This window comes from Ostrinia nubilalis, chromosome 1 (assembly GCF_963855985.1).
Source record: "Ostrinia nubilalis chromosome 1, ilOstNubi1.1, whole genome shotgun sequence".
Taxonomy (NCBI): domain Eukaryota; kingdom Metazoa; phylum Arthropoda; class Insecta; order Lepidoptera; family Crambidae; genus Ostrinia; species Ostrinia nubilalis.
In genome coordinates, this window is record NC_087088.1 from 10,846,015 (window position 1) to 10,959,317 (window position 113,303).

The 113,303-nt window shown below is 36.5% G+C and overlaps 1 protein-coding gene and 1 long non-coding RNA gene across 7 annotated transcripts; one reads left to right on the forward strand and one right to left on the reverse strand.

Moving 5' to 3' along the window:
• The first annotated feature begins 717 nt into the window (after positions 1-717).
• LOC135072141 (major facilitator superfamily domain-containing protein 12-like) lies at positions 718-101,873 on the forward strand. Of its 6 annotated transcripts, none has more exons than XM_063966115.1 (11): positions 718-823; positions 9,147-9,178; positions 96,622-96,788; positions 98,087-98,170; positions 98,767-98,989; positions 99,484-99,595; positions 99,916-100,133; positions 100,583-100,769; positions 101,080-101,191; positions 101,474-101,624; positions 101,706-101,873. In XM_063966115.1, the coding sequence occupies exons 2-11, from the start codon at positions 9,153-9,155 to the stop codon at positions 101,854-101,856; spliced, it is 1,431 nt and encodes a 476-aa protein (XP_063822185.1). In that variant the 5' UTR covers positions 718-823; positions 9,147-9,152; the 3' UTR covers positions 101,857-101,873. The 6 variants fall into 6 exon arrangements, with proteins under 6 accessions (XP_063822185.1, XP_063822177.1, XP_063822193.1 ...); XM_063966107.1 differs by lacking the exon at positions 718-823 and adding an exon at positions 5,164-5,227; XM_063966123.1 differs by lacking the exon at positions 718-823 and adding an exon at positions 9,020-9,046.
• A 95-nt stretch (positions 101,874-101,968) lies between these two features.
• LOC135072209 (uncharacterized) lies at positions 101,969-104,568 on the reverse strand. Its single transcript, XR_010257371.1, has 2 exons — positions 104,337-104,568; positions 101,969-103,896 (listed from the first exon to the last, which is right to left on the reverse strand). It is a non-coding gene; the product is annotated as an uncharacterized LOC135072209 (long non-coding RNA).
• Positions 104,569-113,303: the final 8,735 nt, after the last annotated feature.

Consider the following 113,303-nt stretch of genomic DNA (forward strand, 5'->3'; position numbering starts at 1 on the left):
GTCCAAGCCGTCATGGACGATTTTTTCCACATTTTTTAACATTGTAACTAAATAAGACGCAATATAAAAATTTCATCCGTTAAAAGCCCTCAAGTTATTTCTGAACTTTAGTTTAGTAAAAGATTTAGAATCTCAAATCGCTTATTTTAAAAATAAAACCATAAATAGAAAACGAATAGAGGTAACTTTGGGAATTTATTCTATCGAGTCAACTTCATCAAATCGTGTTTCCATCCGTTAATAGCCCTAGAAAATATCCTCAACTATGCCCAATAAAAATCTTAGCCTTTAATTTTACTGTTTAGTACCTCAAAAATGAAAAATGAAAACCTCATTTTCGCCATTTTCTCTGCTACCCGGCCTTAATACACTCGAAGCAACATAAAATACTACTTGAAATATGCAGTAAAGTTACTTACGCCTTCTATAATTGTGAGTGCAAATTTATGAATTTTTCCCGACTAAGAAACCAGTGTAATTAAAATGCAGATAGTTGTAGAATATTCTTGAAAAGTTAAAATAGTTTCGTTAACATAAAACGGTCCGGAATTCTGAGGAACAGATAAGTAGACCTATTTAGCCGGCTGAAATTGTTTGAAGTTCGATATTACAATATGCCCGTAACTGAGTTCGGGCTTTCATCATCGAATGTTCGTTGGTTTCGTATTGGTGTGATTATTAATTTCGGCCGGTCAGTGAGTGTTGTGAAGGAGTGAGTTGCGCAACGGTGACGTATCGCCTGCGCGGGCGCCGATTTCTGCAGTAACCTTGGACCGGTACAGTGAGCTGCTCAAAACAAGATCAGCGAGAAAACACCGAATAGGTAAGAAATAATTCATTATTCTAATAAGTAATAGTAGTAAACATAATTAGGTACTACTTATAAAGAGAGAGTTTGTTTCTTTGTATTGAATATGCTCTAGAACTACTGGACCAATTTGAAAACTTCTGTCACCATTAGAATCCTTTTTTTTCCCGATGAACATAGGTAACACTAAGTTCGTCGGATCAGCTAGTATTATAATCTTAAACAGCTTATCGAATTATGGGTGAAAACTGTAATAACTATTATTACAAAACAAATGATTATTTATTGTCTAAAGAATCTTGATGAATTGACCAATCGTAAGGTAAGAGAGGGGAATACGATTATGAAGAAATACACGAGCTCTCGTCAATTCCATCAATAACGATGTTAATGCCATGCTCTACATTCCGCGTTACAATGGAAACATTGATAGAACATGTTTTCACTTCATTGTTATTACACTCAAATGACTATGTACGGAATAAATACTTACTGATTGGTTAACATGATTGCCAATAAATGGAAATGGGTATAACTTTCTAGTGGGTTCGAACTCTTCTTAGTTGAAGCAGAAATAATTTCAGTTGATGTTTTCCAGGAAAAAATCAAGATTGTCTGAATTCTACAACATGGGTATTTTTATAGACTACCCATCTCAAATCGTTAAAAGCAAAACAAAACAAGCAACGCAAGTAGAATTTAATAAAGGTCACCTTTTATTTCCAGGAAAAAATATTACGAGTTCCCGAATGTACATTAATATTACTGATTTCATAATACCATTCCATAGAAATTGAAAAAAACCTTGAGTATGTTACTTGTGAGTTCTGGAATTTCTACATATGTATTTCAAACATAATTTCTATCAACAGATTTACAGCTTTATAGCGATAAGACCGCTCAATTTGTGCAGTTATCTTTCTTTTCTTATTTTGTGTGGGGCACAATAAAGTGTCCTATCTATCTCCCTCAATCAGCTATATAGTACCTAGTCATGTGAGTAGAGTTGTGTTGAAGGGAAGTCTAACCTTAACTTCAAACTCCTCTTATGTTCTTCTGATTAATTTCGTTGCGGGTCCAATGACAAAGTAACTTTCCCCCAGGATAAACTTGACCTTCACTGGTTGGCTTTTTATTTGCGGTCCAGCTGTAGATCCTGGCTACACAGGAGTTGTTGCGGTGGGAACGCGAGGTGGGAATAGTCCCGTAGGTATCGTAGTAGTGTGAACACTCCTTAATCGTTTACTAGGCAATAAAACCTCTGCGTGATTCCGCTATATTTAGATATTTCGATCGTCGAGATAACGGACAGCTGATTGTTTTCGTGGTTATTGTCGGAACAAAGGCACGGGAACACATCAATCAATGGCCGATCTATTAATATCTGTCATTATAATATTTACTTGTAATTGATATACTTACATAGGCTTCGTGATAAGATCATTTACTACTACTACTACTGGCTTTGTTGACATAGTGAAGGGGCAGTTATCAAACATGGAATTCAAATAATTTTCAATATGTACTTATACGAGTAGTATCACCTGTGAAGTGGGGTAGTAATCACTGGCTCTTAAATATCTAGCACATACTGTTTAAACAAACTTGAATTTTAATATCAACACACAAAATCCAAAGTCCTTTGTGAATTTCGTATCAGTAAGGAGGTATTCCTTCTTTAATTAAAATAGTGTATAGTAGTAACTTCTCAGTGCTACAGCTCGTGGTGCATTGGTGTGCTTCAATAATTCTGTCTTCATCTTTGGCGATGCAGTGAAGAGTCTTGAAGAATGTCTGTCATATTACAGAAAAACTGAATTAAAGAGGTCTCGTCTCGATCTCCAATTGCAACGAAAGAGGAAAAACTTTTAAGACAAAAATATGCAAGGTTACTGTAATTCTACAGTAAAATGACGACTCAACTTCAAGCAATAAGTACTTAACTAAATTTTAACCCTAACCCTCGATACAAAAATTTCAAATGCAAATGAGAAAGCCTTGCTATTTCTTCAATGACCACAAGTACATAATGGTGTTATGTCATAAAACGTAGTCTTCCATTACTCGGCGGATATTATCCATAAAGCATGTAGTTATTAATGATATAAAGTAGGTATTAATACCGTAGGTATTTGATTTCCATGCTTATCGAAAGTTTTTGCTATTAATAATATCTATTTACTTAACTACCCCGATATGCAAATTACAGTTAAGCTAGCTTGTTTGTACTCAAGATCAGATAATAGTTAGTAGACCCAAGCACTGAATATAAATTAGTTGTAGATTTAACACCGATGTCTATAAAATTGTACGGACACAATTTATTAGTGACTTCGTTAATAAACTTTTTACTGGCAAATTACTGTCGTGTTTAATAATAAAAAAGAAATTCCAAACTTTCGATTTTTAATAAAGTTTTATGAAAATGGAAACGCTACAGGAAAAATTAATTCAAAGCACTATAGAGAGGGGCCACACGCATCTTCATCCCGCGGGACAAAATTATGTCGATAAGAAAAGATCACATCTATAATAAGCTTAAGATTGAAGTGTAAAACATGGCCGACGTCCAGAATGTATTGAAGATTAGGGAGAATGGCTGAATAATAAATATTAAGCGACTCGGCCGCCAGGGGCAGGAAATCACAGTTGACAGATAATGACCGCGATTAAGTGGCCGGCTAGGGATGCCCGGCAGTTAATTATCGACTCGATAATAATGAACTAACTCGATTCCTATCGCTGAAGTTAAATTGAACGCATTGATTTATCGGTAACATATTTCACGGACTAGTTTAATTTGAGTTGTAATATAACTTCTTCTAAGCCTCTGGGGTCTTTCAAGTATTACGTAAGCAGATTTCTTACCATTTTTTACCCCCCCGCCCCCCTTGTCATCAAAAGTAAGCAAAGTACTTACCCCCCTCCCCCTATGCTTACGTAAACATTTTTAGTTATGCGGACTACTACTCTCAAATTTCAATGGGCAGTGTCGGCACGAGAGTTAAATTAGACAAGTAAATAGCGCACGGTAATTTCCCTAATGTGCGGTAATTCTCCTAATCAGTTCTCAAAGCGAATGCCTACGCCTATGTATTATTTGCGGGAATCCCCGAAAAAACGTAAATAACTAACGATGACGTAATCATCATCTAGACCCCCCTACCCCCCATGTCATCCAAAATAAGCAAAACAGAGACCCCCCCACCCCCCCTTGGTGCTTACGTAATACTTGAACGGCCCCTCTAGCATTTCCTAAAACATTAATGAAAAATATAATTTTACGTCGATATTGTTAATGTCTATAAATGTTTAACGCAATAGGAAAAGTACACTTGCTTACAAAATCATTTCTCACCTGACGACTTACAAAATCATTGTCCATATTACGAGTACATTATGGATTTCGCATTGATCGCATGATGATCCATATTATTGTTGAAAATTAACATAAAATTAAAAATCCTATATCGATTAAATTCAAATATGAACCAACATCCTTAGCCTATGCTATTCAGACTCTGGTGTGACGAGTCGCCGGTTCTTATATTATCAGTTTCTTTAATAAGGCACCTTAAGTTTTTAAAGCCAGATACGGGAAAGATACTTTTTATTTTATTATGTTTCACAGCTCGATTTTATTGCTATTGGTTTAGTTACGGTTCTTTACTTTTCTCAGTTCATAAATCAAGGTTTACGAAACCTGACAGCTATAGGTACCGTTTAGTGCCGCTAATTTAAAACCTTCTTATATGTTTTTTTAAACACTCCTAACTTTAAAAAACATTGCCTACATTAGTACGTAAATATTTAATTCTTTGTAACTCTGAAATTAACTAATTAATTTTGCATTTAATGAAAAGATGCAGTTATTTTCGTGTAAATTGTCTAGCATCCGTTGTGATTAATATCAAAGGGATATATTATTATGCAATTAAAAAGGATTTGCGATAGTCTTTCTAATTAGGTAAGTACGGTTTGTCGGTACGGTTGTTGTAATCAATAATAAAAAACTGATTACTTATTTCTGAGTTACATTCAATCGTGAATTAGTGCATGTACTAATAAATAAAATTAAAAATTAATACGAGTAGTAGTAATAAATATTAATTAAGTAAATTACTTCTACAACATTAAATCATACCTAGGTTCTGTATTACTGAAACCACATTTCGAAAGGTAAACTGGTAAAGCGTCGATTAAGGCATGCAGTTGTTTTTGTTAAACGATGTAATAATGCGAAAGATAATGATTCATACAAATGAAACTAGGCACTTAAAATGGGACACCATGTACTTACCTATCTTCTGATAAACAAATGAATGAACGCGTGATATCAGGACATACATTACAATAACTCTAGATTACTAGAGTTTACTGGTGAAGTCAGTGCTATTAGGGAGGTTCACAATTTCATAGGTAAGTGACCCGTGGTTTCCAAAACCAACACGCTTTCGTGACGATAATTCAACGCGAAATTTATTCGGTCGTTGACCGCACGAATTTGTTTTCAACATTTCTGTGCTATACTAAAGAATAATGGTCTTAAAACACCATGGAAAATCGAGCGAGCATCAAACCAGTGCGTTGTTCCACCCACACTGGGTTTGCCGATTAACATCATTATTTTAATCATTTCCGGCAAAATAGAAACGTTTAAACCAGTGTCATCAAACCATTTATTGGTTAACTGTTAACAGAAAATTTATAACAAATCTTTATTTTGAAAAGCTATATCCGTAAAACTAAATTAAGATACTTATCGTATTTTATCTTTCCGAACATATTAATGTCAATACCACGTGGCATATCGTGACATATTAATGGTCAATGTTATATTTATTTTATGAGGGCTATTTGTAAATATTACTTTAAATGTTCAGTCGTGTTTTAATAATAAGAGTTATAGTATCACGATATCACGTAGACATGATTATCGGAGATAAATTTTGAGTTTGATCTATCTAAAGATCAAATACAATCTGGCTGATGGAGACTGATCAAAGATTAGATTGGCCAAATCAAGTTAAACTATATTGACTTTAATAACTGCAAATTCTATAGGTAAACTCTGTCTGTGTTTGCCTCAAAACAATAATAAATAGTATGGAGATTCGATATTCAAATCCACTATTTGTTTTTTTTTATTCCAAATGTGAATTTATTTTATTATGTTTGCCGAGAGATAGAATTAGCATAATAATCCGAAAATTAAATTCTAGTTTTTGCTAACAAACAATTCTATACATATTACGTGTGCTAGAGCAATAAAGCTCCGCTCAGAGGGAAAATGATACCTATTTAATTTTATGTCATAATTCTTACATGAAGTTTAATAATATTCTGGATTTCGTAAAACCACACAGCAAAGCAGAACAATATCGAATCGTATTTTAAGATTGTGTTGTGAACATTCATACATGTTGCATTTTACTAATTTTTTTCTATTTCTGCATACCTATATGATCTTAAAATCACCTTTTACCCAGCAAAATAAGAGCGTCTTTTACAATGTAACTGTTACGCTTAATGTTTGCGTACAGACGACAGCAGGTCAAGCTAAAAATAGTATTTTATGTATCGGTAATAAGTGTTATTTTACTTCACGACCTGCAATGGTCAACGGTCACGCTCACGCGCACGGGCGACGTCCGTTGCAGTTCTAACCGTAACTAAACCGATTCCCGTGATATAACCGTTGATACCATTGACCCGTTCCCTTTGTATGTCAACTAGCTGCAGCCCGCGACTCTACTCACGTAGGTTCAGGAAAAACTTTAACACTCATCTTTCTCATTCAATCAAAACCAGTTAGTGGCATATTTAAGTCTCATAGCCATTTTCAATCAGACACTTGAGACAAGGCTTCTCTCTAAAGCATACACATTGATTCGAGTATAATTAAGATTAAACCGATTGTGGAAAGGGTCGGAGAGGCCTTTACTCTAATGGAACACTCTAGGCTACAAATAATAAAACCATTTTAAAATAAACTCTTGAGGGAATTTATTTCTGTTTGCGTCTGCGAACGTATTTAATTTTCACTTTACGCGATCCTTAACTCAGCCAGGAATACCAGCCTAATCTAAATTCAACATTCAAAACATTTGACAAATTATATCCGAGCAAATTTCGCATGAATAAAACGCGTTATACGTGATCTGTACCCGTAAAAACTAAATTTCTTTCAGGGTGACGCAGACCCGACCCGCAAGGCGTTGGGTTTTTAAACTCGATAAAAACAAAGAAAACAATATCGCCCAGTTCTAAGACTACTATTCCAAAATGAACAAATGAATATAAGCGAAAAACCGAGCTTGTTATCTTCCATTAGTATCCGAGGAGCGGCTCCGGGCCGAATTCATAAAGGGAGCGCAATATAGTTGGAAGAGGAGAATGAGAATCCGGTTTGAAAAACACGGCTTGCGGTCCAGCGGCCGCGGCTGCCGAGAAAAGGAAAAAGGGTTGAGTTTCTTACCTACGTTGGCGTGGTGCAACCCTACACCGAGTATACGCTATCCTACAGATACTACAGTTACCTACCTCGCGCCATCCGGCGAAGGAAAGTATACAAGAATAGATTCAGCCGTGACCCTCTTAACATAAGGGTTGAATTACAGTGAAAGTGTTTACGAAACGTGGGGCTGACCGTACCTAAATAAAGGTCAAACCCTAACCGAGGAACTGAATATTTTAACGTGCGCGAGGATCCCTCGAAATGCAAACCGCCGTCGATATGAGCTTGAATTAAAAAAAAGCTTTCGCTGATATAGCAACACACGGTGTTGTATTTTTATAACGGAAAGTTCATTAGAACCTACCTGCTAAGTGCATGTCAAATGCTCGTTTTGTTAGGATTCCGTAGAACCATACAAAAACAGAAGACTTACAGCGATTTTATTTAAAGAGCCACCCAACAGCCAACAGCGACAAACTAGATAAAACAGAGTGTATAAGTAGATGTAATGCAACTTGCAACATTAGGTACTGAAAATAATGATATTTATGAATCTTCTACATAGATAATGATTGTGTAGCTAAGTATGTACTATAGTTTAACTGCCAAAAAATCTAACCATTAAATATCCCTGAATTAGTCCCAGTGGGAAGTTAAACTTTGTACGCGCAACGAAAGCAATCAGAACAAAATGGGACGAGTTCGAAGCTCGAGGAAATGATTCAAAAAGATTCACCACGAATAACTATGAGTTTTTAATTTTCTAGACCACTGGATGCAGTTAAAACCGTCTGTAAGAAACTGTAGAGCCCAGTCTAGTACCTACAGTCTTATATGACAGTTTTTCTTATTTAGGTAGGTTTTTCTTGTATACGCTTTTGCGTTCTTTTTTGCCGAACTCATTTGCTTGAAAAACAACTCCAAATTTGCACGAACCCAAATTGCAATCTTAAAGAGAATTGACCTCCAGCAAGAGAAACAAAGCAAAATAAGTACATAGTTACTTCTACCGGGTAACTAACTGTACGATGCGCTTCATATAATCTGGTATCTGGTACGGGACCCTGCGGCTGGTGTACCTTATATCGCGGTCGCAGCAATTACAACTTTTTGCAGCCGTGGCCAGTCATGTGCTCAGTTCCTTCGCTGCGACTGCTTTTTTCTCCGATATTTTATTACACGGCCGTTGTGCGGGTAACTTACCATGGCTACCGAGTGACAAATTGAAACGACTTATCGTTGGTCAATGACTTTCATTAAAACAAACTACAGAATTATGAGTACAAAATTTTACCAACTTCGCAAAAGAGCGTTTTTTAGTTTGTTTGCTGATTCTAATCATATAACTACGTGTTATGGACTAAAAACAGATATTTTTCGTATCATAACGAAAAATAGACCTATAATTTGCGGTATCAAAATTTTAAGATCACTTAACGCGAAGCGGACTAGACAGGCAGGAGTATACGCCCACGAAAACCCAACCCCGGCAAACAAAGCCGCAATTAGGGAATACGACCAAGATCAATATCTAGTGGGACAAAAATAATGAATTAATTACTGAAATGGCCGCGCAGATCATCTGGGACAGCTTTGGTGAATAATAAAAACGGAACCATTTCGAAAGTCCATCGGGCCGCGGGGCCGGAGGCTGACTCAGTGGCGCGACTTTCGTGTCGCCTCCTCGTTCGTTCTGGGAAACTGGCGCGGTAAACACAACCTTTACTTTATTGTGATTCACTATGTGACTAATAAATAGAACGAAAAAAAATTGTTAACAGGTAAAATAGCTTATAGATTTTGTGGGTTTCGCTTGGGCTATGTTTAAAAGTTAGTCACGCGCGTTACTTATGCTAATCAATAAACTTGTGTCTGTTTCAGTTGACAATGATGCTACTAAGGCGATTTAAATGGTAAGACGCTTTTTCTACCTACTTGTTAAAATCAATCTTACACTCTATTAAGTTGTGAGACCAAACTGGACATTGTAATGTTTGTAAATGTCACGATAGGAGAAAGTGTTTGCTAAAGTGCATATCGTTAATTGTACTGAGCGATCACCTATTATGCTCAGCGAAAGTCAAATATTATAAAAAGCATTCAATGAGAGCGCATAGCTCTTATTTTTACCACGATAGAGTTTATTTTAAGCCATTAAAGTTAAGAATGTCATTAACTGAAGTCTATAAAGGTGGTTGCTTTTAGATCAAAGCGTTTTTATTTTCATTTGCCGTCTTCTAAACATAATGAACTCATTGTGGTGGTAAAAGTTGAAGTCAATGTCATTTGTTCGTGCCAGTAGTTTGTCAGCAAAAACGATGATTACAAATAGATTTTCCATTGCATTTTCTCTTTGACTGTAAAACTGATTCACACGTGCTTTATGACAAAAGTCATTCACATATAAAAACCGATATATTTTTTCTTCTAAAATCTGAGTTTTTAAGGACTATACAACAGGCATTGTAGGATCAGAAGGTATATAATATTGTTAGTTGTTACTACCAAAAAGTTGTAACTATAAAAATCTGTTATTGTGACCAAATTCTAAAGAACGATTTGTTTAATACATAGATAGGAGTTAATCTAAAAAACTAACAAAGCGTTTCAAAATTCTCGGGCCCTCTGTTAGCCGATTATATTTATTTGTTGTTCAAATGTTTGTTCGTTTCAATCAGTTATTAGGGTTCAGTGCAAATGTTAAAATACGTCTAAACTTTGTTAATAGACTAAGAGCTAGTGAACGCCAGACCTACGTTATTTTATAAAGGCTGAAAGTTTGTCAGCGCATGCTCCCAACATAGCTAAGAACCATGGCCAAACATGAAGCTTGGGTCATGGTGGCTTTGGCAGACAGACGGTACTAAAGGTGTGTAAAATACCAACTTAATTACGTCAAAGTATAAAGGCTGATTTTTTTATATTTCCTTCAAAATGTTATTATAAATGACGTCATTCATTGACAGACACCTACCATGGTGGCAGACCTTTGCCAGACACCTTAAAGTTCATGAAAATGTAGTCCTACTTACGTCATACTATAAAAGCTGATATTTACATAAAATATTTGAACTATCATTTGATGAAGTTTCCTCATCAGCCAGACACTTCTGATAGTTCCTTCGCCTTGCCAGACAGCTTTTAGGGTGGCTGAAAGTGCGAACGCGAGGCACTATAAATATTGTTTTTTGTACTTTTTCTTAAGTTACTCAAGTATTTGAGTCTGTAAATCATCATCTCATGTTGATGAGCTGATGATGGAAGGTAAGTACAACTCCTTAAGGCTTAGGTAATCCCTAATTTTAAAGTGATTACCTCTGAAAGTTGCCTAGAGTAAAGTTCTTAGCAACATTAGCATTACCTATGTTAATGCTAATGTTGCTAAGAACTTTACTCTAGGCGTTTAGCAACTATACTCAACATCAAATAAATCGCACCTTCCGCGACGCGAACTTTAAAGATTTTCTTCTGACATAATCATGGTGCCCCAACAATATTGGTGTTATTTGAAAGCCCTATCCTTAAAGAAAAACACATTAAATTTCTTAATCAATGATTAACATTTACCATAAATGTGACTTGAAAAAAGACCTCACTTTGGGCTCACCTCTGGGATCAATTAGACCAATTTTTATGGTTATAAAACCAAATAATGATCTCACGTGTCCTCTTTAACAGACGAATAGTGATTAATCCCAACTTAACAGTTTTATAGCCATAAAAGTTGGCTCAAGCGTAACTACCTATTTTTTGAAGAAGTGACTCTGGATCCTTCTAAAGACACATTTTTGGGGTAAAAACCTTTCCTTTAATGAAATGAAGGTTAGAACTAGGCTTTCAAATGGTACCAATATTGGTGGGAAGTGGGGATGCATACTTTTAAAAGTGCTTGTTGCGGGAGGTGCGATTTATTTGACGACGAGTGTATTTTGAAGAGAAAATTTGTGGCACCACATTTTCCGTGTATATAAATTCTAGTAAGGATTTGGGGGTCCTAATTCAATATATAATTGTTATAGAATTATTTGATACTATAAATTTGATTATACTATGCATAGTAATAGATATATCGTGATGGTTTCGCTGGAAGGATACTCTGCAGCGCAACCACTTTCAATAACAAAATACGGCGAAACCTGAGACATAGTTTTTTTTTAAATAGGACTGGAATTTTATAGACATTTCAAAGATTTATTTTAGAAACTTACACAAGTTAAAACAAAAGTAGTTCCGCCGGGGAGCATGACGTGAATTATCCTACAACTCCTAAGCGTTAAGGAGTTGTACCTTCCATCAACACGGGATGATGACTAGCTGATGCAAACACCCAAATAACTTTAGAAACTATACTTATATATACTGGTTAAAGAATTGTCCTCCAACTCCTAAGCCTTAAGGAGTTGTACTTACCTTCCATCATCAGCTCATCAACATGAGATGATGATTTACAGACTCAAATACTTGAGTAACTTAAGAAAAAGTACAAAAAACAATATTTATAGTGCCTCGCGTTCGCACTTTCAGCCACCCTAAAAGCTGTCTGGCAAGGCGAAGGAACCATCAGAAGTGTCTGGCTGATGAGGGAACTTCATCAAATGATAGTTCAAATATTTTATGTAAATATCAGCTTTTATAGTATGACGTAAGTAGGACTACATTTTCATGAACTTTAAGGTGTCTGGCTAAGGTCTGCCACCATGGTAGGTGTCTGTCAATGACTGACGTCATTTCTAATAACATTTTGAAGGAAATATCAAAAAATCAGCCTTTATACTTTGACGTAATTAAGTTGGTATTTTACACGCCTTCAGTACCGTCTGTCTGCCAAAGCCACCATGACCCAAACTTCATGTTTGGCCATGGTTCATAGCTATGTTGAGAACATGCGCTGACAAACTTTCAGCCTTTATAAAATAACGTAGGTCTGGCGTTCACTAGCTCTTAGTCTATAAGTTTCACTGTGTTCATTTATTTTGTCGAACTAATTGAAATTATGTTTATCAAAATTCATCTAGTTTAGGTTGCAATAAAATATACAGAATTCTGTGCACATGAATGAATGATTCTCATTATGTAATAAACAATACCATTCATAAAAATACTTGATATTTCTATTGAATGAATACCTACGAGATCAACATTTCCATTATGGCTACGTTGGTTTTTTTGGTAAGATTACGTTGCCACCCGGCAATTTTTTAATTATTTCAGATTTGAAAAACTTTATCACGTTTGTTTATTTAAGCGAATCGCAAATAAAAATAATACTTCTGGTCATGTTTCAATTATCTTGAACTGTCAACAGTTAAAACCTAACTGTGCTCATCATACCCGTGTAATTGCGGCCAGAGCGATTAGCCGTGGTCCTAACCGACATCGTTGCCATTTGGCGGGGAATTCCCCGAATTGCGGGAAATCTAAACATGAATGGGGATCTTGTGGTATTTTAACATAATTATAATAATATTATGTAACGGGCTAATGGGAATAAGGATGGGTGGGTATCCTTTTAATCTAATCCACGTCTAAAATAAGTTAAATGTATGTAGCATGCAATAGGCTAACATTTTTTAAATTTTAAACTTTCGTTAAGAGACCTATACTTGTAGGTAGATAGACAAATAGTGCTCTCCATTACATAATACAAAATAAAATAAAAAATAAATACAAAATCGAAACGGCACAATTTAGGCAGTCTTATCGCTAGGAAGAGTTGTGGCCGTTTTAACTTATAAGATCAGTTTCTCACTGCACCTTCCTTAAAATTTATATGGGCTCAAATTGGGAAATTCAGAAGATTTACACTGGCAACACTTCAAACCGGGCCGAGGCGAATCAAACGCGGGAACCGCCGAGGTAGCCGTTTCCGCGATTTGACCGTGACTGCAGTTTACTTTAACTTCGCTTTATTGTCTTTGGGCCGGCTTTTGACCGCTATTAGAATAAAACTCTTTGACTTTATTTGACCTTACTGATAGTCTGTAACGACTTGATAATACGCAAGTATTGCCCTAAAAACAAGTATAAAGTTTGATTACTAAAAACAACACTATGAAGTTTTATTACCCACTCGTCCTATTATTTCAACAGCTTGTAACCTTTGCTCTACACTTCACAAAGGCTTCAGATAAGTGTTTGAACGTTCCCCTAATTTCCTTGACCAAGAAAGGGTGGACGTTCCCCTAATTTTCTTCCTGAAAGTTACCTAGATTGAACACAACCGAATTTCTTTTAAGCCCATATCAAAATAATATCTGTCTGCTGTGCCGTTAACTCAATCAAAATGGGATAGTTCCAGTACCATCATCTCATCGAAATAATAATATGAAATTAACGTACCTATCTGTAAGCCTAGGTGCAGACCACCGATTTTTAGTTGGCCGATAGTTGGGCCCGATTTTAATTTGTATGAAGAATCGGCCAAATCAAATCGGTGTAATGTGATACTGATCAACTGCCCGACTAAACTATCGGCCGACGAAAAATCGATGGTCTGCGCCTAGCTAGGCTAAAGCAAGATGTTGTCAAATAAAACATTTTATTATTATGTTTGTACGCTTTGGAGCTCACGGGTCAAAAGTGGCCCGGTCCTTTATAAGGCTTGCGTGGGGATACAGATCCAACACGTAGAGGCCGTTTTAAGCGCAAAATAATCGACAAAAGTGAAAGTGGTGCACATGCTGGATCTAGTCTCTGACTATATCATGGGATGTAGCCAGAGACCATCCCCAGCCTGTGCACAGGAGCTATTGCAGTTATTGGAGAATGGACTAGGGTTATGGATGAAGGATGGATGGACTGGTTACTGGGCTATGGATGGAGACTACGGGACACCTGCCTGGTTCATAGTCTCGGACTGAAAAAATGGCAGGCGGTGACTAGCCAGCGACTAAATGGGCCCCCCCTGGCGTCATGGGTCGTATAGACCGGACTGAGGGGCAACATTGGCGTCTGCCAGCTCAGGGGTGTAGAGAGGTGTGCTGCGCTTTCTCCGAAGTTACTCGCGGCGTTATGCCCTTTAACACTTCAACCCCTGGAGCATATAGCTCTAGCGACTCCACTCTGGCCGGCCGGTTAAGGCAAGCCAGAGGTGAAAGTCCTGCAGACCCTCTCGGATTCCACTTCGGCAAGCCGAAGACGAGGGTCTTGACCGACTCTCGGGAGCACTCGGATTAACAACTGGCCCCGTGGTGTCGCTACTCACCAACAGCTCGCCACAAAACTGCCCTGCGGGGCTTATTATTATTATTATTATTATTATTACATATTCTAATAAACTGGACCTACAGCCACTACAGCTTTTAATACCCATAGCGCCACCTAGTTTAGTATCAGCGCAACGTCAGAGCTTTCATTTCTGAGGTAAATAGGGCAAGAGATAATATTATGTTCTAAATTCATGTTAATCGCTTTAATATGGACAAACTTGGAAAGTTCCATGTCTTATTGAAATATCACCTCTATGTCTTGACATAAAACCAATAGACCTTCATTTACATTTTCTTGGAATATTATCCAACTAAAAACGAGTCGGTTTTGTTTCCACTGCGGTTGTGAGTGAGCCATTGCACTTCTTTGTATAGATGTGAACTAGGTTGTATAGCAGTAGGGATTATATTAATTTACAAGCCTTTTACTCCGAGGCGCCTACGCAACGCCCACGTATGCTTTCGTTAACCCTTTACATGCTGACGAATGAGAGCGGAAGCGGTAGCGAGTGCGTTCATTTTATTTAATAAGTTCAATTGAAATTTTGACAATCTGACACAAATTTTAATGGGCTTTTTGATTGTATATCTGAAAGCTTTATAAGTATTACAAATTAATTGCATTTACAGTTTTATAGAACATAATTTGTAAAAAAAAAATGCAAACAGGAGCTAATATAGTACATAGTCAATAGCTGATGCAAATATAGAAATTATAGGTACCCCTTAAATTTTCAGGGCAAAAACTCTTGTCTATACTAATTTCCATGCCCCTTTACGCTAGTCACCATGCCCCTAATCTTGGCGATCTTTCATCCCCTCTCGCCTCAAGAAATGCTGGGCACAAAAGATGGGAATGATAGGTAATTACTATTTTTTTAAGTACCAAAAAAATTGGTCTGTAATTTCCATGCCCGCTTCCGTCTATCACTATGCCCCCACTCTTGGCGATCTCTTTACTTTCGTCCCCTCGCCTCGGCAAATACTGGGCACAAAAGATGGGAATCTGTTCGCTGTTTGCTTCCACACGGTTGTGATTTCGTTTAGTGTTTTCTAATTTTGGACCTTTGATGGTGGAATTCAATTTCCTTCATAATTGCCGTGTATTGAACTAGGGTTTATCCTTTGTTAACACACAGCTTGTCTATGAAAACTTTCATAATGAAGTTATTTTAGGTGCTTACTATGGCGTACAAAACAGAAACTCTTATACTAATCCACATAAGTAGGTTCCAGTACTGAAGGATGATGAATCCAAAGATTTACCTACTCCCTTATGTAAACCATTATATTATGTAGGTAATGCGTTTTACATTAGGTACTCGTAATATAAGTGCAATTGTTTCCATGCCGTATCCATGTAACAAATGATATATGATTATGTACGTAAGTAAACAATATAGTAGCATTATAGCATGATCAGCCGTTCATTACTGATTGGACACAATTTAAAATTAGATATGCATATAAATTCCTCAATAAGTGTCTCTTAGTACTACTTAGTATGCTATTTGTATCGCAACTAGCCCGTTCATGCTAAAATATTGCAATACTTAACAATTTAATGTCCCCGATGCATTGTTACCGGCAATCTGATTAACTTTAACCTTTACTCTCTCACTTTGTACCCTGCGGTAATATCTTGAGACCGGCATTAGTTATGGCGATTCAATTAATTTTAATTTGATAAATAAATAGTTATTTGATTTGTGGGCCCGAAAGAAGTGGGTTTAATGAGAATACATAATTAGGGACAAGTTTATTATTGTTAGAAAATTAAAAAGATCAAATAATGATTTAAATGTTCACATTTTGCAAAAATCTTCTTCATCAATCTCTAGACGTCTACAATGAGCATCAGTACCGTTGTAGAAAATTCAATAAAACTAGTATCTACGGTAATCTTTAAGACATAAGAAAGATATATCTTTTTGAAATATCCAAATCGGACCATTACTTACGAAGATATTAAGGCTTGGTATTTCTGCTAAAGTAGGTATTTCGCGCTGTCAAAATCTGCGCGCGCAATACTTCGCCGAAGACAGCGCGCCAAAGAGCTCTCGCGGCTACACAGTATAGAAATACGCAGTTTAGAAATACGCAGTTGGTTAGGTTTGGTTGACTTCCTTCCGTTCAAGCGTCACACTCACAGCACTTTCTAATACAAATCATATCCAAGTGATACAAATTAAAACAACTTTAAAAATTTTTGGGAATATATTTTAGAATCGAATAAATATAGAATATAACTGCCAAAGTAAACACGGTTCAAAGAGGCGTGGCGTCACCCGACCTATCGGTATATCCTCGGGAGCTTGAGCGATTGGAAAAACATTTTATGATCAGTTACTCGTAGTAGCGATTATTTAGAGCTTGGATAATAAATTATAATTGTTGCAATTCACAAAGCTTTGCATGTGGTTAATTACAATAATCAGTACACGCATCAATTTTGTTCAGTCTTTTTGTTTATTAATAAATAAAAATATCATACTAAAATTTCATACATATTTGTTTGTATTGGTCTGGGTGTTTTCTTTCCATAATTTATGTATAACGTATGTACGGGGCTCTGTATCGAAAATCACTATGAGCAATGAGCATCACACACTGTTACCTGGAGTGCATTACCGCAGCAAAATTTTTATAAATGTTGTGCTTTAGAGGGTCGAGAGTATAGCAGATAATTAGTCCATCGTGAGCAGAAATTTGTCCACTAATAGCAAAATTCGTTCAAATTATAGTTTTAAAGTTATTGGCTAGAAGATTCTTTTATCTTGCAGCTTAGACCTTTAGCTACAGACCTTAGACAGTATTTTTGAAACATTCTTACGCATGGTGGAGGAAGGGACGCTCTAGAGCAGTGGTTCTTAACCGGTGGTCCGCGGACCACTGGTGGTCCCTGGAGGCATTCCAAGTGGTCCACGATGTGCATTTGCACACCTTGGTCAAAACCACTTTTAACTGATTTTTGCAGTCAAACTGGTTTTGACCGATTATATGAGGTGGTCCCTGACAAGACAGAAATTTGGTAAAATGGTCCCTCATGACTTAAAGGTTAAGAACCACTGCTCTAGAGACTCAAAACTACAAGGATACACATGAACTCCAGTTTTAAATCCGTTGATATCTGCTGCATCTGCCATGTTTTTGGCTATAAGATTCTTCTATCTTACGGCTTAGACCTTTAGCTACAGACCTTAGACAGTATTTTTGTAAAAATTCTTATGCATGGTGAAGGAAGGGACGCTCTAGACACTCAAGTCTACAAGGAGTCACATCAACTCCAGTTTTAAATCCGTTGACATCTGCTGCATCTGCGATCTTTTTGGCTAGAAGATTCTTCTATCTTGCAGCTTAGACCTTTAGCTACAGACCTTAGACAGTATTTTTGAAACATTCTTACGCATGGTGGAGGAAGGGACGCTCTAGAGACTCAAGTCTACAAGGAGTCATATGAACTCCAGTTTTAAATCCGTTGACATCCGCTGCATCTGCCATCTTTTTGGCTAGAAGATTCTTCTATCTTACAGCTTGAGACCTTTAGCTACAGACCTTAGACAGTATTTTTTATTATTTATTTGTGTCAGTGTGCTCTTCTAAAGAGTGTAAGACGATTGTATGTAGGTGCTATTAAAATGTAATTTTAACTCATTGGTTTTGTCTCATATTTGAGGAATGTACTATGTATCATGAGTAGAGTCTTCGTTTAAAAGGATGCGAACGATTTAAATTTCAATAGGTAGACAAAATTGATAATTCTTAATTATCAAAAATTTAAGCTTTCTCCAGTAACACTGATATTATTATACTGTGACTCATCAAAGTCATCATTGTCAAAAATATTGACAAATCGCGAACTGTCACGGCCAAAAAACTGACACGCGTCCGTCCTCCGTAAGCGCCACCGCGCGACTGATTGAGATTGTCCAAGCCGTCATGGACGATTTTTTCCACATTTTTTAACATAGTAACTAAATAAGACGCAATATAAAAATTTCATCCGTTAAAAGCCCTCAAGTTATTTCTGAACTTTAGTTTAGTAAAAGATTAAGAATCTCAAATCGCTTATTTTAAAAATAAAACCATAAATAGAAAACGAATAGAGGTAACTTTGGGAATATATTCTATCGAGTCAACTTCATCAAATCGTGTTTCCATCCGTTAATAGCCCTAGAAAATATCCTCAACTATACCCAATAAAAATCTAAGCCTTTAATTTTACTGTTTAGTACCTCAAAAATGAAAAATGAAAACCTCATTTTCGCCATTTTCTCTGCTACCCGGCCTTAAGTAATAAACATAGGCCGTTTTTGCCGCTAAAAGTCAACGTACGCAGGGCCGCGTGACGTCACTATATCCGAATAGAGCGCAGCCGGCGTACTATTGGGATGGAAAATATTTTTTTCCAGCTAAACTATCAGTTTTAGAAAAAAACTTATAATAACATTTATTCATCAAAATAAAGTAACCTATCGACCAGTAATTTTTAAAAATAAAAATTGTGAAAAATAAGTATCGCTATGTCCAAAAACCACATTTTCATAGGATTCGATGCAATGCGGAGACGCGGTTGGGGTGAGTGTAACTTAATGATTGTTTGTATTGAACATAATAATACATAATATGATGCTAATACCCAGTTTCTGGCCTGGGGGGGGGGGGATAAGTCATACCCAGCTTATAGCCTGGGGGGAGGGGCAAGCCATACCCAGCTTCTGGCCTTGGTGGGAGGGGGGGGGGGGGGGGAGGCAAGTCATACCCAGTTTCTGGCCGGGGGGGGGGGTGTAAATCGTACCCAGCTTCTGGCCGGGGAGAGTCATACCTAGCTTATGCTTATGGACTGGGGGAAGGGGCTAGCCTTACCCAGCGTCTGGCCTGGGGGAGGGGGTCGGTCAAGTCATAACCAGTTTCTATGGGCTGGGGGGAGGGGCTAGCCTTACCCAGCTTTTGGCCTGGGGGGAGGGGGGGGGGGGTCAAGTCATACCCAGTTTCTGGCATTTCTGGCCGGGGGGGGGGGGGGGGGGTGTAAATCATACCCAACTTCTGGCCGAGGGGAAAGTCATGCCCAGCTTATGACCTGGGCAGAGGAGGGGGAGTCATACCCAGCTTCTAGGCTAAGATTAAATAGATTTCCAGGAGGGAGCAGCTGTCCTTTCCTGCAGCAGCTGGCCCGCCCATGGGAACGGCGAATAGATAGGTAGGTGTACGTAAGTTTAACTCAGAAAAACTAAATAACAGGTAGGTATTGCGTGTACATCGAAATGATCTTCATAGCAATGTCATGTAGCCTAGGCAGAGTGTATCTGCCTTAGCTATACCTTATTGTTAGAAGTAAATAAATTAATACTTATACATATTTATATTTTACTTGGAAGAAGATATGACTATAACAACACTTATGAACACTTTATTTGAATAAATCGCTAAATATACCACCGCGGAGACCCCAATCGCGTCTCTGCGTTCCATTAAATCGTATGAGCGTATGGATTTTTTGCGTTATTTTTCACAATTTCTATTTTTAAAAATTACCTATCGATAGCTTACTTTATTCTGATGAATAAATGTCATTACAAGTTTTTCTCTAAAACTGATAGTTTGGCTAGAAAAAAATATTTTCTATCCACGCAGTACGCCGGCAGCGTTCGGATCGGATATAGTGACGTCATCGTCCCCGCGCCGGGCGGTCAGTGAACTTTTTTAGTCATTTGGCCATAACTTCGTCAATTTTTGTCGTAGAACAAAAATTTTTGGACTGTGTATTAAGGATTTCTTAGCCCTATAAATCTGCATTCACAGCTAAAAATCGAAATGATCCTCATTGGACATAGCACTGCTTTACATAACACTTAGATTAATAAAACCTAGATAGATAGTCAGTGCACGAAAGGTGAGGCAGATTTTAGTAAGCCAGAATGGCTTACTCGTAAACGTCACATGAACTGTCAAAGTGAAAAATTGGTAAACACGTCCGACGACTTTTAATTAATTAAGACGGTTTGTGCTGTGAAAGGGTGTCTAAATACATCAGAAAAACTAAAGAAAGTGACCAGTGTTACATTTCATAAGTAAGTACTACGATTCGACGCGTATTTTGCTTGAATTTGGCTTTCAAAAATTAAATACGGGAATGATACCAGTAACAAGAAAATTTATTTCCCAATTGTTCGCCGTACAAATACACTTCCTTTTTTATGAAATCGAGACTTTTCAGTCGATTTATCTTATTGTAATTAGGTAGGTACTTTGAATTTAATAAATAAGTAAGTACATGATGCGTTTTGTTTTTGTTAGTTATAAAATAATTAAAAACGTATTAAAAATTTCCCTACTTTCGGGAAAATCGCCTTCACTGTCTACACTCCCCAACAAAATTGACACTAATGACATAAGATTTTTGCCTCACTCTTGACGAAGCGTTTGTATGAAGACTATCCATCTAGGTTTTATTAATCTAAGACATAACACCTCCACAAGTCTTTCTGGATCGTAAGAAATACTTTTATACAGGTACTTTTTATGGCATAATAGATGCCTTATCCTTAATAAAACAGTACCTGTATCACATAAATTTAATGGTTGTCGAATCGAAAGAAAACAACATTATCTACAGGCGTTAGATCTGGGTCACTTGGCTTTGTAGAGTATTTTATTTTTTCAGCTATTTATAATTTCAAAAACTGTGGTATTATATCTGTAGGTACTATATTTATTTGTGTATGTAAGATTTGTTGTCGACTGTACGATCGACGATAAGTAGGTACTCGTACCTACAATATACTCTATCTTAAATAGCATTCAATTACAAATGTAGTTCCAATACAAACTGACAGTTATTACATCACAAACATAAATAAATAGTTCTTGTTCCGAGTTAGACGTAGGCACTAGTTACGATTGTTACCTATATCGGATAGAACAAATAACAAATGTCAACCCTCGTCGAAACTACATAATGTATTGAAAGTGTCACAAAAACAACGCACAATATTGGCAGGTATCTATTTATTAGTAAACCTGTATCCTGAATATTATATGAAAAAGTTACCACGGATGAAAATCGATTTTCATCATGGAAAAATGTGTTTTGTGACGTACTAGTCTGGCGGTGTTTCCCACAAGTTCTTACTCGATCAAAATTATCTTGTATCAAATCTCCAAAGCAGAATCTGTATCAAAAATGTACTAGCACCTAAGATAACCGTATACGTTCATAAACAAGCATGATGAACATTTACTTACGACCGTATTCACAAACGATGCTTGCTTAAGTGAAGCAGCAACTCGAACGCACAGCGTTGAATAGAGCTCTGTGATTGGTTCGTGTGTCACCCTCTGTGTCCACGCGCACTGTGAGACCTCATAGTAATGACAACACTTGACAATAATTAGCATGACATTTTAACAATATTTTTCCATTTTTAATAATTCATTAATTCTAACTTTATTTTATAATTATCGAAACGTTTAATAATGACATTTCCACCAAACTCAATTTGTACATTAATTTCTTTTGACTAGTAAGATCGTCGTTCTGTCTCCTTCCTAAAGTTGCTGTGCCCTAACTGGGTCCACATTGTATAACTGCCTAAATTGTAAGACCTATAAATGTGAATGCTAATGTGGTTATGCAATAAAAGTATTGAGTATTGAAAATGTTTGTGAATACGGGCGTTAGAATCTGAAAATACTTTAAATTACAAGGCAAACAATCTTGTAAGTTTTTAATATATCAACGTCACCAGTCTAAAGTGTAGTGCACAAGGGTGTGAAAATTCAAAACGGCTAGTGTGAGGAAGTCCTTTGCGAGCAAAAGAGGCGTTCATCTGAGAACGCGACTTTATAACATTCTGTTACGTGTTCACGAGGAGGATAGTATTTTTAAAACATATAAATTATAGTAATCTTATATTTACATAGCTTATTTCACATAACTTATCTTCGCAATGAAGTACCGATCATAATCTATAGTTTACACTGCAACACATTGCATCGTTTTAAAAATGAAATAAAAATTCTTATTTCTACTACCGACCTACTTACTAATATTACAAAGCTGAAGAGCTACAAAAACGGGAAATATTGTTCAAACTATTTTCATGCGTACGAAGTCGCGGGCATAGCTAGTTCAAGATAAATACGAGTTTACATTTGATGACCAAGAAGACACGGGCTTAAATGCCTGAAAACGCGCGTTTTTACTTTTAATTAAAAATAATTCAAGTAACTACGGTTGAGTTAAAATATCCCAGCCATAAACGCTTGATTACTGACAAGGGTGAATTATTGCCTACTTTTTATGAAACTATGCAGTTTTAATATTTTCGTTTAATTTTATTCTAGTCGAAGTTAACCTTTTCACGTCTGGTGCGCTCTATGTTGAACAATCGAGTCTATTATTTTATTCAAAATACATTTTGATTTTGACGCATGATTGATAAATGTTTTTGTAGCGCTATGGTAAATTATATGCAAATAGAAGCACGTATAACATGCGGGTATCTAATTAAACAAATCCTACAAGTTTATCCAGCGCTCTATCCTCGAAGGAAAGGTTGGTTTGACCCAGAGGTCGAACTTTAAAAGTCGGCCCAGGAATCTCTCGGGGCACGCCTTTGAACTTGCAAATGCTCTCCTAAGGGATACACGGTAATTAAACTTGATTAATACTTAGCTAGATTACGTAATTTACGCGAAAAGTGACGTTAATAATGTACCGTGCAATTGAACTAAGTTCCACAGACAAACTTATAGTATAACTAGCTATTGCCTGCGGCTTCACCCGCGTGAAATTTGTCACAGAACGTCATAAATTATAGCCTATATATTATGTTATTCTAGGTTATAAACTAATATTACTGTGTAGTTTCATCAAAATCCGTTCAGTAGTTTTTGTGTGAAAGAGTAACAAACATCCAGACATCCAAACTTTGGCATTTATAATATGTATTAGTACGATGCGGTCTACGCACCAAACCGCTGGCATGGTCTTCGACTTTTGACATGTCAATAATTAACTTTTTAAAAAAATAAAACCGACTTCAAATGCGTGAACACAAAAAAAAAACTAAAAATTAAAAATATTGCGTATAAAAAAGTTCACCCCCAATTTTCCACCCTTGGGGGTGAAATATTTTATTCAAATTCGCATGAAACCACCCTTTTGATAATACCTATTCAACAAATAATCGTTCAAATTGATTTATAATTGGCGGAGATATTGCGTATAAAAAAGTTCATCCCCAATTTTCCACCCTTGGGGGTTGTTTTTTCTATTATTAAATTTAAATGGGACCACCCTTGAGGTATTACCTATACGCCGAAAAAAGATTTGTTCAAATCGGTTCATAATTGGCGGAGTTATCGCGTAACAAACATAGAAAAAAAAAAAAAAAAACATACGGGTCGAATTGAGAACCTCCTCCTTTTTTGAAGTCGGTTGAAAATCATAGAAAGTACCAACCTGGGCTGTCGGCGGTCTTGGTTTGTAGAGTCCTTAAGGTTAACCTTGATGTATAAAGGTACATAAAAATGAATATTACACAAGATAAAGGACGACCTACTTGTCTTCACCACTTAGACTGGATTTGCTGAAAAGGTTCTTTGAAGGATAATAACTTTGAAGAAGAGTAATCATAAAAAATGAAAGTACCGATTGCAGACGAAATTACTGCGGAGTGCGGCCTTTGATGAGTCTTAGTCGGCATCATTTTACATCTATTTTATGTTCTATAGCTGAGAGGTTATTTATTATACAGTGACTTACATTCTGTTACCGAAAGAAAGATAATATCAGAATTCTATTGCGATGTTTTTAAGTAATATAATGGCTCTCGTTTTAGCTAGAAAAATTACAGCTCTATAATCGACAGCACAACAGCCTATTGGTTACAATACAGAATCTATTACAACTAAGATACCACAGTGCTTGATGTGGCGTTGTCCGTGGGTATCTAAAACTTTGCTCCGTTATTAATTAACCGAGCTATGTGTCACTAGTGCAGTCGGAAAGAGTAGGTATACCACAATTTAAGCGCAGCTTAATCTTGTAATTTTGCTATTCTCGTGTTACGCTATTATCACATGTGCACAGGAATTTTACTCATTCGACGTTCCTCAATCAAAGGCTATAATTACATTTTCCGACTCCTGTTACAACAGGTCACGCGATAATGTCATCACCTGCAACTGCTATCAATTAATCTTTGCTAATTAATGACGTCCATCCGCAACCGACAAATAATTCGAATATAATGCAACCAGCAACTTTTACAGATTACAAAAACAATACAGCAAAGGAAGTATTATTTATAAATTATTTCGATATTAATCGAAACGCAATTAATGCTTCTGTTCGATGTTCCAATGGTTGGTTCTGAAAGTAATTTAAAATTAAATCTTTAATTACTTAAAGGCTAAAAAGATTATTAAAAACAATAGACAAGCGATTAATAGAAGTTTATGAAGGTTCGATTTCATTGCATGTACTGTGATTAATACCAATTTATAGGCAACGGTTACCACGAACCTCGAACTTGCAAGATAATGGCGTTGCTCCCGAACTTGCGATGCTACAACTTATCCAGTGGGATCACGTATGCTCATGCATACATGTCGGTATTATTTACAATGACACAATGCAAATGTAACTTGTACAACCAACAAACATTGAAGTGTTTAAAGTTTGAAGTTTGAAATGAAGATTTGAATTAATGGATAATATATTTGCGTTAAAAGGAAGCACCTATTAGTACTTAGATTAAAGGTCAAAAAGCTCAAAAATGTCCTACAGATGTGATGCTACAACTTCAAATTACTCCAAATTATAAAGCTCAACAAAATCAATAGATACCTACTTCTAATCCTAAAGACTTAATGTCCTAATTGGTATAATTCCGTAAACCTTATCGGAAATTGATAGGCATTTACATATCTGAGAGGGTATAGTTATTGAATACGAAAGTTATTCAAGGCAGGTTACCCTCCCGTTTCGCCACCCCTGGCTGGCTTCCATTGTAATTGTACAGTCGACCGCACAACAGCCTACATCTTTTTGCTGTATAATAGTACCTATTGCGACTATATTAAGGTACCACAGTGCTTGTTGAAGACCGTACCTGAAACTTCACTCCGTTATAAAATTAACTAGAATAATTTATCATGAATAATGGATTCGAACCGAACTTTCTAAAACAATTCAAGTTACGTGTGAAACTATCATGCTTATGTAGGAACTAACATGGATTGTAACAGATCAAACTCATAAATATTTAAAAATCAAAGCGTCGGTAAACAAAAACGTGTTGGAAACCAAACAAAAGCTTTGTGTTGATTTTAACACGACTAGCAGACGAGGAAAATTTTATTACAAAATTTATACAATGATTATACACTCGACGTCAAATAAATCGCACCTCCCGCAACAAGCATTTTCAAACGTATGCATCCCCACTTCCCACCAATATTGGTACCATTTAAAAGCCTAGTTCTAACCTTCATTTCATTAAAGGAAAGGTTTTTACCCCAAAAATGTGTCTTTAGAAGGATCCAGAGTCACTTCTTCAAAAAATAGGTAGTTACGCTAGAGCCAACTTTTATGGCTATAAAACTGTTAAGTTGGGTTTAATTGCTATCCATCTGTTAAAGAGGACACGTAAAATCATTATTTGGTTTTATAACCATAAAAATTGGTCTAATTGATCCCATAGGTGGGCCCAAAGTGAGGTATTTTTTCAAGTCACATTTATGGTATATGTTAATCATTTATTAAGAAATTAAATGTGTTTTTCTTTAAGGATATTTATTGGGCTTTCAAATAACACCAATATTGTTGGGGTACCATGTTTGTGTCAGAAGAAAATCGTTAAAGTTCGCGTCGCGGAAGGTGCGGTTTATTTGATGTTGAGTATATTTACTGTATTTACACACGTATCGTATATTAACAGGGGTAAATACGAATATGAAAATAAGTATAAAATAAACACCAAACACTAATAAAACTTAAATAATTGAGTAACTAACAAGTATGTTGTCCTGAAAAGTAAAATAATAAAATAAGGTTAAGTAGGTAGGTACCTCAGGTATTTGCTTGGAATTTCACCTTCTTCGCATCTTTTAAATTGCTAAATATTTATTTTCTCTTAAATACTAAGAACAACAAGGATTCCTTTCGGTATTTACATAACTATATCTTCAATCGCGAAATGTAGCCAAGTATTTTACTTTAAAGCTGTTTATGCCTTATCATTAGTGCATTAAAAGTTCTTAGGAAACAACGGAGTCTAACAATTAGCATAGAAGACCAGACGGCGACTGGCCGGCCCAACTTGTTTATACTTCATCGGTCGCATAATTAATTTGGGAGCGTCGCTTCTATGTTCTGCCCCAATAGAAACTGGCAATTTCATTCATATAATGCATGTGATAAAATTCGTTAATATAACGAAATCAAATCAGAAATGAGGAAATCCGTAAACGAACTAAAGTCGCTGACATAGCCCGACGGATTAGCAAGCTGAAGTGGCAATGAGCAGGGCACATAGTTCGCAGAACTGACGGTTGATGGGGCAGCAAAGTTCTGGAATGGCGGCCGCGTACTGGAAAACGCAGCGTCCACCCACAAGGTAAACCGACGACATCATAAAGGTAACTGGGAAGCGCTAGACGCAGGCCGCTACCAATCGATCAACATGAAAAGCATTGGGGGAGGCCTATGTTCAGCAGTGGACGTCCTATGGCTGAAATGATGAATGATGAATGTGATAAACAGAGATTGAACCGACTCCTCAATAATTTCACTTCACTATCAAAAATAGGTTTACTCAAATGAAGTTCCTCGGGTCTTGATTCGGCCAGTCCGACACCGACACCATTGGGCTATTGTCGCTTAAATATTGCCAGTTTCCATTGTCGCGGACATAATCAAGCGGCGTGTCGGCAATAATACTGGCTAGACGTTTCCCCACTCAGCGTTCTCGATTCGACCTCACCTAGACAGGAAAAGTACTTGACCTATGCAGCTGAACTTGCCAGGGTGTAGGCAGTTATTGCACCAGCCTAGTTTATAGGCAAAATATGGCAATACGGCCGAAATCGCGTGAGAAGGAAGTTCTAAAGTCTGTATGAAGAATTTTTAACAGCTCTTTATTAATTTCTGAGTAGACTGAAAATTACATCGTCTGTTTAAACTTATTATCAAGTAAATCATAATGATTTTGGAAACTAAAGTGATGAGCGATTTAGAAACTCATCTCAAATGATAAATAAAAAAATAAAATTATAAAATTAATAATTTTGTAAAATACTGTGAAATATGTGTGAACAATATTTCTTGTAAATCTTGACGCTTAACAATGGTATTGTTATTTAAAACAACAGGTTTTACAAAGTAGTTAACTCTTTTGACGTCAATATTTTCCATGTTTAATTTTCAAGGAAACACGCTGACCTTGCAATGTGTTGACATAAAAATCGGGCACATTGTTATTATGAACAATATTTCCTATGGAGATTTAGAAACATGTTTTATGGCTATAATAGGTTATTTATCACCTATAATCACGGATGATCTCCCTGTGTGGGATTATGTGTAAAAGATGAATAGTTTTGTTTAAATTATCTTGTTTATACTTACCTACTTACATCTTTTCTGCTCCGCTTAAATAGTCGGTTCTCATTCCGTTTAGTACTTAATTACTAACAAACTGTCTGGCTGATCACATTTCTTTTTTAATATTATGCTACTGTTCATATTTTATCGCTGATCCTTTTTAAACATTTTCAATATCCTATCACTTGCACGATAATCTGATGATATATTCTCATGTACCAAAATCTGTGAACCTTCAGCCTTTAGAGTTTTGGCACCATAGACATGATTAGACTACAGAGTAGGTACCATAGAAACGCACTCATATACGCTCAAAAACATAAACTATCTTCCCACATTCAGGTAAAAACCTAGATCCAGATCATTCACGTTTCATCTTCACTGCAATTACGGAGGTGGAGACATCCATACGCATTCCAGGCGAGTCTGCAGCAAATTGCGAGCTAGGTCAAATAAATCTAGGAAACTGCTCAATTTGAACAAATCAAGGCAAGTGGGACACATTATTGTATGACCGCCGTATTCATAATCCGCGTCACACTTTCAGGTGAGTTTACGTTAATTCAGCTGAAGGTTTTCCGTTTGTACCGGTTTTGATGTAGTTTTAAGTTTAATTAATAGCACCATACATTTATGAAATGTAATCATTAGGAGAGTGGTGAAAAACATCTCCTATTTGTCACAGTCATCTTTAACAAGTAGTAACTACCTAATATACTACATGTATTTTAGACCCAACAAAATGTATGTTAAGAAAAGTTGTAGCCCCTTGAGATCGGTTTATCAATATCGGTCTAAAGCGCGACTCGAACGTTCTACTTTTTATGTGTAGTTAGATTAATGCGAAAATTATGGGTTAGCCGCGTCAAAGATATTATTCCGACCTTTTCTGTGGTTTGAAAAGACTAACTACGAAATATTTCGGACCGTATTCAAAGTCAAGTGGGCCTGCCGTACTCGACGTTAAAATTCCATACAATATTCAGTGGTCTACGTCAAAATGGGTGTATTAGCATTTCTTAATAAACTGTGAATAATGTAAACACCATTAATGCAAGATCAGGTTTCGTTAATACAGTAAATAAATAAATTGTCGATGGTGCCGGAATTCTAATTTGGGTAATTGACAACATCGGCCATTATTTGAAGACATAACTTTGCTGAAGCAACTCGTCATTTTAAAGCTGCCTACAAACTATATTTGAACTTGGGCTGATTTAAAATCAATAAATAAGTCAATTATTTAAAGCTACAATCCCTGCATTACTTACCCAGTTTCAGCAAAAGTGTTACGTTTTATGTGCCACCTATTAGGTACCTACATCATGAACTGAAATATGTTTACAAGATGTGGAGTGTGGACATTTCAAATTGAGTTGAATACAAATAAAGTTCAGGATAAGCGGGCATCTCAAAGTCCTTTGGGGTTGCAGGGCCCGATTGCAAACACTTTTTATGATCTGTAATTTTGGCATTTTATTACGGTCCTTTACTATCGAATATAAACACGCTTGCAGTATTATTCCCCCAAACGCTTCTGTAATCATATTTTTCATTACACTATTTTTCCTCCCGTTCAAGGGAAAATAAGATTGATAGACCTTTTCTAATCTTGGTATTTTTCGTTCGTCAGCGTCGTCGAGCGTCGCTAGAGAGTAAGTTTCAATAGTTGATTTATTTGTATCGTATTTGTGAAACATTTCATCAACATCACGAATAAAAGAAGCCTAGATACCTAAAAAGCTTTCCTGTGATGGTTTTATCCTTATGTATTATCAATTTAAAACTCAAATGTATGACGATACTTTACGTGAAGAAAACTTTACTTAAAAGTGGGTACCTACTACAGAAGGCCATGACGCAGGGTCGTGTTCACAACACTAACATTCGCCCCCAGCGGGAATCGAACACGCAACGGCAGCTGCCGTGGACACGCGAAATACCAGGGCACACGGCCGTCATATGTTTTGTTTTGTGATATTGCGTTATCTTGGACAGTGAAATCATTACACGCGAACATCGTTGTCCGCCAATAGACTGAAAACAGAGAAAACAGAGTTATTATGAAATGTCGTCAAATGTAAATGTAGTTATAATAGTTAGGCTCTTTCACGGAAATGTTTATACAACGACGAGATATTGTCTGCATCTACATTTCCATTAAAATATGTAGGTAGGTATGTTCTTATTCTAAACACAAGCACAAATTATGATTTGTCTCGGACTCATTGACTACGCGAGCCTATCTATTTCTGAACTTCCGCTCAATACAATACAAAGCCTCCGTCGCAAGCCTTAACAATAAACAGTTTTCCTGCTACATACCCTCTATAAAATGCATGAGCTACCACAAATCCATACAGAATTCATATGCAATTCGTCGAACGCAGATTGTTCGTGTTAGTTTTATGAATATTAATATGTTCATGGATACGTGCTCATCGCAAAGTCAATGTGTCTTTTGTTCGTCGTCCCTCATTGCCTTAATGATGATAGGAAATGCGCACCGTGGTGCTAAAATGGCGCGACGTGTTTGCAAGTACATTTTTGGCGCAATGTTTTGTCGCAATGTCGTTCGTTTATGGACCTAGGTATGCTACATCACTACACCAAAACGATAAAGGAATAAACAAAGACATAAGTTCGTTAACATTTTGTTTACAATCAAGGTTTCCTCATTGTAACCTTGCAAAGTTGCAAAAGCGTGTCGTTAGGAAATGGTCCTAATAGATTACCTGAAAATTGCTCCAAATCCAACTCCCCTCGGTCTACTAAATAAAGTGTTTTATTTAGATATTTCCAGACATTTAACTCCTGAAGAAAAATCAAAGCAAAAAGCTGATTTATAACCTCCAAACTTTTTTCAAAAGCTTCGTCGGATAACTTCCTACCTTACTGAAGAAAACTGTTCGCAGTTCTTGATAGTTATTGATCAGACTGAGCAATTGTACGACAAAGAAAAGCAAGATGGATGAACCTAACTAGAAACTTAAGTCCAGTACTTAGACTTTGTTCACTGTATCTTAAGAAGTCCTGTGATATAAGGAAGAGTCTTTAAAAGAGCTTTAAATAATTATCTTGCTGGAAACTGACGACATAAGGAATTAATTTGAATCAAATAATTTTAAACATTATTTAATTTTGTCTGTATTATCACAAAATTAAATAGTTTCTGGATGCAGGCAGCTACCAACCAGTCACTATGGAAATCATTAGGGGAGGCCTATGTTCAGCAGTGGACGCCCAATAACTGAACTGATGATGCTGATGCGGTGCGATTTTGGGATTTTAATTTGATTTTAACCAATTTATTTTTACACACACAATACATTAAACAATATTAAACTTAACAATGTAATGTTTACGAGCACGTCTCAGCCTATATCATGTCTGTGTTTGATGGACTCTTTCCCGCAAGCAATACGTATTAAGTCGATCCATTTATATCAATGGTTTATTGACGATCTGTCTTTTGCACTAAGACTTGTATGGGAATAGCAGAGCGACCCCACGGAGTATACAAATGGATGAGACCACGTAGACAATGCAATGATATATCTCTCAAACTTGAAGCAAGTCTCGCATAGTTTTGCATAATCACAGTAAGTAGGTACTATGCTATCGTAATGTCGTATTTCAAGTAAGATTATTGTGCAAATAGATTCAGTTCAAAGAACAAATCGATGAGAATTGTATGTTTACAAAACAAATATTTTAACTACGGCTTTAATGTGATCAAATAAGTCAATATGGTGTAAAAAAGACAAGATGGCAAAAACTTTTAGCGTAAATTAAAAACATTTTCTCAGGCAATATGAATAGTATATTGTTGCCCGGAAACAAAAGCCAATATTTTTATTTCTTTCTTTCTTTGCATACTCAATATACGATTTCCGCTGTGTCAGAGTGATTTAGTGTTTGGTTATTCATGCAACATTTTATATGGGTGTTTTGCATTCAGGAAAAATTTAAATTGGTTTTCAATTCTGAAGCGTAGTTTAAAATCTTATTTTTGACATCGCCTAAGTTAGTCATCAGGTTTACCCTAATGGCGACTTTAATAAGCCTTCATTTAAAATTCATCAAGGTGCGCGAAATCTAGTTCGCCATAATAATTCTGCGGTTTGGGGATGACCTACTGGGGTTTGATGTTTATTCTGACATCAGGTCTAAGATTGATGGTTAGGATCGCTGCGCCGGCACTGGATCGAGTAGAGAAAGCATCGGTCGCTTGAGGTCACTGCTATTAATCTTATCAGACACGCGAAATTACATTAAACATGGCTCATCTTTGGCTTCGAGCCGCTCGATCACATATGAGCCTCCTAAGTACAAACGACGGCACATCAAGCTATACACAGCAGTATCTTATGTTGTTGCAATACGGGCGATTTTGCAACAAAAATCTGTAGCCTGAAGTGCTGACGTCTGTGTACACAGACTCCCTACTGCGAGTAGGCAGGTGTAGTTTTAACGATGCTGTCAGTTACCGACTTTGAAACCGTAATGAATTAGTGGGGCTTAGCATTGGAAGATACAACGCCGGCCCACATGTTAGGATTGAGGGCGAACCGTTCCTCTATTGAAAAGCTGAACAGGAGTGACAAAATGATGTCAAAAGACAAAATGGCTCAAGAGTCTGCTGGAAAGATTACATCCCATGAAAAACAATACTTGTCAAAAAAACCAAGTCTCGCAACTCAGTTGTTCTACGGTAAAAAGTTGTGAGATCCATGTAATACCAAGTCCAGGCCAGGAAATCTTTAACGTTTTACATAAATTATTGACTTGGCCATCGCACTAAATAATTTAATTTACACGTGTTTTCATGCGATGGCCAAGTCAATATATTTATGTAAAACGTTAAAGATTCAAATGTTATGTTAAACGTTAAAGGTTAAAGGTCTGCTAGAAGTGCCTTAGAATTTTGATGATCGGTGAGTCAGTCAGTGAGTGACAAAATTAAGTAACTTTGACCCGTTATAATTCTTAAACTACTGGTTCAAATTGAATGAAATTTTAAATATACCGTGTCTTTACAATGCCTGCATAGCTAATGAAAATTCAGCCTTCTAGTTTTATCCACAACGAAGTTACAGGCAGTCGAAAATGGCCTGAATGAAGAATGTTCACTAATTTTGTTTTTTAGCTTTCTGTATTCTCTGTTAAAAATAAAAAATACACGTGAAAGAATTATTTCGATACGTTAATTAGTTTCCAAGATATTGAATTTTAAAAGTGCGGGCGGCGGCCGGCCCGCCATTTTATGCGCGTGACGTCATATTACAACGACTGGCTCATATTTGTATGGGTGGAATCTTGCAAACTGAATTAAGACCCACTTCCAGGCAACCGATTAAGCTGAAATTTCGCAAACACATGTGATTTGGATGACCATGCAATATTATGATGACATGGAGCTGATCTGATGATGGAGCTGGAAGGTGGCCATAGGAACTCTATAATAAAACGACTTAAATGCATCGAGTTTGGGCTCGTTCGTTTTGTATTGATGATTATTTTAATTCTATATAGTAATCGGGGTCTAATGATGGAGCTGGAAGGTAATTCGCAATAAAACGACACAATCGCATCAAGTTTGGGTTTGGTTCAATTTTAATTTCTGTGATGGGTCTGGGTGTTAATATGTATAATAAGTTTGTATTTACAAAAAAAAAATATTTAAGTATGTTTATATCCGTTTTCTAGTGAGCGGACGCTGTGAATGTACGTCACACGGGGTCACGTGACCGTCGGCGGGACTCAATATTTAAGCGAACTTTGAATGCCTATAAAATCATAACTACTGGGTATTTTTGAATGAAATAAAAACTAATGTATTTGTAAATGTAAAAGCTTAACTGTAACATAGGTTTCAAGTGATTTTGCATACCTAGTAACATTCTCAATTGCTTCGAGAAAAGGATGGTACGGCCGTGCCGCTTTTTTGCTCGACTTGGTGGGGGTACTGCCGTGCCCCCAGATAATTCTAAGCCGTAAGTACAGATTTTCAACCGACTTCAAAAAAGGAGGAGGTTCTCAATTCGACCCGTATGTTTTTTTTTTTTTTTTTTTTTTTTTTTTTTTTCTATGTTTGTTACGCGATAACTCCGCCAATTATGAACCGATTTGAACAAATCTTTTTTCGGCGTATAGGTAATACCTCAAGGGTGGTCCCATTTAAATTTAATAATAAAAAAAACAACCCCCAAGGGTGGAAAATTGGGGATGAACTTTTTTATACGCAATATCTCCGCCGATTATAAACCAATTTGAACGATTATTTTTTTGTTGAATAGGTATTATCAAAAGGGTGGTTTCATGCGAATTTGAAGAAAATATTTCACCCCCAAGGGTGGAAAATTGGGGATGAACTTTTTTATACGCAATATCTCCGCCGATTATGAACCAATTTTTTTTGGTCTCACTGTACTGCCTACCTTCAGTGGTAACATCAAGGTAATAATTAGTTAACTAAAAAGCAAGAAATAAGTAAAATTTTATAAAAAAAAATAAAACCGACTCCAAAAAACCTACACTAAAACGTAGAAAAATAATTACTAATTACCTACTTATTTATTAGGACGAATTATTAATATTTATGTAGGTATACCATGATTGATACTTCTGGAGTCGGTGCCAAGATTATGAAACATGTAAAGTTTGCCTGCACCGACTCCAAAACTAATAAATAAGTAGGTAATTAGTAATTATTTTTCTACGTTTTAGTGTAGGTTTTTTGGAGTCGGTTTTATTTTTTTTTTATAAAATTTTATTAAAATATGATACTTAATGGTTGAAATTGAACTTGTCTCCATAAATTCAAACTCATCAGTATAATGGTCATGTTCTTTAAGATTATGTCCAAAAGGAACACGAAAACGACGACCAAAGTTCAATAATAGGTACGAGTGTACGGTCGCAGCGATGATTTGTACGTAATTTATGAATACGAGCACCAGCACTGGCATGACTGGCATCTTGTCCATTTCTTCAATATCAAAGCAAAATGCAGCTGAAACAAGACGACAAAGCATAAACGTTGGACAAGTTTATGGACGTAAGCTTATGTTGAGACGTGGACGAAATCCAAAGCTGGTATCTTAACTGAATTGAAGTGGCCCAAAGGTCAGTAAACCGGCGAGTCATGCGGCATAATAAGTAGACATGTATGCCACTGAGATATTGGGTTATTGGTTTATTCTTTATGACATGTCATCTAGTTGAGAATTACTTTGTCAATAGCACCTATAATTTGTTTTGAATGCCATGCAAGCTTTGATGGTCTAGTTCCCAGACACCCGTTTACCAGTTGTTAGACATCACCTGAAAATGATTTCGTAAATGACATGGTTAGGAAAATTACTGTTTTGAAATATCATGGTTGATAGAGACGTTGTGTTACCCGTAATATCTGTTTATAAATGTTTGGAAGTTGTCTGATGATGATCCATCCGACCGATTTCGGCCATGGCGACCACTCCGACTCCTAGTTGTCTTGGCGGCGCTGGTGTGCCCGAAGATGGCTTACGTAGCCTATTTTCGCGGTAAAATCCCTCGCGCATTGAGGGCATCTGAGCACGCCGCCAACATAGTTATAGTGAATGGCGGCAGATGGACGGGCCTTCAGGTCATCGCGCTTCGCGTCGAGTTCAGTCGTACGCTGCACCTCGAACTCGTGGACTTGCCTTTTCACAATCTCCCGCCATTCTGGACGCTGTGCTGCCAAACCTTCCCAATGAGAGGGCTCAATGTTGCATCTTTCCATGTGCCGCTTCTGTACATCTTTGTACCTGAGGATTCTTTATGACATGTCATCTAGTTGAGAATTACTTTGTCAATAGCACCTATAATTTGTTTTGAATGCCATGCAAGCTTTGATGGTCTAGTTCCCAGACACCCGTTTACCAGTTGTTAGACATCACCTGAAAATGATTTCGTAAATGACATGGTTAGGAAAATTACTGTTTTGAAATATCATGGTTGATAGAGACGTTGTGTTACCCGTAATATCGGTTTATAAATGTTTGGAAGTTGTCTAAAACTATAAAGAACAACATGATTACCTAGGTTTTAAAAATTATTAATTTGCTTGTGTCCTTACAATGCTGTTACATTTTAGGCTGCTTTCACATGTTGCGTTGTTGCATACTGTTATAACGTAGCACTTATGTCTTTGCACAATTATTTGCATAAGCTGTAATTTTGTGGGACTGTTTTATGTAATGTAACTCACGTTTTGAGGAACCGCAATGTTTTAAAACTATGGTAATCTTCATACTTTTGGAACATTTTGCCTAGAAAGCTTTATGTTCACCGAGTTTTGAAAAGCAAGTATACTTGTAGTAAGATATATCAAGTTGCTAATAATTCGCCTTTGACACAAGCCTTATAATTGACACGCCACTCTGGCGCCATCCATATTTGCAACCATCATCTATCGGAATTACGGATCTTTACATTAGATAGTGTAACCATCTTATTATTGTAACCTTCTAGTCACAAACTATGAGAGTAATTCGACATCAAGTAAAATCTGCCGCTTTGATATACGATTACCTCCATGATATATCACGTATTAACACTAAAGTGCGTCATATTGTGCTTGCTCAACACTAGAAACGCTATTAAAAAGCAGTTATCGTGCGTCTACTTGCATAAATAAACTATAATCGTCAAATATACGACGACCATTGATTGCTCTCACGCGGTTCACGTTGCATTCGTGTCACAAAACTCGGTCGTCCATTGCAGCGTGTGTTAATATAGGTTCCGTTAACAATAAGCGAGTTTTCTTAGTGACACCGTCATGGGGTCATAAGAAAATATTTTTGATGAGTGTATTTATTCCTACTCCCACTTGATAGATCGACGATCTGGACAAAGGTCTTGGAAAGCGCCTGGATGCGGACAACGCAGGATTGGACGCTATGGAAATCTTTGGGCCCTTTTTCCAACAGTGAACATAGCTTTTGGTTGAGATGAAAATAAGACTCATTCATTTTTAACTTTCGCGTTTCATTAGAATTACAATAGAGTCACAGAATTGCGTGGTCATAAGCAGACAAGACAAGTCTGCTTTCGTCCATTTCAATACGAGACATAATAGAAAAAGAAAGAAAAGTTTAAATATTTTAGTACCCAAGTACAGGCCGAATCATGCACCCGTGAAAGGTAAAATGATCAAACTGTTAGGCACTTCTTATCAAGTGAAATAGTCACAGTTCCGTTCGTCGAGAACCTCGCAAATGAGTGCGCGAGCCGAAGGTTCCGGCGCCCCCGGCCATCGGACCCTTCCGCCCCAAACGAGCCATATCAGCGATATCGAAAAAACGTCACGGAACTCCCAAAAAACTCCTGTTCAGTGCTCCGAGTCAATAAACAGCTCGTCAATAACGACCCCATTTTCTCTAGATGATTTTTTATATCGCAAAAAATGCCCCCGAAGAAAATGGACAGTAACGATTTAACAATCCACTTCAACGGCTTGCGACAAAAGCTTGGACTAAACTCTTTCGCTCGGCTAATAGGTGAACACGCTTTTGTGTATTCAAATGATTTACCTTGAAAAGTTCACCCCACACATGCCGCCTTTCCCCGCTAAAGAGGGCAGAGAAAAATGGCTACCCTAATCTTTCTCGGTTAGAATTAGTTTGCGCTCATACTTTTACCTCTTTTTGTCGCACATCTTAGGTGCTACTTTCACAAACAGAGGACAAAACGTTTGACAAATTTAAAACAGTCTCATCTTTGTTGTGGCATGCTAGGCTGGCATTGTGCCGGTGTAAACAAAGAGCGGGAATGCCCGCAGACAAAGCTATCGCTGGTCAAGTTCACCAATTTGCAGCCGACGGGTCGCGGTGGCAATATCTCCCGCCGCATTGCGCCCGACCATTGTTGCGCTCACCCAAACACCATTATGCAAAATAAATCGCTTTTGACCTAAGTAATGAATGTGGTAATTATAACATTACCTAGCGGAATAACCGTAGCGTTAATGCTGCGGTTAAAGCATAAGCTATATTCTAAACGGAAGAAGAGTGTATTTCATGTGGAGTGAGAGCGACTGCAGCTCGTTAATCCAGCAAGGGGATAACGAATTCGCAACATGCGACTGGTGCGATGTCTGCGGGACACGCCGGCCAAGGAAATGCGAAAAGTTGCGAACTTAGCCGTTATCCAAAAACGGTTCCGGACATCTGCCTTGAGAACGTGCCAAATGTGTAAAGAGTGGACTTTAATAGTGGCGCTCCGCAATCTGTATTTCACTTAAAAGTTAAACTGCGATCGCGAGCGCTGAATGCAGCCGGGATTTATTCTTTTCGTGAAGGATTTAGAGCTGTGAAAAGGTTGCCTGACAATGGATTGCTCACATTGTAGACGCATGCTTAGTCTAATGGTATAGGAAATAGAGTTTTTTACATTATAAATGTAATCTAGCAGTAAATTCCCAAACGCTACTTTAATTTAACAATGTGTGAACTGAAGCACATTAAGTAGGTACTAACTTTTCTAATTTTAAGTCCTACCTACCTACCCAAGAGTTGGGTCCGGAAAAAATAAAAATAACGATCGTGTAGACCAGTCGTACCTAGTTGGTTTCGAAATAAAGGTGCGTAGGTACTACGAGTAACCTATTTGTCTTATTGGAAATCTCAAACTCAAACCTTACAAAATGAAAAGAGAAATTTTGGATAACTGAAATCACATCATTATCCAAATCCTGAGCAATTTCCCTCATTAAATAAATTGATGGAAGTGAAAATGTTAACCCTGAGAAAGGTTAGTAATGCAAACGCATTCTACATATACCTATGTAGTACCTACCCATAATATTTTACGCTTATCTCATTTGTAAACACTTCGCGCCTCACAATCTCGACTGCGTAGGTAACAAAGTACATCACTTGCACTAACGACTTGACGGGTAAAGTGGGGCTGTTTTTTATTTGCTATAAACGGTACAGTCAGCCGCAGGATAATGCTAACATATTGTTTATTTTCGCGACCGAAACTTCCTACGCAGAATTATTCCTTATTCCTGCTGAGATTCAATGCTTCCATCTAATTTTAACGTTGACTGTAACAGCGTGGGTTGATGTCCTTATTTCTATACCAATAAAGTTCAAAAACTTTAACCACTCCGATCAAACCGATCTTCTACAAAAAATAAACGCCAGATGTCAGATTGCTGCTTACGTGTTCTCGTTTTTTTGGATCCGATTCTTATTATAGCATAGGTACCTGCTCCCAATATGAGTATCGTAATAATATCGATGTAGGTAGATATTATTAATATTACGTCAAACTTTTTAAAAGTTAATTAATTTATTGTTTTTTTAATGCTTTGTGAAAGTTATAAATGCCTGATACTTTTATGAAAGGTTTAAGTTTCATGTACCACACAGTCAAATCAAACTTTACACTAAACGATATTTTTATAGAGCCGTTTTTTCGTCATTACCCATACAAATGGGTGAGCTTAAAGCTTGTTTTGTGTTAAAAAATTACGGCCTCGTACCAGGAAGACGAGAAATATTTGGGGGCTTAAAGCAGCTCTTACATCGGAGCTATCCCAAAGTATCTTATTAAAAGTAATGTCCTATAGAAAATGAGCTTCGGAATAAGGTTTTCCCGTTTGGATTATATGGGGAATATTTATTTATAGCCGTAGAAGTATTACAAGAGATTATAGACGCGTCAACCGTAACTCAGCTGTGAAATGATTTACACAGATGAAAATAAAAACGATTAAAAATTATGGATATTCTTAAAAAAAAGGTAGCTTTTTGGGAATTAAGGTTCTTTTAAGACTAAACCTACTTTTACGACTAAACCTAACTTGATTCATTGATCTTTCAGCCTCAGCCAAAATCCAAATGCTATATTAACGATTGAAGAATTTGACTGTAAACTTATTTAGACTCCTGTATTTTTAACTGATTTATCATGTTGTACACATTAAATGACGCCAACTCGATGCTATTTTCAACAAAAGATTTCTTCAATAATTGCTTAATGATATTTTGGTTAAGGATGCAAAAATAATGTAATTTTATTTTCGTATGTACTTATTATTATAAATAATTATTATTACTTATATATTACGTAGGTCCTCCATAGTGGGTCACAGCTATTCATTTATAGATAACTATCATACACGCAATGCAAATTTTGGAACGAACCAAACAACATACAATTAGTTTTCACGACCCTATTAATTAACTTAACAATCCAATTGGCCCAGCATTTAGCAGCTATTTAAATTTTAAATTAAAGCTCATCATTATCGATAGCATAGAAGTGCAAATGGATACAAAATATTCTTAGTAAATACTTATCAAAGAAGAGTAAAATGTATTTCCAATTCTATAAAAATATTATTTCGTCTACACACAAGTCTAAATTATTTATTCATCATAATTATCAAATAAAATATGTTTTCGGGCTTTGCACCTCGTAATTTGCCTTTTGGAAATACATAATTCATTTTTGCATACAAGAACTACGAATAATTACGATTTAGGTATAGTTCTTGCAACTTACGATGGCGAGTGAGCTTTACTTGTGTGTGTACGTACATGCACATAACGATATAGTGCAATGCTATTGCTATCAAAACTTTTGAAAAACGAACAGATAGCGAGCCACCACACATGTTCCTAAAGCTCATTCACCTTCCTGAATTGCAACAACTATACATGATGTTATTCTATCAATAACTGAACTTTTAAAACCGTATTCATAACTGAAATTATGTAACCAAATCTTTATGTAACAAGTATTTTTTCCCATATCATACTATTAAGTGCAGTGTAAAAAATTGTATCTCAAACATGACAAAGTGAAAATTGTTACGTGAATGACAGAACGTGTAATGCTTCGTAATAATATGTTCAAACGCCGCTTTTGTATCTTGATAATAAGATACCTCTTGTTGGCCACAAGTCGTGTATCAATAAACCAGTCCTGCAATTGTGCTTGTTGCTATTTTGTCGTTATTTTTACGCTCAACAAAAACTCAAGACAGCGTATCGCAAAATCGCTGATTGTAGCTTTCATATTTCTTTATGATTCCTGAAAACGATTTTTTATATAAAACCTAAGATGATTCAATTACTTACCAACAGCAAACACGAGCGTCCTATAAAAATATAGCCGAAGAAACCTATTTTCAAAGACCATCATGAAATATCCTACTCCTGTCCCAGTTTAATTTACTTATTACATCCAAGAAAAGTGACGATAAGATATTAATTTAAGAGAACCGATACCCAATCGAAACTGGAGAGAATAAGAAACGGCCGAAAGTTGAGATTGATTTATTAATAAGGTGAAAGTCCAATTCTGACACGCACTAATGAGATTTTGTTACAGTGTTTATTCAGCCCTCCTTTAATGAACTTCGGTAGGTAACAAAGAAGTTGATTTTAATTTTTTTGTGCAACGGGTGAATGACGCCGTGTTATGTGAAAGGAAAGGTGAAACGATACACAATCACTCACTGCATACATTTCGATGAATTATTTTTTAAATTCAATGCGAAACTAGCCGTAGTATAACGTATTATTAACATCTTGCATAAGACAGATTTTTGGATACAGGTTCCTTTATCAAGATGACTTTAACATAAGATTTATAGCAGCGTATATTATTTTTCATTCCTTATCACAATAAACTTCAGAACATAACGGCTCATTAGCATGTTAATGACCAGAGACTTAGGTTAATATCATATTCCCAAGAATAAATGGACCTGTTCTAGTCAAAGATAGCATTAACTTATGTTTTACGAGTGTTTAAGTTATAAGCTATTTATAAAAGCTCCTACAGAAACTGAATGGGAACGTTTCGTCTTTTTGTAACAATAGGCTTGAAGGGATCAATGTTTCGAAACTCCCACGGCCGTAAAAGTCGACCTTTGCAACTCACAATTTCATTGTCATTCAAGACGATTAAGTCCAAAATTGGTATGTTTATAGAAATTTGGCAGTGGCTTCGTGATACAACAGTTAACTGAATTTCCATAGTCGTGGGGGTCGATTCCGCGCGCCGTCACGACTCGCCAAGTTTCGCCTCCATTAATTAAGTTACAAATTCATTACGCCCGTAAAATGACCCTGGACAACCCAATTGTGACACTAAAACGAGTGTGACGCAACTGAACCAATTTTAAAGATCACAACTTTGAACTTTTAAACTCAAAACCTTTTAAAATTAATGTCACCATATTTTGCAGCAATTTAGTATTTCCTTAATGTCACAACCTCACAGCAATTTTAATTAGCAACTTTGAGCGATAAACAAAGTAATTGAGTTCCATAAATATTCCTACATTAAATTGTTGATATAATATAGTCAGTACAGTCACTAAACGAAAACGAATGCGGTGATAAGTGTCGATAATCGAAAAAGAAAAAGGTTCCCTCTCGATGTTGGCACAATATTTCGGGCGGCCAACTAGCGTCATCGGCAGCCGATCTCGAGCCTGGTGGTAATTCAGTACGCCCTCCACGGCAATGTACTAGCTCTCGATGGACCAGAATCTGCGGCGGAGAGCTCCGTAAATTTCCCACTTTATCGCTGACTCAAACTCCTTAGACGATTCGAAATGTCGACTCGGCTGGCTGATTTATACCAATGGAGTTAGAATAGAAATGAAATAACCATGATTGCTCTCTTATAAAAGTACCTAATAAAAACAAAAGCGGTTTCGATTTAACAAAATCCGCGCTGAAATGTATTCGCAACATCGCTGGTTACGAGTACAAATCGTTTTATTTTTCATCTCCTGGGATTATCATATTTATGTAGGACGAAATAAATAGAGTTATTTTCGCCACCCGCGGTTTCCCACTTCATCTGATTCGCGTTTATAGCTGGGATAGTGCGAAAACACTCGTAAAAGTCTCGATAAAAGCGGCTTATCGAATCCACACTTGGGCGATTACTTTCTGTTTCAGTCAGAGTAATTGGCTACGACTGCTCCAGTTTTAAAAAAAACCTATTGAAGTTTCAATGAGTTTTGAAAATGGAATACAATATTTCAAGCAATAAAATCCATTAAAGATAATTTATAGCGGCCATTTTGGAAGATAATTCGCCCATGAATGCTCCCGAACGCACCCCGAGTCACGACGCCGCGGCCGGGAGAGCTCTCTAACCTCGTTACTTACGAGTACGAGTCGACTAGATTTTGCAAGCAAGCAATGGCTCGGTAATTCATTATCCGCAACCGACGGCGGCCGATCATTTGTGCGGCTCTCGGTCGTGATTACGGGAACACTCAATGGGCAACGATTTCCTCTCGTGCTCTCCCTTTGAACGCCACTTTCCGAACGCGTTATCACGCCAATGTATCACTTCTATAAATAGTTAAATACTACTTCCCAGCAACCGCAGCGCAGCCGTGTACAGCAATTTACGACATCCGTGTTCTTTTTACCATTTGCGCGTTTCAGGCAAACGCCGGCTAGTGATGCCCAACATTATTATATCCTCTTCATGTTCATATGGGACTAAGATCGAACAACATTTACAGCAACAGGAAAAGCCTACTGTATTAATCTATGCGACTTTTGAGAAAAATCTACTAACAAAAACAAGTAATTACAAGAATTACAGTATTCAGGGTGCTCAATTTCAGTGTTTTCAGATACCCAAATGTTAGTCTGCTCATTATTTGCACCGATTCATCCCATCAATCGTATATAAAAAAAGCCTACCTTCATTAAGATGAATCAGAAATCAAACATCTTTCTCACTCCTGAAACGTTCGATTTAAAATTAAAAACTCAAAAAGGTTGAGAACTGCAGTTGAAGTTTAATAACTAATGCTCTTCGACTTCACACGGCGTTTATAGTACAGTCGACGTCACAGCACACCCAAGCCTTGTTGCAAAATCGCACCTATTGCAACGGCATAAGATGACACAATATTTAGATTGAGTGCTGTACGTTTGCAAGTGATAATGAGGCGGGCAGGCAATTTGTTGTCTACCCAACAGGCTGGGATGAACGGCTCTTCCAGCTCGATCATATCGGGCCTCGAGCGAACGATAAGCTGTGAATCGAGTTTACGTTTTTTAAACGTTAAACACTTGCAAACACGGAGCGAATTAAAAAAACTTGAACGATGAAATACCTAGCAAACAACTCTCACTATAGTGGCAACATTAAAATTATGAAGTATATTTTAACTTTGGTGCAAATAGATGGTTAACATTGATGCGATGGTATTAAAAGAAAATTTTATTTTAATAGTTAAAGTAAGAAAAAAAAGAAATTTAACTGGAAAATTCGGTAAGAACCAAGAGTATCTTGTGTCATACACTACCATGAATGAAAAATTTCAGTGCCCAACGAACTGTGCGTTTACAGACCTAGCTGTAGCAGGCAATAAAACTATTGACTATCGGCATGCTTTTTTGTATATTTCCCTCATCAGTCAGCTTTACATCTAGTTATAGTACACGGATACATCCCGACAGAGTTATTGAGCCCATCCATCGGGCTGCACTGGTATAGATTTGGCAGACTAACAGAGCGGGTGTCGGGAATGAAAAATGCAGTCTCGACTAGAGATGGGTTATACTAGGTAAATTTGATACTAGGTGCACCTATTCCAAGTATTTATTAATACGTGATCCAAATACCTGTTCCACTTAGTACGTAGTAATTTACCATACTTGACGCGACTAGTGCGGACTAATCCACGTATTATGACTTTAAAATACAATTTTCTTTGAAAAGATCCACTCGTAGTCGTAGTATTAATAATGCAATTTGAAATTGAATAATAATGTTTTTGCTGGTTGTTGATTGATTGATATCCTCCCTTCATACTTCAACAGGCTTAGGACTGTCAACTTAAAAGTTGGCGTATTTAAAAGATATCAATTTCATAAAAATATTTACATAATTTTTTCTATTTTTTATTTATGCAATTATCACGGACGCGTGACAACAAACCAAAACAAACCTGTCGGAAGAATAAAAACTGGTTTTTTACCGGCTAGTCAACAAGGAGTGAGCTGGATGAGAGAGAACAAAAATTAAAATATTCAAAACCTTACCTGTGTACAAATAGAGTTTAAATTACGTAATACATCAAACACCTATTCCTATCTCACACCTGCCTGCGCTCAAATTTGTTTGTCAGACAGAGACGGAGTGAATCTCTACGTTCGCACATAAGCTTAGCGAGAAATACGCGGTGCGCGTAATACACGACTACGGATTATGCAATAATAACCTCTATTACTTTGAGGGTAGGGTCGGAAATCGTGTAATTTAAAAAATACTTAGTGAGAAATACGCGGTGTGCGTAATACACGACTACGGATTATGCAATAATAACCTCTATTACTTTGAGGGTAGGGTCGGAAATCGTGTAATTTAAAAAATACTTAGTGAGAAATACGCGGTGTGCGTAATACACGACTACGGATTATGCAATAATAACCTCTATTACTTTGATGGTAGGGTCGGAAATCGTGTAATTTAAAAAATACTACGTGGATCAAGTACACAGTAGATATATGAGCTAAAGCAGTACGGAAACTTAGCCCTTTCGGCGAGTTAAATACCTACACTTCAACTGAGTGTTAGGGTTGGCACTCTTAATCTTTATAAAATTAATAAGGTTCTGACTTACTTATTTATTAAAACGTTTATTTAGGTTTTTTAATTATCAAATACCTAATGGAATAAATTAATTGACTAAGTAGTTAACAAAAAAATAAAACGTTAATTAGGTTCTATAATGATCGAATACATAATGGAATAAATTGATTAAGTAGGTACTATTAGAGGCCGGTAGAAGATATTCTATTGTCATAAATAAAATACCGGATACTTACTTTCACATAGCTATTGCCTCATTTTAAATACAGTTCATCACTTAGTACAAAAGCGCGCGGAGCAAATTACTTTATCAAATAGAACACATAAATTGTTAAAAAGCGTAATTACGTAATTTAAAAAGAACTATTACAAAATCAGATGTAAGCAGTTTATTTAAAAAGTAATATTTAATCATTTTTACAATTCAGAATTATTACGAAGTTTAAAAAATGAAAGTTCTGGTTACACTCGTGGCATGTTTTTTAAAAATACAGCGGATCGTGCATGCAATAAAATTATTACTAAAAACACAACGCGCGCGGCACTCGCGACGGATGGACTGCGAGGTTCGCTTAGAGCTCGTGTAAAGCGTGCGTCTGTGTGCGTGAGTCTGATTTCGAGCGTTTGTATGAAGCTTCCGTACTGTTTGATTTATCTACTGTGTCAAGTATTTTAAAAATTGGAATAGGTGCCACTTAGTACTGTAAAATACCTAGTGTGTGGATCTGTTCTAGTAAATACGTCTCATCTCTAGTCTCGACGCAGTGTGGTGTCAATGCGACTGATTGCAATCACAATGCTACGAACGTACACAATTTTAATATCGACCGCGTTTTGGATGTATTGAAAAGGTGTTGGATGCAGAAAGAATAGACACAGACCTACTTACTTCTGTGCCTAGTACTACTGTTCCTATACTCTTACTACACGAAAGCAACAAGATTGCCAAAGCTCTGACTAATCTTTTCAATCAACTCTAGACTGAAAGGAAAGACCATTTAATGGTTTTTCCTTTTCGTCTAGAGTTGTAATTACAATCTCATTGTAATCATCTTTAAATCTACTTGATCGATTCATGTGACTAAGTATTTATGCCTGACCTGATCTGTCTGACTAATTCATCAAAGTAAGTTAGCGTGAAAATCCCTAAAAAATACTGTCTGCAACGACTAATAGAATTCTGTAAGAAGATTCCCTTACTTTAAAATACTTGTTTATTTAAAGTACTTAGATATTGAGTGTGCGAAATAATGCAATCTATTTATCTTGTATACCTACACTACTTATCTAGATATTCATCATTCCACGCTGGACCTCAACAGCAAAATATGCCAAATAAGTCGTGCGGACTCGTGCGTCATTTCGCCTCACATAACCGATGGAAATAATTGGCTACGTAAACTTCATTCATTGAAAAAACAGTAAAATTCAATGGGTTCCATCGCGTTCCCTTTGAGCAGACATCCCTTGTTTAATTGAAACAAACACCCTCGCACTTAGCCCCCTCATGTTGATTGCTTTGGTACGTCGATACCTACCCATTGTCGCTGCTAGTGCAGGAAGCATCTGCTTTTCTTGCAAATTAACTCTTAACGTAATATGAATTTGAATCCCTGGAAACACTCATAATTATTTTCACTAAAAGATGTGAATACTTTGAGTTACAGAGAAAAAAAACAAAAACATTTTCATGCAAAATGTTATCAACACAAGACCATAATAACTCGCATTATAATAAAGTTATCAGATCTCATGTAGAGCCAAGTTCCCTAAGCCCTAACACTACAGACCCTAACTAAACAAACTCTAAATTCTAAACCTTAGCCAAAATATGTGGCACGAGCCACGACCGTTTCGTTACTACAAGAACTATACAGGAAAGCACTGAGCTTAGCCAAATCATTTTGATTCAATTCAATGTGTTGGGCATTGCTTAATAAAGGGGAAAAGTGCATGCTTCAATTAAATTCATGGTTAGTGTCCAAACTGGAGCAAAATGAATACTGATTTGTACCATGTGTCTTTTCATATCTTATTTCTTACAGCATAGGTACCCAGTTATGCAATAAAATTATAAGATCGTAAGGTAATGGACCCGGAGTCATTGCCCCCGCGTAGTACCTACTTATCTTTTCTGAAATCGTAACCACGCTGTTTTTCAATTACATCGCTATCGGTGCATCACTAGCGCGGCAACACGCACGATCCCGATATTGGATGCTAATATAATAATAGCACAATCGAATCCCTTCAGGCACGACGCAGCTCCAATGAGGGATTATTTCTACCATTATGACTCATAGATGTACGTGACTTGCTCCAAATGACTGGTCTAGTCGTTAAATTTGGTGCAAACGTAATGTTCGATGGTTTATTGGTAATGTTAGCAAACATAGAATCTAAACAATGTACTCTTGACATTGTTCAATGTTTACAGGAAAATAAAACCGACTCCAAAAAACATACACTAAAAAGTAGAAAAATAATTACTAATTACTTATTTATTAGGACGAATTAATATTTATGTTTACCATGATTGATACTTGTGGAGTCGGTGCCAAGATTATGAAACGTGTGAAGTTTGCCTGCACCGACTCCAAAAGTATCAATCATGGTATACATAAATATTAATTCATCCTAATAAATAAGTAATTAGTAATTATTTTTCTACTTTTTAGTGTATGTTTTTTGGAGTCGGTTTTATTTTTTATTATAAAAATTAACTTATTTCTTGCTTTTTAGTTAACTAATTATTACCTTGGTGTTACCAATAAAGGTAGGCAGTATATTCTTCATGTCAAGTGTAAAATAATATTCTCTACAAAATACAGGTTACCATATCGGCAACCTAAAAAGACCTTAAACCGTCAGCCCACCTTAAAAACTTGAAAGAATACAACTGTTGGGCTATTTGTACCTGTTCAATACGGAACATAAAAAATTAAAAAAGTAAAAAATATTGTCTATGATTAGATTGGTCTTTGCTCTATGCTCTCTCTTCTATTTTGGAGCGCAGCGCAGCCATATTGTGTGCATTTATAAATTGGTTTCAATAAATCAAAATTTGCTATAAAATACTCCGCCTGTTTTATTTAACAGGCGGAAAGTGGTCCTTCGAGCTATAAAATAACCTGTGAGTGTTTTCGTTCGTCTTTACTGCGGATCGGCGATAATTTCGGTCTATAAGCCGGAACCGGTCACGTGCCAGCGAGCGTCCCTACATCGAGAATTCTATAAATTCTCGCGTCTACGACAATATCATCGTGCTACAAGACCCCAGGGTCATTTTTGGAGCAACCCCCGTGCGACACCCCGGCCTGGGAGGCAGGGTCACCGGCGACAAAATCACTTGGCGGAAATTCGCGGCGTGGGTGCTGCCGGGTGCCGGCCATATTCGTCAAAAGTGCAAGTGTTTGTGTGTTTTTATCAAGTGGTTCTACTAAGTGCGGTGTTTACGTTTCGTTATTATGGCTACCACGGAAAAGGAGCTGAAAAGACTTTGCAAACAGCGAGGACAATGTAAGTCTGCAATCACTCGCTTAGAAAAATTTATTGATGAACCTAATAACCTGGAATTATCCAAGGTTGAGATGCTGGAAGCGCGCAGGGACAAACTCATCACCACCTACAAGGAGTATGAGGGTGTATGCATAGATATATCATGTTTAGACGAAAGTGATGAAGAAGACCAGGAATTGGTCGAAGACAAATACTTTAATATTCTTAGTAAAATCAATGCTGCCATAGTTAAACTTAAATCAGAGTCAGTTTCAGAAAGTCAGTCAAATAGTAAATTGCCTAATATTGAGTTGTCAACATTTGATGGTAGAGATTTTACTCAATTTAAACCCTTTATGGATTTATTCAAAGCAGTTATTGACAATAATCAATCATTATCCAATGTTCAAAAAATGTTTTATCTAAGGAAATACTTGCAAGGTGATGCGTTGGCAGTTGTTATAAACTTGCCTCTCGTTAACGAATCATATCCCGAAGCGGTTAAATTGTTACAACAAAGATATGATAATAAAGTTAGAATTATTGCAAACCATGTCAATCTTCTTTTGGATATGCCCCAAATGCAAAAGGGGACAGCGGCAAGTATTAGGTCTTTTATATCAGATGTGCGTCAACAACTTCATGCTTTAAAAAATTGTGGCCAACCTGTTGAGGAATGGGATATGTTATTAATATCTTTGCTTTCACGTAAGCTTGATAGCTATACCAACCGAGCTTACCACCTTGACAGGCCATGTCCTGATAACTTACCTACTATGGATGAATTTTTATCATTTTTAGAAAAAAGAGCAATAGGTCTTGAAGACAGTTTACCTGTAAAAAATACTTCATATGAAGGAAAAACTAAATCTAACTTTAATCAATATAAAGTTTCCAATGTTGCCACAAATTCAAATAACAAAACTGTGAAAAATTGTTTCTTTTGTAGTAATGATCATCCCATTTATGCATGTCCTAAATTTAAAATGGCACCAGTAGCTGACCGTAAAAAATTTGTATCTGATAACAACTTGTGCACAATATGCCTTGGAGTTCATTCAGAAAAATGCAAATACAACTTTAAATGTAGGGTTTGTAAAAATAGCCACAATACTCTTTTGCATGAAGGGAAACCAAAGGGAGATGTAATTACTTTGCATTCCAACTTATCTTTGAATGAAAAACACATACTCTTGCCTACATTAAAAGTGAAAGTTGTTGACAATCTCGGGCAGGAAACCTTTGCAAAGGCACTTCTAGATTGTGGCAGTCAAGTATCTATTATAAAGCGCTCACTAGCAAAGCAATTGAACTTGACCCCTATGGCTCAAGATTTTAATATCACTGGTTTGGGCAATACACCAAACAAAGTTCATGAGTATACTAACCTACTTATCAAATCTTCAATACAAGATGTAAAATTATCAATTAAATGTCATATTGTGGATGCAATAACTGCTAATTTGCCACAAAATTATTTCAAAAAATGTCAAATTCCTCCTCATATACAATTAGCAGATGATGAGTTCAATAAACCATCTGAGATATGTCTGTTATTAGGAGTAGATGTTTATTCTAAAATTATCCTCGATGGCATAATTAAATTAGAAAATGGCCTTGTTCTGCAAAACACTATATTTGGTCATGTGGTCTCTGGTACAGTTGAGAGCACCAAATTACATACAGCCAATGTCAACCTAGTGTCAAACTTTATTATTCAGGATGACAACTGCAATGATAGGTTAGAAAATATAATGAAAAACTTTTGGCTTTCAGAAAAGGTACCAGAGGAAAATAATAGTCAAAATTGTGAATTTATGCAGGCGGAGGCATGCTTTAAAAACTCTGTAAAATTAGAAAATAACCATTTCTATGTTGACATTCCATTAAAATTTCCTTTGGAAGAATTAGATATAGGAGATTCCTTTTCACTTGCCTTGCAAAGATTTCATGCCCTAGAGAAAAAATTTGCTACAAATCATGAATATTTTGTAAAATATAAACAGTTCATTGACGAATTTGTGAAGCTAGGTCATGCCAAGGAAGTTGACATTAGTCAATACAATGTCTATGATGATCCCGTTTACTTTCTTGCTCATCATGCAGTTCACAACGAAGATAGCAAAACAACAAAGTTGAGAGTTGTGTTTGGAGGTAATGTTAAAACTAAAAATGGTGTCTCAGTGAATGACTTGATGTTGAATGGCCCAATAGTTCAAAATGATTTATTTAACATACTTACACTTTTGCGAACCTACAAGTACACTCTCATGTGTGATATTGAGAAAATGTTTAGAATGTGTTTTGTTAGTGAAAGGTTTAGACCATTGCAGAATATCTTGTGGAGAGATGACCCTGAAAAACCTATTTCATGTTTACAGTTGCAAACAGTAACTTATGGTCTTAAATCCTCCATGTTTTTAAGTACCAGATGCTTAATTGAACTTGCTCAATTATATCAGGATCAGTTTCCAGCTGCTGCAAAGGCTATCAAACAAAGTACTTACGTTGATGACATAATCTGTGGTGCAAATAGCAAAGAGGAAATTTTTGAGCTAAAACAACAGTTAATAGAATTAATGAAAATAGGCAGTTTTAACTTACATAAGTGGTGTTCAAATTTCCCAGAAACTCTGCATGATTTGCCTGATAGTATTAAATATTTTGATCAGATTGCCCTCAATAAGGACAATATTATTAAAACACTAGGTTTAAAGTACGATGTACTTACTGATACTTTTTTATTTTCATGCTCCATAGCTGATGATAACAATAATCTTCAAACCAAGAGAGACATATTGAGCTTTATTGGAAAAATGTATGACCCTCTTGGCTTAATAGGCCCTATAGTAGTCAAAACTAAATTGTTCATGCAGGAAGTGTGGAAATCTAAGATAAATTGGGACTCTCCCCTACCTACTGCTCTGTTGCCCACATGGCAAAAAATCCTTAGAGAACTAAAAGACATGGGTACAATCCAAATACCCAGAGCAGCTGTAGGCTTTGATAATATAGAGACAGTGGAACTGGTTGGATTTTCTGATGCATCTCTACATGCCATAGGTTGCTGTATATTTCTTCGATCTTTATCAAATGATGGTCAGGTCCAGGTCAGTTTATTGTGCTCAAAATCTAGAGTTGCCCCTCTTAGTAGAAAACTTACCATCCCAAACCTAGAGCTTAATGGCGCTCTCCTACTTTCGGAACTCTCTTCAAAGGTCTATAAATCCTTGATTGACAGGTACCCCAACTTAAAAGTGGTTTTATATACAGACTCGCAGATAGTCTTAGCATGGCTCTCCTCTGATAAAGTCAAAGGAACCTATGTTTCCAATAGAGTCAGAGACATTCAAGCTTTAACTAAAAATTTCACCTGGTCTCATGTCAAAGGAGTTGATAATCCTGCAGACCTCCTATCAAGAGGTATTGCTCCATACAAATTACAAGATAACCAACTATGGTGGCACGGCCCATCTTTTCTATCAGATTATCAATTTCAGCATAATATTACTTTTTCAACTCCTCAAGTTTCAGAACTTTATAAAGAAGAAAATCAAAATGTCTGTCAATTACAACATAATGACTCTGAAATTCAATACAATATTTTTGATAAATATTCTGACTTCAATAAGCTTCAAAGAGTTATAGCTCTACTCTTACGATTCAAAAATAATTGTTTAAATAAAAATAATAAGTTATTTGGTTCCATCTCTCCCCAAGAGTTAGAGTCGGCTGAGCTGGTCATCATAAAACATATTCAACATGAAACATTTTCAAAAGAAATTGAGTTATTGCAAAAGGGTAATCAAATTAATTCTCACATGAGCAGTTTGCATCCATTCTTGGATAGTAATTCAGTATTAAGAGTAGGAGGTAGGCTCCAAAATGCAACTAATTTGTCCTATGACAAAAAATATCCTATTATTTTACCAAAATCTAACAATGTTGTGTATATGATGATAAGAAAAGAACACTTGAGACTCCTTCATGCTGGAGCCAAGCTAGTTCTGAGCTCTCTTTCACAAAAATTTTGGCTATTAAATGGAATTAGAGAAGTAAAAAAGGTAGTTCACAAATGCTTAACTTGCTTTCGAAATAAAGCAATAGCTGCTAAGCAACTTATGGGTTCCTTACCTTCACCTAGAATTTCAGCATCTCGACCATTTCAAGTCACTGGAGTCGATTTCTGTGGACCATTCGACATCAAGGTTGCTCGTGTACGAAAACCTATTGTAAACAAGGGTTATGTTGCTGTCTTTGTATGTTTTTCTACTAAGGCTATTCATGTAGAGCTAGTCAGCGACTTGACAACTGCAGCTTTCTTGGCATGTCTACAGCGTTTTATAGCTAGGAGAGGTCTACCATCCTCCATATATTGTGATAATGCTAAAACCTTTAAAGGAGCATCTAACAAATTAAAAGAATTGTATGATTTGTTTTCAAACAAATCTCATGTAAATGATGTAGAAAATTATTGTTCAAATAATTTAATAAAATTTAAATTTATCCCAAGTTACAGTCCTGAATTTGGTGGACTCTGGGAAGCAGGGGTCAAGAGTGTAAAATACCACATTAAGAGAGTAATTGGTAGCTTATCTTTAACTTCAGAAGAATTTAATACAATTCTTACACAAATAGAAGCCATTTTGAACTCCAGGCCACTGCTTCCCATGAGTAGAGATATTTCTGACTTAAGTTACTTAACACCTGGGCATTTTTTAATTGGTTGTCCATTAACTAGTTACCCAGAGGTGGATCTTACTAATAAAAATAATAATAGACTCAAGATTTGGGATCTTTGTTGTAAAATAAAGCAGGACTTTTGGAAACTCTGGTCTCAAGATTATTTAACATCTCTTCAAAATAGACCAAAATGGAAACATGATCATGTAAACCTTAAAGAAGGTGATCTAGTTATTGTAAAGCAAAAAGATGTTTCACCTTTATGTTGGCCTATGGGTCGAATTGTTAAAACTTTTCCAGGACCTGACGGTAGAGTCAGAGTCGCAGATGTTAAAATGGGTCATAATAATAAAATTTATGTAAGGTCTTATACCAAATTGTGTCCTTTACCCTTGCAAGACATCTAATATGTTTATTGTCATTTGTATTAAATAAATTAAAAGTAAATAAGCATAACAAATATAAAAATAAAATGTAACAAGTAGTATAATAAATAATTTAAAAGTAAATATAACAAATGTAAAAAAAATAAAGATGTAACAATTAACAAAATAAAATAAAAAGGCACTAACTTAGAATACTTTATTAACATATAATTAGCATTTCATTATTGTAGATGTTAAGAATAAGTTTAAGACATAATGATGTGTTATGGTTTACAGTATTAGACAGTATGTCTGTCACTTAAATTAAAAATGGGCTTTACTTTCTAATTAGGTATATCAATAATTGTTTTTGTAACTCAGTGCCCGCCCCAACTTATGTTCAATACGGAACATAAAAAATTAAAAAAGTAAAAAATATTGTCTATGATTAGATTGGTCTTTGCTCTATGCTCTCTCTTCTATTTTGGAGCGCAGCGCAGCCATATTGTGTGCATTTATAAATTGGTTTCAATAAATCAAAATTTGCTATAAAATACTCCGCCTGTTTTATTTAACAGTACCTATAATATTTAAAGAATTATCTTCCAACTCCTAAGCGTTAAGGAGTTGTACCTACCATGACCAGTTCATCGTGATGAGATGATGGCTATCTGATGCAAACACTTAAATAACTTAAGAAACTATATTTATCTATAAAATTAAAAGAATTATCCTCCAACTCCTAAACATTAAGGAGTTTTACTTTCTATCATCAGCTCATCAATTTGAGATGATGATTTCCAGAAGCAAATACTTGAATAACTTAAGTAAATGTTTGAAAAACGATATACGTGCCTATAAAATCTGAGGGTTGCAGTCGATTTCCCTAGGATCCCATCATCAGATCCTGACTTGGTGACAATGGGACCACCTCAGAAGTGTACCCTATCGAACAAAAAAAGAATTTTGAAAATCGGTCCACAATTGACGGAGTAATCGGTGAACATACATAGAAAAAAAAAAAAAACATACATACAGTCGAACATTATAACCTCCTCCTTTTTTGAAGTCGGTTAAAAATCTAAATTTATTCGTAATTTTGGAAACAAAGAACTTATTAGAATTGTAAGAATTAGGTAATACATTTTTAAACATCAGGAATTCCGAGAATTATCCAAAGCTATACCTACAAGTCTTTCTATTAGATTACTTTAGCAGTTTATGCACATTAAAAATGCTTAAAAACACAACTGCAAATGATTCACATATTGATTTAATACAGGTATTTCGTAATTGTGTGTGGCATTCCGGCCTAACTGCATAATAGCTAGCTTGTATCAGTTAACGAACTAGATCCCAACTTCTGACACACTTCAATTCCTTCGTCTTGAACACTTGTTAGAGCTGTTTGCGCCGCACAAACCTGCCCAACAAATACATATGAAGGGGCTACACTACACTACAGAATTAATTGTCGGCGAGTGGCCGACTGAGGTCCCTTTATTTGCCACCGGCACTACGCGCCGGTACTTCTCCAACGCTTATTCACTGAGCGGCGTCGGTATCTCACGATGTAACAATATACCAGTCTGTAATTTAACTTAAAACAAAATGTGATAGGATGCTGTTTATCAGATTTGGAGAACATCGTCTGACCTGTAGATAAGAAAAGGATAGGATTGGAGAAGTAATCACAGGATCATCATCCGACGGCAATCCACAGCTGAACATAAGTCGCCCAAGGAAGAAACCACAAAACAATTCTGGTATTCAAAATGATAATGACTAAGTACCTACTTATTTTTTCTCTGGTAAGTATCTCGTAAAAAGAGGCAAACAGACCAAGATGCACAAGATGTGGTAAATTCAGAAAACAAAAAGTTATTAGATTCTTACTGCAGATATTCCCGAGTTCGCTGACGCGACTGAGATCGGTTCGTATACGTAACCCCATCTGGGCATGCGTTTTATTGGAACTTCAATTGCCCACACCCGATTGTTTGATCAATTATTTACTGTGAAGCCTTATATTCGGATAATTGGAAAAGTCCCGAATAAAAATTGGGTTATTTATCACAATCGAATGGTAAAATTGAGATGACGAGCCACGGGCAGATCGTAGAATAAATTGATTTAATGACTTTAATTTTGATGACGCCATTTTTTTACGAATAATGTCTTAATTCAGGTGAAAACAAAATTAAGCCACTAAAGATAATTTTAGAGACTAGCTCTCTAATCTTTCTGATTATTGGAGATCAAATTATGAATGGTGTGTTAGGTTGGCTTTCATTTACGTGTTTTCCAACTAAAATTAACCAAGTCAAGTCATAATATTGTCTGTCTACGTATATTTTCTTTGTGGAAGGTTTCTAGCAAAGCCTTTCTATGAAATATCGTAAGGCAACAAAACCAATCTCAGTTCGGAAATTAGTTTCACCTTGTGTACTTTTACAGGTCGCCTTTTTGATTGGGAAAAATCTACAGCAATGATCACAATCGACACCATTTTTTTCTCGGAAATAATCGTCCCGCGATCTAAATCGACGGCTAGTATCTGTTACATTTAATCAAGCAAATGCCTATCCGCGCGGACGGCCGGCTTCCTGCCCGCCGCCAATCATAGATAATTCAATCCATTATTTACGGCACTTACATAAATTGTAATCTGGCTGTTATACAACTGAAATAATCCCACTGAAACAAAGAGATCCGTGGTTAAATTAAGAACAAGCCTTTATTGAAATGTTCTGTCGATCTTAGTTACTTCTGCTACTTCTCAGCACCAGTCGATCCTAAAAGTTGTCCCGAAGCGTTTGTAGGGCGGTCAGCTATGTTTTATTACGTGTACTTAAAAACATATTATTATCAAGTCATATAGGTACATGGTTTTCTCTAAATATAATCTAGGTAGATAGGTACATACTAATAAAAAATTGAATTAAGTTTGCAGTAAATTGTTTAACCTCAAACACTTATTTCCAGCATTGAGCCTTTACAAGAGGCTCTTGAAAGATATATGATACGTCAATCCTTGTCATATGTACCGAGGCATATGAGACATTGACCCATACAACTTTCACTGAGGAAGCAACATTGATCTTGTAAACATCTAGTTCAGTTCAAATCGAATTAACTTGTAACTATGAATGGATAAAATGACAGGGGTAATTAGAATGTAACAGATTACATAATATATTACTTGTACATAATGAAAAATTATGTTCTTTCTTTGCCACGACAAAAGCTGAGACAAAAGCTTTTTGCATGACCATTATGGCATAATATTTTTTGTTACGTAGTTTTTTTTTTAAGTAATGCGTTTAATTTTGTTATAAATTAGTTATAGGTATATTTAAAAGATGCTATCAAACAATTTTTATTTTACGTAAGTAAATAAACTGTCGAATGGTATCTAGCTGAACTATTTCATAATGTGACTTACTTTTCAAATCTCCTATCTAACCAATGACTTGTGGTAATACAACTTATATGTAATCTACATTTGTAGGTGACTTTAAACTAAGTTTCAGAAAGATTACGCAAATGTGAAAGGTCGGTAATGTCCGAGGTTGCAGTTAACTACGACCAAAACAAACAACATAATTGATTTGATTAACTTTTTAGGTGTCACGGGTCATTGCTACATCAAATTTAAATATAGCGAAAGTTGTACTAGATACTTTTGAATGTCTTTTATTTAGGTTAACAGGGAAAGTTTCAATATTCATCTCAGTTGGAACGTTTACCTTTGTTGTTTCATAAAACAAGTATTTTCGTTATTCTAGTAAATGTCAAACTTATTCGACGGGCCGATATTTAAGTAATTCTTATAGGCTTGTAGAATTTTAGAACAAAGTTATTTATTGTTTTGTACTTTCAAACTAGGTTAATGAGAGAAGTACTTTAAACAAAACGTATTCAGTCCTCAGAATAAAATAATAAATAGGTAATAGCAATTTGTTCTAAAATAGGGCTAAATCCAACACTAATGTGGGGGGTAAGTGACAGGCATCAAGGGAATAGACAAACTGAAGCTAGTCACTTTTGACAAAGACAATATCACAATATTATTTTGAGCGAAAACAACTTTATTCCAAGAATATCTCTTTCTAAGAATATACAATCGTCACTTTGCATAGTTAGGTAAATCTAGTAGGTATCCTAATGTTATCCCATGAAAAAATATTTTAAATCTACACAAAAAATCGCTTTTTGCCTGGTACAAAAGCTTATTTAAGCACTATGCACCGCACACCCCTGACCATTGCCACCACATCTAAACAGGCTTCTTACCCTTACACCACAATGCGGTTGATGAAATGGGGCGCAAAATGCAAAACGACTAAGTGCGTTTACTCATACTCAAAAGCTTCAGCGGCAGTCGAACGGAATTACTTTTGTCCAGCCGTTATTTCAGCGCCTAAATGCTCATTTGTGCGTTGCCCAGGCCCTAAACAACACACGCGAGTAAATAACACCCTTTTAAAAAGAGAAATTGGTCTCTAGAGGCATTTTGTTCAGTTCAAAGAACGTGAACAACGCTTGCATGACCGACAAAGTATTCTCCAACGTTTATTCTTCATTTAACGTTTTCATGTGAAGCTGTTGTAACGAGGCAAACGATTATCGGCCCGTCCAAAATCACAAAAATCAATAGTTTAAAGTTAAGTTGCGCATACGATTATATGGAACCCTCATTTTTTATTTGAATAAAGCCATTCTTATGGTTAACCAACTGTTACTAAGTACTCGTAAGAAGCAGATCAACAAAATAATTTTGTCAAAATACCATACGATTATGTTAACAATGAAAGCTACACAGTAGCCGAATTTCATTTAATTTGTTACTTACGTTTGTCTCCGGACTTTATATTGATATCCTTGAGAGATAAGAGACATAGAAAGCCGAAAAGACGGAAACTTAATTACGGAATAGGCCCGTGTCCTCGAAGGACTTCTAGTTCTTACAAAAAAGCTTTCCAGTAGGGCTAGGATGCGCGCCGCGATAAGCGTTTATCGCGCCATTTTATCGATTTAAAACGATAAGCTCATATAAGTATTTGTCGTCTAAAATCATCGATAAGATTTATCACGGCGCGCATCCTAGGCCGGCTGAACTTTGAACGATTCATAAACAAAATGATGTTTTAAAACAATTTCAAACGCCAATTACTTTACGACGATTAAGTTTCAATTAGTCACGCGTAACGTGTTCACACATTGTGATTTCCATTAATAACAAAACAACATACAAACAACCGTTAGCTCAAGCACGTGAAAACTTGCCCATAACAACTGCCTTATCACAGCAAATGAACGGAAAGTCCGCCGCGGAGTACTAATAACAGTACGTGACTGAAACACTAAATTGCGTGAAATTGTACAGAGCCCGTGTTAATTATCACTAAAGCCTGTGTAATGAAGTAGATTAAGCCCGCGTTACCCTTGGCCAGTAACGCGGTGGGGCCCAGTACAAATTAGCAAAATAATTTCACTAATGAATGTACGATGGCTCTGGCCGAATGCAAATTGCGCCTATGAGCCGACTGGGCAAGTGTAGCGCTAATCTTAACGGGTAATTATGAGTTTATTATTGTTATAGCTCTTTCCACGTGTGTGGTATTACAACAAATTAGGGCTAAGTACTACCTACAGACGTCCGACATGCCCCAATTAGGTCTAAGTAAGTAGATCATTATCTCGAAAATATAAGTTATTTTCAGAAAATCAGGGCAATCTTGGAATGTCGTCAGTTATATTTCTAATCTGAGAAAAAACAAGAACCTTCAGATTAGTGTAACTCATCGGCTAATTAACTAGATTTCAACAGATTAAATTAATAAGTAGTACGAGTATAGGTTGAAACAAACAAATAATAATCTATAAATATCTGCTCACCGATCAACTGAACAAGCCTGTGGGGATGAATGCTTCTGTCAGTATCAGCTTACATCTACGTTGATTTGTCGAAATTAGACTACGTCAGCTTGCGTTACTGACGGTACAAACGTCAATTATTGTAATGTATCTACTTAGGTACCCCAATCTAATAATGAAGATAATTAAAACAGCTCAATTTAGGTATAGATGACTATTTATAAATGTTCAAAACAATTTCGTAACTGTAAACCCAATGGTATTGTGTGTGTTTTAAACTTTCATCGTCGGAAACAAGCAATCAATTTCAAAGTGACCGCCCGAAATATTCATTAAAACTAAATTTTCATGAAAAAATATCGAGAAAAAGCCGAAAGCTTAAAGAAGAAATAGGTATTGATACATTTTTTTAATCAGAGTGGTTAAAGGTCACTGACTTAGGATGGGTTGCACCATCTTATTTTAACTTTGACAAACGTCAAAAAGCTGTCAAACTCCATACAAAAAGCACCGATTATCGTCATAGTTACCGTTAAAGTTAACTGGTGCAACTCAGCCTTAATTGTATTCAATTATAGCAATGAACTTATTCAACTAACGAATAAGTTCACGTTCACAGTTACTATTTATAACTCGTACAATGATACTTTGTGGCGTGTTTATTTAAAGTAATAAAATACATTAATAATTTGCTTTCAAACAGCTGGCTGCTCTATTCATAACTTGATTAAGGGTCCAATGACCCTGCCGCTCGAAATACCTGTTCATTATAAACCTATTTACCCGAGCATAATAGAATTTGTCAATGATCCCCTGAAATGAACCTATTCTGTCAAGTTTATAAGGCTAATGAACTTTATCTACCTTACTTACTCTCTAGTTGCTAACGCTTCTTTTCTTCTCTTTTCGAGCATGTCACGATAAATGCTGAGCGGGGGCCTGTTGGCACAGTTTTTAACTATACCTTTTTTGACATATACCTTGCTAGATGTTTTGTGTCAATAAACTATTGCTATCTATCTATCTCTCATCACTTCCATGCTCCGTCTAGTAAGTATTTAATGGAATATTTTTCCAAGCAATATTCTTCATTATAATTCTGATGTCCCATCCTATTACTTACTATGAAGTGGTATTTAAGTTTCTCATCGCAAAACCACGGTTCGTTACTTCATTCATGCCGCATAATAATCAGCTATAAAACCACTTGTACGAACCTCATTTACTTCAAATGGACATGCTCCTTAATACCTATCATTAAGTCTAAATGTGTTTTCTTGTGCAGACTAACAATATCTCAATTATTCTCTATAATCTAGGTGTTGTTGAAACTTAATCTTACGGGATTGGATAGAGTTGGTATTATTAAACGCCCTTCTATCCTCTAAGTGCTCATACGATCCATCTTTCGTTTATAACATTATTAGCCTTAAGCCCACGGCTTTGCTCGAGTGCCTTTCTCCTTCTTAAATATCACTCTATAACTTCAACAAAAATAAATAATTTATTTACCAAGAAGATAGACAGAGCTACAATCACATTTCCCTTGATTTGAATATTTTTGTTAAACAGCAACAACGTAGTTTTCCACCACTGAAATCTTTTTTGTAAGATTACTAAAACATAAAACCAATCTTAACTACCTATTCATAATACATATTATACATATTAATAATGACGTGTGACACATGAAACGAGTCTCAAGAGAAGACACGTCTCACGCCCGTATTCACAAACATTACTACATATGAGGTTTGCCAGTGCGCGTGGACGCACAGGGTGACACACGAACCAATCACAGAGCTCTATTCAACGTTGTGCGTTCGATTTGCAGCTTCACTTAAGCAAGCATCGTTTGTGAATACGGGCGTCAGCTTCGTATGCGTTTCTCAATTTAGAATTTAATTTGTAGTGATGGACTGGTGTTATTCAACTTGAACTCTGACGTATGACCTCCAACGCCCTAGACTTGGTATGACATGTATCGATATTAGTACAGAAAAGAAAATACACTGAAAGATAATTGAATGTAGTTTTCAAAGATTATTCCAGAAAGTTTGCATTCCTCGTAAAATATTTATAAATGGCTTTATATTGCTTGCTACATGCTACCTACACGAAGTTCAAACTTAGATGTTGATACACAAAAAGCTTACTACGCAGATAACAGTTCGTTAATGAATTTATGGCGATTTTAGATTAAAAATTTACTTGTCTGTTAGGACAAATTGTACCATGAAAGAAATTACTGAAATCTGCTTCTGATTATTTACTTTGAAGGACTTCATTACTTATACATTCTATATTTTGTTTATTGCTAAATCTTTCAACTCACAATCACTATTTATATTTCTGCCATCCTTGATCTACCACCTCTATAAGGGTTACTCAAATTAAAGTTAAGTTAGTGCTTAGCGACTTAATTATACGACTTAGACATAGACGACACACATAAAGAGATACTTAAAAGCTACTTTCACTTTCAACAGGTGTTTGTGCTTACATGTTACAGTCAAAAGCACATCAGATCGTTGCAAAATCGGTCTTTTTACAACCGCATAAGAACGATTTAATTTCATAGCTTGATATGCTGTCGCCTGTACCTTCGTGATTCGAGTATTACCTGTTGTGAAAGCGATATTGCAATTATCAATTATAATCATACAGGTAAACGGATGACTATGTCTTATGGCAGTTACGACATGTGGCAAGATAATCTAATCGTCTGAGTGTTAATTAGGCTTCACTTGTTTTACCGCTAATTATAATCACGAAATAGATTGACAAATTGTTACAATGGCAAATCAGATTGTTAGTCTTATTAAGATACTAAATAAAACTTGAACATAATTTATTATGATAAGTACTAATAGCCAATTTTTGACGCCTTAGTGATAACATTTTGCGTGGGTGTATGGGGCGTAAAGGGCAGACGAGACAAAGAGCAATGTCGTCCATTTCTACGTATGAATACTTTCAAATAAAAAACGCTGCGTAACGAAAATGTGGGATTAAAAGTGGATACAATAGTTTGAAAAACAACACCTACACTCTATACAGGTGTCCCAAAAACAATGGATAACCTTGTAAATATCGATAAGATTAAATAGTTTGGGACTAGTTTGTTGAATTTCATGGGAAAAACTAATCATCCCATCAAAAACAATACTTGTCAAAAAAACCAAGTCTCGCAACTCAGTTGTTCTACGGTAAAAAGTTGTGAGATCCATGTAATACCAAGTCCAGGCCAGGAAATCTTTAACGTTTTACATAAATTATTGACTTGGCCATCGCACTAAATAATTTAATTTACACGTGTTTTCATGCGATGGCCAAGTCAATATATTTATGTAAAACGTTAAAGATTTCCTGGCCTGGACTTGGTATTACATGGATCTCACAACTTTTTACCGTAGAACAACTGAGTTGCGAGACTTGGTTTTTTTGACAAGTATTGTTTTTGATGGGATCTCATTTCTTTTTGTATTTTGTAGACAGCAGTTATGTATCTAGAAAACTGGACCGAAATTGAAAAATTTTACTCGACTTGGCGGTTGCACTACCGTGCCCCCAAATCTCATTTCTTTTTGTATTTTGTAGACAGCAGTTATGTATCTAGAAAACTGGACCGAAATTGAAAAATTTTACTCGACTTGGCGGTTGCACTACCGTGCCCCCAAATATTTTAGTTTTTCCTTGATTCATACACCAAACACTACTTATATTCCAAATTTGAAGCTTCTAGGTCTGCTAGAAGTGCCTTAGAGTTTTGATGATCGGTGAGTCAGTGAGTCAGTGAGTCAGTGAGTCAGTCAGTGAGTGACAAAATTAAGTAACTTTGACCCGTTATAATTCTTAAACTACTGGTTCAAATTGAATGAAATTTTAAATATACCGTGTCTTTACAATGCCTGCATAGCTAATGAAAATTCAGCCTTCTAGTTTTATCCACAACGAAGTTACAGGCAGTCGAAAATGGCCTGAATTGCTTCGAGAAAAGGATGGTACGGCGCCGCTTTTTTGCTCGACTTGGTGGGGGCACTGCCGTGCCCCCAGACAGGTAGCAATTTTCTAAAAATACAAAAACAAAAACTTGAAAACTATTATATTTTTACTAAGGTCAACATTTAATAATGAGAGATCATGAGGAGGCCTATCGATAGTTGCAGGATTATCCATTGTTTTTTGGGTCAACCTGTATGTAGTATTTAATACCACACCACAGTACATTAATACAATTTCAATAAGTTTTCAGGACACGTCACACGACCTCACAACTTTGCCCGTAAAATACTGTTGTTCACTCTCAAATTAATTCAAATTTATCTCGCGGTCTTCTAAAATTTCTGCTTGAAATGACAGACAATGGAATGCAATTTTCTATGCAAATGACTATGTCCAAAAGAGCTGCGAGCACGCGAAGGTTATTGTTATTAGATGTAAATTCGATAGAATGTTAATAAGCGTTCAGTAAATGACCAGATCCCATGAGTTGTGCTAATCACGGCGGACCTGACGCCATGCTCGCTGCATTAGCATAATGAGATTACAATTTGGCATGGCAAAATGGAGGACTACCATATACACCGTGTGTGAGAACCTGTTAGTTACCCCATCGCGAGTTACAAGCAAATTCCCGTTGGCATAAACGGATACCTATTCCACACGGAGAAGATTCGAGAACTTATCTTAAGATAAAACATCTTTATTTAAATTTTATCAAGGTAATTATCGTGGTATCTTTGCAGGAGTACCCAGCTTTAATGGCTTGGATAATCCCTTTTTGGTGCAAATGACGCGAGTAATATCGTCTGAATAAAATATTAAAATAATTAATATCGTACCAAAGCGAAAGGCTCATAGAAGTATCTAGACTGTACCTAACAAGCTTATGACTCTGTAGAACAACATAGTTCGTATGCCTTTGTAATAATAACTTAGTTTCAAAGTCAACAAAATTGTTTCGATTTTGTAAGGACGGATGGTTAATTTTCAGGCGGTTCAGCTATTACTTATAGACTGGCAACTAAATGCAAGTTTTAGAAAAAAATAGTCTTATGTGCTATCGACTGTACCTAATTCTCTGTTTATCACCACTACTGGTCCTAAACATCTTTGTATTAAAGTGTTACACTACAGGAAAACCATTATGTGAAATTAATGTAGGTAGGTAACTTTAATTTCATATAATGACTTTCAGTGTAACACTTCCTAACACCGACCCTACACGCAGTGTAAGTAATTTTAGTTAAACTTTAATCGGTGTTATAACACAGACAGGTAACAGCCACGTCAATTAACTTACAGTTTACATCAGGCCTGCCTCACACATTAGTTTGACCTTTAAAAAACCTAACTGAGGGGTCAAAGTTTAAGCATTTTGTTCGATTAGTTTTGTTGCGTCTTATGTGTGTCGTAATATTTAAGTCGGCTTGAATTCTCGATCTCTTTTATTTATTGCACTTATATTAAACGATTTTATTCTTCATGATGATAGCTTTAAACAGATACCGTATAAACGCAAACATTTCTTCATACTAATCTTAATGGGCTTGAAACAACTCTAAAGCACTCACATAAGATAAAATCATAATTTTATACAAAGAACTTCCATGTTCCACATCATATAAAACTACTTGATAAACTTTATTTTTATGCGACAAGAATAAAACAACTGCTTTATCCCACCGAGCAAGTATACGTTTTATTTTGATTAGTAGAGTTATCAATTAGAATTTACATCAGTGGACGGCAGGTGCGTTCAACTGCATTCCCGGGTGCTAGAAAAACTGGATTCGAACCCGCGCTCCGGCGCGACTTATACCGAGATTAGATATTTTGAATTGATAGGAAATTTATTTTACAATCGGCGTTAAAGACCCGAGAACTCTGTGAAACGTGTTTGAAACAAAATACTGTGGATATGGCTGCTTAGTTACGATCGCCGATAAATATAATCGAGAATACGGAGATATTGGAAAGATTTAAATGCGTAATGTAATTTACATTATTGACAATATACGATGCTTTAACGCCTCGTAAGTCCCGGAAATAATCTATAATTTGTGATCTGTATAGAACTGATGCAAGATTTTGTCCGCGTCTCGGAATATTGAATATCCTCTGTTATTTTAAACGGCGCGGCGCCGTGTTGACCCAAACGAAGCTACTAGTAGTTATAATAGAAAGAAGGTAATTATTGCGCTAACTGCATTCCGTGATTCGAAAGTAACTTATACGACTGCAGTATCATAAATAACGTAGGACTTTATTAATACCTGGTCAATCTCGTCATAGCTTAGGTTAAACTTAAAATCAAATGCGGGGGTAAACTAGTTGCCGCATAATTAGATAATTACATCACGAACACCGAACTGAGCCTTTGTGTTGAACGATCTTGACTCAGATCAGCGACTCGTTATGCTAATACCAGCCTAAGCGCAGCTTGTGCAGCTGTACTTTAAATTTTGGCTTGCATTTAATAGAGTATCGATAAATTAGCGAGAATTGTAGGCAGATAATTGAATATGACTTTCGTTTACATTCTATTTCATCTGTGGTTAGGTAGCGCAATGTTTAACATTCATCTACTTCAGTTGAATTGATCTAAATCCTACCCAACGTAATCTGCCTGACCAAACGCATCATAAGAATTTGTTTGAAAGTTTTTGAAAAACAATTATTTATTTTATTAACCCTTTAAGATGAAATAATTGTATCTTCATAGTTAAGTAGGTATCAGTTTTGGAAACTGCTAAGTTCAAACTCAGGTAGGTAAGTAAATACGATTTGCGCCGTTAAATATTTCAAAATGTTGGTCATGCTTCTGAAAGAGTTTCAAAGAAATACATAATTGAAGTCAATGTTGCCATTCGCAACCCTCTCACGGCGATACATTATAACTTTAAACTTGTGTTGTGTTCGACTACTTTTCACGTCGCGAAGTGAAACTCAAAACCGTCCCCTGAGAAAAAACCGTTGAAGTTGCGAACGACTTTGCCAATTTATTTTTTGTTGGCAACACTGTGAAACTAGTTTAGTTGTAAACTCGTTAACTATTAGAGTCGCGTGTAGCGTCAATACATCATAAATAAAACGCCCGCGAACTTATACAGGGCATTACCATGATATTGTCTCACGCGCCCTGAATAGAGATGGCGTGATGATAGCTGAACTCGTTTTAGGTTTTAATAGCAAAAAGTTTGTAGCCAATCTAGGTTGTTGTTCTCAACTTTTTGTAGAACTTTTGTGGGTAAAGGTTACGGGTCTATGGCGCAAAGACAAAGGTAGGCAAGTACCCACAGAATCAATAAAAGGATGGGCGTCTCATATTACTATCGTCGTCAGATATTTCTGAGTAACCTAACTTAAGAAAACTTTGACTTTCACAGAAAAATTTTTGAGTTGGAGGTGGGACATCTTGTCGACAACCTTCCTCCATATATCATCATATAATAAGTCGCATCTTTCAGTTGAAAGTGATAAAGCACAAGCCTTTAAAAACAGTGCTAAGAAAAACGATGTCACCTCAATTTTATAGGGTTCTGTTTTTGCTTCATAGTTTGGTTCTGCCTACGTCATACGCATAGCTTTTCCCAATGCTGATATTGTTGCAGCACTAAACAAACTTATCGACTTGAAACTACTATACTGTTTGACCTCGCAAAATTAATTGCAAATCGGCTTTAGACTAACTAAATAAACAGTATTCGAATGAAGATAAAACAGAGATTAACTAATCTAATAAATGTACTCGTACATTCTGGCAAACGGCTGTCAAAGGCGTTATCACGACATGGCAGCCAAAGAGCCGCCTTATGTAACCGGCCTCCATTAGACATTAGGCCAGATAAGGCTGCATTAGACGAAGTGGGCCAGGCCGTGCCACTTTATGTTCACCAGATGATACACCGTCGAAGGTATTTTGTTTTTTAAAGTAAAGAGGTTTAAAAAAGAAACAATTGATTCCTACGTGCCAGTTTAAAAAAAAAAAAGGTAAAGTCATGTAAAATGCTGGCTGAACAATAAACATAAATGTTCATTTGTTTTGAAATCAATAATCTTTTAGTCTGTGGAACGCAAACTAAAAGTGTAGGAACACGCCGAAATAACACAATAAATAACCTTTAAAACGTTTATTCCAAAACACCATCCAATTAACTGAGGTAATACTAAAAGCTAGATCTATACCTAACTCACTATTTTCTAGGTAGTTACACACTATTTCCAGTTACCACTGTTCACTTCAAATGCCCGAGGAAGAATGCCCCCACTCCGCTTCGTGTAGTCCTTTTATTAAGCGCTATGGAATGTCGAATCGTACCATCCATCGGCCGATCGATACAACTGGTTTTCATCTACCCGCATGTTTTACTCAAATAATTGAAATATTTATCGCAAATTAATAATGATATTCTAACTTAATTTATTAAAACCTTACACTCGGCTATTCTGACATCGTGTAATGTCCTCATACACGCATTTGGTGAAACCTTACACTCGGCGGTATGGAGCATTCTTCGTACAATGTTTTGGCAAATTAATTAATTACAATAACCCAGAACAAAAGGATATTTAACTGAGGTTGGGTTACACCATTTTACCATGACTTTAACAAACGTCAAAAAAAAAATCTATCAAACTCCATACAAAAAAGCACCAGTCATCGCCATAGTTACGGACAAAGTTTGCTGGTGCAACTCAGCCTAAATATGCTATTTATCCATTAACCCAATAACCATTTTTATCTAAGTAACCATAACCAAGTAATCAAAATCAAATAACCATCCATTAATTAAGTAACCATTAATCCAAATAACTGATTAACCAATTATGTAACCATATCTGCATGTCATTATTTGTAACTAAATATGTAACCATTTTTTTAACCAAGTAATCAATATCAAATAACCATTCATCCATCAAGTAACCATTAATCCAAATAACTAATTAACCAATTTTGTAACCATATCTGCATATTGTTATTTTTAACCAAATAACATTTTTAAACCCAGTAACCAAAATCAAATAACCATGATCAAGTAATCATTATTCTAAATAACCACTTAACCAATTAAGTAACCATATCTATGTATACAACTATTTTAACCAAGTATTTATTTAACCATTAATTGACTACTACACTTTAGTAATCATTTATCAACCAACACACATCTTATCCAAAATCTAGAAACCAATCTCCTTTTAAGAATATTAGTTTAAAGATTAACCATTAACAGCGCCGGTTTCAGGTCAAGTCATGGGCCCCTTAGCTTTTCTCCTATGCTTGACCTGAAACAACCAAATAATACGTGTAAACAAGTAATACATATATACATTATTATTCATTACTAACGTACAAGTACAGTACACAGTGGAACATACATATTTTATTTTATTAATAATCTAATACCTATCATTCTGACATATTTCCATCGCTTGCATCATCCCTGGCGTCTCTATTGCCTTCGGCGTCAATTTCTAAAGAGGCTATATGGATCCATGGTCGCATCCGGTCAGCGGCCACGGTCGTCTTACGTTTATGTCTCATTCCCTCAAACCCAGAAATTGGTGCCAATTTGTATCGATCATTACCTAAAACCTTTACTACCTTATAAGGGCCTTCATATGAGGGCATTAGTTTAGTACTTTTGCCATTGTTTTGAAAAGCCACCTTTGTTATTTTTACTAAATCACCGTTATTATAGGTACGTGCTGGATGCCTATTCTTGTCATAATATCGTTTTTGAGCGTCTTGGGCTTTATCAATGTTAGATTTAACCTCACTACGAATAGTCGGCAGAGAGGAGACCTCGCGTGTTTCCTCGACTGCTTCGTTCAATACAGGATTAAATTCACTTCCCATTTCTGTCCCAAACATAACTTCTGCAGGTGATCTACCTATCGTCTTCTGAATTGTATTATTTAGCCCCCATTGAATTCTACCTAGTGATATATCCCAGTCTTTCTCATCATTTCGGAGATTCTGCGCGGTAAGCGAGTCTAGAATCGTCCGGTTGTAACGTTCGGCTTGGCCGTTGGACCTAGGGCTCGCAACGGCATTCAAAATATGTTTTATTCCTCGATCAAGGCAGAATTTTCTAAATGCGTGAGAAGTAAAACAAGAACCTCGATCACTTATCAATCTGTCCGGAGTTCTAAAAGTATCAAAAATGTCCTGTAAAGCTTTTATGACGTTTTGCGTATTCGTATTTCTTACTGGTTTGATGAACAGGAATTTTGTGAATGAATCAACGACCGTCAAAACGTGAGTGTGTCCGCGCTTAGACTTTACAAAAGGTCCAAGGTGGTCAATATGCACAGTGTGAAAAGGTTTTGCTATCTTTTCGATTGGATGCAACAATCCTTCGCGTGATCTAGTGCCACTTTTGGCATATGCACAATCGATGCAGGCCTCAACATATTTTCTTACAAATCGATTCATCTTTGAAAAATAATAACTTTTTTTTATACGCTCTAAAGTTTTCTCGAAACCGACGTGTCCGATATCGTCGTGGTTCCTCTTGCATACTTGCCACCTTGCACCCTTTGGTACCACCCACCTAACTACTTCTTTATTATCACCCTCACACCTATATAATTTATTATCCTTCAGCACATAATTGTTTTTAATGTATTCTAACCCCTTCGGATCTAGGTTGCTACTGACAATTTCGCGAATTCTACACAGCTCTGGATCTCCCAGTTGTAACGTAAGTAGCCAATCATCATCATTTATAACCATCACCGATGGATAACGTTCTGGATTAAGAGTATCCGCGTCCTCTACTGGGTTTCTGGACAAAGCATCAGCGTGACTCATCTTTGTCCCCGACCGATATTCCACAGTACAATTGAATTCCTGTAATGCCAGCCACCAGCGTGCGATCCTGGGTATAAGGTCACGTTTTACAAAAGTAGATCGGAGCGCATTACAGTCTGTCACTATTTTAAATGGCTTTCCTAGTAAGTAAACTCTCAACTTTTTTAGTGCGCAAACTACGGCTAATGTTTCTAATTCGTAGGAGTGAAAGTTCCTCTCCTCCGGTGTAGTCTGGCGACTGTAGTATGCAACCGGATGAAAGGGGCCTTCACTCCCTTTAGGGCGTTGCAGCAAGATACCCCCTACGCCCATTTTGCTGGCGTCCGTGTGAAGCTCGGTCTCTGCTGTAGGGTCGTATATGGCTAACACCGGCCTATCAATTAGTTTTGCCTTAAGAGTCCTAAATGACTCTTCTTGATCATGAGACCACTCCCAAGGTGCATTCTTTTTAAGTAATTTAGTAATGGGCAGTGCTAATTGTGCGAAACCCTGTATAAACTTTCTGAAGTAACTAACCAAGCCTAAAAATTGTCTCGCACCGTGCACATTTTCTGGACGGGGAAAATCTACTACGCTTTGTATTTTTACTTTTCCTGGTCGCATACCATCCGAGCTAATTTCTAATCCGAGATAATTAATTGTATTTTGTAGAAAACTACATTTGGACAGATTTAATTTAAGGTTCGCCTTTCGTAATAAATTGAGGACTTCTTCCAATCGGTTCATGCATTCAGATGTACTTCTGCCATAAATAAGCAAATCGTCTATATATACGGTGGCCTTATCGAAACGAGCTGGACCCAGGACATGATTCATCATGCGCTGAAAAACCGCGGGCGCATTCGCCAAGCCAAACGGCATACGATTGTACTCGTATTGTCCGTCCGGCGTGACGAACGCTGTGAGGTGTTTACTTTCTTCGGCGATTGGTACTTGGTAATACCCAGACATTAAATCCAGCGTGATGAACCATGCCTGCCCAGATAATCTAGCTATCTCATCGTCTATTACAGGAATAGGATACCGTTCTTTTACTGTGACCGAATTGAGCAACCTATAATCGACGCACAGTCTAATTCCCCCGTCCTTCTTCCGCACTAAGATAATCGGACTAGCGTAGTCGGATACGGATTCCCGGATAATTCCTGCCTGCAACATCTCATCGACCATAGCCCTCACTTTCTCCCGTTCGTGATGTGATAAGCGGTATGGCCTATATACAACAGGACGCTGACTATTTAATTCGATTTTCATTTTAGTTGTATTCGTGCATCCTAGTCCTGCCAGATCATGTGCAAAACAATCTTCGTGACGGCGAAGCAAGTCTATGAGCTTGCTTTTGTCGCTATCACAGACAGATTCTCCTACGCGAACTTCGTCCTCATCAAACCTTTGCGAACCCTTATCGCTAACTAAATTGACTTGACTAGATTCCGAAATTAGGGAAACTCCTACATTTCCGAGCCGGTACACGTTCTGTACCTTTTCAGCACGGGAAAAGATGAAATTTTCTTGAATCTGACACGAGACTGAGCAAGGCGTAACTGTTACAAAGAATAAACCCTGCTTTACTTTGTATACACCACCGCAAACGAGAAACTGTGCACTTGGTTTCCCTACCACCTTGGTTTCTAAGATCACACTACCATTAAATGCCGATCGCGTTGCAACCCTAACACTCGCGGCACCATCTATTTGGCAATGAGACACTATCCTAACAGTTTCTAACTGTTCGTCATCCACATGAATATCCGGTAACTCAGTGCCTACATGTACGAACTTTAGCTGGTTGGCGTCCTTATAGACAACAATATGCGGTTGTTCCGAATAGGTCTGACCAATAAGGATAGGTTTATCTAATAGACAGTCATCCACTACCCTACATGAAACAGTGGCTGCTACACAGTCAATGGATATATCCAATTTTACGGAGCCCGCAGATTGTACTAGACTATCGCCAAAACCCTTCATTGTTGTTGGAGTCTGATCATGACAGAGTCCAAGCTCAGCCAAACAAGACTGCTTGACAAGGGTGACCTCGCTGCCGAGGTCAACGAATGCTTCCAGGGGGACACCGTTAACTAAAACTTGTTTTATGAATTTACTACTCGGATTATCACTCGTAATACACATAGTCTTAGCCCCACTGTCAGTCCTCGTTGACCCCATCTCATGTTTTAGCCTACAAGCCTCCGTTTTATGACCTATTTTGTCACAATGACTGCACTTGATGAGGGGTTTTGGACATCTTAGATACGGATGCCCCTTTTCTTTGCAATTGTAGCAAAAAATATTAGTATTTATCTTTGAATTCGTTTTACTCGTCTTGTTATCTACAGCGTTAACGTTCCTATCTCTAAACGGTGGTAGTTGTGAGAGTTCCTTATTATTACTCAACAAGAATTTTAAAAGTTGGTCAGGTCCCTCACATCGTAGTGCTAGAGCGCTCGACCTCATAGTCCTATCAGAGATACCGTGAATGATGCAATCGACGGCTCGTCTACCCGTAATGTCACACTGATTTAATAATGCTATCTTTTCGTAAAAATAAATTTCCATTGATTCATTCAGCCTACTTTTGCGCCTTAGCATGTCTTCTAAGACTTGCCCATAATTTTGCTCTGAAGGGAACGCACTACTTAACTTTGCTTGCCACTCCTCCCAAGTAAATATAATCGTATTAAGGCTCTCGTACCAGCTCTTAGCTAATCCGGCAAGCTTTTGCATAGCGAAATGTACTGTAGTCTTCTCATCCCAGCCGTAAACCTGTGCACATTCGTTCACCTTTCGGAGCCAGACATCTATGCGTTGGTTTTTCTCCGAAGGGTTGAACTCGGGAATTATATTTTTGGAGTCTAAGCTCCTACTGGATGACAAGGTGTTTTGGTTAGACGGCTGCGATGGCAAGACTTCTTTGATAGATTTAATTATTTGAACTATATCATTAGAGGTAAAAGTGGGAGTACATGACCTTTTTGCGTGAAGACCGGCGCTCGTGGTGTCACGTCGCCTGCTGCTTGTCCCTGCACCCGGCTGCTCCCTGCTTGCTCTCGTTGCTGACTGCGCACCCGGCCGCCTGCTGCGGCTGTGATGCTTGTGGCTCGACCGCGTGTCCAGTCGCTTGCTGCGGCTGCGATCCTCGCGGCTCGACCGCGCGCCCAGCCGTCGGCAGCGGCTGCGTCCCTCGCGGCTCGACCGCGCGTCCAGCCGCTTGCTGCGGCTGCGATCCTCGCGGCTCGACCGCGCGCCCAGCCGTCGGCAGCGGCTGCGTCCCTCGCGGCTCGACCGCGCGTCCAGCCGCTTGCTGCGGCTGCGATCCTTGCGGCTCGACCGCGCGCCCAGCCGTCGGCAGCGGCTGCGTCCCTCGCGGCTCGACCGCGCGTCCAGCCGCTTGCTGCGGCTGCGATCCTCGCGGCTCGACCGCGCGCCCAGCCGTCGGCAGCGGCTGCGTCCCTCGCGGCTCGACCGCGCGTCCAGCCGCTTGCTGCGGCTGCGATCCTCGCGGCTCGACCGCGAGCCCAGCCGTCGGCAGCGGCTGCGTCCCTCGCGGGTCGACCGCGCGTCCAGCCGCTTGCTGCGGCTGCGATCCTCGCGGCTCGACCGCGAGCCCAGCCGTCGGCAGCGGCTGCGACCCTCGCGGCTTGACCGCGCGTCCAGCCGCTTGCTGCGGCTGCGATCCTCGCGGCTCGACCGCGAGCCCAGCCGTCGGCAGCGGCTGCGACCCTCGCGGCTTGACCGCGCGTCCAGCCGCTTGCTGCGGCTGCGATCCTCGCGGCTCGACCGCGAGCCCAGCCGTCGGCAGCGGCTGCGACCCTCGCGGCTTGACCGCGCGTCCAGCCGCTTGCTGCGGCTGCGATCCTCGCGGCTCGACACCGCGCCCAGCTGTCGGCAGCGGCTGCGACCCTCGCGGCTCGGCTGCGTGTCAGGCTGCTCACTGCGGCTGTGACCCTCGCGGCTCAGCTGCGTGTCCAGCCGGCGGCAACGGCTGCAACCGTCACAGCTCGCCCGTGGACTCAATCGACCGCCGTGGCTGTGGCTTCTTTGATGCATGTTGGCGTTGCTTCGTGTGGTCATGGAGCACGAACGACTCCTTTGGGGGGTTTTCAGACTTCGGCTGGTACCATCCTCCTCATCCATTTTCTCGGAGTCGTCAAAAAAAATAAATAACCATTACCTATATATTCTAATAAATTATATTTCGAAAAATAAAAAGTAAAAGATAAAGGGTATGGGAAAACTTAATTTTCGCTAAAGGCGTTAAAGCCAGAATCCTATAATTATTCTGATATAATAGCTCTTTATTCATTTAATTATGCAGTAGAATATAGTTATAGCTCACTAAAATTTACACAATATAAATCTATGCAATTTGTAAGAACAAGTAAAACGACCCGATTTTATGAAGAAAAAAAAAATAATAAAAAGTAACGGCAATTACACTCCGTACAATAAGAATATCATGAACTATAACACCACTAAAATAACGCAAAGCATTAGGTAGTAAAAATTAAATAGAAATTAAATGTACTCACATTTTTTTGTGGATCCCACTTCTGAGATGTAGGAACACGCCGAAATAACACAATAAATAACCTTTAAAACGTTTATTCCAAAACACCATCCAATTAACTGAGGTAATACTAAAAGCTAGATCTATACCTAACTCACTATTTTCTAGGTAGTTACACACTATTTCCAGTTACCACTGTTCACTTCAAATGCCCGAGGAAGAATGCCCCCACTCCGCTTCGTGTAGTCCTTTTATTAAGCGCTATGGAATGTCGAATCGTACCATCCATCGGCCGATCGATACAACTGGTTTTCATCTACCCGCATGTTTTACTCAAATAATTGAAATATTTATCGCAAATTAATAATGATATTCTAACTTAATTTATTAAAACCTTACAAAAGTAAATAATCTACAAACTTTACTTAAAAGGCTTAAAAGCTTTTTGACGTCTTATAAAATTACTTCAATTTTATTGATTGGTGGTTTCTAGTACCCTATTGACGGATTTAACGCATATTATTATCTATAATAATAATAAATTGAGATCGTAGTCCACCAGATTTATTGAGTTGAATAGTCTGAAAAACTTTGTGTTAGGTACAGATTTTTTTTATTTCCCTTTTTTCTTGCTGTTTATTGTCTAGTGATGAACTTCGGCCTTAAAGTTTCCTTATACAAAATAAGAAAATAGCCTACATAATTTCAATAATAAACTTCGAACTAACACACAACCGATTTCCATTTCAAGTGAAATCCGCTCAAGTAGCGTTCCAGAATCCTATTAATCTAAGCACAGAACAGAAGCGAAGCGATCTCGATTAATTACCTACTATGCAAATACAGTCTAAAAGCAAATAGCTTATTGCCTAACAGCAGGGTCGCAGACTAAGTCGCCTTAACGATGCGACAGGCGACAAAGTAAATAGACCAGACAATTTAACCTTTTCCAGTTAGATTTGAAACCTAGCTTTGCTGCATTTCACGAGGTTTTTAACTTACAAAAACCTACTTAGAGATAACGCACAGTGCGTTGACGTTGCTGTACGTTGCGGTGCGTTGTGGTGACGCAACGTCTTCGACGCCCGTACCTGTGTAATTTCTCTTAAGGTTTATTATAATAAAACTCATTATTCAAAACCAAATCTAAACAAGCAGTTAAAAACAGGATTGTGAATATTTTATCAAACATTTTCAGGAAAATAATTATGCAGATGGAATGGCCATGCTAAAATCAAAGTGAAATGAAAGCTTTTTATGCATATTTGTTTAGTTTCCACTTTGCCGGACGATGGAGTTTATTATCAGGTATAAATTGATTCACTAAATCTCATTCCGTAGATTGGATTGGATCATTGAACGCAAAGCTAAACAAGGTATTTATTTTAGCAGTAATTTGGGACATAGACAATCAAAATACCTAATCAGCAGTGATACAATTGAGTTCAACAAACGTATGTATTTATTTGTGTAAAACCAGTGATTTTGCTAAAAAGTCTCTACCTCTTCTTAAATTAATTTAGCTGTCAGTGAAAGTCCCATCAAAATCAATCCAGTCGTGTGAGATCTGGAAGAATGACAAATGACTGTCATAGATAAGTTTTGTATAAAATTGAAAAAAAAGTCTTTTGTGATTTTAAATATCCTTTTTATTTATTTTTATGTTTATTGAGATGTAGAAATCGTTGTGGCGTTGTGGCCACTAAGTAGGTACACCAACACGCACGCACTAAATTAATAAGCACACACAACTTCGACTGTGTGTGTCTTCCGAGTGTGCCGTATTATTCTTCGCCAACTGTACGTTGCTAAGGTGAACGGGAACCATTGTTCCGAGTTCGCAAACTAATAAATGTTTCTAATTAGATTTTCATGTTAATCGAATTGAACTAATATCAGTGGTATTGTTAGGGACCTGTTTCAGATAACGGGCAAATGTTGTTCGATAAGTTTAGATTTTAGTAGGGAATTTGAAGATAAATTACTTAATGACATTTCTTAAGAGATAGCAGAAATTGAGGATTTCGAAAAAATCTCAAATAATTACTGTCTTCCTGCAACTTAAAGTAATAATCTGAACATTATATAAGTACAAGTACATACATATGTATACCTAGTCCTATACCTATTAAAGCAGAGGCACATAACTACACGATCAACCATGTATCTAGCTAGACGAGCCATATTTACATGTATAACCTCCTGATATAAAAATTACCAAAGATATTCCCAACTACTACTGCACAGTATAAGGAAAACTAACCTGCAAAATTGTTGGACCATCCGCGTTCTACAGGTCAGAGGAACTCCAGGCACAGAATAAATAATAGTAGTACCTACTCCAGGATAAAATACAACATTACTCTTAAATATGGTGTGCGATTCCAATTTTCAGAGTAACAAACAAAGCCCTCCAGAGCTTATGCAGCTTTGTAATCGGCGTACTTATAGAATTGGAGCGCTTCCAATTGCGGCGGCATAATGAGAATGGACCACCACTGCACTACATTCAGACAAACAAATATGTTCACACCATAATACAATTTACTTATCCCACATCTCCTCTTGACAAATAGGAAACTTGGCCAAGTATTCATGTTTAGGTGGAAAGATAACTTGTAGATTATGTTGCGTTGAGACTTTTGAGACTTCATACGGTCTATGGCTGCACACTGGCCATGGTTGTGTAGATTAAAGAAAAAAACTTATAGAAGAATGGATCTTCATTTCTTTTCCTTGCGGGACTGGTGGGTAACTTATTTACTTGCTGCGGCACTGCTGCAGTAAGCCCTAGAAATATCACAAAGCTCGATATCCCGAATTCTTTATCCAGACACTTTCAGCTATCTTCTTGTAGTCATCGTAGGTCCAACGAGCAGGTGCGCACACATCTCATCAACAGTCGTGGTTTCATTCGAGAACCCCTTCGCTCTACCTTTTGTCGGTTCTGTGACAATCAAAAGTCGGTGATAAGGTACTTAAACTCCACAAAATACTTGAAGCTACTAACAATAGTGTTCAATTGTTTCAGACTTTTTTTTTTCAAGAAAATCATTATAACCAAAGCACTAATACTAAAAATACTAATTATTATTTTCATGAATGTGTGTAACGTTACACGTGCGTACCAATATTTTCCAAGCGTCCTCTGGAGGCACCACATCCATATTACCCACAAAAACTTGCGGTACAATGAAATATGTACTAAGTTTCGGTTTGTTCGCAATCTGGCATTTGGTCGGTATTATTGTATATTTTGTACATAAGTATTATACAGTAGTGATGGGCCGTTATTTGTTTGTTTTTATCGACTTACCAAAGGAATTAAAACCACACTTAGGTTTCGAAGTTATCAATGTTAAGACCTGCGTTACTTTTAGACTCAAAAGCTATCTAGCGGATTTACTTATTTACATTGATCAGAGATATTCAGGGACTTGTTTCAATTAATAGTATAGATCTTTACATATAGCTTGAACCCTTAGCTTCACGTAGTCCCATATAAGCAGAGATTGTATAGTTGTCTGGAAAGTATGTTCTCGTATATGCATAGTGCATACTACTTTGAGGTTCAATATGGCTCTACTCGGAAAACGATTTCTCTCGTCTTAATTAGCTGGTATAGCTAATTTGCAAAATGATATTACCATAAACTACGAGTAGATACACGTGGTTCGAAGTCTGTTCGAATCGAAGTCCAGTGGAACATGACCTCGTAGGTCGAGCACTAGTCGATTTGTAGTACAGTTGCGGAATGAAAAGGTTCGTCACCTTAGTGTCGGTTTTCGCTTGCACTAGGTAATGTAAGAGTCAAAGCTTGTTTATTTTTCTATCTCATCAGTGCAATGCAATGAAGACATTGACCAATTGACAATAGTTTTATTTTATTTAATAGAAATAATAATGGCAAGCTGAACCAATAAGAAGGTTTTAGTTTATCAATCATAATAATCTTCTTGACAAGATAAATCGTCAAACAACTTTGATCTGAATAATTTTGAACTTTACTGACGAACAGTTAAAGATTATTTTCTCTAACTCGAGATTATTCTGTAACATAGTTTCAAAAGGTAATTTGTGCTCGCGATTCTTTGAAGGAATCAATTTGAAAACTGACGAACCTTTTCATTCCGTGACTGTACATCGCTAGAGGCGGGCGCATGTTGATAAAATAATAATCTAATTTCGTCCGATAGGACGTGCCTGCTCGATAGCGTTTCGAAACGCAGGAAGTGCCAAATGCAGCGGTTGTTGCTGTCCATCATCTGTTATTTTAACGCGAATATTGTTTGTGTTGCACGCGTCGAATGTGAGAACTCATGCATTGACATGGCGGCTGTTGCTTTACCGAAAATTAGATAAAGTGCACGATAAAACCAATTTTGTTAATTGAAGTAAATAGACCTAAACTCTGATTTTTAATTCGACGGAATTTTGACATTTCAGAAGTGTTGTCAACATTGAAACATTCCCACTAATAAAGAATGGAGAGCATTTTCACAAATTAAAAAATAATCCTTTCTTGAATTTAAGGTTTCACTTGAAAAACTAAGGCTTAAAAATGTACTGATCATTTCAAAATGGTTATTTGAATTTTTATTATCATATTATGGAAGTTACAAAAAAATTGGGAAATTATTTTTCTATTACTGGAATCCCTGGCCAATAATCCATGGGTTACAAACCTTTTTTTATGAAAATCCTTTTGTTAATAAAATCTTAGCTTCATAAAATAATCAATTTAACAAGATGCCAATTTTATAATCCAAGTTGATTATGATGACGACAATGATGATTGATGATCAATACATATTTTCGTTTATGTTAATATGTTGTTTTACTGTGTTAAAAACACGTTTTTTTCTATTTAATCTCTAAAATGTACATTATAATTAGTGTACATTGAATTCACAATACAAACAATAGTTCATTCTTGTAAGTTGTACTTGATGAAATTTAATTTAATATTATTTATTATTAATTCTAAGCAAAAAAGGCTTATTACATCTGAATTGTCAAAAAATGACAGCTGTCAGAATTCCGTCGAATTAAAAATCGGACTATAGTAGTAATTTTACTACTTTAGTAAGTATATTTATACATTCAGTTTTCACATTAGATAGTCCTATATATAGACTTCGATAGAGCATTCATAGAGGTTAAACCAACGGCGCCTAATTAGATCTGTGTATGGCTCTCATACTCAACCCATACGCTGATCCCGCTGAAGTGCCTCTATTTAAGTTTATTCATAATTTTCATTAGATCGAAGTCCTTTTACACGAATAAATTATTTAAATTATAGCAGCTCAAGTCTTTCTTCCCTAATATAAATTATTTATGTCTACTCGGTTGAATAAAACCTAAAATTACAATAGTTCGTGGGTAAGGACATTGCCATTTTAAAGATCTCTTCAGGACAGAACTTTCCAGAACTTCATGTCTCAAAAGTATTTCTGGCTTTTCTAATAAGTTAAGAAAACCTAGAAAATAATATGTTAACAGTTTTTAGTCTTATAAAACACTTATCTTGTGAAAAAACATAACCCTCCTTCTGGCGCAGTCGGATAAAAATATGAGCTTGAATTTGGTATTTATTAAGTGATTTATTAACGATGTAAAGAAAGGATTATGCAGTTGATTAAAAGAGTAACATCAGTCACAAGAACATCTGCGCAAAATGAAATGTCGTTGAGATATCATAGGAAAACAAAATAAACAAAAAATAAGGACCATCGCAAACTGGGGCGCCGTTAAAAATAGTGTAAAAACACTTTTAATCCGGCACCTAGATCGTTTTTGCGATCACTGGCAGGCGTTAACGTCGTTGGCTTACCTCCCTTGGATTATGACCTACATCTGATGCTGTACAGTCGGAATCATTTTTGTTCCACACTTTGTATTGTATAACTTGTTTATATTTAAAGTATTAAAATTACATACTCACTCAGTTTTAGTAAATCGAAAAACAAAAGTGTTAAGCTGCTCACTGAACTTTAGTGGTTTATTATTTAATCAAAAACTTTATTTTTTAAACATTAACTTAAAAGGAGAAAGATAGAAAATGAAATGTATTATTACGTAATACTAAATATTATAAAATAGGTACAGTAAACCTATAAATTACATTTTCCCTCGTGTATTTTTTCAGCAGAAGTTTTATTTTTTGGAAACTTGATCGTACCAAGACAAGCAAAAAACAAGAACATAATATTTTCGATCCCGACTGTACGTCTCACACATTGCCTCAACGCAAATGTTTGAATTACTGCCGCAAATAAACTTTTGCTAGGAGCTGTTTACTTTCATAATTATTTACTTTTTGCATTATTTTGTATGAGTTATTGTCAACTGTCCGTTACCTCCGTACTTTAGTGGCAAAGAACTGTTGGAGGGACTTTAACTGTCTTTATATTGTATGTATTATTTCTAATACTAGTTTTACCTAAGCACAGTTATAAATTAAATAAATGATTTCGAATATTACCTGCTCGACCTGCTACATCAATCCAAACGCTTCATCTTTATAATTAATAGTGTAGATTATCATCAAAGAGATGTATGTTTCATATTAAATACATAATGATCACGACCCTCACAAGAAGAATTAACTTTACTTTACTACGTAATCTCTGTTCTGATAAATAATTCAGGGTTATACATACTCAGACCCCTATTTTAAACTAACTGAAAGCACCAGATAAGCAAAATAAGACAATATTTAAGACGCTATCGAAAATAATACTTAGTACGACAATCTTAGAACTAATTCCCCAGTAAATTGTTGGGTATACGACATTATTTTAGCGAAGGGTAAGGCCAGAATCATTAGGTAATATTACCTTAACCGTAAAGGTCACAGTTCAAAGAGAACGGTTAAATCAATCATGAGACGAGGAATTTTCCTTTAATCTATTAAGCTATGATAATAATCGTTTTTCACGTAGGCATTTTATCATCGATAAGCAATTTGTAGTTTGTAGGAGGGCTAGAATGCCTTTCATTCCATGACATAATCGATTCATAGTGGAGATGGCATTAAGGCTCCTAATATGATTTTAAGAGTGCCTTTTATTATTTTACCATCCGCAAATATGTATTATTTATTAGCTATAAATAAACCTATGTAATTGCTATCTATAGTCTTATGCAATCAATTTCGTACCTTCTCCAGGACTCAAATTTAGCTTAACCAAAGTATAACACATTTTAAATAAATATAACACTTTACTATTTTGTACAGAATGGGTTTGTGGTTTTTCTTATACTGTAGCGGGGCGCATAATAATCAAATTGTTATCAACCAACCCCACGTCTCAGCAAGTCGCTTGTAATAACACCCTGTATATGCTAAGACACGCTTCTGTAAAGCCATATCATTACATATTTATACCAATCTCTTTATCTCAGCTAGCTTAAACATGATAAGAAATTAAATTAAATTTATTCAAGAGTAAAAATATCAAAAGAGTAGATAATAGTACCTACTTGTAGAGCAAAGCTTTGTAATGTGTATGAAGGATGACTGAAATACAGTAGATGCTTTAAAATGAGAGATTAGGCACTCTAAGCAGGCCTACGCTGAATTATCGCAACTGGCATGTGTTCTAATGCGATTTACAGAGCATCTGAATCATAGACCACCTAACTCTATAGACGCATGCTAAGTATGTTGAATTTTCATACTGCTGGGTATGTTTATTAGCTTTACATCTTCTGATTAATCTGATGTAGAATGTTACTGTACAAGGTGGACCGACGACATCATAAAGGTAGCAGGGAAGCGCTGAAAGCATTGGGATAGGCCTATGTTCAGCAGTGGACTATGGCTGAAATAATGATGATGATGAGAATTTTACTATGTCAGCCGCTCTACCAAATATGGAAATTAACCTATCAATCGACCATTCATCATACTACTCGTATACTATGATGCACTTATGCAATTTGTATGCCAGTAGATTAAAACAACTAATTCAAAACAGGATCACGTAAAGTTGCCAACTCTACTGAGAAGAACATTACCTAAGGTAAAAATGAGGACATGACATATGAATATTCCAAATGGAGTTCGATTGCACGTGTATAAATGTAATGGAATTCAATTATTAAATGGACTTGGCCGTAGCTAGTATTTCATAACATATTAATTGCTAAGTTTACGTACGTATACTTGCTTTGTGTCAGCTACCTTTATAGCTATTGTATTATCGTAGTTCATTAATTACCTAATAAGACCAATTTTTGTTTAATGAAGCGGCTATGAGAACATTAGCCTGTGATCCGGGCACAGCCGCGCCACATCCTGCAACGGCTCACCCGACACCCACTCGCATTGTCACACGTAGGTACGTTGTTGACAATGCAATTTGCGCCTTGTGCATAAACTCCGCTTTGCTGCTCTTTTTATACAAGATTATTCATAAGTTCGGATTAAACTGGAGGGTGAAATAAACGGGAAATATTTTTGTACAAGACAACTAATCTAAATTAGTTCAGTTCAGTATGAGTATATTGCGATTTTTCTGTATGCTTTCAGGGACATATCAGCTGAAATCAGTCACTTGAAGATATGTACATTTACTCCATGTATAATATAGCACTTAAAAGTGAGTTGGTTTCTGTGGTTGTGAAGCGTTCAATGCATGCCATGCTCAGATCATCTATGATCTGAGATGCCATATCTAACGTAACAGAGCTGCCACGGTATACGTCTAAAGCAGATAGATCTAAAGATTGGCTGAAGCTATCAAAACATACTCAGTTGAGCGCTCTACCTGTAATAATCATTTTTTTCTGGATTTCATCGTCCAAACTTAAAAACACCCATTTTGTAAGTACTTGATGAATTATCCTTTTGGACGATTTTCGACCATTTTCGTTTAATGAAGTGACTATGAAACTATTTGTATGTGATCCAGGCACAGCCGCGCCACATCCTGCAACGGCTCACCCGACACCCACTCGCATTGTCACACGTACGTTGTTGACAGTGCAATTTGCGCCTTGTGCATACACTCCGCTTTGCTGCTCTTTTTATACAACATTCTTCATAAGTTCGGATTAAATTGGAGGGTGAAATAAACGGGAAATATTTTTATACAGGACAACTAACCTAAGTTCAGTATCTGTATTGCGATTTTTAGGGACATTTCAGCTGAAATCCGACACTTGAAGATAATTATAAAACTCCGTAAGTATAGCGCTTAAAATGAGTAGACTCCTGTGGACTACCACACGTCCGCCGCACTACTGCTTCTCTATGAAACGGTCAATGCATGCCATGTAACGTAACAGAGCTACCACGGTGTACGACTACAGCAAATATGCAGAATGGCTGAAGCTATAAAACATACTCAGTTGAGCGCTCTACCTGTAATATTCATTTTTTTCGTTCGTCCAAAAGGATAATGCCAAGATCTTTAAAATCTCTTTCAGTCGCCATTTTGAGCACGCGTCCACCCTCGAGGTTCTCCTCTTTCCAAATGCGACGAGTGTTTGCTCTGTGCCCAGACGGGTATACTCAAGTAGTAGTGTTCACTTAATTACATGTGCTCAATAATTAATCTGTATTGGATGTAGTATGCAGTACAGTTGAGCTGACCTCAGTACGCTGAGACCGACCATTTACGAGTATGTAGAGTCGTAAAGAGTACCTTTTAGTTTACTTTTCTTTTGTGGTAAGTACACAAACTTATACTCCCGTTACCCTTTCAAGGTTCCGGAATACTATTCATCACAAAAGTTCAGCTAACGATGACGATCGATCGGCAAACCTCTCGAATCGTTAGTCCGGTACATAGTGACTGTGAATCCATATTAGATTACCCCACCTTTACAAAACCATTTAACCCAAATAAATGTACTAAAATTGCAAAATGTGACAATATAAGCACATAAAACGTAAACCACTTCGTAATACTTGAATGAATGAAAGGCGTACGATCATACCCTTACATAACCAGCCTCCATGGGCTCTTTATATTTCGAAACGTAATAAATAATTCATACAATAGACCTAAATACATAACAGTGTCAAACGCGGGTAATTTAGTGCGGCCTCCTACGCGTTATCTAAAGGAATCGTACGCCATCGCGCCAGGTGCAAAGTAATCGAACTTTGCTATAGGAGGGATGATAATATGTATCTAAATATATTAACTCAAAGGTGACTGACTGACTGACTGACTGACTGACTGACTGAAATAGTGATCTATCAACGCACAGCCCAAACCACTGGACGGATCGGGATGAAATTTGCCATGCAGGTAGATTTTATGACGTAGGCATCCGCTAAGAAAGGATTTTACGAAACTCCACACGTAAGGGGGTAAAACGGGATCCACGCGTACGAAGTCGCGGGCGGCCGCTAGTTTAATATACAATGTAAATTCTAGATTTCAGTATTTTAATACCTCGTTTACTTTCGCGCTAATCTTGGGCGAGAAGGATCTTATTTTAATACCCGGATTTTATTTGGTCACTGTCTTTAGTGATGAAATTCAGTAGATTGTTTGTAAGAACTGCTACTGTCTACATTCGTACCTTTAATTAAACTAAAGCCCGCCTTAAACTAAAGCCACCTAAAACTGTTCTTGGAATCTTGGCTCTCTGTCTTATCAACTCATCTTCTTTACCCAAGCTAAATTTTCATTTCTACTAAATTCTATTTTCATTACCTATACAATTATAGAGATGCAAATATCCTTTTCTGTCAATTGAAATAGTGTGTTATTAAGATTTTTCCTAAAATAGACTCTTCACTTGAAATTAGCTGTTGTTTCGTTTACCTACCTTACCGTTTTTTTAATAACTATAGCGGTATCAAATTACTGTAATTGTAATTTGAAACGGCCATTACGTTAATTACACAATTACCTTCACATTTGTTGATGATTAGCTTACTATAAATGATTATTACCTAGACTTATGTATTCATATTAATATCAAAGAATTATTTTCTCACAATCGAAGTCCAAGAATAAAATATTGGTGGCTCATAATAAAATAGGAAATAAAACAACTTGATCCTTATTTGCTTGAAACGAGACTGACTTATAAGTCTTCTTTTCTCAAATAAAATCAACTCTACTTTTCTCACAATCGAAGTCAAAGAGTGAAATATTGGTGGTTCATAATAAAATAGGAAATAAACCAACTTGATCCTTATTTGCTTGAAGCGAGACCGTCTTATAAATATTCCATCACGACATACCGCGTCTGCACCTGAACTGCAACTCGTTAATATTTACTTCAGTTGTCATTGAAAGTTTCTCGGAACCAGTTTAATCTTTATTCGGAGGCAATAGGGTTGACAAACGCCCGATTGATCCAAATAATTAGGCTTCGTATGGCCTAATTAGAAAGTTTTATTCGTTGCGAGCACAGAAAAATCTAAGGATTATACGACATTGTTCTAAATAGGGACAAATGTTTATTTTTACTTATATGCAGATACTCGAATCTCGAAGTATGTTATAAAGAACAAAACAAACGAATATGTTTACCAAAACTTCCTCAAAATAATGAATAGGGCCGCTTACCGCGTAGTTTTGAATATAGCTAGATCTTATGGGAATAAAACCGGATTTTCTTCCCTAAAATCTGAGGCGCATACACATTAAGTATCTTATGCTCTCACCGGGAACAAAATAGAGGGATCATGTGGGAACAAGCTGACTTAGGAACTAACTAATCACCAAGTAAGTAAACAGCGTTACTTTCCGCAGTGGAACGCCAAACGTCGTCGAACGGTAGAGCAACTCTACTCAATCTATGTCAATGAAACTGTTGAACTAGAGTTACACTACCGCAGTGTGGACCATTGATGTATAGGATTAAACTCGAATTACCTAGGAAATAATGCTTAGTACATGGACAGAACTCGATCAGGCACATGTATACTTTTAACGAAAGATAAAAAAACCTTTAAAAATGAGACCTTTCCCAACTTGATTTCACTGTTGTTTCTCATGTGTATGCAGCATTATAACCGCCATTAAAGACTCAACTATTGAGGCTTTGTTTGCCCAGGAAAATGTCAATGGACAATCAAAGAAATTAATCATAAGAAAAAAGTTGAGTTTTCGAATGAATATCGCTTCCCCCAGTGCAAAGCTATGAATAGGAAACTATAGCTATAAGTAGAATGACTATAAAAATAATAACCTTTAAAAAAACTACTAATAAATAACATAATGTAATAAGCTAGATTGAAAGTAATGCATAATTTATACATGTCGTGCCTTAACTTACTTTTAAATTCAAAAGTTCTTAACCTTGACAACCCTAGCCATTCACAGTTTGACTTTTTATGCACGCCTCGGCAACCCGTGTCACCGCTTTGGGTTTCTCTTTTTTTACACTCACTCGAGTTTTCCTTAAGCAAACAAAAACTTTTATTGATTACCCCCAATATAACTTTGATTATGAATGCAAATTGCAGTAATTATTAAAAGCGGTGACCCCAACACGGCGAGGTCAATTGATTCTATGAACGAGTTTTTAGAATTAGGTTTGCTTTTTTGTTTATGCGAATTTAAATGTCTTACAGCATTAATATTTATTTTTAAAACCTTATGAGAGAAGTAGTTTGGTAGTATTAATATTTATGTCTTTCGTCACATCATCAATATCTGCGTGGGTGTCATTCACAAGCTCTACATGTGTGTTTAGTTGTAATAAAACAAGCAATTATTCAATCGTAATGTCTGAATAAGACATTGTGAATACACATTGAACCTGTCAGATTTGAGATAATATTTATTTTAAAGTGAACCAACATAATATAGTGAGTACAGCCCACCAAGGGTACACAATGTGGGTGGCAAATAGCCCCGTAGCTGTGGTACAAAAAGGCCCAGTACGCCGGACAATCGGGGCAAATGCAATAAATTATAAGTACCATTAGTGCCGCTATATCAATTAATGTTGGATTTAATTATCGTGACTGCAAAGGGCGGCAGACCACGACTAGCGTTGCGCAGACGCTCGAGATTCTCCGGACTCGAGTAATGTAATTATGTCCGTACTCGCTCCATACGGCTTAATCGAACTATAAATGTTTACTTATATGGGTTGTTATTTTCAGCAAACAAACGCAATAAGTATCATTTTGATATTGGATTTTAACTGTTTACTCGAAAAATGTTCTCGTATTACACGTAACATGCATTTTGCTGTCGGGTAAGCTTGGAAAATCAAGTAATAAAACACGAGATTAACGTGTAATTGAAATTCACGCGACGCCTCGTTCGCGATATACATTTTATCAAAGTTATAAAATGTAATCGTGCTGAAACCTAAGTGCTTTAATATAGCCCTCTTTAAAACTGTCCTCTGAAAAATCGAATATTCAAGCTTCCACAATTTCAGACTTTTTGCATCAGTTCGTAGATACTTTAAATACTAGCGACTACACTACACACATCACTAGCCACGACTGTCTACCGCCGGTCGCATAAATCAAGCGAGCGCAGTCGCTGCACCTCATACTGCATTCGATTGGGCAATCGGTTGTGACCGATCGTGATCAGCCTATTTTTAATAGGCTGCCATTTTTGAATGGCAGTAACGCGGGTCTATCTGATTGCGTCACTCCGATTTCGATAGCTGCTGAAACAGAATAAAAATGAGCAGTTTTCTATCGATCTACAAAAAATAAGTTTTTAAGGTTATTTTTGCATGCTCTACATATTATTATCTATGTACTAAGTTCATGTCATAGGTCACGTTGATCTTTCCTCATCGAATATATCTTAACCTACGAAGATAAGTATCCGTGTAAAGATATTTACACGGTTTTCTTTATCCAATACGTATATCTTTTTTAAGTTCTTACCAGTATAATGTAGGTACCTACTCACACTCTGAAATACCTCTTCAGAGTCTTAATAGGACTCCTCAGAGCCTCAAGAGTCACGCACGACCAAGAATAACGTTACTAATAATGGGCTTCGCGCTTCAATCAAAGCGCTTCTGGAATCTTTATTTTAATTGCAAACACGACTCAATCAACATAAATTATGTAGAGATACTTTACTTTGCTCTTTTCAAAACTTTTTTGTGTTCCGCAAGCTGTAAAATTATTTATCGGAGCTTTTAATTTTTATTAGACTTAAATTTTTCTTTTCGGTTCGTTCGCATGTTCAAATTGCGGTTTTCTGGGGGCACGGCAGTGCCCCCACCAAGTCGAGCAAAAAAGCGGCACGGCCGTACCATCCTTTTCTCGAAGCAATTCAGGCCATTTTCGACCCCCTGTAACTTCGTTGTGGATAAAACTAGAAGACTGAATTTTTAGTAACCATGCAGGCATTGTAAAGACACGGTATATTTCAAATTCCATTCAATTTGAACCAGTAGTTTAAGAATTATAACGGGTCAAAGTTTCTTAATTTTGTCACTCACTGACTCACCGATCATCAAAACTCTAAGGCACTTCTAGCAGACCTAGAAGCTTCAAATTTGGAATATAAGTAGTGTTTGGTGTATGAATCAAGGAAAAACTAAAATATTTGAGGGCACGGTAGTGCAACCGCCAAGTCGAGTAAAATTTTTCAATTTCGGTCCAGTTTTCTAGATACATAACTGCTATCTACAAAATACAAAAAGAAATGAGATCCCATCAAAAACAATACTTGTCAAAAAAACCAAGTCTCGCAACTCAGTTGTTCTACGGTAAAAAGTTGTGAGATCCATGTAATACCAAGTCCAGGCCAGGAAATCTTTAACGTTTTACATAAATTATTGACTTGGCCATCGCATGAAAACACGTGTAAATTAAATTATAAGTATCCGTGTAAAGATATTTACACGGTTTTCTTTATCCAATACGTATATCTTTTTTAAGTTCTTACCAGTATAATGTAGGTACCTACTCACACTCTGAAATACCTCTTCAGAGTCTTAATAGGACTCCTCAGAGCCTCAAGAGTCACGCACGACCAAGAATAACGTTACTAATAATGGGCTTCGCGCTTCAATCAAAGCGCTTCTGGAATCTTTATTTTAATTGCAAACACGACTCAATCAACATAAATTATGTAGAGATACTTTACTTTGCTCTTTTCAAAACTTTTTTGTGTTCCGCAAGCTGTAAAATTATTTATCGGAGCTTTTAATTTTTATTAGACTTAAATTTTTCTTTTCGGTTCGTTCGCATGTTCAAATTGCGGTTTTTTATTTTACCTTGTACCGTAAAGTAAGCTATCGCAGTGGCACCCGTATCCCAACTAATATTATAAATGCGAAAGTAACTCTGTCTGTCTGTCTGTCTGTTACGCTTTCCCGCTTAAACCTCGCAACCGATTTTGATGAAATTTGGCATAGAGATAGTTTGAGTCCCGGGAAAGAACATAGGATAGTTTTTATCCCGGTTTTTGAAACAGGGACGCGCGCGATAAAGTTTTTCTGTGACAGACAAAATTCCACGCGGGCGAAGCCGCGGGCGGAAAGCTAGTAAAGTATATGGTTATTGACTTTACTAAACATTATTAGGCAAGACACCATAAATTTGTTCGCCCAGTGTTTTTCACACGCATCTATTTTGAAATATTTATAAACATGTTAATTTTAAGTTATCTCTCTAAGCCCACATAAAACTTGATGGAGGTGAATCTTTCATTAATGAATTCCTCTAAATAAGGACACAATAATGCTAAGCTAACTCTACATTTTTGAAGAAATGATCTCTGTATATACAAGTAGGTATGAGTAAACAGCATAAAATAAGTTTATTGAGTTTATGTTTGTCTTTCATAAAGACCTTAATCAAACAATGTTAAAGTTTTAAACCAATGAAGTATAGTTATTTTATTGATAAGCTTCGATTTCCGACGTAACTGTTGCATATTGGTTTTCTTACACAGAAAATACCTACTCGTAGTAAGTAACAATTGTAGCTTTATTCGTGCACTAAATTATCTTTTTTCCCCAAAACCAACATCCAAGCATCATTTCGTTGTAAGATGGCGGTTCTCCATGACCGGCTGACCGCTACGCACCGCGGGGTTCCAAGTTTTTAAAAATATACGTCTTTACTTATTACAGTTATTCGACTATAAAAAGAGATTTCAATATTTTGATCGCGAATACGTGCCCATAAAAACTGAAATGTGAAACGTGCTTCACTCACAAGAGTAACTTTATGCAAAACCATCAGAATTAATCTATATTTTACCAGGCACTCTTATAAGCTATAAATTAACACTAAAAATTTATAAATTAGCATTTAAAATTATTTAAATATTTAACGTAATTATTTTTCTGAACTCAATCGTTGAAAAAATAATCAGCGCATTGAAATTAAAATCATATTATTATTCTATTTTTACTACGAACGTCAGTACTCACTTAATTTTCTAAATGAAAACAATCTTACAAGGCCCACATTAATTTAAAGCCCTTTCTGTCAACGCTTATTACAATTACAATTAAGTAATTAAGAATAATTCAACGTCAAAACCGGTAGCTGCTTTGTAAAACCCGCCGTAAATATTTACTTAAGGATAAGAAATGGACTTGTGCTATATTAAGATGTAATAAAGCTTTGTGTGAAGGTAACTTTTGTAATTATAAGCATTATCTGCACGTCGAGGCTATGAAATAACAGTCAAATTATTGCAATTGTGATTCATAATACATATCTTAATTATCCACATGCAACAAAATAAATTCTTGAAGACTCTACCTATTGTAATATTTAAATTATCGGGACTCTACATAGTATATTTGTGATGAATAAGTACCTAATTAATACTGAAAACATTTCACTTACGTTTATAATATTATTATAATAAAATGATTTATGATACTTCGTACTCAAAAATAATTACATTTACTTTCAATATTCAACGATTTTAGATTAATTTTATGTAGTTAAATATGCTTTTTCGCAATTAGCTAATTTAAACACGTCCGAATAATATAATTTTCTGGAAGGACTATGCTTAATTAAGCACCATTATGTAACAATAGGCTGCCTAATAAATTATTTCTTAATAATTAACAGCCGACTCTACATCAAAACTTGCCAGTAACATACTTGTAGCGCCATCTAGCGAGAAAGTAAGATATCAACACATTCTTGCTGGTCTCTACCGCCAACTAAGAATTCCTTCGCCCAAACTTTACTTACTCAAGAACATGTTTGGCTCATTCGTTACAAGATGGAGTTTTTACTGCATTTTCCGAGTTTCACAAAATAGCTTGAAATATTGATTTTCAATATTAGAAAAGCTAAATACATAGGTTTTCCGGTCATCATTTTACTTGTATTTGAAGGCTATGTTTATTTCAAAAGTAAAATTAAATATCAATATAAGTAATATATTTACTTTACTTATTTGTATAACCTTGACTGGCTCTACCTACATAATTATGTTAATCTGATAAAGTATCCCAAACAGAACGTCTCTCTCTTAACTATGTAACAATGTGATTAATATTTCGTAACTGTAGTAGGTATTTGTGACGATTTCAGGAAAGGTGACATTGAAATTGATAGTTAGGTAGGTTTTGTTTGTAAAACAATATATTGCATAACACTGAACAAGATTATATCTGAATCGGATCGAAATCGAATCCTTTGACTCTACATTTTTTGTACCTATCAAGGCAGGATTAACCCATTCACTGTCTACAAACGAGTCACAAAATAAAACAAATAATTTCGTGGACGATCTGTTTCAAAAACAATAGGTTCATTTGGTATAGTTAAATAGATGCTAATTCTGTAATCTGTTAAGTTTTCAGTTAGACAGTTCCCCGTCGTCCGGGTCAGCAAACCAGCGCCGTGGGCAGCCAGGCATGAAGTGCGGTACGGGGCGGAAACCCGACACCCGCGGAAGCCACTGTCAAGTTAAGCAGCCTACTCGTATGACACCCCGGCCGTCGACCGGCACTTAGCTACTGAGAAAAGAATAGAGGCAGAAATCCTCCTTGAATCTTACGCTCTAGAATATTCAAAAAAGGACCTTAGAAGGAGTAAAGATGTGTTGTCCTCTCAAGGTTTTTTTTAATCCACAACGAGGAAGCTCTTGACCTATATCTCACCTGATGGTAAGTGACGATCAGGCCGAAGGTGGAAGCGAGCTTCACCCGGAATCCACAACCATCCACCTCTGCATCTGAAGCAGGTGGTCTTACCACTAGACTACAGAGGCGGTTAAAAAAAAGTTGAAGTACTCAAACTTGCTAACTTGAAAAACGAAAAACATTAGTAGATGTATCCTGCCGATGCCGCCGCAGAACGAGGAGAGCTGACTCCAAATAATGGGAAATAGCTAGGTCAAAAAGGAGGTGCCAGACGGTAGCGGAAAAACAAACCGAACCTTAGCAGAAGAGTGGCCGCTTTAAGATGATTAGTGAAATCAAATACCGTTTTATGCTTCTATGCTTATTTCATTCACCATCGATAATGAACCTTAATTTATTCGTCTTTTGTCTTAGAGTTATTTCGATTGTTCAGCGTAGGCGCTGGACCGCTGGGATAAGTACCTGTTCTCGTCATGAAATTGGTTCAGCAATAACTCTTGAGGCAATTGCAACCATAACATAGGATTTGAGCAGATTACCATAAAGTCTCTATCATAATTAAACACTTCTATGAATAAAATAAATAAGTGCCTTATAGATCAAAAGCCATAGCTAGGACTCCTCTCAGAAAGTCTAGAAAATGCGAATTTAACTGACAATAATTCCATCCTTTGCAGAAAAAGGGTTCAAATGGCCAAAGTTCAAGTCAGCGAACGCCAATACGAATCCTCGTTAATAGACAATGAGTGCAATATAAAGTGGTCACAGGGCCGTAGCAAGACTGAAATTACCGGTAGCAGCGGTAATCGGTAGGGCAATATCAAAAGTTTATTTATCACTAATCAGATCATCAGAAAATAAATAAGTCCGGCCCTGTCACAAATTATGTTTAAATGTAAAAATAACTTTCTAAAAATAGAAAACTATTATACACATAAATTACATTGTTATAACTATATTACTGTAATATTAATAAAAATAGAAAACAATTATACATATAAATTACATTATTATTATATAATTTACACTTTAATGGATCAAGGTTACGGTTTAATCAGGGAATCATAAAGGTTAAGGGTCAATTTAACCGAACTTGTTAGTTTGGTCCATGGTTAGAACAGCGTTATTTTTAAAATCAAAATTTGAATTGCGAAATGAGTATGTTTGACAAATGATTAGTTTTTATAATGTTTTTTTCCGAAATGATCGTTTATCATTTGTTTTTTGTTACATGTTAACGAACCGGTTACATGCCGGTTCTAATATGAGTATCTACCTTTTTTCCAATGACTGACGACGGAGTAGGGCTTATCCGATGTCATAAGTCTTGATGCCTGCCGGCATACGACACGCGTTTCCGTATAGTTCCTAAATTATGCGTTATGTAGTAAGTCTTAGTCATGGATAAGTAATTTTTTTTTAATCACACGAGGAGTAACTATCCATTGAAATTGGTTTTGTGATTCAAATATTTTGGGGCCAAAATGAGTGCGTCTTACGGTGCCACAGAAAACCTGGTGGAGAAGGATGTTCAAACGGACGTGAGAACTCTTCAAAGGTAATCAGCGTATTAACGTTTCTCATCATCGTTCATCTAAGTACTTCAGTACTCGTCTCCGACAATTGCACCATTTGACATGCTAACTAAATTAGGACACAAAGAGGAAATTTGAGGTGCAGATGTAGAGATCCTGGTCGCAGTGGCCACTTAGTTCATTTGTAGTTTAGTGTTCGTTTGAAAATGTCTGAAAATAGAATAAGTGAACCGGAGACCAAAGAACTTTCAGATAAGTGTGTATTAATTAGTCACTTTTGCCCACAGCTTCGCCCGCGTGAAGTTAAACTTGTCACAGATCATTATAAATAATAGCCTAATGTTATTGTGATGTATAAACAATAATACTGTAAAGTTTCATCAAAATTATTCAGTAGTTTTTGCGTGAAAGAGTAACAATCATACATCCATACAAACTTTCGCGTTTATTTTAGTAGGATGAACCAACTTTGTAAATCGATATTAGTAGGAAAATGCGATCACAACATTAACTCGTAATCGCGATTTACTTCATGCCTCATTTAACATTTTAGCTCAATGTATGTTACCAAGATTTATTGGAGAGTACGTGAGAGTTCAGTGTTAACCGTTACTAAGATGCAGTTTCATTTGGAATCAGTAATGCGATATTACAGTGGTTTATAGTTACTAAAATGTGGCTCCGATCGAGTTACAAAAGGTGAAATAACTAATTCTGTAATTAAAAACAAGTATAGCTGACGTGTTTTCTTGTTCTCAAACTTAGTAAATTCCGTGAGTATTTATAAAGTAATTAATCAAAGCCCGAGAGCGAAAAAATTTTGGTCAGTTCTTTACAGGATTTTTTTTAATCATGTTTATTAGATATTATTCGTGTTAGCACACTTTGTTTTCAAATACATTAATTCAGCATGAAATTGTGACTTTATCCTGTAATTGAATCTATAGTAGTTTATTTTTAGTAACGACCTATGTAGGTAATGTGGGTAGGTAAGATTTTATAGGTGTTAGATTTCTTAATTGTCCTTTAAAGTTAAGTCCAATTTTATTAGTATTTCGCATTTTATGTTAATTAATTTAAAATATGAAAATCAACGCGGCCACTTGCTTTGGAAACAAAGGTCGGATTTTTCCTAGAGTCGCACAACCGGTTTGTAACCGGGTGAAAAAAAGATTTTAATGTTATGTAAGCATAACTTCAGTATGATGTGATCACGTTAATTTATTTTAAATGTAAGTTTTTGAGAAAAATGTTGCATTGTCGTTTTTAGGGGTGACCGAGGTGAGTTGTAACAGTGCGTTTTTAGATCAAGTCTCGAGCTAATAAATACGTGCTGTAAGCTCGCCTTATTTTCGCCATTTTCTCTGCTACTCGGCCTAAATAGTTTTCCAAAAATCGATAAATCGACTAAGTAGGAATGTCACAATTTCCTCGGTATCCCCTACTGTCGAAACTGACGACTGTTGGCCATACTATACAAAGATACCGTCTTACATGATGCGCTTGTATTAGATTACCAGATTATCCTTAATTTGACCCAAGGAATACAAAATTCGGGGCTCCTGAGCATTGGTTTTCTTTTCAGCGAGCCTTACAGGCGAAGGCGATGGCTGGTCAGTCAAAACGTCATATTCGGTATAGGCCATGTCTACAACGATCTCTGTGCGGCCATGTGGTTCTCCTACATGATGCTATTCTTCCAAGCGGTGCTCGAAATGCGAGCTGCGGTCGCCGGCGCCATGCTGCTTCTAGGTAGGTAGACCTTCTTCATTAAATGGCGCAGTTGCACTATGTGGGAAATTGATCGAGACTTATAGTGTAAACACGCACTTCAGTCTCAGATCGTTTCGCCGTGCATCGCTTATACTTCGGTGTGCGTGCTCGCTATTCGTCTCAATCAATTTCCCGCATAGTTTTGCGCCCAAACGTTCAATTAAGAATTCCGATAATGAGCCACTCTAGTATCTTAAAGGTCAGATAAGAATCTGACTTGATAAATGGCTATCGAAGAACTTTTTTTGTGTTGAAAGTAAAGTTAGAAACAGCTGACAGCCAAATTTGCTGCAGGGCTTTGAAGATCAAAGCACCAATAATGACCTGTCTGTCATAAATTTTATTTGTTTATCCTTAGTTTACCCTTCAATGTAAGGTACGTTAGACGTTTAAAATTGATATTTTATGAGAATCCTTACGAAAACCACTTCCAAATACACAGGATTACGTCATGCATTTATGTTAGTAGGTGTACATTTCAGAATTTCATAAGTCTGCTTTTACCGAATCATTTATTATGGCATTTATGGCTCTATCCGACCCAATGTGCTCGTATTTATGTAGAAAGTACCCCCTTCTGACCCACCGCACTACCAAACCACACTACCAGTAGTGTCGTGGGGAATATTTTTTCCCTTCTACACTACCAAGCCAGTAGTGTCGTGGGTAATTTTTAAGGGCCTTACATCTTCATTCCCATCGACACTACTACCATAACTAAATGTAAAATTTGTAAAATTTTGGATTGTTTTGTAATAAATTATGTTTATATGCAACCCTAACCTCTGTGCAATTTTGCAGTTTGACGGAATTTACTGAAAATAAAATATTACCTAAAAGGGCTTATACCTATACAGGGTGTTAGGTAAAAGGGTATATGAGCCGACACTAGCCCATGTTAACATGGGCTAGTGTCACCATACCATTTATATGACCATGTAAACATAATTTATTACAAAACAATCCAAAATTTTACATTTAGATATGGTAGTAGTGTCGATGGGAATGAAGATGTATGTTACCCACGACACTACTGGCTTGGTAGTGCAGAAGGGAAAAAATATTCCCCACGACACTACTGGTAGTGCGGTGGGTCAGAAGGGGAAAGTACCTAACTAGCTTACTAGCCTACTCGTAGCGTAGAACTTATGCAAAAGCTTGTGAGTTGCGGTTATTGACTCATATCATTATGACCTAATTATTTTATTAAGCCTTAAACCTATCGCTCTACGTCATGTAGGTACCTACTTAGTAAAACTTGTTCTTAAATGTTTCAGGTCAGGTCGTTGATGCATTAGCGACGCCGGCTGTGGGTATACTTGCAGATAAATATGGCACAAAGAAATCCTGGCATTTGACAGGTAAGAGGTCTTAATTTAAATTCTAGATGATGTTAAATTAACATTAGATTTTCCTGAAAACAAAGAATCGCTTTCCTGAAATATTCTCTTGAACAATCAAGTGGAATCAATCCTGCTTGTGTAGATATCTTAGCAAGACTGGAGCTGGAGTACGTACTAGTACCTACCTACCTACTAGTATTTATTTTGCCATGTAATAATTACGAGTAAAGTATAATGAAGTTTATCCTGTGTTTCCACTGTCCCATTTTAAACTCGAATCCAGAACAGAGGTAATGCAACTCTCTGACCAATGACTTATTTTAACTATTAATGACAGTTTGTAGATTAGGCTAAGTATCTTTAAGTTTCAGCAGGTTAGGTAGTCCTTGGATAGTTAAGCTACACATTATATTTTGAATGTTAACGCATCTGTTGCAGTGTCAATTTAAATGCAGTTTACAATGCCAATAAATCATGACCTGGACGTTTACATTTTACTGCGTTCCAAATGGTGTTAGAATAGAAAACGAATTTTCAAGACAACTTTTCAAACGCTTGTTTAACTTTGTTCAGGATAGATCACTATTCAAATACTTTACTTATACTTTTTTCAGGATCGATCCTAGTGAGCTGCACCTTTCCCCTTCTCTTCATACGATGTTGGGGCTGCTGGATGAAGGCAGACGACAGCTACCTGTCCTGGTGGATGCCGTTCTACTACGCAACCCTCATCGCCTTCTTCCAAATAGGATGGGCTATCGTCCAGATCTCGCATTTGGCCATGATACCAGCTATAACTGATAATCTGCAAGTCAGGTCGGAGCTGACCTCGATAAGGTACTTACTCGTAATTCAGCCTTAAATGTTTTGTATTCGCAAGCTAGAGCTATATCTAGACGTGTATTAATCGATCGGGCCCGCTGACGCGCATTGGGAATGACCTAGTTCCAGGAATATTTGATAGACTAAGCAGTTAAGAACTCTATATTAAGCAAATGGATGATAGTATTATTATTGTTTACAGGAAGACTGAGTGCTTTGAAAATTAAAAAAAAATCTAGTCAAGGCTGAACAGGTTATTAGATCACCTTTTAACTGAAGAATCTACCGAAATACCTAGATCAGAATCAGTTCTATCGGGGAACTAACACGTTAGACTTATTTAAAATAATCCATTTTTTTTAAAGGGCAGTTGAGCTAACTTAAAAATCTTTGATATGGATTCCAAAGTTTTAGAATCGTAGATAAGGTAATTTAATGAAACAAATTATATTTCAGCAAAGCTTATGTTGCAGCTAATATCCTGATAAAAATAATCTCAAAATGTCCAGGTACATGGCCTCAGTGATATCCAGCCTGCTGGTCTACCTCATCACGTGGGTGGTGTTGAGAGCAACCAATTACAGCACATTCATTGGTCCCACAGACGACTACAAGTTCAGAGTAAGTCCAAACAAAACTAAGTAGGTAGGTATAACAGTTAATTTTATAGGAGCATTTTACATGAAGTAAGAAGTAAGGACACTTGCAAAGTTTGAGGCAGTTTGTGAATCCTACCAAGGACAATTATTATGTTAATATTATTATGATGAGTAGTACCTACGAGCTTTTAACCATCAGGTTACTGGAAGTCATAGATAGTTTATGTTGTAGATAGGTATCGTTTATTTAACTACCTACCTAGGTATTATCATGGCATATCAACTCATTCAAGCATAAATCTACGTAATACGCCTGAAAATTTAAATATTCCGTTATTTCAGGATGTGTCATTAATAATTTCAAGCATCGGAATTGCGGCATTCACCTTTTTCCACTTGCTATTCAAATTGAGAGGTAACAAGGAGTCTAAGACGAATGGCCACGCCACCAATGGGACCACCACGCTAATGACAGCAGCTGAAGAAGACACTGCAACGGCTGGGAAGAGTAAAATTATGCACTTTCTACAAATGCCGTTGTTGTACCAGACTAGTTTGCTGTAAGTGAAGTACCTACATATTATGTACATTTAATAAGGTCTTCTTCTTAGACAATGGGCAGGGCACATAGCATGTAGAGCTGATAGCTGTTGGGGCAGAAAAGTTCTGGAGTGGCGACGACAAAAGTGTGTGTAGGGCTCCCACCAGGTGGACCGACGATCTGGTGAAGGTTGCGAATAGTAAGTTTACCTGGATGCGGGAAGCACTGGACCGGTCGTTGTGGAAATTCTTCGAAGAAGTCTTTGTCCAACAGTGGACACTTCATTTGGCTGAAACGAACAAATGAAATCTTCGGTATAGGTTGCAGTAAATTTCTGAATAAGAGCCAGACAATCATAAAAATAAATAACATAAGTAAAAGTAGAAATTATGACCAATTACACAGTGCCTTGAAAAGTACGTAGCAAGCAACTGACACTTAAAATCATAAAATTTTGCATTGTTTCAGATACGTCTTTTCCAGGCTGTACTGGGCCCTCAGCTTGGTATACGTCCCCCTGTTCCTAGAAGAACGATTGTCCGTCAACCCCACTCAGGGGTCAGAACTGATCGCAAGCGTTCCTCTAGTCCTGTACATCTCTTCTTTTTTCTTCTCCCTCCTTCTCAAGAGCAAGATTAGCAGTTGCGGCAATCAGGTAGGATAAAAAAAATTATAGCATAAAAAAATATTAAAAGACTTAGCTGATTTTACGCATACACCCCGCAGCCGTCAGACTTTTAGTCGGCTACCAATTTGTATGAGAAATCAACCTAATCCAATACAAAATCGGTGTAATAATGCGCACTACCACTACCACACCGGGTCGTTCCGGACTACTATGCCAGAGGTCGCGGGTTTGATTCACAGTGCAAACATTTGTGTGCATGATGAGGCATGAACTTATTTTTTTGTATTGATATGGGTGTGAGACTGTGTGAGATATCTAACTTGTTTTTTTTTTGCAGATAGCCTATTTAATTGGAAGTTCCCTGAGCCTGATCAGTTGCCTTTGGATAGCATTGGCTATCGACCCAGAAGCCAACATTGTGCAAATATATTTAGTCGCCACACTTATTGGTAAGTTGGCCATCGTTACATTAGGTACCTATGCATCATGCATAAAATGATGACACCCTATACATAGTTACTGTCCCAAAATTCAGATGTTGATGGATGTGGATGAAAAGCAATTGTTTGGGTTGATCATTACTAACTACACGGGGGTCTATTTTATGCTAAAGCACTATAAATGCTGAGGAAACCTAAACTCTGTGGATCAAGAGCAGAATTGACCAACATTTCGTATGTGTGACTGTATTTTAAAGCCACGTCTATTTACTGGTATTTATAATCCTACAGGTGCTGGTAGTTCCATAACACTAGTATCAAGCCTATGTGTCACCGCTGACTTGATCGGACCTCATTCACACCAAGGAGCTGCCATCTACTCAATAGTGACCTTTGCAGATAAGCTGGTTACTGGCATAGCCGTCGTCGCTATTGAAAACTAGTACGTACCTATTAGAGTAATAAAAAAAACTAAAATCGTGTGTAAATTAACTGATTAAAAACTGTTTTCGTTTCGTTTCAGCAAATGTGATAATGTGGAGGATTGCCCGCAGTATTACAGAGGGGTGCTAACCTACGCCTGCGGCGGCAGCGCCGCTCTTGGCATCATTTGCTTGTCAATCACAAAACTAACAAACCGGCGAAAACATGGTCAATCAAACAATAAAGTATGATATGAATTTAGCATTTACATCATTGTATTGACTGTTTACATCTTATTTTCTGGTATGCCCCTCAGTTATCCCAATGAAATCGCAAAGAAGGGCAAGGATTAAAACTCTCATAAAAATTTTAAGTCGCTTTTAATTGGATAAACATTAAAAACATGAATAAATGGTTCATACTCAAATCCTTCAACGTCGTGTGACAAAAATATTTGGCACAATTTAATATCCAAGTGATGCATATTCATAGAAGATTTTGCGTTATTAAAAACACTAATCATTCTCTTTTTGGTTGCGGTACTCATACATGCTTGTAAACAGATGCTATATAAATTTTTACAATTTCTAATTAGGGTGCTTGGATCTGCCAAATTCGTAGTTTCCGATGAACGATCGAGCACGTGAATATTTTCCAATGTTTTACATTGACTAAGAGATTGGAAAAATGTATTATAATCAAACCTCCTATCAGTCAAGCGCAGGTTCTTCAACGTTTTGCTCAATGGTACCGATCGGGATATAGACGACACGCACGGCGATACAGATGACGCTACAATATCTAACGTTTCAAGATTTGCACAGCATCTAAACAGAACATTGAAGAACTCAACACTGTATCGCACAGTACCAGCTAAACTTAAAAACGTTAGTTTTGACAAAAAATCACAACTTGGTGTTAATGTAATAGGAGTAACATAGTTCAAAAGAAATGAAACAGTCAATTGAACCTTATTTTTACTTTTCAAAGGCTCATCCAAATTAAGTATAAAATTCGGGACACCGATCCTCTTTTTTTTAAATTCGTAGGGTTCCTCTACAATGAAATCACCTATCGGCGGTACTGTTGGAGTAGTATAATACCAATTAAAATTATCTGGTACAGGGTTCTTACTGCCATATTCGAAATATACTGGAAAACAGTCTTTCAGCCTATGAAATAAGTTCGAGAAAAATGTATTGTTAAAACAAGTATCTTCTTTTTTAAATATTAATACAGCCATGTTTCCAGTGAGTTGATTATTATACTGAGGCATACCTCTTATCTTGATATTAAACTTTTCTTTAAAAAACTCTTCAAATACAGGAGTAGCATACACTATTACATCATCTAAAGTTATTCTGTTATACATTATTATAAATTCATAGTGTTCTTTAATTAACATATTGAACATGGACATGCCATAATAAGGTCCATAACTTAGTTCTAAGTTCATGAAATAAACAAAAAATTGTTTGAATTTAATCATTCCATCAAATTCTCCATCACATTCTACATAGCCAGTCGGCTCATTTATTATGGTACATTTTAAAGTATTCAAATTGGCTTTTTGCAAAAAATATCCCGGTACATTTGTATACAACAAATTAACGGCATTGCCAATTAAATGCAAATTTTCCATTTTTTCAAATACATCTTGACCTCTCAGTACCTGACTTTCTGAAAATGTAACTTTACCTTTTTCAAAACTATAATTGATACATAAACTATTGATGGTAGGACAAGCATCATGCATGTCAAAAAAGTCTAAGAATTTAATTTCTGTATAAGAGACATCAAGGGATTTTAAATTTTTCATCCTCTTTAAGACTGGTATGATATTAGTTTTACGCAAATCTTTAACACTACATAAATTCAAAACTTGTAAGTGGTGGGCCGCATCCTTAAAGAGATTACATTTGAAAGTTTGTACAGTTGCCAAACAACTTAGCGACATGTGCCATTCCTTTATTGCACAAGGTAGTGTCAGAACTTTTCTCAAAATATCATCTGAGGCGTCATATAACTTAATTAAAGATATCAAATCTAATTGCCTTAAAATTATGAGAATCACTTCTTCTGGTAAATCACTAATAATCATTTTGAAAGCTTAACTATAAAAGTTATAAATAAATCACAAAATTCCTGCACCATACAGTACAGTACTCCTATGAGTTGGTAACTTATGTGTGTAATAGGAAATTAATTCACCAACCCATTGCCGATTTGCTTCTTAGTGAAATGTCAGTGGTACATGGGTTTTCAAATCCAGTTTCCTCCTTTACACTATTCTGTAACAAAAATACAATAATAACAATTAATTATATGCTGAGATTGCGGGTTGAATTCTCGCTTGGTAAAAACGTTTGTGTGTATAAACATATTGTATTGGTTGGGTGTTTTCTATTTATAATAATGTATGTATCCATTTGTCTAATACCCCATAGTACCTACAAGCTTTATTTAGTTTGCATCTAGAGGTGCAGTTTAAAATGACCAAAGATAATTTAATTAATTTCTTTTGTTTTCTATCAAAAAACTTTGGTGTAGGTAGGTATTTGTGCAATTTTTATTAATCTGCACCTAACTTTGTATCAAATTGTTTTGCTTTTCTTTTTGATGCATGCAATATTTTCTCATTTATATAAAAATAATTTGTTATCTAAACAGATTCAGAGTAAATTTTATTTATACATAAAATTAATTTTAATGTTGGTTACCACTTACCTACTTCTAATTTCCATTTCCAAGAAGTAATCGTTATCGAAGTTGCGGACTGAATGTGAATACCACCAACCTAGTCACGGTGGAGCGTAAGGGCAATAAGTTTTAGAGAATACAAATAATAGCATTACAATCACAATCAATGATTATTCTGTTTAATGGCTACCACCCAATGAAAACAACACAATCAATAAAATCATAAATCGTTCGAGACGAGAGAGAAACGAGAATCTGACGAGAATGACATTATGATGACACTTCATGAATGACACATAGGGATGTCCGATCCGATGACATACTTACATAGATCGATACAATGGAATTCGATTATAACATTCAATCCGTTGCTAGAGCGACATGCACCGAAGATCGGCAAAATAATCGTATTCAAAGTCAAAGTCAAAATTTCTTTATTTGTATAGACTATTAAATAGTTCTTACAAATCGTCAAATATTTTGCTCTTAAGGAGCCTCTACATGTCTCATAATCTTTTTACCCTACCAGCGCTTCGAGACCAACATTTGGCAAATGCTGAGAAGAAGCGCTGCAACAAACTCAGTCACCACTAGAGATGGGTTTCCACCCGGGTAAAAACCCACATGAGGGTAAAAACCCAATAAAAACTCGTTTCATTCCACCCGTGCGTGTTTACACCGGGTGGAAACAAATAATTTTATAATTATTTCAATTGGTATCTTTTCTTTATTTTTATTGAATTTTTCTCATTTAAGTTTATTGATTAATAAGTATAAAGTGAAATTTAACACTAATATGCATTTATATCGTGGCCAAATCGTAAAATTGATCACGTTATGATGATGTGACCAATTATTTTATAAAATGGTGTTATTTCAAGAATCGTTGAACCGATTTAGAAGAAATTTAGTAGGAACACAATAATTTGTGATCATGGCAAGGACATGGAGGGGGGGGGGGGGATGCCAAAGATGCCAAACTCTCTCTTTGATGACATTACGGTATAAAGTTACAAATAACAACACCAACTACAAAGTACTTCTGCTTAAAAACTTGAAATCGAACCGCCCTTCCGCCACTGTAACGCATTGTAACGTTTTTCAAGACCTCTTCTCCCCCCAGATTGCATTACGTAACACTAGAACGCCCCCTTAGCAACAAATACCACTTCTCACTTTAAAAAACGCTATTTTTGTTTTCACCCACCAGAATGGGTGATAATGGGTAAAAACCGGGTTTTTACCCAAATCACCCAGTTTTAACCCAATCGGGTGAAATGGGTTTTTACCCACTACCCATCTCTAGTCACCACTGTCTGCCGGTTAATTTAAATAAATAGAAAAAGCAGTAGTAGGTACGTACATTTCGTCCATTTGCGACGACACTGTGATATATCAAAAACAGTGGTTTTACAGAAATCGACTTTTTAACTTTTGAATGACCATAACTCTTAAAAGAAGATTAGGATTACCTAATTGTGTATGAAACGTTTAAAGATTAACTATTAATGAATTTAAATATTTATAGTAAGACATAACTTTGCGTCTAAATTGATGAAATTAAAGCGATTGAAAAAAAAAGAGACAACTTATCACGTTGTTCTAGTAAAAAATAATATTTTGAAGATGGTAAGTTTAGTTGTCACGTTGAAGATGATGTAAAAAAATATATTTATATAAGTCATTATTTAGATAACACGTTGATCTTGAAAATTTTTATTTTATTTTAATAACATTACAATCATTAAAAATGAGGTAATTTTTGGAACAGGCGAATATTTCGCTTTGCCATGTTAAATTGCACTTATAAAAATATTATCTAAGTAGACAGACAGTTGTATACATACAATATTTAAGCTCACATTAAGTTTTCTTATTCTAAAAACGAATGCTTATCAAAATAAACGAAAAACTCTCAAAAGTAAAACCACGTAAACTACTAGTTAAAAAAAAACACAGTAAGAGAAACTGTACTAAGTATGTATGTATGCAGAAGAAAAAATTGTAGGTAGGTACTTACTAGGTTAGTAAATAGATATTTTTTAACTGACTAGTTATGACAATTTAATCCTAAAATAATCAAAGCAAAAATCGCCGTCTCCGGCGCATAAAATGGCAAAAAAGCAACATTTTGGTACCTTTTAGGGTGTTTTAATTTTTTATACTTATTTAAAATTAAATTTATAAAAGTTATTTAAATAATGTATTAATAGTGAAAAATAACAACCACTATTTATAAATAATGTAACCATTTTGTTGCGCCCGCCAAAGTATATTTGGGCAAGAAGCGATAAAATTCCACCAATAAATTGCTGATTATCTGTAATTATATTAAAACATTAAAATACTTTTTTTGCAGAAAGCAAAACATAGCCAATACAGCTAAGTAACATTGAATAATTACATAAATAAATAAATATCTGGGGTCATCCAACGCATTGCTATTCAAGCATACTTCTACTAATAGATAATTTTGCTAGCTATCGTCTTAGATTAAGCTAATCTAAGGCTATCGTATGTTAATATAAAATATTTTGCTTGTTGTGTCTGTAAAAACAGACAGTCGTATAAGTATGTTTTATTTGCACTGTATTTCTAGTATTTGAACTATTCTTCAAAACGAATGTATGTTTATCAGTCTACATCTACTCATATTAGTTCCGACGTTATTGTAGCTCAAAGAGACACTTTCACAGCGCTCGCATAGCGCTGTTAGTCATGTTGTCGGATTAAGTTGTGGAATTCCTTCAGGCAGTGCATCGCCACAAATGTTAACCTTTGCTTTTTTGCATTGCTAGTCCCCATCTGTAATGATATCTGGAGTTTAGTATTACTGTTTAGCGTATACAACGCGACAAGTAGATATACCATTCAATTTCAATAACATGTATTCTGCAATAACAGAACATCAACAAATGACCTACAACATATTTTCAATATAGGAAAAATTTTCATCATCTACAACGTTACTAGTTAAGATGTCCCGATGATACTTCGATTTTCTTACAAGAATAACGTGACATATAAATAATTTCTCTTTTACTTTGCTTTTTGTTTTACAAGAACACTGTGATAAGTATGACGTGCCACATTGTCGAATAAAATAAGAATATTTTAAAAACTTTCCTTTGTCATCAATACCGCGGTATCCTCTAGATGTCACGTTTTTCTTAAAAACGAAGAGCACCTCACATCTCAAAGCGCAGGTGGCAACTGAACTGTCACAGTGTCGAAGCCAACTAGATCGCCGAACGAGCCAGCGCTATAACGTAATATTTTGTCTCTTTCTCTCATAGTATTGTTGTTTTTGGAGTAACAAATACCCTGTTTTTGGAGATAAAAGAACGCAAGATCGCGGTTCAGAATTTCGGTAAAACAAAAAATCGTATATGTCGAGATGTCACAGTGTCGTCGCAAATGGGCGATTTGATTCAGGAGCAGTTCACTGAATTTACCACGCATTCTTGTATGGTGTATCTTATAAGAATGGGTATACAAAATTGCATGGTATATTAAATGGGCATTTTATAATTATGTAATTAAATGTAACCACAACATACTTGTTAATAATTTAGTTGTCAGCTTGTGGCAGATGATTATTAACTTATTAAGGCAAATGATTTCGCTGATGTAAATATTATTAAAATACTCCGTCTTCTATTTCTTTAACTACCTACTTAATTTGATTCGATTCGAATAGATTCAAAGTATTACGATTCATTTAACAATAGAATATCGATACAAAGACATCCCTATGACATAGAGTCAGTCCCATGAAGCTAATAAAATGGAGGCCACACTTCGAATACCTACTTGAAGCACAACCTATGTATCGCTATCTCGCTCTCTGTGGGTAGACTCTCTCTTTCTAAATAAACAAAAAATATTAATTTGCTCAAAGTCAATGAAACTCAATGTAAAATCTTTATTTCTTGACATAGGTAGGTATCATTAAATAAGTGTAAATACTGGTAAAACGTTTTAGGAAGAAATTACCGTGAAAAATGTTTACAATGATCCAATGTCGGAAATCACGAAATAAACACTTACGCGTGGAATCTTAAGTCACTTCCGGGACACCACGCACTACAAAATTTTGCACCATTTCTTGTGATAAAACAATAATTAGGTCCTGTAAAAAATCTAAAACGAAATTAACTGCATAGTAAACAAAATATACAACCGCCGATGGGCCGGATTGGGCCGATGTTGCCACATTACCGATTCCTCAGGAATTGGGATTGTAATTCCCTGATTCGCCAACACATTAAGCCTAAACGGCCGACAATTTTGTGATTTAAGGCTACTTAGAAAGAGAGAGCCTGCCCATAGAGAGCGAGATAGTAATACATAGGTTATGCTCCAAGCAGGTATTCGAAGTGTGGCCTCCATTTTATCTTTAGCTTCATGGTCCTTAGTCAGTCGCAGATTAAATATTACTGTCCACAGACAATAACTCCCAGTCAGAGGGGCCAATGAGGATCATTTCGATTTTTAGCTGTGCTGTGAATGCAGATTTATAGGACTAAGAAATCCTTAATACACAGTTCAAAAATTTTTGTTCTACGACAAAAATTGACGAAGTTATGGCCAAATTACTAAAAAAGTTCACTGACCGCCCGGCGCGGGGACGATGACGTCACTATATCCGATCCGAACGCTGCCGGCGTACTGCGTGGATAGAAAATATTTTTTTCTAGCCAAACTATCAGTTTCAGGGAAAAACTTGTAATGACATTAATTCATCAGAATAAAGAAAGCTATCGATAGGTAATTTTTAAAAATAGAAATTGTGAAAAATAACGCAAAAAATCCATACGCTCATACGATTCAATGGAACGCAGAGACGCGATTGGGGTGGTATATTTGGCGATTTATTCAAATAAAGTGTTCATAAGTGTTGTTAGAGTCATATCTTCTTCCAAGTAAAATATAAAAATGTATAAGTATTAATTTATTTACTTCTAACAATAAGGTATAGCTGAGGCAGATACACTCTGCCTAGGCTACAAGACATTGCTATGAAGATCATTTCGATGTACACGCAATACCTACCTGTTATTTAGTTTTTCTGAGTTAAACCTACGTACCTACCTATCTATTCGGCGTTCCCATGGGCGGGCCAGCTGCTGCAGGAAAGGACAGCTGCTCCCTCCTGGAAATCTATTTAATCTTAGCCTAGAAGCTGGGTATGACTCCCCCGCCCCCCTCCTCTCCCCAGGTCATAAGCTGGGCATGACTTCCCCCTCGGCCAGAAGTTGGGTATGATTTACCCCCCCCCCCCCCCCCCCCCCCAGGCCCGAAACTGGGTATGACTTGACCTGAATTTTCTACAACAGTACTGATCCTCATTCCTGCAAACACTTATGTCAAATTATGAAATCTGCCCCCCTAGACAAAACGCACTTTTTGATCAAATCGAAAATCGAATCCGTCAAAACTCCATACAAAAAAGGGGCTTTTCGACCACTTTTCGACTGGTTTGCGATTAAAATTTGCACTTTGTCTAAACCCACTGTTTTCCAGGAAAACAACTAAGGCTAAATCAAAAGCAGCTTGTGGGGGCCAACCGAAAGATTATTGCTTAAATTAGAATTCAATGGCAGTTATTAGATTGATAAATAATAAATGGAACGAAAATGATCAAGTGACTTGCGATACCCACGTAACGTCCGAGGTTTTCTATCGTATTACCTTCGTAAAACCAAAAATTGCATGTCTCTATCCCTATCACAACATTTGCTATGATCGTTTCAACAAAGGCCTGCCACAACATTATTCTCGAAAATAATACAACATAATAAAAACCACCGGTTATAGGGGCATTTTTTGGAGAAATTTATCAAATAACCAAAAAAACACGAATTTAAAAGCAGTATTTTTAAAGGTTTATCAGGATATACCGCTTAGTTTAAAAGTTATTACGTTTTCTTTACAATAAGTATAGGTGTACCAGAATCTCATGGCAAACAAAAATATTGGAAAAGTATGTTTTTCATAATAATATGGCAATTGTCTATGGCTTTATTGTCACCATGATTGTCACCTGTCAAAGAAAATGATGAAATCTGTCAGCCGCTGCAGAAATTTTGTAATCTCTTCTTGACTATTGGTTATTTTTGTGAAAAAGTCGAAAAGCTCAAGCAAGTCATATTATTATTGTTTTCAATGTAAATTGTAAAATAAGGCATTATTTAAAGTCAATCTTTGATTTTAAAGCACGTCGTCGAGTTGACAGTAAGTTGGACTGAAATGTTTTGATACATTTAATTTATTACCCAACTGCGTCAGAAGGAGGGTTATGTTTTTTTTAAATTATTCTTACTTAATAGATGCTTTTTCGGGATTTTCAGGTACAAATTGGTGCAGATGAATGGTGAAAATGTTATGACCATGTAAAGAAAATTGAAAAAGATTTTATCAAGCAAGATTGAATAATGGAGAAGTTTCCATTTTTTTTTCTTTTAATAAAACTTGAAAGTATAAATGCAAGTGGAGTTCTTAGAATCGTTTCCTAGTTCTGAATGAAGTGATAAGTTATAAGCATGATACATAATAAAATTAGTTACATAAAGTAATATACGATTTACTTATTTTTCAAGACATTTTCCTGTGTTAAAAACCCGATGTATATACTTAGGTGTACCAGAATCTCATGGCAAACAAAAATATTGGAAAAGTGTGTTTTTAATATGGCAATTGTCTATGGTTTAATTGTCACCTGTCAAAGAAAATTATGAAATCTGTCAGCCGCTGCAAAATTTTTGTAATCTCTTCTTGACTATTTGTTATTTTTGTAAAAAAAGTCGAAAAAGTTCAATCAAGGCATATTGTTTACAATGTCAATTGTTAAATAAGGCATAATTCAAAGTCAATCTTTGATTTTAAAGCGCGTCGTTAAGTTGACAGTAAGTTGGAGTGAAATGATTTGATACATTTAGTTTATTACCTAACAGCGTCAGAAGGATGGAAGGAAGGAAAATAAACATAACCCATGTTTATTTTTATATTATTCTTACATAATAGCTGCTTTATCGGGGTTTTCAGGTGTATTTCATACATTGGTGCAGAGGAATAGTGAAAAAGTTATGACCATGTAAAGAAAATTGAAAAAGATTTCATCAAGCAAGTTTGAGTAATTGAAATACTTTATATTATACAGGGTGGAATTTTGTGAGCCACCACCACTGCCATTTTTTCTCAAAGAAAACATTCCTTTATTTTTGAAAAGAAATAGAACTGCATTCAAAGATTTCCAAAAATTTGCTTGCCACACCCGGGAATCGAACCAACTAAAAACTGTTAAAAATTACAGCCTGTATTTTTATTACATCGATCGTTAGGGTTAAGTATAAGGATGAAATCTCTCTAACAAACTTGATAAATCAAATGGAAGGAAAACCATGAAATCTTAAATTATTTTAATAATGTTGCAGAAAATTGTATGGTAAGTATAGTAGAGAATTTTCGAAAAAATTTCGAAAATCTTTGAATGCAGTTCTCTTTTTTTTTTTCAAAAATAAAGGAATATTTCCTGAAGTAAAATTGTATATCTACAGTATTAAGAGTACTTTCCCTCCAGGTGGCATTACAAAATTCCACCCTGTATAAATACCTCTTTAACTTGATCATCTATTGAAGAACAAGAAATGCAAGTGGAGTTCTTAGCAGTAGCGGCGTAAGGGGGGGGGCGGTGGGGGCGGTCCGCCCCGGGTGCCAGGCATCAGGGGGTGACACAAGTTGCGCAAATTAGTACTCACTGGCGCTACTCACTGGCGCATCTGCATGGCAAATCTACGGTCTATGTCATGATACGGGGGGGGGGGGGGGGTCTTTCATCTTCGAATCGGTAGGTAACCCCAAAATCTTGGGGGTGCCTTAGGACTAATGACGGGGGGTGGGGGGTGATTTATCGCCCCAGGTGCCAGCCCATGCTACGCCGCCACTGGTTCTTAGAATTGTTTTCTAGTTCTGAATGAAGTTATAAGTTATAAGTATGATACATAATAAAATTATTTACAGTAATATACGGTTTACTTATTTTTCAAGACATGTTTTACTATTTCGCCAAAAATGGTCAATTTTGCCTAATTTCCTTGGTACGAAATATATTTTTGTTTTTAACTATTTTTAGTTTCCCATTGTATTAAGTAACAAAAACTAAGCTAATATATCTAAAAGGGGTGTCATAATTCGTTTTAGAAACAAAGTTATAAGGTCATGAATTTTTGGTAGCCAAGGAAATTATTATAAATATTTTTTCTCTAAGTTTTCTTCTGTGGTTTGCTTTTTTTTTGTTCGACCCATTTTTGTGTACCTTCGCAAGCAAACATACCAATGAATTTTGTATCATTACGACCTTTTTACACAACTAAGGAAGATAAATTCAGTAGATTGAGTTAAGAGTTAAAAACAAGTTTTTCTATATCTATTCTGATACCCATTTCTTAAAATGTAAATTTTAAACTTATTCCAATAAAGAAATACTCAAAATTTGACTTTACACCGAATTAAAAATGGTCTTTTATAATTTCCTAGGCCTTTTTATGCCACGGAAAACAAGGAAATTAGGGCCAAAGAAATTAGATTTATGCCTAAAACACACCACAGACAAAAACCTATTTACCTTATGCATTTACTATTTAAATCATGGGTTTACCCCTACAGACACTACATCTGTGTAAATAAACAATAAAATTAATCCATTGTTTAGCTGCAAAAAACCGTCCAAAGAAATTGACTTTTTAGTAAACAAAAACCCAAGGAGGGACCTACTTATGCGATTTGTCGCGAAACTGTTCAACGAAGTACTGGCCTGCTTCGAGGGCCTCTTGGGACGAAATGGCCGAGTGTAACGGTGCAGTGCATTACATTCTAAGTTCTTTCGTTTCTTTACTACAATGGTCGAAAAGAAGACCCAGGGAAATTATACTTTTGACTCGGACAAGAACTTAACTTCACTTTATTTCCTTCCTTTAACTATTTGACATTTAAAGTT

What these genes read in the sequence shown, in the direction of transcription:
- LOC135072141 (XM_063966093.1), top strand. Translation starts at nt 94,986, where the DNA reads ATGAGTGCGTCTTACGGTGCCACAGAAAACCTGGTGGAGAAGGATGTT. An exon ending in CAGACGACTACAAGTTCAGA is followed by an intron (nt 99,596 to 99,915) that starts GTAAGTCCAAAC and finishes CCGTTATTTCAG; the next exon opens with GATGTGTCATTAATAATTTC. An exon ending in GTCGTCGCTATTGAAAACTA is followed by an intron (nt 101,625 to 101,705) that starts GTACGTACCTAT and finishes GTTTCGTTTCAG; the next exon opens with CAAATGTGATAATGTGGAGG.